The sequence below is a fragment of the Microtus pennsylvanicus genome, chromosome 18 (assembly GCF_037038515.1).
Source record: "Microtus pennsylvanicus isolate mMicPen1 chromosome 18, mMicPen1.hap1, whole genome shotgun sequence".
NCBI lineage: Eukaryota > Metazoa > Chordata > Mammalia > Rodentia > Cricetidae > Microtus > Microtus pennsylvanicus.
The window spans coordinates 41,965,596-42,105,395 of record NC_134596.1 but is presented as its reverse complement, the minus strand read 5'-3'; the positions used below and the strand labels follow the sequence as shown (position 1 = coordinate 42,105,395).

The 139,800-nt window shown below is 50.9% G+C and overlaps 3 protein-coding genes, 2 non-coding genes and 1 pseudogene across 13 annotated transcripts; 4 read left to right on the top strand and 2 right to left on the bottom strand.

Moving 5' to 3' along the window:
- Positions 1 to 32,316: 32,316 nt before the first annotated feature.
- Positions 32,317 to 37,361, top strand: Rps3 (ribosomal protein S3). 2 transcript variants are annotated; one of them, XR_012908288.1, is made up of 7 exons: positions 32,317 to 32,423; positions 33,276 to 33,406; positions 33,631 to 33,724; positions 34,362 to 34,456; positions 35,834 to 36,037; positions 36,418 to 36,614; positions 36,886 to 37,361. XR_012908288.1 is itself a non-coding variant. In XM_075952650.1 (7 exons), the coding sequence occupies exons 1-6, from the start codon at positions 32,394 to 32,396 to the stop codon at positions 36,609 to 36,611; spliced, it is 732 nt and encodes a 243-aa protein (XP_075808765.1). In that variant the 5' UTR covers positions 32,317 to 32,393; the 3' UTR covers positions 36,612 to 36,614; positions 36,886 to 37,361. The 2 variants fall into 2 exon arrangements, 1 of the variants encoding a protein (XP_075808765.1); XM_075952650.1 differs by having other exon boundaries at positions 35,850 to 36,037.
- On the top strand, positions 33,038 to 33,180 carry LOC142838029 (small nucleolar RNA SNORD15). The gene has a single exon (XR_012908475.1). It is a non-coding gene; the product is annotated as a small nucleolar RNA SNORD15 (small nucleolar RNA).
- On the top strand, positions 36,178 to 36,320 carry LOC142838028 (small nucleolar RNA SNORD15). Its single transcript, XR_012908474.1, has one exon. It is a non-coding gene; the product is annotated as a small nucleolar RNA SNORD15 (small nucleolar RNA).
- Positions 37,362 to 40,451: 3,090 nt separating the features above from the next.
- Klhl35 (kelch like family member 35) lies at positions 40,452 to 46,435 on the bottom strand. The gene is made up of 6 exons (XM_075952976.1): positions 45,579 to 46,435; positions 44,363 to 44,547; positions 43,608 to 43,726; positions 42,752 to 42,940; positions 41,434 to 41,622; positions 40,452 to 40,679 (listed from the first exon to the last, which is right to left on the bottom strand). Exons 1-6 carry the CDS (start codon positions 46,433 to 46,435, stop codon positions 40,491 to 40,493), a joined length of 1,728 nt encoding a protein of 575 aa, XP_075809091.1. The 3' UTR covers positions 40,452 to 40,490.
- A 5,219-nt stretch (positions 46,436 to 51,654) lies between these two features.
- On the bottom strand, positions 51,655 to 129,623 carry Gdpd5 (glycerophosphodiester phosphodiesterase domain containing 5). 8 transcript variants are annotated; one of them, XM_075952395.1, is made up of 18 exons: positions 128,873 to 129,623; positions 101,923 to 102,002; positions 88,798 to 88,974; positions 75,560 to 75,663; positions 72,942 to 73,035; positions 72,225 to 72,284; positions 65,274 to 65,372; positions 64,908 to 65,001; positions 64,413 to 64,558; positions 60,729 to 60,811; positions 59,296 to 59,446; positions 58,466 to 58,684; positions 57,841 to 57,998; positions 57,431 to 57,578; positions 55,989 to 56,071; positions 55,484 to 55,498; positions 53,639 to 53,751; positions 51,655 to 52,626 (listed from the first exon to the last, which is right to left on the bottom strand). In XM_075952395.1, exons 3-18 carry the CDS (start codon positions 88,912 to 88,914, stop codon positions 52,478 to 52,480), a joined length of 1,833 nt encoding a protein of 610 aa, XP_075808510.1. In that variant the 5' UTR covers positions 88,915 to 88,974; positions 101,923 to 102,002; positions 128,873 to 129,623; the 3' UTR covers positions 51,655 to 52,477. The 8 variants fall into 8 exon arrangements, with proteins under 8 accessions (XP_075808510.1, XP_075808512.1, XP_075808511.1 ...); XM_075952397.1 differs by lacking the exon at positions 128,873 to 129,623 and adding an exon at positions 127,223 to 127,317; XM_075952396.1 differs by lacking the exon at positions 128,873 to 129,623 and adding an exon at positions 102,324 to 102,378.
- LOC142837341 (large ribosomal subunit protein uL22-like) lies at positions 91,432 to 92,037 on the top strand (annotated as a pseudogene).
- Positions 129,624 to 139,800: the final 10,177 nt, after the last annotated feature.

Here is a 139,800-nt window from a genome sequence, read left to right as displayed (position 1 = left end):
AGCCTGTCGGGAAAGTGTCTGTGTGTCTCTGTGTGTGTATGCAGAGGTGTGCAAGTCTTTGTGCAGTTGTGCTTGTGTGCGCACAGCCGTGGGTGCGAGCGCGTCTCCCGCGCACGCCAGGGCTGGCCTTTGTGTCCGCGGGTAGATAAAAGCGGAAAATCCGCAGACTCTGAGGCCCAGCCACAGCGGCGCCCCTGCGTGAGGACAGCGAGAGATTCCAGAAGCCTAGCCAGGCCTTCGCCCTTTGCTCCACCCTCCCCGCCCCCGCCCTCGCCCTTCTGAAGAGATACCACCCAACAGCAGAACGGGGACAGGAAGAAGGGGTGGGGGCGGGCAGCGGACTGCAACTCGGAAGAGCTGATGAGAGTGGAAAGGGTACGGGAGGGGCAGGCCGAAAGAGGAAGCGGTGAGAACTGGAGATAAGGTAGGGACAGAGAGATGACCACCGTTGGTGGCCGATAACATCGTCGTTGTTAGCACCCCGGCCTACCTTGGTTGCCTGCAATGGTGACTCTGAACACTAGCCATCTCGGATCCCATTCCATGCGTACTGGCTGGGTCCTAAGACCAGCAGGTGACCGGTCCACGGGTTGAAGGGACTTACTTGTTCTTGTGAGCGGGCTCCTGAATACAATAGTGTCCAACAGAGCCTACTATCTACAGTTTTCTTGGTATCCTTGGAAATCTTGACTTTCCTCAAATTCCATACCACGGCAGAAGCTGCAAGCAGGTGAGGGGTAGGAGGGTGGAACCCAAAGGCTAAGAGGTAGAGAAGGGTTTTGGGTTTTAGCCCAGTTTCTTCTTGCAGGGATCTTGAAGGGTCCCTTCTTGCTTTATAGGCAGTGGAAGAATGTGAGGTCTTTCTCACCCCCTCACTGCTGGGGTTTGACTAATTGGCCCTGATAGGTCCCTAATATCGGAGTATTAAGGATACTCTGATGCAATTGCGGCTCTGGAAACATCTCCTGTAATTATGTTCTGAGGCAGTTACCTATGCTGTTTACATAGAGTGTGCTGTTTATAGAGCTGGTAATAATATCCTAGGATAATGACTGTAATTATGTCCACATTGGGGAGGGGTGGGTAGAGGCTAATGGACAGGCAGGGTGGTCCACGTCTGGACAGTAAGAGCTGGGGGAAAATAAATTAAAGTCTGGGACTTTCACCTGCCCTTTCTTCGCGCCTGGGTTCTTCCCCTGCCCCAAGCAGAGCAGAACCGGAAGCCGCCTGATCCTTCTACAGGAGTAGGGGAATCTTGAAAGGAACAGAATAGAATCCTCTGTTGATAGCGGGAAGTTCCCTTTGTGAGCCCATAAGACTGGTAACCATTGGAGGGACTTGTACTGTCCACACAGGCTTCCCCCAAACCCGAGGCTATCAATACAGTGCCCAGTGCTAATTCTCAGAGCATCCAGGCAAATTCGTCATCCCATTCCATAAGTATCTGCGGTTATGTTACTATAACAATGTTTTAGACTACTTTCCCAATAAAACAAACAGCCCAGATAGGTGCACCAGATGGTTCCAGGTAGCCCACACCTCCATGGAGCTCTTCCTGGACGGGCTTTGGAAAACAAGACTCTAAACACTGAGGGACACTGAACAGATTGGTAGATGGCAGAGTCAACTTGCAAGATGTCAAGTGCAGGCATCCCTTCTATAAACCCCAGGAGTGGGTGGATAGTGAGCCCGGTGCTACTGGGCACGTCTGTGAACTGCTAGATCCTCTGTTGCCTTTTCTGAAATGAATGATCAAACTGGTGCTTAGAGAAAGTAAGTCACAGTCTTGCGGTGGTGGTACACGCCTTTAGTCCCAACACTCCAGAGACAGAGGCAGGCGGATCTCTGTGAGTTCAAGGCCAACCTGGTCTACAAGAGCTAGTTCCAGGACAGGCTCCAAAGCTACAGAGAAACCCTGTCTAGGGGGGGGGGGGGGGAGAGAGAGAGAGAGAGAGAGAGAGAGAGAGAGAGAGAAGCTAATGGCCCCTAACCTCCCTTTCTCCAGTTTTCCTCCAAGGGACACTAACACAGAGCAAAGCCAGAATTCCGCTTACTTTTTATTCAATGACTGTTTATTGTACCAGTTGTGGTTCTGGAGAATTTACAGGTCAGTAACAAATAGGGCAGAGTGCTCGAGAATAGGGTGTGGGATGGGGTGAGAAGGTACTTTCCTTTCATCTGTGAGGCCTAAGGCACTCATCCAGTAATCAAAATTAATAAAACTGCAAAAGCGGTCATGAGACCTCCCCGTCAGGAATCTAGTTTTAATGATAGTGTTATGAAATAAACCAAAACATAGTGGTTGGGGTTAACGTCCTTAGATAAGGCTCTCCGAAGAGGAGACCTTTGGGCAGAAAGCTGCACCAAGAAGCCAGGGACAGGAAGGACAAGCAAGGACCCAGGAGGGTGTGTCTGGGTTTGGTAAACAGGAAGAGTGGGTGCAGGTAAGGCAGGCAGCAGCCATATCACACAGGTCTCATAATTAGAGGTGAGGTGCACGAGAAGTCAATTTAAAGAGAAGGTTTGGGGCTTCAGTGTGCCCAACCTTTGGCCCGTGGGCTACATGCAGCCAAGAATACCCATGAATGTGGCCCAACACACAAGCATAAACTTCTTTAAAACATGAGGAGATGTTTGTGTGATTAGACGGTGCACTTCTGGTGTGTGAACTTTGTAGGTGGCAATGCCGTGAATGCCAAGAGGCACGCAGGTCACAGTCCAGCTTCACATTTTCTAGGGTTGTGCTGCGCAACCTCAACGGGGATAGTGTGGAACCAGGCAAGAGCGGAGGCTGCGTGTCCCCTCTATGCAGTCTCCCAGTTTGTGCTAGAGCTGTGGCCCAGGAAATACAGACTCATGGCTGCCCTTGGAGGCTGTGTGGCCCTTTCCTGCAGCTATGATTAAGCACCATGACCAAGGCAACTGAAGGGAGAGTTAACTTTGGATGGTTCCAGAAGGCTGAGAAGCCATGATGCCAGAGCAGAGGCTTATGCTTGGAGCAGGACGCTGAGCTCACATCTCTTAGTAGTCAGCATGAAGCAAAAAGAGCACACTAGCACTCAGGAGGAAGGGACAAGTGGATCTCCATGAGTTCGAGGCCAGCCTGGTCTACAGAGCTAGTTCCAGGACAGGCTCCATAACTACTGAGAAACCCTGTCTTGAAAACAAAAACAAAAAAACAAAACAAAACAAAAAGGCACTGGGTATGATGTGACATTTTGAAACCTCAAAGCCCACCATAGTAGCTACTTCCTCCAGGAGGGGGACACCCCCTAGACCTCCTTGAACACTTCAACTGGGGACCAAGTATTCAAACACCAAAGCCTGTGGGGGACATTTCTCATTCATGCCACTGCAGAGATAGAGCCAGCTGCACCTGCTCAGGGACTGGACCGTGCAAAGGGGAGGGGATTCAGGATGACTTGTGTTTTTTTTTTTTTTTTTTTTTTTTTGGTTTTTCGAGACAGGGTTTCTCTGTGGTTTTGTTCAGGATGACTTGAAGCTTTAGGGCAGAGTCTGTTCAACGCTCCTGCAAGCCCCTTCCTCAAACAAGGGAAGTTCCACCCTCCCTATCTTAACGTACTTGGTATGCATCCTTCACCAGAGAGATTTCCGTAAGGGCAAATGGAGTCTGCTACGAAGGCCCCCAGGAAACAGCCACCTCCAGCTCTGAGCCACTGAGGCCTCCTAAGTGTCTACAGTTGATCATGCATTATCATAGCTTCTTTCCCTTGTAAAGTTTTTGAGACAGGGTCTATCGTAACTCAGCCTGGCCTTTAACTCACTATGCAGCCAAAGATGACCTTGATCTTCTGATCCTCCTGCCTCTACTTCCTCGGGTGCTGGGACATCAGGTACCTACTTACCACAGCATCCCGTTTATGCAGTCCTGGGGATCGAACCCAGGGCTTTGAATGCAAGGCACATATCTTTCCAAGTGAGCTACATTCCCAGTTTGCTAACAATTTTTTGAATCAAAAACAAACAAACAAAAAAAGCCGGGCGGTGGTGGCGCATGCCTTTAATCCCAGCACTTGGGAGGCAGAGGCAGGCAGATCTCTGTGAGTTCGAGACCAGCCTGGTCTACAAGAGCTAGTTCCAGGACAGGCTCCAAAACCACAGAGAAACCCTGTCTCGAAAAACAAAACAAAACAAAACAAACAAAAAAAAACAAAAAACAATGAGCTCAGTGGAGAAATGCATCTGTGATTAAGAGCATGCCTGCGCTTGCAGAAGACCGGAGTTTGGTTCCTAACACCTAAGGCAGGAAGCTCACAAATGCCTGGAACTCCAGTTCTGGAGACTCTAATGTCCTCTTTTGGCCTCGGTAGGGAACTGCACGCTATGCATACCCACACATAGACATGCATGCATATGCATAATTTAAAATAAAAATAAATCTTTTTTTTTTAATGAGCCTAGGCTGACAAGAGAGCTTAGCAGGTGAGGATGCTCGCTAACAAATCTATCTGGGAGTCCCTGGGAGACCCACATGGAGAAAGGAGAGAACTCCAGCAAGCTGACCTCTGACCTCCACATGCACACAGTGGCGTGTCTGCATTGCCCCTCCCAAGTAAGAAAAAAAAAGCATAGAAGGAGATGTATGGAGTCAACCTCTGGTGTCCAGTGTGCACTAGGCAAATACACCCACAGTGTAAGGTCAGCCTGAATAAACTATATAGCAAGTATCAAGCCAGCCAGGGTTCCAGAGTAAACCTGTCTCACATCAAAACAAAACAGCCTTTGGAAATGATTCAGCAGATCATACCTTGACCAGGACGCTTAACGAAGCAGACCTCGGGCCGTCTTTCCCCAGTTCTTCCTCAAGTCAGTCCTAGCTAGACCCTTTTGTTTGTTCCTCTTCCCAAAGTTGCCGCTTTAAATAAATTCCCTCTCTGTTTAAAAAAAAAAAAAAATAAGGGAGGTGTGGAGGAGCGAGAATGATTCCTGCTTTCTTTAGGGAGGAAGTGCTGAGTCAAGGGCACAGCAAGTGAAGGCAGACCTAGGACTAAGAGTCAAAGCTAGGTCAAGCAGTTGAAAGGCAGAATGAGGGACAAGCGAGCCGGAGGGCTGTCTCTGCGTTTTCAGTTAACTGATGTTTCCTGGAGATGCTGGAAGTTAGAAACTTCTCTAACTTGCCCAACCAGAAATCTGAGTGTCATTCTTGACAAGCCCCTTGCCTCCTCAATCAATCCAGTCCAGGACTTCTGTCTCCTATGTCCCTCCCAGCAAAGCTAGGGAAATGAGCAGGAATTAGACCACCTCATACCAAGATGTTTGTGTGAGTGTGTGTGTGTGGTGTGGGGTGTGTATGTGTATGGTGTGTATGTGTGTGGTGTATGTGGTATATATGTGTGGTGTGTGAGATGTGTGTGTGAGTGCTGTGTGTGTGCATGTGGTGTGTGTATGTGTGTGTGGTGTATACGTGTGAAAAATATGTGTGTGTGGTGTATGTGGTATGTGTGTGTGTGATGTTTGTGTGGTGTGTGTATGTGTGTATAGTATATGTGGTATATATGTGTGGTGTGTGTGGTATGTGTGATGTGTGTGGTGTGCATGTGGTGTGTGTATGTGGTGTGTGTGATGTGTGTGATGTGTGTAGTGTACATGTGGTGTGTGTATGTGGTGTGTGTGTGTGGTGTGTGTGATGTGTGTGGTGTGTGTGATGTGTGTGGTGTGTGTGATGTGTGTAGTGTACATGTGGTGTGTGTATGTGCTGTGTGTGTGGTGTGTGTGATGTGTGTGGTGTGTGTGATGTGTGTGGTATATGTGGTGTGTGTGATGTGTATGTGTGTGTGGTGTATGTGGTATATGTGTGTGATGTGTGTGTGGTGTGTGTATGTGTGTGTGGTATATGTGGTATATATGTGTGGTGTGTGTGGTGTGTGTGATGTGTGTGATGTGTGTAGTGTACATGTGGTGTGTATATGTGCTGTGTGTGTGTGGTGTGTGTGATGTGTGTGGTGTGTGTGATGTGTGTGGTGTGTGTGATGTGTGTGGTATATGTGGTGTGTGTGATGTGTGTGTGGTGTGTGTATGTGTGTGTGGTATATGTGGTATATATGTGTGGTGTGTGTGGTGTGTGTGATGTGTGTGGTGTGTGTATGTGGTGTATGTGGTGTGTGTGGTGTGTGTGATGTGTGTGGTGTGCATGTGGTGTGTGTGTGGTGTGTGTGGTGTGCATGTGGTGTGTGTGTGTGGTGTGTGTGTAGGTTGTGTATGTATGTGTGTGTGATGTGTCAGTCATGTCTCTGTGTATAAGGAGTTTAGTCTTCATTCCGCAGCCAGTGAAGAGGCTGTAAAGACTTCTAGCAGAAAGAGGACACGCTAAGATGTGCTCTGAGATGGCTCCAGCTGTTATATGAAGAATAAATTAGACAGGGATGGAGGGAGCGCATAGCCAAGAGCAGCAAGGAGGAGGAATGAAGGATAAACTGCATTCCAGGGGGAGGGCACACAGTGGCAGCAGAACCTGAGCAGAGAAAGGAGGAGCCTGCCACAGGGAGGACTCAGATGGACCTGGGGCCAGTGCCTGGAACAGGAGACAGGGAGTGGAAAGGAAGCCCAGACAGCGGCTACCCTGAGGAAGCAGGCTCAGAGACTGGGCAGCTCATCACCGTGCAGAGCTAGTTCAGCTTATGGGTGAACTGCAGTCCCCGCTACAGACAATGCTGAAGTTTTCCTGGTTTGACATAAACAACTGGTGTTGCTGAAGGTAATACAAACCTCAGGACAGAACACTACAGAGATGTCCTCAAAGACAACTTAGTAATAAATAAATAAATAATAAAGGTGTCTTTAAGATCAGTCAGTATTTACTATCTACTACAGATAGGTAGACAGGTAAACCCAGAATCTTTTCACAGCGCATGCATGAAAGTTACTAAATATTTGTCCCAATTTTAACTTTTTTTTTTTTTTTTTTTTTGGTTTTTCGAGACAGGGTTTCTCTGTGGCTTTGGAGCCTGTCCTGGAACTAGCTCTGTAGACCAGGCTGGTCTCGAACTCACAGAGATCTGCCTGCCTCTGCCTCCCGAGTGCTGGGATTAAAGGCGTGCGCCACCATCGCCCGGCCAATTGTGACTATTCTTGATGTTAACAATAGCAGGCTTGATTTTTTGTTTGGACTTTTTGTTTTGTTTTGTTTTTGTTTTTTGAGGCAGGGTTGCCTTGGCTGTCCTGGAACTCACTCTTAAACCAAGCTGGCCTCAAATTCATAGAGGTCCACCTGTCTCTGCCTCCTGAGTGCTGGGATTAAAGGTGTGCACTACAACTGCTTGGCTCAATAGCAGATATTTTTTTTCAGATTTTTAATTAAAAGAAACTTGTGAACTTTTTCCCCCCCAGAGTTTCATATAGTCCAGGCTGCCCTTGACTACATGAGGGTAGCTTCTCTACCCCACGTCCTCCATCTCCTAAGTACTGGGTTATACACATACATCATTACAACTTTTCTAAACGGTTCATTAAAAACAAATAATTATAATTGATAGTCACTAAAAGATAATTTAAAAAAAAATTCACAAGTTCAAGATGGCCAGGCAGTGATGTAATGACCTGTTAGCACAAAAGGAACACTCTTCACAAGCAGCTGACAAAGCCAGGTGGTGGTGGCACACGCCTTTAATCCCCGTACTTGGGAGACAGAGGCAGGCAGACATCTGTGAGTTTGAGGACAGCCTGCTCTACAGCACAAATTCCAGGACAGCCAGATATATACAGATACCTGTCTTGAAAAACAAAAACAAACAAAAAGTATAAGAATTTCACAGATCTGATGAAAAAGATCACCTCATATATCCAAAGATTTTGGCAAAACAGAAACAGGGAAAAAGAAACCCACAAAGGAGATACTCAAGCATATCCTAGCCAAGCAGCTATAAACCAGAAAAAGAGGAAAAACCTGAAAGCCACAAGAAGGCACATAGCAAATAGAAAAAACAATCCAGTGGGGTTTGACTTTTCAGAGGCCAAGACGATGGAATAACACTACCGTTACAAGACTCAAACCAAAACCCAAATACATCCTGTGGACCCACCGAAGTCAAGACAAATAAGAGCAAAGACCATTCCTCTCCCCCAGAACTGCAGTGAGAAGTGTTCACGGAAGCTCTTGAGGGGGAAGAGCATGGGCTGAGATGGAATATAGAAATAGTAAAACAAGGACAGAAGTTTAGAAGTGGGCAAAGATCTCTGAAAATGAAAAATGTACTAACAACCAAAAGACTTAACATTTTTGTTTAATTTGTTTTGTTACATTTTATTTATTTGGGTTGTGTATGTACTTACGCAGGCACACACGAAGTCTCCAAGGAGTCCCAGTTGGGAGGTGGTGGCACACTCCTTTAATCCCAGAATTCTAGAGGCAGAGGCAGGTGGATCTCTATGAGTTAGAGGCCAGCCTGGTCTGCAGAGTGAGGTCCAGGACAGCCTGGGGCACACAGGGAAGAAAATCCTGTCTCAACAAAAGGGGGGGGGGCGGGAGGTGGTGGCGCACGCCTTTAATCCCAGCACTCGGGAGGCAGAGGCAGGCAGATCTCTGGGAGTTCGAGGCCAGCCTGGTCTACAAGAGCTAGTTTCAGGACAGGCCTCAAAGCTACAGAGAAACCCTGTCTCGAAAAACCAAAAAGAAAAGGGGGGGTAGTTGGTTTTTTCATTTTATTTTATTTTTCTCCTTGGGTGTCTGCCATTCAGCTCCTCCAACTTATTCCAGAGATTTATTCTTACCTGTGAATGCCTGGCCTTAGCTTAGCTTGTTTCTAGCCGGCTTTTCTAAGTTAAATTATCACATTTCTCTGTAACTACGTTTTGCCTCTGGGCTTTTTACCTTTCTTTATTCTTTATTCTTATTATTATTTATGTATTTATTTGCTGGATGGTGGTGGCGCACACCTTTAGCCCCAGCACTTAGGAGGCAGAGGCAGGCCTGGTCTACAAGAGCTAGTTCCAGGACAGGATCCAAAGCTACAGAGAAAGCCTGTTTCGAAAAACCAAAATAATAATAATAATAATAATAATAATAATAATAATAATAATAAGAAGAAGAAGAAGAAGAAGAAGAAGAAGAAGAAGAAAACTTTTTTCATGTGCATTGGTGTTTTGCCTGCCTATATGTCTGTGTGAGGGTGTCAGGTCCTCTGGAACCAGAGTTACAGACAGTCGTGAGCTGCCATGTGGGTACTGGGAATTGAACCCAGTTCCTTTGGAAGAGTAGTTCGTCTGAGCCATCTCTCCAGTCCCTACCTTTCTTTATTCTATATGTCTTTCTTTTCTTCTTACTCTATGGCTAGCTATGTGACTGGGTGACTGACCCCTAGTGTCCTCCTTCCCTCCTTTTCTTCTCTCAAGCCTAGATTTCTCTTCCTATTTATTCTCTCTGCCTGGCAGCCCTGCCTAGCTATTGGCCGTTTAGCTCTTTATTAGACAAATCAGGTGTTTTAAGCAGGCGAAGTAACACAGCTTTACAGAGTTAAACAAATGCAACGTAAAAGAATACAACACCAAAACACAGTCCCAGAGAACTTAGACAACAATGCAGACACTAAGAGAAACTTACATAGATATAATCTACATGGGAAGTAGAAAGTATAAAAAGACAAGGTCAGGGCTGGAGAGATGGCTCAGTGGTTAAGAGCATTGCCTGCTCTGCCAAAGGTCCTGAGTTCAATTCCCAGCAACCATATGGTGGCTCACAACCATCTGTAATAAGGTCTGGTGCCCTCTTCTGGCCTATTGTATACATAACAAATAAATAAATATTTAGAAAAAAAAATAAATAAAAGACAAGGTCTCCCGAGTAAATTGGGAGCATGGGGACCTTGGGAGAGGGTTGAAGGGGGAGGGGAGAGGCAGGGAGGGGAACAGAGAAAAATGTAGAGCTCAATAAATATCAGTAATGTTTTTTAAAAAAGAAAGAAAGGAAAAAATCACTAACAGTCAAAGAAAGAAAGAATGCAACACATTTTTGCATCATTAAACAAATTTTCCACAGCATAAACGAATGCAACACATCTTAAACTAATATTCCACAATGGAGAAGAAGCCTGAGTCCCTGAGATGTGTCTTATTTGTTTCACAGGTGGTGTGTGTGTGTGTGTGTGTGTGTGTGGTTTGAACCCCAGACCAATCACATGCCAGGGAAGTGCTGGAACACCACACTACACTACATCTCCATTCCCAGTTGGCGAGGTAAGTGCCTTCCCAGGTTTACTCACTGACCCTATAAACTTGGAACAGTTACATGCCAAAGTAACAACACTTTTGTGGGGTTAAAAGTTTGTTTCTATTTTGGTTTGGTTGAGTTGGGTTTCTTTTGTTGGGGGGTTGTTTGTTTTTTAGTTTAGTTTAGTTTTTGAGACAAGGTTTTATGTAGCCAAGGCTGGTCTTGAATTCCTGACCCTCTTGAACCATTTTCCAAATGCTGAGATTATAGGCGTTGGCACCATGCCTGACTATGGGTTTAAAAATATATAATAGTAACTGGTAACCGCAAGCAGGTCGTCTGTGAGATTACTGTGTTGCAATTCATACAGCCTGTTCTGATTGTGATAAGAAGATATATTATATGTAGTCCCTAAATATAAAACACTGCAGTTGGGGTGTAGTTCAGTGTAAAGTATCTGCCTAGCACGTGTGAAGTCTTGTGTTTAATCCCTGAACTATAAAAAGTAAAAAATAAAAATAAATAAAAAATAAAAATACAAGAAGCTGGGGGCAGGCAAGATGACTCATAGAGTAAGGGCATTTGCCAAGTCAGGTGGCCTTTGTTCCATCCTCAAACCCACAAGATAGAAGATGAGCACTGAGTCCTGAAAATTGTCCTTTGGCCTTCACATGCTCTGTGGTGTGGGCAGACACGCCACCACACACACAATAAAGAAAGAAAAAAATGTACTTTCTGTCTCCTAAACAGCTGAGATCACAGCCTGTGTCTTACTACAGCTGGCACTCTTGGACTTAAATTATCAGAATTTTTCTTAAGCTGGAAAACTTAATTATAAACACACATGCAAATATAGCCCATGACATTTTAAAAGCAAAGCTATGGTGTGGTGGTGCGTGCATCTTTGATCCCAGCACTCAGAAGACAGAGGCAAGCGAGTCTCTGTGAGTTCGAGGCCACCTGGTCTACATAACTGGATGTATTTTTCCATCAATGACATTTTGGTATAGCTATAATGGCTGAAAACAGAAAAGCTTAAAGCTGTTTTTCTTTGTTCTTTGAAACAGGATTTTACATAGTCCAGGTTGGCCTTGAGCTCACTACTCACTATTATATAGAAACTTTGAAATGATATTATCCTGCATCCACAAAACCAGAGAGATTACTAATAAAAAGGATCAATACGAAAGCGTAAGGTTTCAGAGAAAAGAAAAACAGGAGAGTTAAAAAACAAAAAAGCACAATTTTTAAACATTTAGAGGTAGTTGCCAGAAAGCAAAAAGTTAGGACGAGGCGTGTTAGCAGGATTTAGGAGGCAAACGGAACAAATTCTCAACAGCCAGCAGTGGAACAATTTGAGCAATAAAATGAATAATGTCTTGGGCTAGGACCCAAAGTCTAAAATAAATAAACACGAACCACAGTGATCTAAATGAATAAATAAATACATAGGGGAAGTCAGGACTGTAATCCCAGCGCTTGGGTGACTGGAGGTGAAAGGTCAGGAGTTTAAGGCTTCTCCTCCTTCACGTTTCAAGTTCAATACCAGCCTGAGCTAATGATGCAGTTTCAAAAACCAATAAACAACAACAACAACAAAACAAGAAAATCAAGGTGAGAGGATCTGACAGTGACTTCCGCAACCCAGTGGTGGCTCCTATCTGCAGATGATGTCACATGATGGGAAATCACAAGTAAGATGCTAAATGTTTTGTAGGGACATTCTACAAAATGCCTTCTGGGAGTCAGGAGAGAGGGCTCAGTAGTTAAGAGCACCTTCTGCTCTCCCAGAGGTCTGCAGTCCAGTTCCCAGCATCCATGCTGGGTCAGTCACAAGCACCTCCTTGGGTGACTTTCCCAGCAAGTCCCAAGCAGTTCCTCCTAGTCAGGATCTGTGGAAATGTGCCTAGCCACCCTCATTTGAGCGAGCCCTCTAGACCAAGTGGTGCAGGTCACGTCTGAGATCCGTGGGTGGGTGAGGATGGTGCATGAGTTGGCACTGGTAGATCCGTCAGACCCCCTTTGGGCCTAATTCTTCATGACCTGCAACTGCCACCGGCCCCGTCTCCAGGTGGGACAGACTCTAGAATTTCTCAGGACCAGGCTGATGCTTGTCTCCAGGAGAAAATTCTTCCATCTTAGCCGTGTCCTCTGTCTCACCCTCCTCCCTTGTAACGATGGCCTCAGTTCCCCTCACTTGTGTCCCTTCCTATGGTTTGTATGTGGCTTGAGGGTGTTCCCCAAGGGCTCGAGAGCGAGAAGTTGGTTGCCTGGTGTGACCATGTTGGTTATCTGGTGTGACCGTGTTGGGAGATGATGAGGTCTAGTGGGAGTGGTTAGATCATCACTCTCAAAAAATTGAAGAATTTCTGATAGGACCTTAAATTACTTAGATTACCAAAGAATGAGCTGTTAAATGTAAAAGCCAGAACCTGAGCTCTGAGTTCCTCTTTGGCTTTCTGTTTTTCCAGGTGATGGATGGCGCCCTCTCATCCATTCCTATCATTGGGACACCGTTTGCCCCCAAGTCCTCAGCAAAACTGTTTTCAAACAGTGCCACGTTCTTGAAGCTCCAGAACTAAATAAACTTCTTTATAAACATCCAGGTTCAGACATTTTGTTACAGAAATAGGAACAAACAAATACATTGTTTCAGGCACTAAGATACAAAGTTGTGGGCTCTAAGGTTACATTGTGAACAATGTAACCAGTGCAGACACAGACTGAAAGAAACCCGGTAGTAGGGGCTGTATTTGATTTCAAGCCCAACAAGGAAACAGAAACCTCCTATAATAATGTCCTAAAGACAAAAAGTATTATTTCAGTTAGAAAACAGTGTAAAAAGTCAGAAGCTCTTCCTCTTAAAGAAACGCGCACTTCTCTTGAAAAGAATTGGGAAAGGTGCCAAGAAACTTTAAGAAAAACCAAAGTGAACGGGGCATGATGGCTGTAAATTCAGCATCCAGGAGGTGAAGGCCGGGATGGGATAGGGTGGGGGGTGGGGTGGAGAGGGTGTAGGGGGGGGGGGTACCAGGTGAACTACAAAGTGAACTGCACAATGATTGTGAGGCCTTTCTAAAACAAAACAACAAAACTGTATCACAAGCTTGTAATTCAAATATGATCATGTGGGTTTTTTTTGAACAAGTTTAAAAAAATGAAGCATGTGATACAAACATCTAAAAAACAGTCTCTTTTTCTTCTTTTTTTGACATTATTTTACTTTCATATGGAAAAATGTAAACACGGGTAGAAATTAAAAAAAAAAAAAGCCTGGTGGTGCTGATGCATCTTTTTAATCCCAGGACAGGAGGCAGAGGAAGACAGATCTCTTGAGTTTGAGGCCAGCTGGTCTACAGAGTGAGTTCCAGGGCAACCAGGGCTACACAGAGAAACCCTTTCTTCAAAAAGGAAAAAGAAAAAGGGGAAGAGAAACACTGAGCCACCACCACATACTCATCCCTCGGTTTCAGTGGTTATTATAAATGTCACTGGTGTATGTGTGCATGTGAGGACATGTGGTATGAATTTGTCTGTGTGTATAAGCGTGTGTGCATCTCTTTTCTCTATAGTTAGTGAGGTCTCAGGACTACTCTGAGTTACGGGCTGCATGGACTCTGTGTGGACATCTCCAGATTGGGGGCTCTTTTAGTGCAGTTTGCTGCTGCTGAAGGCCAGATCCTAGTCGTGTTTGTTTGTTTTTCCAGGCAGGGTTTCTCTGTTGCTTTGGTACCTGTCCTGGAACTAGTTCTTGTAGACCAGGTTGGCTTCCAACTCACAGATCTGCTTGCCTCTGCCTCCCGAGTGCTGGGATTAAAGGCGTGCGCCACCACCGCCCGGCTCCCAGATCCTAGTCTTAACAGCTGCTGCATTGGACAGTCTTCAAGTCAGGGCCACTTTAGCCGATCTCAAATCTTCCCTTTCTTTAGAGTCAAAAGCATCTCTGGTTTGTTTAGCTTCTGAAGGCCCATTCCTTGGTGGTCCGGTCAATGTAGATATTCAGAATGCCCTACTCCAGTGTAAACATAGGGGCAGGTGTCCAACACCCAGAAGCCTTCCTCGATTCTCTGTTTATCTAAGTTTACTAAGAGCCCCCTTTGATTATACACATTATGGATACAAGAGTGCCAGGCCAGATTAAAGATGTTCAAACTATGCTTTAATTTATTATATGGGCCTCTCTAAAGTCCAGGAAGTTTAGATTAGGAATGAAAAGCTATTTGGAGATGTAGCCACAAAAGACCCTCAGAAATAACCGATAGCCACAGATCCAAGGCTTCGCCATAGAACTCCTAGGCAAAAAAAAAAAAAAAAAAAAAAAAAGGAACTCCTAGGCTGTGGGAGATGCAGGAAGAAGTAGCTGGCCTTGAGCCCACTGCAGTAGAATCTCGGGCCTCCTACCCAAACCTGAGTCATTGGTTCTGGACTTTATTCTTTTCTCTTTTTATTATGGTGACTGGTTGGGGGTGGGAAGGGCAAGCAGGAACAGGAGATGAAGGGAGATTTGGTCTGATTTGCCTAAGACTTCGTTGCAACTCAGTTATTGGGACAGAATTTGAACCCAGTCTTCCTGGCTCCATATGTTAATCCCCTCTCCTCCCTCCCAACTTCCAAGGAATCTAGAAAACCCAGCCTTGCTGCTGCCTTGAGTGTTCCTTGAGGTAGCATGCAGTAACGCCTGCTGTCAAAAGGGCCAAGTTTCCAGCAGTTACCTAGGTGAAGCTGGTGACAAAAGCCAGCAACCACACCCAGAAATCTGAAACCAAAAGTCAACCCTTTGACAGGTGACCTCTTGGTTGACCTCAATGTCTACAGGTCTTAAATTCCGTCCACTCCCAGCCTGGTAGTGGTGGTGCAAGCCTTTAATTCCAGCACTCAGGAGACAGAGGCAGACGGATCTCTGTGAGTTCGAGGCCAGCTTGGGCCAGGCTCCAAAGCTACAGAGAAACCCTGTCTTGAAAAAAAGAATTCCATCCACTCCCAAGACCTGGGATCACAGGCCCGGGCCACCACTTTCGGCTGATAAATTATTATTAATTTATATAATAATGAATAAATCAAATTTTTTAAATTAATAATAATAAGTATAATAAAAGTCTAAGGCCCACAGCTTCTGAGTTAAATTTACAGCTTTGGGGCAGAATGTCCAGCGGTGGGTCCTGCCCTTGCACTCACTGTCTGTGCAGAGTTCACTGGAAGCCGGTTCTGCCACATTGTAATTGCCTTCCTCTGAGATAAGCAGCTGCCTTCTGCCTGGAGAGCCGGCCCTGCTGGACCGCTCTCTCCTATCTAGATTCCTGAAAAGAAGCTGTCATAGTCAGGTACTCCATACTTCCTGCTTCTAACACTAGACTGGTGCTCTACTACATCTCCATCGTTGATGGACTGACTGAGAAACAATCTCATCTAGCCCAGGCTGGCCTCCACCTCTCTATGTAGTTGAGGATGACCTTCTCTCTCTCTCTCTCTCTCTCTCTCTCTCTCTCTCTCTCTCTCTCTCTTTGGTTTTTTCGTTTTTCTTTTTTCTTTTTTTTTTTTTTTTGGTTTTTCGAGACAGGGTTTCTCTGTTGCTTTAGAGGTTGTTCTGGAACTCGCTCTTGTAGACCAGGCTGGCCTCAAACTCACAGAGATTCACCTACCTCTGCCTCCCAAGTGCTGGGATTAAAGGCGTGCACCACCACCGCCCGGCTCTTTGGTTTTTTTCAAGACAAGGTTTCTCTGTAGCTTTGGAACCTGTCCTGGAATTAGCTCTTGTAGACCAGGCTGGCCTCGAACTCTGCCTCCACTTTCTGAGTGTGGAAATTACAACCATGTGTCACCTTGCTTAATTTTGCTTGCTTGTTTTCTGTAATGCTGGAGATCAGCCTCGGGGCCTTCTACGTGCTATTGCGTCCTTCCAGCTAAGCTACAAACCCACCCTCTCTTTCCATCTTAAGTCAGGGTCTCTGGAAGTATCCCAGACCAACCCTGTGCTTGCTCTTGAGGGTCCCATCTCGACTGAGCCTCCTGAGGGTCTGGAATGGCGGAGTTCTTTTCCGGGAAACCCCACTTTCTCTATCTTTATGCATTTAAAGAGAGGAAACGGAAAGCCGAAGAAATGGCTCAGTAGCAAGAATCTGTGCAGAGGCCCTCAGTTCAGTGCCCAGCACCTACTTTTGGGTAGCTCACAACCACCTGTAACTCCACCTCCTGAGGATTCGATGCCCTGGCCTCTGCAGGTGCCTGTGCTCATGTGCATATCCTACACACATACATAATTAAAAACAATGAAATTTTTAAGAAACATGGAAACTGTAGTCAGGACAAGGAACACAGAGCTGAAATGCACTGGGCACTTAGTAGGCATTTTGTTGAATGTCTTTCTGCAGAAAGCAAGGGAAGTGAGCGGAGGGAGAGCGCAGTCAGAAGAACTTTTGAGTGATGCTCTGACTTAGTTTCCGAGGGAGATGGTGGGAGCTGACAGGCGCATCAAGGGTCTCCTTGAATCTGAGCCTTCCAGGAGGCAGACTGAGCTTGTGGCTCTGTGAGGGCCCATCTCCCTCTCCAGGTTCACTTATTCCATATCTGTTCTTTTTTTTTTTAATTATTTATGTGTACAACATAATGCTTCCATGTATGCCCACACACCAGAAGAGGGCACCAGATCTCATTATAGATGGTTGTGAGCCATCATGTGGTTGCTGGGAATTGAACTCAGGACCTCTGGAAGAGCAGTCAGTGCTCTTAACCTCTGAGCCATCTCTCCAGTCCCTCCATATCTGTTCTTGAACAACTACTCTGTCTAAGACTTATTTGGAGTGCTAGGGACACAGCAAGAATGAAGGTTTAAAAATCCCCTATTGCCGGGCGGTGGTGGCGCACGCCTTTAATCTCAGCACTTGGGAGGCAGAGGCAGGCGGATCTCTGTGAGTTCGAGGCCAGCCTGGTCTACAAAGGGAGTTCCAGGACAGGCTCCAAAGCTACGGAGAAACCCTGTCTCGAAAAACAAAACAACAACAACAAAAAATCCCCTATCAAAAAAAACAAAAAACAAAAAAAAAACAAATTTAAACCTGGTGATGGCAGCCTGTGCCTTTAATCCTAACACACACAGGAGGTAGACGTAGGTGGATCTCAGTGAGTTCAAGGCCAGCCTGGTGTACGAAGCCAGCTCCAGTACACGCATGAGTGTTACACAGAGAAACCCTGTCTCGAAAAATCAACAACAATACAAAACAGAAAACAAATCCAAACAAAAATATATAAAAGTACCCTATCTCAGGGCTGAAGAGATGTCTCAGAGGTTAAGGGAACTGGCTGCTCTTCCAGAGGTCTTGAGTTCAATTCCCAGCAACCACATGGTTACTCACCACCACCTGTAATGAGATCTGGTGTCCTATTCTGGCCTGCAGGCATACATGCAGACAGAACACTGTATACATAATAAATAAATATTTAAAAAAAAACAAATGAAAATCTGTAGAGGGCACAAGCTCACAGATCAGGGAAACCAGGAATATTAAGGACGTGGGCTTATCTCTTCAATGGAAGGGATGCATGCCTGTTTCCTGGCTCAGGGAGGGGATGTAGTTAACAGCCCGGTGACCTGTGCTGTCCGTAGGGTCAGCCTACACCTTAATTCCCCATTATTATGTTTATCCCATTCTCCCTAAACCTTTATCTTTAGCATTGTTTCTCAGTCAATAGAACCCATCCTAGGGGAGTGTCATCTGTATTTCATATCTTACTGACCTCTGTGCTATCTTGGTCAGGGACCACACTGGATTCTAGGGTTTTAAGCTATAGAACCCATCTTCATGGTAGAGGTCACGTATACTTTGCAAAAGAGTTTTCGTGTAGTCATGCCTTAAGCTTTCTTGAGTGCGTGGGATTTAGATAATTGTTACCCAGGAAACCTTCTTTCAAAGTTGTACTGGACTTAAGTACATCTAAAATAAACTGCCTGGGGTCAGACTGTGGAAATTTGGAGCAGTCCAGCTAACTACATCGTGTTGAACCGGATCTCCTTGTCTTTCTTGGATCATTCTCTATCAGCTGTAAGCATTTGCAGGAACACACACACACCAAAAGCAAACAAAAAACAATGGACAAGCTAGAGAGATGGCTCAGCAGTTAAGAGCACTGTCTGCTCTTCCAGAGGTCCTGAGTTTAATCCCCAGCACCCACATGGTGGCTCACAGCTATCTATAATAAAATCTGGTGCCCTCTCTGGCACACGGGCATAATGAATAAATAAATAAATAAAAACAACAACAAAAGCCAATGGGACGTCTGTATCAGCTCTCCACCTCTAAGCCAGGAAGAGATGTGGAAAGCTACAAAAGCTGGAGGACGGGGAGGGGCACTGTGCAGGGCTATCCTCTGGCCGTGCGGTGACCACTGCGCTCATGATGTCACAGCAGCTATGGTGACCTGCACACGATTGAGCTGCACAGAATTCCAGATTAATGGGTACTGTGCTCCCCAGACTCCATCCTTTATCCAGGAGCTCTCAGAAGCTGAGAGTTGCCAGGGGTAGGAAGAAGCATTCTTTTTTCAGGATATTCCCACTGATGAGTCCCCATGCTCCCATGGAAAACCCTACACTCATGCATACATGGGCAGCACTTGTTGGATTTAGTCAATTATTAAAAATTTGGGGGTGGGTGAGCAGGCGTGATGGCACACACCCTTCTGTGATCCTAGCACTCAGGAGGCAGAGGCAGAGACAGCTGGAGCCATGACTCAGCAGTTAAGAGCACTGGTTGCTCTTCCAGAGGATCAGGGTTTGATTCCCAGCTCCTACATAGCAGCTCAAACCATCTACAACTCCAGTCCCAGAGAGTCCATCACCCTCTTCTGGCCTCTATGGGCACCAGGCACACAAAATTTTAAAAGAAGACATGGCTGGGTGTGGTGGCGCATGACTTTAATCCCAGGGGAGGCAGAGGCAGAGGCAGGTGGATCTCTGTGAGTTTGATGCCATTGATGCCAGCCTGGTCTAGAGAACCAGTTTTTGGACAGCCAGAACTTCAAAAAGAAACCCTATCTCAAAAAAAAAAAAAAAAAAAGACATGAAGTTGTGAGGGAGAACATATTACAGGAATCCAGGGAGCGACTGGAAGTGGATATGGTCGTATTCCACTATTTTTTTTTTTTTTTTTTGGTTTTTCGAGACAGGGTTTCTCTGTGGTTTTGGAGCCTGTCCTGGAACTAGCTCTGTAGACCAGGCTGGTCTCGAACTCACAGAGATCCGCCTGCCTCTGCCTCCCGAGTGCTGGGATTAAAGGCGTGCGCCACCATCGCCCGGCCTCCACTATTTACTTATATGAAATTCTCAGGGATAAAGAAAAATTATAATAGCAAAATAAACTGCTTCTATTTCCTTTCTTTTTTCTTTTCCACTTCTTTCTGGTTTTTTTATTATTTTTTTTTTTAATATTTATTTATTTATTATGTGTACAATATTCTGTCTGTGTGCATGTCTGCAGGCCAGAAGAGGGCACCAGACCTCATTACAGATGGTTGTGAGCCACCATGTGGTTGCCGGGAATTGAACTCAGGACCTTTGGAAGAGCAGGCAATGCTCTTAACCACTGAGCCATCTCTCCAGCCCCGGTTTTTTTATTTTTTATTTCTATTTTTTTATTTTTTATTTTTGGCTCTCTCTCTCTCTCTCTCTCTCTCTCTCTCTCTCTCTCTCTCTCTCTCGTTTTTGCTGGCCTGGAATTCACTGTATAAACCAGGTCTTGAACTCGGAGAGATCCATCTGCCTTGGCCTCTTGAGTGCTGGGAGTAAAGGTGTTCCCCACCATGCTGGGTTAAACTGCCTTTATTTTTAGCAGTAAATTAGCAACATCAAAACTCAAGAAAAAGAAAAGAAAAAAAAAGAAAGAAAAAAAAAGAAAAAAAAAAGAAAAGAAAAAAGGAAAAAAAAAGAAAAAAAGAAAAAAAAAACTCAAGAAAAAGAACTAAACACACACACACACACACACACCAAGAAAATATCTTGATCTCCTAAATTGAGTGCTTGGGTCACCGTGATGTGTTACCTTACCTGGAGCTCTTCCTATTCAGAGGGAAAATGTAGCAAAATATAACTTACGTTCCTATTGGATAGTTTTGGCTCACTTCCCATCTCTGGGCTCTCTGCCTTCCTCTTCATTCAAAACTGTGGCTCCAAAGAGACAAGACAGCCACAGCCAGGCTTTTAAAACTGTTCCCTCCTGAATGGTATAGTTGAGATGGGGGAAGGACAGAGATGAGAGCAAGGAAAGAGATATCTTGATTGAGGGAGCCATTATGGGGCTAGCAAGAAATCTGGCACTAGAGCAATTCCCAGGAATCTACAAGGATGACCCCAGCTAAGAGCTAAGCGATAGAGGAGAGGGTGCCCGAACTGGCCTTGCACTGTAGTCAGACTGATGACTATCTTAAATAATGCCATAGAACCTTCATCCAGCAACTGATGGGAACAGAGGCGGAGACCTGCATCAGAGCCCTGGGCTGAGCTCCCAAAGTCCAGTTGAAGAGTGGGAGAAGTGAGAATATGAGCAAAGAGGTCAAGACCATGATGGGTACCGGTACGCCCACTGAAACATTCTACCTGCTCTAATGGGTGCTCATCAACTCCAGTAGGACAGGGAAGAAAACATCATAGGACCAAACTAGTCCCTCTGAATGTGGGTGACAGTTGTATGGCCGGGGCAGACTGTGGGGCCACTGGCAAGGGCACCAGGGCACCAGGATTTATCCCTACTGCTTGTACTGGATTTTTTTGGAACCCATTCTCTTTGGATGGTTACCTTGCTCAGTCTAGATATAGTAGGGAGGGCCTTGGACCTTCCTCAAAGCAATGTGCCTTACCCTCTCTAAGGAGTGGATGGGGGTGGGGTGGGGAGATTAGGTAAAGGGAAGGGGAGGAGGGGAGGGAGTGGGTACTGGGGTTAGTATGTAAAATGAAAAAAGATTGTTTTAAAAAGAATAAATATATTAATTAAAAAGAAAAAAAGAAATATCTAAGAGTTCTGATAAACTTCAGCTAAATGTACGTATGACCAAATTCCACACTGGCTCTTGGGGGAAAAAAAACAAAAAACTGTTTTCTCCCGCTTTCAGGACACTGCCCAGACTTCGCCCGTCCTCTGCTGCCCCCTAGCGGCTGCTCTTCCCATCAGCCCTCCAGAGAAAGCCATCTTCGGGTGGGCTGGTACCCAAACCTTGAAACACTTTGCCTTCCCAAACCAAGTATCCTAGCTATTTCCGATCCTGTGACTGTATTTAATTCGGAGTATGGGGACGGTGCTTTCGCCTTCAATCCCAGCCCTTTCGAAGTGGAAGTCCGAAGATAAGTTCATCTACACCTCTATACAGTGAGTTTGAAGGCAAAACAACACAAAACAGAGCAGTTTATAGGAGAAATCTAGGGGGCTGGAGATATGGCTCAGTGGTTAAGAGCACTGACTGCTCTTCCAGAGGACCCGGGTTCAATTCCCGGCACCCATATGGCAGCTCACAACTGTCTGAAGATCCAGTTGCAGGGGATCTGACACCTTCAAACCAATGCACATAAAATAAAGTAAAATAAAGCATAAAAATATTTAAAAAAACAAAAAAAGAAATCTAGGTCATTTCCCAGTGCCTGCTCAAAGTCTTTTTTCCTTATTGCTGACATGATTAAGATGCATTTTAAACTTCTCTAGTGTGGTTTCTGGTTGGTGGAAACTTATTACCTACATCTGGAAAAGGATGCTACTGACCCCTCTAAATCCCTGGTTGATAAAAAGTACCTGAATTAATGAGGCTAGAATTTGGGTCCTGGAAGGTAGCTGTCTGCTACTGGCAATTTATGTTCATAGTATGGTAACAAATTTAGTCTCACCATGAGGGCAATGGGGGTGGTATATAAAAATTATACAATGTGGGTCTTTTTTGACAGTACTGGGGATTGAACCTCCAGCCTCGGGTCAATGCTCCACCATTGAGTGACGTCCACAGCTCTTAGGTTTATATAATCTTGACCCCATATTTAGCCCAGGGCCCAGTATATTGCAAATTCCTAATAACTGTAGCCATTAATGTGTGATACTAATTGTTACTTGCTAAGGCATCATTTGAGAGCATTCTTTGTTGCATGCTAGGACTTTACAGCTTCATGTCAGTGAACAAAGAGAAGAAATAACAATTCAAACCATTGCTAGGCTGGGAAAATATCCAGGTGTTCAGGATCTTCCTGGAAATTTGCCAAACCTGGGTGAATTCAACCAATCAGGGTAAAGAGAGTGGATCAGGGAGGTCATGGATCAACTCTACAAGGATCTCCAAGTTTCCCAGAGAACATGAAGATATTCTCAGGGTTGTCTGGAAATATAGATGGGGTGGCATACAATGGGCAGCTGTATAAAGAAAATGGATATATTTTTTAAGTGACTTGTGAGTATCAAATTTCAACAACATTCCTATTCCTTTGGATATATGAAATTTTTTAAATGAGTAACCAACTGCTCTGTTTTAAAGTGTTAATATTGTGATAATGCTGGGAATTATAGTCTTTGCAAATGTATTTAAACTTATGGTGAAAAGTTGTATGCAGCTTGGGTACAAAAGCTAAACGTTCTCACTGGGCCTGGTGGCAATCATCTTTAATCCCAAGCCAGCCTGGTCTACAGAGAGAGTTCCAGGCCAGCCAGGGCTGACTAGTGAGACTTTACATCCCCCCCCCCAAAAAAAGAAATAATAATAATAGTAATTTTTGTAGCCCTCAAATCTTTTTCTTGGGAAAATAGGAACAGAACTTCTTTTTTTTTTCTTTCGGTTTTTCGAGACAGGGTTTCTCTGTGGCTTTGGAGCCTGTCCTGGAACTAGCTCTGTAGACCAGGCTGGTCTCGAACTCACAGAGATTCGCCTGCCTCTGCCTCCCGAGTGCTGGGATTAAAGGCATGCGCCACCATCGCCCAGCTAAAGAACAGAACTTCTTGAAGATCAGAATTATATAGTGTCTCCCCAACACTGGAATTGCTGGTTGCAGGTACAATTTCTGTCTTAGTTAAGGTTTTTATTGCTGTGAAGAAACACCATGACCACAACAACTCTTTTTTTTTTTTTCGAGACAGGGTTTCTCTGTAGCTTTGAGGCCTGTCCTGGAACTAGCTCTTGTAGACCAGGCTGGCCTCGAACTCACAGAGATCCACCTGCCTCTGCCCCCGAGTGCTGGGATTAAAGGCGTGCACCACCACTGCCCAGCTCACAGCAACTCTTATTAAAAAAATATTTAATTGGGGTGGTTCCTGCTGCATATGCTGATGATGGTCATTTTGCCTGTAGGGGACACTGAATGCCCAAGGGTGGGAGTTGATGCTACTGGTGTCTCACACTTCTGTGAAGAGCGGAGATGAGCCCTGTCTTAGTGTTGGGTGATGCTTTACAAGTGAGAGAAGCAAGCATAGGAAATGTTAGCAACCTGACACTCCACTTGGCTTGAGCTACATACAGACATCTTCCAACAATGTCCTTGGCAACCTGAGACCCTGATTTTGCATGTACTGTTCACACACCCCTCTCCAGACAATGCACCTAGCAACCTGTTAGCAACCTAGGACTGCCCCCACCTGCATCAAACTGCACCCTCCCACACATACTCAGAAGAATGAAATTAAGTTGCTTTTCCCCTTAACGATCATCAAACTTAGATTCTACTTAATCACTCTCTAGTTATCTCTTAGGTATAAAGGATCCAGTCTGCTCTGAAATGGTTTGGGGTGTGCCTTAGTTAGAGTTTCTGTTGCTCTGATGAAACACTGTGTCCAAAAGTAACTTGGAAAGGAAAGAGTTTATTTCCTTTACACTTCCAGGTAACAGTCCATCACTGAGGGGAATAGGGCAGGAACCTGGAGGCAGGAGTTGATGCAGAGGCCATAGAGGAATGCTGCTTACTGGCTTGCTCCTTATGGCTTTCTTTGACTGCTTTCTGATAGCACTCAGGACCAAGAGATCACACTTGGGCACCACCCACAACAGGCTGAGTTCTCCCACATCAATCACTAAGTCCTACAGGCTTGCCTACAACTTCATCTTACAGAGGCATTTTCTCAATGGTGGCTCCCTCCTCTCTGATGATTATTGTGCCAAGTGGACATAAAATTAGCCAGCACAGGGTGCATGCCCAAAAGACAATCTGTGCCTTCTAAGTGAATATTTAGGAAGGATCCCTTATTACCATCTTGTGCCTATGCACCGTTGGGCATACATATGATTAAAAACTGAGTGCACTGCGGGGAAGAGACAAGCACAGCCATTGGAGTGTGTGTGTATGTGTGTGTGTGTGTGTGTGTGTGTGTGTGTGTGTGTGTGTGTAACTCTCCGAGGCCAGATGGCATTGAGTCCTCTCAAGCTGGAGTTACAGGTAGTTGTGAACCACCTGATATGGCTGCTGGGAAATGAACTGTTCCTCCGACCCCCGTAACAACTTCTTAGATGCAGCCTTAGAATTATATTGTCTCTGTAATGTCACTTGGGAGGTTTAACCTATCTCCCCAGCTCCAGTCCTGGGAAGCAGAGGCTAAGTCAGATTAACCAGTGACCCTGATACCCACCTCCAATAGGAATAATAATACCAAATAATGCCCTCAACTATGACTATAAACTACATCCCATGTGCTAAGCAGTTTGCTTGTAATCTCGTAATGATGCCATGGCATGACATCAGCATTTTCTTTTGATTTTCGGAGTGAGGTTGAGTCAGAGATAACTGATGTCACAGTGCTGGACTTCTTTCAGTAAGTGAAAGAAGCTAGAACTTCCCCAACGTCCTTCTTAAAGTAAACATTTTTATTAACATTTTGAAATTCTCATATGATGTATTTTGATCATATCACCCTGTCCCCCAACACCCAACTTTCTCTCTCATCTCTCTCTTTCTCTCTCAAATGCATTCAATCTGTGTTGCTCAGCTTCTCTTGGGTATTAGACCTGCCCTGTTTCATGACTCACCTATCGATGGTCCTGCTCTTAAGAAAATTGACTCCGGGGGCTGGAGAGATGGCTCAGTGGTTAAGAGCATTGCCTGCTCTTCCAAAGGTCCTGAGTTCAATTCCCAGCAACCACATGGTGGCTCACAACCATCTATAATGAGGTCTGGTGCCCTCTTCTGGCCAGTAGACATACACACAGACAGAATATTGTATACATAATAAATAAATAAATAAATAAATAAATAAATAAATAAATAAATAAATATTTTTTTTTAAAAAAAGAAAATTGACTCCGCACTTCATGCTGGTGGGGAGTTTGCTGGCTCTAGCTTGTGCGGGTTTCCTGCATGTGGCTGCCCTCCTTGTGTGTGCACTGCCCTGTTGTGTGTGCACTGCCCTGTTGTGCCTGAAAAGCCCAGCTTCCTTGCTGTCATCTGTCATCTTCAGTCTTATAAACCCCCACCTCTTCTGCAATGTTTGTTTTTTGTTTATAGGCAAGGTCTCCCTGAATTGAGGCTGGGTTAACTCCTCTTACAGGCCAGAAAGGCCTTGATTTGAGTTCCTGTTCCTCCGGTCTCCACTCCAAGAGTATTGGGATTACAGGCTTGTGCCACCACCCAACCCTTTGGAAGGTATTTGAGATGGCCCCAGGCAAGGTTTAAATCCATACCCATTAAAACAAATCCATTCAAATCCAAGGATTTAAATTCACTGTACGCCCTGGCTTCCTGCCAGATTGCTTCTGGAAAACTGAACAAGGCCAAGGGGCTGATGTCGCTGAATTCACCTTTATTAACTGGGTCAGCTAAACTTCAGTTCATGAAAGAGGCGAGATGTGGGTGTGGGGAAGGAGACCACTGGCGGCTTCAGCTCCCTGACTCCAGGGCTCAGTGAAGCTTAGTCAGCTTCCTTGGTTCTTCTACAATTGATTGTCTAAGAACAAGGTGAGATCCCAGAAATTCAACTGAGTGAAAAACTCACTTCCCCATATGGCATAAATAAGATAATTTATATATAATGTATATATTATATAAAGCTAAATACAGCCATACACACATATGTATACAAAAGCATATGTGTGCACATATGGACATATATACACATGCACACACACGTACACTCACACACATATATATGTATGTGTGTATATATACATTAGGGTTATGTGTCTGTCTATCTGTCTATCTATCTATCTATCTATCTATCTATCTATCTATCTATCTATCTATCTATCTACATATTTTTTTGAGTGTGGCCCTAGCCATCCTGGAAGTCACTTTGTAGACTAGTCTGGTCTCAAACTCAGATTCGCTCATCTGCCTCGTGAGTGTTTGGATTAAAGGCATTCACCAAACCAGGCAGTGGTGGCACAGCATGCCCTTAATCCTAGCACTCGGGGAGGCAGAGGTAGGTGAATCTCTGTGAGTTCGAGGCCAGCCTGGTCTATAGAGCTAGTTCCAGGACAGGCTCTAAAGCTACAGAGAAACCCTGTCTCGAAAAACCAATCAATCGCCGGGCGGTGGTGGCGCACACCTTTAATCCCAGCACTCGGGAGGCAGAGGCGGGCAGATCTCTGTGAGTTCGAGACCAGCCTGATCTACAAGAGCTAGTTCCAGGACAAGCTCCAAAACCACAGAGAAACCCTGTCTCGAAAAACCACAAAAAAAAGAAAAGAAAAACCAATCAATCAATCAATCAATAAAATAAAGGCATTCACCACCACCACCCTGCCAAGATCGGTATTTTTACCTTTATTATCATTGTTAGTTGTTGTTGCCGTTATTGTTGTTCTTGGGGGGCGGGCAAGGGTAGCGTCCACCTGCTGGAGGACAATTTTGTTGAGTCAACTCTTTTCTCCCACTTTATGTAGGTCCCAGGGATTGAACTCAAGTTGTCAGGAATTGGCTGCAGGTGCCTTTACTAGCTGAGCCATCTTGCCAGCCCCACAGGATTGGTTTGCAAGGCTCCTTATAGCCAGGCTTGGTGGTGCTTGCCAATAATTTCAGCACTGAAGGCTAAAGGATCATAAAGAAGATAAAACAGAGTGCATTTGTTTAATTGGTGCCAAAAGGCATCTAAGGGTTAGATGTTTGTGGAAGTTCTCAGGTGTCCTTGCACCAATTGACAGTGGGAGGGTGTTCTTTTTCTCACCCCTTCCTCACCCCGGAGCTTATTTTTCCTGTAACGGACTCAGAAGTGTTAGCCTTTCAGCAACCGTGCAAAACCAGAAAAGCAGGGGCTGGAGAGATGGCTCAGTGGTTAAGAGCATTGCCTGCTCTTCCAAAGGTCCTGAGTTCAATTCCCAGCAACCACATGGTGGCTCACAACCATCTGTAATGGGGTCTGGTGCCCTCTTCTGGCCTGCAGGCATACATACAGAACATTGTATACATAATAAATAAATATTAAAAAAAAACAGTAAAGCAGCATCTTTTATTCCATGGTGTTCTTTTATTCATGTGCAGAGACTCAGCTTGAGGCTCTGAGTGAGTCACTGATCAATTTTAATGTAACCAATGACAATGCATGACGTCATGGCGTCTGGTTGTGGGCATTAGGTGCTCTCAGGGGACAGATCCCTCCCTGAATCAGGTCTTCCTCCAGGTTAGGCAAGCGTCCCTGGTTCTTTGGCTGAACCTCAGAGAAAGGAATTTGCTCATTCAGGAGTCTTGCAGAGAGCAGGGTGGGGACAAAAATATGCGGACACTTAGCTCTGCTCTGGTCACCCATGTGAAAGTTATAGTGGGATGTGAAGGCGTGCAGAATACTACAGAAACAAGCCGGGCAGTGGTGGCGCATGCCTTTAATCCTAGCACTCGGGAGGCAGAGGCAGGCAGATCTCTGGGAGTTCGAGGCCAGCCTGGTCTACAAGAGCTAGTGCCAGGACAGGCTTCAAAGCTACAGAGAAACCCTGCCTCGAAAAAAAAAAAAAAAGAATACTACAGAAACATTAGAAGTAGCACAACCTAGAAGGAAGTGGCCCATTGATCTTGGGAGCAACGAGGGAGCCATTGGACGGTGGGAACCAGAATGAGGGCAGATCATCACCACCAGGATGGGAGAGAATGAGATGGTAGAACAAGGCCTCCCAGAAACAACGGGTGTGAATCAGAACACAGAGACGGGGGTGGCTTTGAGTAGGAGGAGAGTTTCCTTTTTTATTTTTTATTCTTCTCTCATATATTATATCCCTGTTATGTCCTGACTGACTGTTTCTCCCACCTCCCCCACTGCTCCTCCACTTCCCTTCAGAAAGGACAGGTCTCACAGGGATATCCACCAAATATGTCATATCAAATTACAATAAGACTAGGCACATAACCTCATAGTAAGGTTGGATGAGGCAACCCAAGAGAAGGAAAAGGGTTCCAAAAGAAGGCAAAAGAGTCAGAGACACCCCCACTCACACTGTTAGGAGTCTTACAAGGACACCAAGCTATGCAACCATAACATATATGCCGAGGACCTAGGGCAGGGCTATTGGTTCCCTAATTTGTTGGCTTAGTCTCTGTGAGCCCCTATGAGTCCTGATTAGCTGGTTCTGTGGGTAGTCTTCTTGTGATGTCCTTGACCCCCTTGCTCCTATAATCCCCAACCCCCCTCTTCTTCAGGATTCCCAGAGCTCTACCTAATATTCAAGAGTTTCTTTATTAAACTAGGGGTGGGGGAATAGGTATGCAGGAAGATGGGCTGGGAAGAGTTTTTGCCTGGATCATCTGTTTGGGAATGGATAAGGGACTAAGAACTAAGGGACTATTAAGAGTAAAGGAATGAATATTGGGGTTCAAATTCCTTGTGTCCCTCCCTCTCTTTCTCTGTTTTGTTTTCTTTTTGAGACAGGGTCTCACTATATAGTTCTGGCTGTCCTGGAATTCACTTCCAGGATGGCCTTGAACTCACAGAGACCCTCCTGCCTCTACCTCTTGAGTACTGGGATTAAAGACACGGGCCACTATGCAGGGCTCTGATTCTCTTTTATTGTTTTGTTTTTGAGGTGCAGTCTCCTGTGACCCTGTCTGACCTTGGATCCAATATGTAGCCAAGGGTAATCTTGAACCCGGTTCCTCCTGGCTCTACCTCCCAAGTGTTGGGCTGTTTTGAGACCCTTTCTGGAATAAGCACTTTAGCATCAAAGAGAATGGAAGAGAGATGTCACAAGTGGACCGGAGCCAGGATAGGTCCTGAAAGGCTTTCCGAGGTCAAGTTTGCATTCTTATTATATATCCTGTAACACAAGATGGGGCAGGCAAGCAAGCAAAATTTTACCAAAGCGTACATTGCCATCAGCAGTTTATTAAGGATGATGACCTATTGTCTCAGCTATTTCTCCAGGTCATTCCGTCCCAGGTAACAAGTGAAGTCAAGCTTGGTAAATAGACATTGCAAGCAGGGCTTTTAGTAAATCACTAAATAAACCAATAACTCAATATGTAATAATTGGTCTTTTCTACTATATTCTACTTCAGGATTATAGGCATGAACTGTCTTGCCCATTTCAGATACTCACTTTTTTTTCTTTTTGATTTTTGAGACAAGGTTTCTTTGTATAGTCTTGGCTGTCCTGGACTGGCCTTGAACTCAGAAAGATCCACCTGCCTTGTTGATTAAAGGTGTGTGCCTCCACAGCCAGACAAAACACTATTTTCTAAAAAGATTTCGTTGATAGTTTTGTCTGGTGGCAGCACCTCAAAGTGAGGAGCTCTTATTCAAGCCCACATCCCTAAGGTCAAAGAGTCTGCCGCAGCCAGTACAGGTCTTTGGTTGCAAGGAGACAGCCACAAGAAGACAGCTATAGCCATGGTGAATTGCAAACTGGAAGAAGGCTTCATGAGGTGGACCAGCCTGACTCTATTTTAAGATTAGAAGTCCTCCTATTACAAGATCAAAATAAGTTTGTTCCTGTTTACTGTAAAACTTGGATTTGGCCCAGTGGTGTTGGTGCACGCCTTTAATCCCAGAACCCTGGAGGCAGAGGCAGGCACATTTCTGTGAGTTCGAGGCCAGCCTGGTCTACAAAACTAGTTTCAGAACAGCTAGGGCCTCACATAGAAACCCTGTTTTGAAAAACCAAAAAAACTAAAACAAACAAAACAAAAATCCATCTGGGTTTGGCCACATCTAGACCCATTTCCTGGAATTTGACATCTTCCACACCCTAACAAGATGAGATGTTCAACCAAGTTCCTAGGTAACCAAAATGCCTCTGCAAATCCCTCCAGCCCTTGAAAAACCCCTATCTTGCAATTTTTGAGCTATATGAATTCCACTTTCTCTTGTGTCCAATGCTGTTCTCTCAAACCCCACTTTAGGGGGACAGCCCTGTCTGACAGAAAATAAAACTTGCTTAATGCAACTCCAGGAATTCAGGTGGTGGCCCTTACTTTCATTTGGTGGGATTAACATAAGGTGTACTGGAGCCTTCTCCATGATTGAGCCATGAACACTGCAGTACAAGTTAAAGCCGCAGGGTTTGCGTCTGGGCAAGGAGTGATTGCCGGTGTGAACATCGGAGTTATATATTTATATTATCCAGTACTCCTTCCCAAAGCCCTGCTGGTTTATAACATTGACAGCCCCTGCTGGTAGCCCACCCTGCTGGAAGTTCAAAAACTTCTGAGGTTTTGGTGCAAGTGTTTACTACCAGAAATGCTACCGTGAACCCCATCTTGAGGGTCAGGGTTTGCCTGTGTAATAAACATCATAGGCTGTTAATGGTTTTTGGTTTGGTTTGGTTTTTTGAGACAGGGTTTCTCTGTGTAGCCCTGGCTGTCCTAGAACTTTGTTTGTAGATGGGGCTGGTCTCAAACTCACAGAGACTCTCCTGCCTCTGCCTCCCGAGTGCTGGGATTAAAGGCGTGCACCACCACGGCCTGGCCCTCGCTAGGATTTTAATGTCTTAAAAAGATCTGTGTATGTGTCGCTCTGTAACCCAGGCTGTTCTCCAACACGTAATCCTCCTGCTTCAGTGTCCCAAGTGCTGAGATTACAGGTGTGAAACACTTTGCCTGGCTGGGAAAAAAAATCATTTACAAAAGAATATGAGCACACAAGCTACTGCTCTGATTTTCGTTATATAATTGGACTTTTTGTTATATTAATTTGAGTAGACTTTATGTAGTTGAGGTACTGGTAAGTTAATAATAATATAGTCTAGTCTAGACATGGTGGTATACTCCTAAGCCCCACACTTGGGAAGTGGACGTAGGAGAATCATTTAAGGTCATTCTCAACTACAGCTGAAATCCATCTGAGAGAGAGAGAGAGAGAGAGAGAGAGAGAGAGAGAGAGAGAGAGAGAGAGAGAATAGAACAGACCCAAGAACGAATAATTTTAGAGTCTATTATTATCATTTAGAACAGAGAAATTGGATTATATGAGTAGAGATGAGGGTAGCTACGTGAATTTGTTTTAAATATTAATTATTGGTATTTTTGTGTGAGCCAGAGGTGGGGAGGGAATGCGTGGAAAGGTCCTAGGATAACTTTGTGAAGTTAGCTCTGATCGAAATAAAACACATTTACCTACTGAGCCACCTGGCTGGTTCCCTAAATGAATTTCAATGAAAGTTTTCATTAGTGCGGTCCTGAAGGTGTAAGCAACAGGGTTCCATGCTGGGTAAACTCTGCTAGTGTGCTTATACCTATGGTTTGCATCTCTTTTTTTTTTTTTTAAAGACAGATTTTTTTATTTTTATTTTTTAAATATTTATTTATTATGTATACAATATTCTGTCTGTGTGTATGCCTGCAGGCCAGCAGAGGGCACCAGACCCCATTATAGATGGTTGTGAGCCACCATGTGGTTGCTGGGAATTGAACTGAGGACCTTTGGAAGAGCAGGCAATGCTCTTAACCTCTGAGCCATCTCTCCAGCCCCCTGGTTTGCATCTCTTGCCTCACGGTTGCTCTGTTCAAAGTTTTTGTTTATTTTTGAGTCGGGGGCTCATGTACCAGCACAAGCTAGCGATGAACTCACTATGTAGTCGGGAATGACCGACCCTCCAGCCTCCACCTCTATAGTGATGGAATCACAGGTGTGCTCCGCGCTAGAGAACTTTGATATTTTTTTCAGACCAGAATTAGATTTGCACTTCCTGTTCCGCCTACACTACGGGTTGCTAGGTTACCCTTCTCCCTTTTCGCCTTTACGAACGCGAGACTTCATTTCCCATGAGCACTGGCGAGCGTCGCCGTCGCGCGGCGTAGCGTCGTCGTTCCGCGCCCTTTATACCCACTTCCGCCCGCGAGCCACTTCCTTTTCTCTCGGGGGCGCGCGGCGGCAAGATGGCGGTGCAGATTTCTAAGAAGAGGAAGGTGAGCATCGGGGCCCGGCGCGGGGCGGCGCGGCGCCTGCTGCGGCTGCCACAGTGAGACCCGCATCCCCGCGACGGATCCCGGGGGGCGGCTGCTGCCGTCTGGCGTCTCTGCGGGCCGCGGATGGACGTGGATGGGGTATCGGGCCGGCTCCGGGCTAGCGCAGTGTGGCTGGGGAGGGTCTGGGCCGGAGAGGAGCACCGGGCTCCTTCATGGAGCGATTTTTGGTCGCCGGGGTTAGTTTGAGGGCGTGAGCTTATGCAGTGTGTATGGTAAGTAAAGTTAAGTTTAGCAGTACCTTCTCCGTCGTCTTGAAAGCTGCTGATTATTGGCGCCGCTCTCCTTCCGGGGATCTGCAGCCAAAGCGCCCCAGACTTGGTCATTCCATGGGGAAGAAGTGTGAAGATCATCGGGTTTAGGAATAAATGACCTGTCGTGCTCATGCACGCAGACCGCAAAGCTGTTGTCCACCATGCTTTGTCGAGTTAGGATCTGCCCTCTATCCTGGTAGACGCTCCGCACACTGTCCTTGCTGTGCTCAGTGAGCTGCAGAGGAGCCGCTCGAGAATAGGGTTTTACGTTTGTTCTGCATTTGTCCGTTGTGTCCTAAAACCCTTCGATGAAGAGATGATGACGAGTCTGAAGAGGTGTTGTCTTTTGTCCAGGAGGCCTCACTGTGCCGCGTTCTGTGGCCCAGCTGAAAGCACCGGTCAAAGAAACTTCCTCAAGATGACCTACAGGCATTTGTCTGAGAAGGGTTGTCTGCCTTCCTGCAGGGCCACTGGGGGTAGTGCTGGCTCTAAGGGAAACCTCCACCCTGTCTTAACTCTGAACATAATTTCTTTGGTTTAGTTTGTGGCTGATGGCATTTTCAAAGCCGAACTAAATGAGTTTCTCACTCGGGAACTGGCTGAGGATGGCTACTCCGGGGTTGAAGTCCGAGTCACACCAACCAGAACAGAAATCATTATTTTAGCCACCAGGTAAAAATGTAGATGACTTCAGCTGTCACCTGTAATCACTGTGTGTACTAAGATGGGTGTGTAAACTTGGACAGGTGAGAACCTGACCTTGGTGAGTGTGGTTGCTTTTTTTTAACCTCATTTGAGAAGACTTTATCTTAATCCTTTGCATTTAACGTGTGTTCTTGCAGAGTGATAGATTGCTCATGAGGTGTTGAGTGAATTATAACTTTTCCTCTCTGCAGAACACAGAATGTTCTTGGTGAGAAGGGTCGCCGGATCAGAGAGCTGACTGCAGTGGTCCAGAAGAGGTTCGGCTTCCCTGAGGGCAGCGTGGAGGTGAGGTCCCCTGCTTATATCCAGGGCTATTGTAGACTGGATTTAGATGTAGAATGGTACTTCTGGAAGCCTTTGGTGTGACCGATGTATATTCTACATGGATTGATACTTCTCAGAATTTTCTTTTAAGTAGTGTGCTTGCCATGCATGGCAGGGGGCATACCTTTTATCCTGGCACCCAGAAGGCAGGATAGTGGCAAGGGCAGAGCCAGTCAGCGCTGCCTTAGTAGAATCCTGTCTAAAAACTACAAATGATATTCTTTTTTTTTTCTCCTGCTTTTTTGAGACAGGGTTTCTCTGTGACTTTGGAGCCTACCCTGGAACTAGCTCTGTAGACCAGGCTGGTCTCAAACTCACAGAGATCCGCCCGCTTCTGCCTCCCGAGTGCTGGGATTAAAGACGTGTGCCACCATCGCCCGGCTACAAATGATATTCTTAAATTCATGGGAGTATTCTGGTGGCCGAAGTGCTTTTCACTCCATTTGTGTATGAAAATGATACATAGGTGGACAGGCTATCCCATCACTCTCCCTAGTGTGGTTGTGGGGAACCTGAGAAGGGCAATGAGGTATTTAAGGAATATTACTATGGCTTTAATGAAAACTGCTAAGTAATAAATATGTCCCTTCTTTTAAAGCTTTATGCAGAGAAAGTGGCCACAAGAGGTCTGTGTGCCATTGCTCAGGCTGAGTCTCTACGTTACAAACTCCTCGGAGGGCTTGCTGTGCGAAGGTGAGTGTCTAGGACTTGGTGGTCATGCCCTGCTGTGCATCAGTGTGTGCCTGACACTTTGGTAGCAGATAACTCTTCAGTGACAGGATCATCTAGTCTCTGTTGGTGTGACAATAAGGGCCCCCTGACCCCTGAACAATTAGGCTTACAAGACCTAGTTGCCTATAATCCCAACACTTGAGAGACCAGGAGGAGGGTTGCTTAGTTACAGGCCAGCCTGGGTATATAGCATGGTCAGTACTATAATGGGAATATTTGGGTACACTGAGAACGTAACAAAAGAAAATCATGGGGGGGGTATATCTGTTGGTTCTTTGAGGTTTAGAAAGCACCCTTGATCGGTGGGTGGTGAAGCATCCTGTCGTTGCTCCTGTGTGGTGTTCATAGTTAGTAGATACAGCTTTAGTGCTTCTGGGACGGCGCACGTTTCAAAACAAGTTAGAAGTCAGTGCGGATCTAATGCATTTGTGAGGATTATAAAGATAACAGTTCTGTAAGTTGTGTGGCACTAAGCAATGTAGGACCCTGCCTGAGCTGGTTTGACTTCGTTTTAAAAAAATCTGTTCTGCCCTGCCTTTATTATGAGAAGAAGACCAAGTTTGTTTTGAGACACAGGGTCTCAACTGTGCCTCTAGCTGGCCTTTAATTCTGAGATGGCCCAACAAAATTAAAGGCCTTCACCACCTTACCTGGTGGGGCAGGATTCTTTTTTGAGGTGGTTTGTCTGCATGGGCTTGACTGTCTAGAATTCAGACTGACTTCCACTCAGATCCGTTCCGCCTTCCTCTACCTCCCTAGTGCTGGGATTAAAGGGGTGAGCCACCACACCCAGTCTTTTTGCTTTTTAATGTTAGTATTTGATAGGCATAAAAGTTTTCTGGTTCTCTCAGAATCAAAGTGGCTAATGTGCCTCTCAGCTAGGGTGGGCCCTGGAACAGCTTAGCAAGCCTTTCCCCCCCACCCCCAAAATAACCTGTTATTTTCAGATGTGGATCTCTGCAAATTCCAAACAGCCAGGATTATGTAGTGAGACCCAGTCTCCAAAAAGTAGCTCCTAACAGCAGAGACGGTTCACACAAAGGTGCTTTTCGCCAAGACAAAGGCAAGCCTGACAACCCGAGTTCAGTTCCCCTGAACCCAAGATGTGAAGAAATACCTCTGCTTGAGCTTGGCCAGCCCAGATAATGGCCTGGAGAAGGACCTGGGCATAATGGTATAAAGAATTCATTCTTCAGAGCTGATTCTATCACAAGCCAGGGCGGAAAAGCATCTGGGCAGCAGATTGTTGTTTTGGCTGAAGTCTGGTAGTTTCCCCAAGCTACCATTTGAGAGTTAACTTGGTGGGAGGGGCAGGCAGGTTGTGTCTTTGGTAACCAGTGGGTTTCTCCCAAAGGGCCTGCTATGGTGTGCTTCGGTTCATCATGGAGAGTGGTGCCAAGGGCTGCGAGGTCGTGGTGTCCGGGAAGCTCCGAGGACAGAGGGCCAAGTCCATGAAGTTCGTGGATGGTCTAATGATCCACAGTGGAGACCCTGTCAACTACTACGTCGACACCGCTGTGCGTCATGTGCTCCTCAGACAGGGTGAGCAGCTGTGCTGGGGAGGAGCCAGGGCCTAGGGTAGACTAGCAGACAGCTGTGTTTCCATGGCCTTGTCTTGGGGGGGGCTGTTGGTTACGGGGCTGTGAGGACTTGAGTGTCCCTGTCTCAGCCTTCCGTGTGCCCTTCGGTGATGACACGATGACGAGTCAGAAAGGTCACGTCCTGCTCTTGGGCCTTGTCAGTGCCATGTTCTGTGGCGCTGTGCTTGGTTCCTGGCAAAAGTGTCCTGCGCACTGATGGACTTAGAGGCATTTGTCTGAGAAGGGCCGCGTGGCAGTAGGTACCACTGTCTCCTTGCTCTCCTGTTGTATGGTGGCAGCTGGTAAAAATCCCAGCTCAATTTTAGCCCTGGTGTCTTTTAGGTGTGCTGGGCATCAAAGTGAAGATCATGCTGCCCTGGGATCCAAGTGGTAAGATCGGCCCCAAGAAGCCTCTGCCGGATCACGTGAGCATTGTGGAGCCAAAGGACGAAATCTTGCCCACCACCCCCATCTCAGAGCAGAAGGGCGGGAAGCCAGAGCCACCTGCCATGCCCCAGCCAGTGCCTACAGCCTAACAGGTATGTCTGCGGGACCTTCCTGGGCCACACAGACCTGTTTATTGGGTTTTTTTTACTGTTAGTTCTGATGTTTCAGTGTGTGTAGTTACTTACACACTGTCAGAACTTACTGTGGGAGGATACGAGTTGGAATGTGGTGGACAACCCCACAAACCTTCACTGCCTCGTGTGCTGGGGTGTGTTTAAGTCAAACCCTCATGGGAGCGTACACTTCGCAATAAATGAAAGCACTCAGATGAGTTTTTTCTTACATTGTTTTGTTTTGTTTCAGGGTCTTGGCAACTGCACCTGGAGGCTGGATGTTGTCCTGTACAGACGTTTAATAAAATCTTGCACAAAAACATAAGGCCTGACTGGATTGTGTCCAGTGTTCAACTGTGACTGAGCTGTGTTGGCCTGAGAAGTGTTGCTTATCCTGTTGGTTTAAGCTGGGGTCTGTGACAGCTGGTGGACCCTGTGTTACACAGTTCAGGGTTAGAACAGTTAGGCTTTGGTGCTCATGGTGGAACCCAGGTCCTTACACACAGTAAGCGTGTGTCCCCAGCCTGGAGGGCTACAAGTGTGACTTCCCCTGGCATGTAAGAAATCTTGGGTGGGCCAACAAGATGGCTTGGTGGGTAATTGCTTTCTATGAAGGCCTTTGACACTTACCCTGCAAGTAAAAAGTAGATTGGCCTCTGTTTTACCATGCAATGTTGTCTTAATCTCAGCTTTCCTAAAATAAAAAGAATTTATCATGCCTTTGAACTCAGAAGTTTGAAATATAAAGCTGTCTTTAGAATGAATCCATATTTCTAAGTCTTGTACTTAGCCATTATGTTTTGGAAAATATGGTAAATGCAGAAATTATTGGCAGCATATTTATCATAATATCTTTTTTTTTCTTTTTTGGTTTTCGAGACAGGGTTTCTCTGGCTTTGGAGCCTGTCCTGGAACTAGCTCTGTAGATCAGGCTGGTCTCGAACTCATAGAGATCCGCTATCATAATATCTTGAAAGCATTTACTATCTATGTTTTTTTTGTAAGGAATTAAAGTTAGCTTGGAGATCCTATACTCTGGTACCAGAGAGAAGACTTGGGATGAAGGTGTCAAGAGCCTGGGGTGCAGCCTGGCTAGGCCAAAAGACCAGTGGCTATTAACTAACTAAATTCCATATGTGTCAGGGCGCAGATGTGCAGTATTGGTACTGCACACCAGAAGAGGGCACCAGATCTACAGATGGAACTCACTGGAAGCTCCCGGTTTCTGGCACTTGTTCAAGGTGGTGCTGTTGAGCAGAAGCATGACCCTGTGGGTTTTGGTTTTGAGGCAGGCTCATATTCCTGACTGGTCTGCAACTCAGACCACCTGCTTCTGCTTGATGGTTTCCCTGTATTCCTGGCTGTCCTGGAACCCTCTAGACTGGACAGGCCTTGAACTCAGGTCAGCCTGCCTTTGCCTCCTGGCCTGCTTGATGGTTTCTCAAAGTCTTCACTTCAGCCCTGGATAGCTCTGAAAGGAGTCTTTTGCCCACCCTACACGTGAAAAGTACTGATTCCAGGTTTCAAGTCTGATATATCTTTTTTTTTAAAAGATTTATTATGTATACAGTGTTATGTCTGCACGCATGCCTGCAGGCCAGAAGAGGGCACCAGATCTCATTACAGGTGGTTGTGAGCCACCATGCGGTTGCTAGGAATTGAACTCTGGACCTCTGGAAGAGCAGTCAGTGCTCTTAACCTCTCCAGTCCAAGTCTGACATTTTCTTTTTTTTTCTTTTTTTTTTTTTGGTTTTTCGAGACAGGGTTTCTCTGTGGTTTTTGGAGCCTATCCTGGAGCTAGCTCTGTAGACCAGACTGGCCTCGAACTCTTAAGAGATCCACCTGCCTCTGCCTCCCAAGTGCTGGGATTAAAGGCGTGCGCCACCACCACCCGGCTTTAGTATTTAATAGCCTTTCTCTTTTTTTGTTTTTCGAGACGGTTTCTCTGTGGCTTTGGAGCCTGTCCTGGAACTAGCTCTGTAGACCAGGCTGGTCTCGAACTCAAAGAGATCTGCCCACTTCTGCCTCCCAAGTGCTGGGATTAAAGGCATGTTGAAACATTTTCAATCACAGGTCTGTAAACATCAATTACAATGACCTAATACGTGGCTTTAAAAATTGAGCACTTTCCTGGCATGGTTGAGGTCCTGGGTTCAATCTGTAGTAAAAATATTACCCTCCAGTCACCATTTGTAGAGGACAACTGGGCATCGGTTGTCTCCACTGTGTGGGTCTCTGGGTTTGAGCTCAGTTGTGCTAGTGTGACTCAGTGTCACTAGCGTCCCTCCAGACTGAAGCGCTGCTGTATGTCCCAGCATTCATCTGATCTGAGTGAGGTTTCCTGTCATGATTGTGAATTTCACCTATTTCTAGTGGAAGGGTGCTGTAGTGGTTTTGCTCTTGTCTTGCAGAGGGTGCGTGCACAGAAGAGCAGTCACACTGAAGTAATTGGATAAAATTTAAAAAGAGGGTCCTTGGGGAATCTGAGTGGGAAGCTTGGGGTCCGTCACTGCTTGGCTCTCAGGAAGTGTCCAGCCAGGGGAGACACGCATATCCTTTAGAAGAGTTGGCCCTGGATGGGCGCCTATTGTTCCTGGGTGTACATGCAGTAGGTACCCTTGCTTTGTCCTAAGAGTCCCCTTGGGGTGCTGGTCTGCTCTCCTCCCCCTGCTGCCATTATCAGCTGTGTCCAGATGGCCACTTTCCTAATCTGTGGTACTGGAGCTCAGCTGGGACCAGAGCCTTTGTGCCCGGCTGTGCTGGCCCTGGGGCTTTGAGGATGGGAGATGGGAAACAGGCTCCTTTATAAAGGCAATCTGAGTGCAGAGGGCCTGCAGATGGGGCCAGCCTCCCTGGAAACACTCTGTCTCTGCTCTGGGGCCCTGGGCCACACCAAGTATACAGTGGCCTCAGAGTTGTGTCTCACCAGGTACACCCTGGCCTGTCGCTGTGGTACCTTTCACCCTGAAACAAAATGCTGGGCCTGGAGAGACGGCTCAATGAGTGTATAAAGGCTCTTGCTGCAGCTAAGCCTGCTGGTTGGAGTTCAGTCTCTGGACCCCACATGTTAGAAGAGAACCAACTTCCACAGTTTGGTCATCTGACCTCCAGACGGATGCCATGACACAGTAAAATAAAAAGAATACATGTCTACATTAATAAAAGGAAATGAGGTAATGGGTGTGCTAACAGCTGGATGCAGACATTCCTCCGAAACTGCTACACTGAGACCTCATCCTCTGTCATAGCATTGAATGGGGACGGGTGACAATGGCTCAGCTGGCAAAGTGCTTGCCATGCTGCCCGATGACCTGAGTTGGGATCCCCAGAACTCAGGTAAAGATAAAAGAAGAGAACAGACTCCACAGATTGTCCTCTGGCCTCTGCACGTACTTCATGCACATGTATACATACAACATGAACTCACTATAGTAAATGGATAAAATTGAGAAAGAAGTAGGGCCCACCGGGTAGATGAGTAAGTCATCTGGATTAGCGTCATTTGGAGAGGTGGAGGGGAACTTAAAAAGTAGAGCCTCACCAGACAGAATCTGCTGGCACCTTCGTCCTCATGCCAATTGCAATCTCCAGTGTCCAGAACAGTAGTCTAAGTAAGTATGGCTGTCTGGGTGGCCCACAGTGGCAGAGGAGTCCTGGCAAGCTGCAAAAGCAAGAAGGAACTGATAGGGATACCTCCTCTGGATAAAGCAGGCACGAGCTAGAACACACCCAACTTCTGAAAAACATTTTTATTTCCACAAGGAAAGGGGCAATAAATTAAAGGACTATTCACATGAAGTTCCAGGAAGAGCCAACTGCTGTGCCCTAATTTCCTCCTGGCTCAGGCTGTCCCAGTCACCTGCTCAGGCTCTGGACAATGGTGACGCAGCCGTGCGAGCTGGTGCAGCGTTGCAGTGATGGCTGGGCTTCCACCTGCCCACTGCTAGGATCAAAGGTGAAGACGCTATTGGTGCTCTCCCCATGTTCGTCCCGCCCACCAAGAATGTGGACCTTCCCGTCACACACCGTCACGCCACAGCTCTCCTGAGTGGACAGACGACAGACAGACAGTTAACTGGGATGCAGCCAGGGACTCTCTTGGTTCTAGTTGGCCATGCCACATAGCAGAGCCTTCCTACGGACTGACTAGGCAATCTGGATGGAGACTAAATAATTGGGTGAACCTGACCCTTACTAAATAAATGGCCCGGACAAGTCACCTGCTCTGTGTCTTAGGTCTCATCTGCACAGTTCAAAGAGCAACCACCCTCATCACTGACATCGTATGTGGGATATCCTTCACTTGATCTAAAAACCATGGCTAGATTGTATGCATGCAAACAGTAACACCATCCTGCAGTCTTATTCAGAGCCGGGAACCTAGGCCTTGGAATCACCCAGGGCCAGAACTGACTGAGACCATCAATTATACATCTCCATAGTTTCTCTGGAGTCTTGGGGCAGCACGGGAGGGGGAGACGAGGGGCTATGGACACCCAAGATTTGCACCTCTGGTCGCTGATGTCACTGGAGCAAGGAACTTAGCAAGTCCCTTACCTACTCCTTGCTAGTTGGTACCTTTGTGGTAGACCAGAATCATAGCATTTGGATTCTAGTTACTGACTTACTACAGCCCAACTGATGGCCCTGGACCAACCTCTCATGAGAGGAGATTTGTCACTGGGAGGACAAGCAAGGGGACTGTGGGATGCTATCTAGCGCAGAGTCATTGTAAGCTCCAGAGCCTTGGGAGTGGGTCTGCACTCCTGGATCTGCCAGTACAGGAGCCCTCACTTACCACAGGGCCTGGCAGCTCGGCTGCCTCTCCCCAGACGTCGGTGCCAGGGTCGTAGGTGAAAATCTTACTCATGAGGCCACCCACCACGTAAATGGTGTCCTCCAGGGAGACGGCGTCCAGACACCGCTGCAGGAAGGGTGCCGGTGATCGCAGACTCCACTGGTCCTCCTTAGGGTCAAAGCATTGCACCTGCAAGAGGGGACAGCTGTGGTGAACGAGCCTCACCTGCCCTCCACCGGCGTCCTCTTACCTCTGTCTCTAGGAATACCTGGCAGATTACCCTAATTTGTATCCCACTATGATTGGCTTATGATGTGCTGGGAATCAAACCTAGAGCTTGCTGCATCCTATAACTCCAGCTTATAATAGACACTTTTTTTTTTAATGGAGGAAAAGCATTTTAACCAATAGTACCTCCGTCTTCTAATTTTTATAAGATTACTTTTATTTATGTGTGTCTCTCTATGTCTGGCTGCGGAGGCCAGAAGAACGTGTCGGATCTAGTTAAAGTGAAAGGCAGTTGTGAGCACCTGACATGGGTGCTGGGAACTAAACGCTGGTCCTTTGCATGAGTGGCAAGTACTCCTAACCTTTGAGCCATCCCTCCAGCCCCAATCTTTCAAAAATTTAATTTTTTTGAGGGGGGCTAAAGATAGGGTTTCACTGTGTAGCCCTTGCTGTCCTGGAACTCACTCTGTAAACACAGGCTGTCCTCAAAACTCAGAAATCTGCCTGCCTCTGCCTCCCTAGTGCTGGCATTAAAGGCATGCACTACCATTGCCTGGTTCAGTCTTTCAGTTTTTAAGATCTATGAAACCCACATGGATGGTACCAATCAGAAGAGTTCAGGTGTCTCAGTGAGTACCCTCCGACTTTCTCTCTCCCTTGCTCCCTCTCTCTTGGATTTTTCGAGACAGGGTTTTTCTCTGTAGCTTTGAAGCCTGTCCTGGAACTCACTCTGAGAACCAGGCTGGCCTCGAACTCACAAAGATCCACCTATCTCTGCCTCCTGAGTGCTGGAATTTAAGGCATGCACCACCTCTGCCCGATTTTTTCAAGACAGGGTTTCTCTGTAGTCCTGGCTGTCGCTCTGTAGACCAGGTGACCTCGAACTCGGGGATCTGCCTGTCTTTGCCTCCTGAGTGCTGTGATTGAAGGCATCTCATTTCCTTGATCGAAATCTGGGAAATGATTACCGGAGTGCTGACTGGATTCAGAAAATTAGATTGTCTCACACCAGTCCCAGATCTATCCTGCACACAGTAGGCCACCCCGTTTCCCTGAAGCCTCTAATCCTAACCCCAAGGCCTGAGCACACCTTGTCAGTGTTGACACCGTCCTGCCCAGCGCCCCCAATCACGTAGAGCTGACCAGCGCAGGGCGCCACCGCTGCAGAGCTCACGGCCTCCGGCAGGGGCGCCGTGGCCTCCCAGGTGTTGGAGAATGGGTCGTAGCGCTCAACGCTGCGCAGGCGCCGCAGGCCATCGAAACCACCCACTGCAAAGAGCTGAGGGCGAAGACAAAAGCCAGAGACTCGGGATTTAGAGCTACAGGCGACTCCAACACCCCACTGCTCCAATCTGTAAGCCCGCCAGGGGCATCTCAGCGCAGACTCTGCCTGGCCATGTTCCTCTCTCCCTAGTTCAGGAACCCCCTTCCCTGTTTAATGCTGGGGACAGGAGACAAGTGTCCGAATGAGGAATACTCCACCTGCGGATGACGCTTAGTAATAACTCGAGTGGTTACTAAGGGTAACCACCCACGCACCCGATTCCTGTGTGTTTCTGGACGCAGAATGAAGTTTACAAAGACAACTGGCTGTATTTTGCTTGTAAGCGGCAGAGTCAAGACTCAGTACCTGGTCTGTTTGGTCTCACGACCCAAACAGTTTGCCACCAAACTGTATTCTTACAGTGATGGCTACTTATCAGGGAGTGGCGGTGATGTTGAGACAGGGTCTTGCTATGGAGCCTGGTCTGGCCTCAAACTCATGACCCTCTTGCCTCAGCCTCCCACGCGCTGAGATTACAGGTGTGAGCCACCAAGCCCAGCTGCTGTGATGACTGTTAGCACTATTATATGATCTAGCAAGTCCTTTCTAATGTTCTGAAGCCTCAGAGCCCTCCTTCCCTACATCCTGGATCTCAGGGCGGCACCAGCCAGAGTGTTCCTACCTGTCCCTGCAGGGTCACCATCTTGTGCCTCCACCTGCCCTTGTGCATGGAGGCAACCTTGATCCAGGTGTGCAGATGGGAGCTAAACATCCAGACATCTCTGCTGTTGATGTGACCTCCTATGGGGAAAGAAACAGTTGTTTTCCCCTAGATCTCTTACTAACTCCCAGTGTCCCCAAAGAGCCAAAAAGCACCCCTAAGGCGTAAGAGCATAGGAAGGCTTTCTCACTGGGCTGGGGTAAGACTAGGCCTATCAGCCAGACGGTGTGCTCTGAATGGAAGGACAGGATACCAGAGAGATCCAGGGAGTGGAGGGTGCCTATAACCATTGCCCTGTGGTGCGATACCAGTCAAGCTCCGGGAACCAAACGGGGAGGGGTATCCTCAAGACAATCTTTAAGAATGTGTGATGGGCCAGGGGAAAGCAGGGCATCTTCCTTTCCATCCTCATCTCTCCGAGGTGCTGGGATTATTATACAGTTTCCACACAGGAAGTGAGGATGAGGTTTAGAAACCAGGAATGACCAGGTGGCCTTCTTGTCAGAGCAAAGTCACAGTTTAAGGCCTTCCTGTCCCAAGCTTAGCATCAACACTTCCCACAGGTGACTGGCTTTGCTGGACCACATGGTTTTAGCCACTAGCTGTAGGGGATTATGGAAAAGCCGGCCCCCATCTTCCGACTGGGGAGGAGTAAACAAGGCGTGTATGTGGGGAGTGGGGGGACTGGGAGGCTCCTACTTCAGTTGTGTCCTCACCAGAAACGTAAATGTCATTTCGGAGTGCACAGGAGGCAAATTCAGAGCGTGTGTACCCAGGCAGGCTGGGCAGCGGGGTCCAGCGCTGACTTTCTGGGTGGTAAGCGTCGGCGAAAGGCAGCTTCAGAAGCCCCTTTCTGTCGCACCCGCCAATGACCACGATCATTTCGGCTAGGTCCATAAATCTGGGGTGAGGAGAAACCCAATAGCTGTACACGCACGCTGCGGCCCTTTCCCAAGCCACCTCCACCTCCCGCAAACGGTGCAGGCGATTACTGAACCAGAACTCCAGTGCGCGTTGCCTCTAAGCGATATCCCTAGCCCTTGGGTTTGTTATTCTTCTGAGCGTCCAGCGCCAAGCCCCGTTTCTTTCTCGCTGTTTGGATCACACCATGCAATGCCACTGCCCTTCTGTCTGCCCTGCCCCTGGAACCCATCACTTACAGCCTTACCTCTGGTTACGGATAAGAAGGGAGTTACTAACCCTTACCTTAGTCTACTGGCCTCTAAGTTACAGAAAAAAGACTTTCCCCAAAGCCTTTCCCCTTCCTTTGTTTAATCTTCAGATGGCTGTTAGGATTATTGCCCCTTTTACAGAGGAGGAGAGTGAGGGGCTCTTGGATTAAGGGCTAAATTGTGCTGTTTGGTCTGATAAGAATCCTCCATTCCTAACAGCTAAGGTACTGCATTCTTCCCCCTAGCCCCTCCTAATGGGGAATTGCCATGAGCAAGATGACTCAGACCTCCTGCAAAGCTCTCGCCATTGACCCTTTGGGTTTATGGCCTCACCGAGTTTTCCATACCCTCCGGCTAAGTGCTTTCCTAACCCATTTTGTGTCCCTGCCTTGCACTCAAAGTTAGAGATGGCATCACCACTGTCTTCTGTCCCTCAGAGATGAAAGGCCACGGTAGACTTTCCCACCTATAGTCTCCGGGCCTGGCATTGCTCTGGTGGAGTGGATGTTTCTCGTGCCTTTGTGTGCTTGTCTTACTAGCCAGTGGGTCCCTAGAGAGCAGATCCCAACAGGACCCGTTTCTCAGAATGGCGGATGGAGCGGGAATTAGAATGCATCCTGCTCTCACAAGCCTAACTCTTCAAGGCAGACTGCCAGGTACCAGGAAACGGTGACATTTCAAGAGGGGCAGTGAAGGAGCCAGAGCAGGGGAAGGCACGAGGCCTCGCTGGGGTGCGAGGCTAGCAAGTGGGAGGTCATACCTCCGCGGCCGGGCCCGCAGCGCGCCAGCCTCCCTGCCCAGGATGAAGCAGGCGCTGGCCTCGAGCAGCAGCGGGCGGCAGTCGCTGCAGGCCTGCAGCAGCTCGTCAGCCTCCACCTTCTCCAGAAAGTAGGCGGGCGCCAGCAGCGGCAGGCGCACGTGCTCCAGCAGGAGACGCAGGTGCCCGCGGCGAGCCGGCGCGTCGTGGCGCACCCAGCGCATGGCTGCCTCGAACACGGCCTCCTCGCGCGCCACGCGCAGCGCGGGGTCGGCCAGCAACGCCGCCACCTCATCCGGCGCCAGCTCCAGGAAGTCGGCGTGGCACGTCACCTCCACGAAGGCCTGGCGTAGCACGAGGCCGCAGCGCTCGGCCAGAGAGGCGAGCGAGAAGGCGGCGGCCACGCGGCGCAGCGCCAGGCTGTTGGCGGCCCGCAAGCGACCCTCGAGGAAACGAGCGCACGCCTCGCGCAGTCCCGCCACGCCCAGCCGCTCAGCCAGCGCCAGCACCGCGGTCGCCTCCTCCTCGGCGCGCAATCGCACGCCCGCGCCGTACACGTAGTCGAGCACGACGGCCAGCGCCGCGGCCGTCCCGGGCCCCTCGGGTCCTACTGGGACCACGGCCGCTGCACGCTCTGGCCGGGCGGCCGCGAAGAGGCTGCGGAAGTGGGCGCTGGCCGCGCTGAGCGCGGCGCGGTGGCATGGGAAGTCGCGGCCGCCGGCGCGCAGCACCACGTCGGTGAGGGTGCCGCTCCGCCGGTACGCGTTGAGTGTCTGCAGGATGCGCTGCGCGTGGCACGGTGCCGCGCACGGGGCCTCCATACCCGGCTCCGACTCCTCGCGCCCCGGGGTCTCCTGCATCCTGTGGGGAGAAAACACACATCGCATTGGGGATGGGCCTGCTGGGGACATCCCGCACATTTAGGCCTTCCTTCCGTGGGTCACTCACCATGCACTTCTGGTCATGCAGTTACTGTCCTCACCCTCACCCCCACCCTAGTCCATCTAGACTTCTTCTTCTTCTTCTTCTTCTTCTTCTTCTTCTTCTTCTTCTTCTTCTTCTTCTTCTTCTTCTTCTTCTTCTTCTTCTTCTTCTTCTTCCTCCTCCTCCTCCTCCTCCTCCTCCTCCTCCTCCTCCTCCTCCTCCTCCTCCTCCTCCTCCTCCTCCTCCTCCTTCTTCTTCTTCTTTTGGATTTTCGAGACAGGGTTTCTCTGTAGCTTTTGGTTTCTGTCCTGGAACTAGCTCTTGTAGTCCAGGCTGGCCTCGAACTCACAGAGATCCGCCTGCCTCTGCCTCCCGACGGCTGGGATTAAAGGCGTGCGCCACCACCGCCCGCCATTTAGACTTCTGATGGCGTTTAGTCAACCCCTGCCTTCTGTGTCCAGTCCTCCCCTCCAGAATCCTGAACAGTTTTCTGTTCAGACTTGGCTAAGGTTTTTCCTGCCAGGCTCTGCGGGAAACAGATGGCAGACTCAAATAGGATAATTTGAGGAGACTCAAAAAGGGAGGGGGAGGATGGAACGATTTTTACAAGTCTGGACTATGCGGTGTTTAGGGATTCCACCTGGGATTGAGTAGTGTCACGTGACTACCAATAACAACAGGAAAACCACTCTCAACTTCTGAAGGGGGATCTCAGGGAGGTTCCTGGAACTTGGACAAAATGTCTGTAGGAAGGATCTGGTTACACGAGCTGTAGTCTCTGGTAAAGGGATTCAAGCTACTCTAGACACCTGTGTGTGCGTGTGTGTGTGTGTGTTCCTCACACAAGGCCACTAGATTAAATTAAACTAGATTAAACTAGAGTTTTTATAGCGGTTTTGTGTGTGTGTGTGTGTGTGTGTGTGTGTGTGCCAACAGTCGTAACTCCTACCTTTCTGGAGCTCAGAGCTTGGGCAGGGGTTTTTGGAGAGGACTGGGGAATTGGAGGAGCTCAGAAAGGACAGTCAAAACATTTAAGAAGGGGATTCCCGAGGTGAGTAGATTAGTTGAGCAAAAACAGGGGAATGAGAGAAGTTTCCAGAGGAAAGATCCAGGCCCCAGGCACATGGGGTTCTCATCCTCCGTTAGTCTGGTGTTATCCGGCCTGGGCAAGCCACCAGCGCCATCGGAAACATACTAACGCCTAGCCAGAGAATGGTAGCTGTCGGGCGGGATGTATGGATGTGCTGGGATTGTAGTAAGCCTCGATCAGCACTTCCTCGTGCAGGAGGGTGTGTGTGAGTGGCCTTCAAGGCTCTGGGAAAAGCCTGTCCTTACCCGCACCCTTTTAAGAGTTTGCTGTGGGGAAACGGTCACATACAAGGAGCCTGCCCTTCAGAGGTAAGCTGGGGGGTGGGGGTGGGGGGCGGAGAAGGGGTGTTTGTCCACAGATTGCACTGTTCACCCTGGTTAGGACTTAGTCCTTAAGAACTGGCAGCTAACGCTTGACATGGCCGGAAGACAGGCAGTGCTCTCCTTCCCGTGGGAACTTACTCCCAGGCTCAGCTCAGCCGGTGCGTGTTCGTGTGTGTGTGTGTGTGTGTGTGTGTGTGTGTGTGTGTATGAGCGCGCGCGTGTCCATTCTCCCATCTACTGCTCCAGGGCAGATCAGCCTGGCTTTCACAGCGTCTGCGGGATCATGCTGAGTAGTGGACCCACCGCCTCGGCCTCACGCAAAATAAGCTCCTGATGGACAAGGACTGTTGCCCGGGTAGAGGCGACCAGCCCAAGCCCACCGGGCACCAGGCTGCTAATTCTAGCCCCTTCGCAGGACTTGCCAGGGTAGGGGGCGTGTCCTCAAGGAACAAGCCGGGATCCAGTGAGACAGGTCATCGGTCGGAGTACAGTAGAGCTGTCCTTAGCTAGCTTAGGACCCAGCTACCCTCTAGGCGGAGACTCGAGAAGGCATGTCTCAGGAGAACAGTCCCCACCCCCCCCGCTATTATTGTGATGGTCCTTAAGTTCACCTCCTAAGAACTTTGCCAATACTTATTGCCACCTACTGCCCTAGGCTCAGGGAACTACGGGCACACGGTGATGGGAGACTCCGTTTCCAACTTGAAGTCCCACTGTCCGGGGGCCCAAGGACACTTGGGAAGGTAGGGATTCCCACGTGGGGCTCCGTCAGCATTCTCCCATCTCAGAATCTAAGCAAGCTCATGGGCGGACTGAGATACAGTCAGTGGAAACCGGCTCGGTACTCCACTCTCCTGCTAACCCCGCCCCGCACGCCTTGGAGGGACGCTGCTTCCGAAACCCTGTCCCAGGTACTTGGTACTTACCTGGCCACGCCCTCTTCCGCAACTGCTGTTCTTGCAGATTCTAGCAGCTCCAGCCCAGTGCCTGCCGCTTGCTGCCTCGCCTGCTTGCCTGCTAGCAGCCTGAGCTGATTTTACTCTGGCTTTGCCTAGACTCCCACTTGGGCTCAGCTGCGGGAGGACAAAGGGACTGGACGCCAGGAGGGGGAGGGGAGGAGAGGGAGCCGGTAGGAATGGGCACTGGGCTTTTGTTCCGCTCTTGGACCAGTCTTGGGAGGGAGCTGTATGGATGAGCATGAAGTTGATTGTGTGTGCGATGCTGGGCAGTGGTGTTTCGAGGGCTGGGGGTGACAGGCATATGGTATACATATGGGGTGTCTGCTTCAGGTTGATGGGGTGGTTGTCAGCATGTAGGTGTTCTAGAAACCATATGTGTGTACGTTCACGGAACACAGTGACTGTGAAGTCCTGGGGTGCTTGGGCTATGTGGACATGTGAGTGACTACATGGCTTTGGATGCCACCAGGAATGTGGCTGTCACAGCTATGGATCCAGGTTTCCCTCCTGCCTCTTTGTGACCACTACATGTATGATCCCTGCTCAGCACAGCTGACATTGTAAGCTTTTGCATAACCCATGTGTCTGTGACTGTTCATTTGCATGTCAGAGACTTGTGTGTGTGAGATTATTATCATATGTGTGGACCTATGCTCATGCGTATGTGGCAAGGACCTCTCTCTGCTCTGTGTGTTGCATGTGGTCCTGTGACTGGAGGCGTGTGGGTCCAGTGAGATGGCTCAGTGGGTAACAGCACCACATGGTGGAAGGAGAGAACTTACTCACACATGCAATAGCACACAGGGGCCCACACAGTACACACATTCACATATACAAAATCAAAACATAATCTAAGCCAGGTGGTGGTGGCACATGCCTTTAATCCCAGCACTCGGGAGGTAGATGCTAGGCGGATCTCTGTGCGTTCGAAGCCAGCCTGGTCTATAAGAGCTAGTTCCAGGACAGGCTCCAAAGCTACAGAGAAACGCTGTCTCAAAAAACCATGTGTGTGTGTGTAATTTTGCCACTGTTATGACCCATAATGTAAATGTCTGTGTTTTTTGACGGTCTTAGGCAACCCCCGTGAAAGAGTCGTTTGACCATCAAAGGGGTTCGGACCTACAGATTGAGAACCACTGGCCTCGTGCAAGATGGAGCAGGGGTCCAATCTCCCTTCTTCCCTTCAGGACGCATTCAAGGCCATGCAGATTCAGTGGGAGCCTCAAGAACTACAGACCTTCCCTGTCTCTACCCTGACCTTCCCCACAGAGGGCAGAAGGCAGAGCCCCGGAAACTGTGAGGTGGGAGGGGACAGAAGGCAGAGCCCCAGAAACTGTGAGGTGGGAGGGGACAGAAGGCAGAGCCCCAGAAACTGTGAGGTGGGAGAGGACATGGACACCAGTGTTCCCAGTACTGTGTTGACTTCCAGCTCAGGTACCCTTTCTCATGCTAAGCAGGGGATGTGAGCCTGCTTCAGCCAGACCCACAGTCAAACCTCACCAAGGCAAGACATCTGCACTCAGGGCTTGTTCTGCAGGTCCAGGAGCTCAGATGCCTCCATGTCACCTTGAAGAACTTGCTAACCCTGCTCTACAGCCTGTCTCAGATCCAGGACCTCCTGCTGTGACATTCCTAGCTGGTTACAAAAGGTGCAGAAGGCTGACGTGAGGGCCTGTCATCCCAGGCTGGACGTGAGCTCCTGCTCTCCTAGGCTGGAAGTGAGGTCATACCCTCCCAGGCTGGACTTGAGGGCCTGTCATCCCAGGCTGAACATGAGGTCATGCCCTCCCAGGCTGGACGTGAGGTTCTGTTCTCCCAGGCTGGACGTGAGGTCATGCCCTTGCAGACTGGACGTGAGGTCATGCCCTTGCAGACTGGACGTGAGGGCCTGTCCTCCCAGGCTGGACATGAGGGCATGCCCTCTCATTTTCTCACTCTCAGCAGAGTTGGAGTTTTTTGATTTTGTTTTTGAGCCAGGTATGGTAGCACACACGTTTAACCCCAGCACTAGGGAGTCAGAAGTAGGGAGATATCGGTTCAATGCTAGCCTGGTCTACATAGTGAATTCCAGGACAGCCAGGACTATGTAGAGAGACCCTGCCTCAAAAAATACATTATTTTATGTATATGGGTGTTTCACCTGTGTGTATGTCTGTTCTGTGTGGTGGAAGCCAGTCAGACAGCTAGGAGCCACCATGTGGGTGTTGGGTATTGAAACCTGGTCCTCTGGAGGATTAGCCAATACTCTTAACTATTGAGCCATCTCTTCAGTCCACTGGAGTTTATTTTTTCAGAAAGACATCTTGGGGGCTGGAGAGATGGATCAATAAAGTTAAGAGCACTGGCTGCTCCTCTAGCGGACCCAAGTTTGGTTCTCAGCACCCAGGAGATCCAATACACTCTTCTGGACTCTGAGAGTACCCACACATACATACAAATAAATATTTTTTAAAATTTAAAAAGATAGTTTTAAAGGCATGTGCTACCATACCCTGGCAAGACATTTTAAGCACGAGTTAAGTAAGGGTGTGGATATTCTCAGAGTAGCCCTGGCTTTGCTTGTTCAAAGCTATGTGACCTTGGATGATCTCTTTGCTATACTGCCCCCACGGAGGGGGGGCATTCATTGGTTTTGTAATCCAGGGATGCTGAAGCTCCAGCATCACGACTGACCAAGGGAAGAGCTTGGATATTCAGTCATCTTCATTTCCATCTCTGAAATGGCTCTTCCTCAAATCCAGGGGCCAGCACCCAAACCCAAATCTGACAATTCAGAGACAACACACATTAAGACGGCAGCTTTAATTGTCCTGGCCCATAGGTTCCCTCTCCTGTAGGCATTTCTGGCCAGACGTCCATGCTTGACAGAGCTCACAGCGCTTTGCCCGGGTGGCCCATTGCCCTGCAGACACTGCTGTGGGAACCTGAGGTCATATCAGTCTGTTGACCATGTGGTCTTCAAGGCTTCTTCTGACCCAGAGGGCCTGTTGGACAATTGGGTGTGAGGCAGAACAACCCCGAACCTGTGATTCTGGACATCTCTAGCTACTTCTCGGGGACTCAGAGGCCAGTGGTGGAGCGAAGCTGGTTGGGAGGAACATGTCTCCACCATAGCCACTGGTGTTCCTCCTGAGATGAACTTCCTTGTGCTTTGAGATGGGTGCAGAGAGTAGAGCTGCCAGGCAGGGGTGAAGCCCAGCCCACATCCTCAAAGGCAGGATGAGAACAGAGTCTCTCATCTCACAGCATGGACAGATAAATAGACAGGAGTGGTACCAGGGACGCAGCCACACCCTCCACTTCCACGGGGCACACGGCAAACCTTCCAGGCTGGGAGGCCAAGGATGGCTGTGAGATGGACCAGGAGACTAGGACCACGCTTCCCGGATGAAAAGCCCCAGGCCTGCAGGGGCATCTGAGAGGCTAGAGTCCTGGCCCACCTGGGCCTCAGTGGAGAGGTCATGCCCCAAGAGAGGCTGGAACTGACAAAGGAGCTTGGGGCATTCAAGTAGGCTGCAGAACCAGCTCCCCCCGCAGGCGCAGTTACTGTCAGCGCCTCTCTTCTAGATGCTACCTTAGGTACACGTCAGGCAGACAGATCTTCAGCTAATGACCACCCCGGTCTGTGAGGGTCTTGGCACGGCTGCCACCGCCGCGAGGGCCCACGGGAGTGGCTGTGCTGTTGGCATAGGTGTCATAACTGCTGTCTGAGCACACGGAGAGCTCATCAGAGACCTCTACACCATCACTGATCTCTGTTGGACCAGAAGAGACAGGGTGTGAGTAGGGAGATGGGCTCTGAGGACAGGGAGACAGGAGGGGAGGGAGGCGCGATGAGGCAGATGTAATTACTGGATCCAGTTAGCCATGAACCCATGGGCACTGAGCCTGCATTTAGGGGCCCCCTGGGTCCCTCCTGGGCCCTTAGTCCTCTGGTCCCTGGAACATCCTGCTGCAGTAAACCATGGCAACCTTAGGTGCTTTGTTACCCAGTGCTAACTTTCAGGCATTTGCACACACACACACACGCACACGGCATATGCACACACACAAGCATTTGCACACACAGGCTTCTCTCTGTTCAGTGACTTCCCTTCCTAGTGATCCCTCTTTTTCCTAACATCTGTCTCCCCATCTCTGGTATGTCGATCTAATAGATACCTCCTTGATTCCCCAGGCTGGACTGGGGCCTCCTGTTTCACGCCAGCCTGGTTCATCCAGCCCCTATCATAGTCTGCAAGGGCAGGGGCCTCTCCTTGTCCAATAGACTGTCTGTAGTCCTGTTCTACACTAGCTGCTTTTGCTTTGTTTTGAGACAGGGCCTCAGGCAACTCAGCTCACCCTTTCTTGTCTCTGATCATTCCACAGGCTCCTCCAGCCATCCTCACATCCCAGTTACGTCACCACCCCAAACCTTCCTTGCTACCCCACGGAGCTCTGGGCACACTTCCTGCCTTGGCTCTTCACCCAAGAGGTACAGTGATACCCAGTTTTGCACGTTTTTACAGCTGCCTTCATCATGGGAAGAGCAGCAGGGACTGGCAGCAGGGGACAGAACACAGCTGTCACTTATAGATGTCACATGTGAACTAAGGAGAAATGTAGGACCTTCAAACAGCCTATCACCGAGCCCCTGGATCTGGGGTTGTCTGACGTGTTTCTGTCCCTCAGTGCGTGTGTGGGTGTGAGCCTGAAAAGAGGCTATGTCCACCTGTCCTTCTGTGTTACACGTGAACTGTCTAATCCAGGGCCCATGCAGGCTGTCACCTGAGAAGATGAGCTTCTCTTTCATGATGCTGACATCCCGGCTGGTCCGACGTACGGCAGCGCTCAGCATGATCTGCTCTGGGTTATAACTCCGGATGCCACCCAGGCGCCACCTGCGGAGACGGCCCCGTGGGCATCAGGTCCCTCCCCAGGCTCCCTGGAGCAGACACCCTGCCCACTTCCATAGCAAGAGACCCACAGCACAAATGGGGAAACTGAGGCCCAGAGAGGGGCAGTCAACTGACGCCCAGCCAGGGTTTTCCTGCCCTTCTTTCTCCTCTCACTTATCAGCAATCTTGGCCCAGGCAGTTTTATTAGTTATGCCCCGGCTTTCTTTGGGTGGGACAGTTGCGGGGTGGGGTGAGCTCAGCAGATGTGACTGAAACCCACTTTTATGAACACACCAGCCTCAGGAAACCTCAGCAGAGGCTTCCTGTAAACCCACCAAATGCAATGGGCTGAGAAAAGCCAGAAGGAGCCAAAGAGGACACTGAAGCGAGGTTTTGTTTAGGATTGGTCCTCACAGGTTCCCAGACAAGGATGTCAGAGGAACTTGGTATGGAATTATCCAACTAGAAATAAGAGCCCCCGACTCCCCAGGAGACGGAACCTTGACGGGTGGTTGGGGGCAGTGAAGAGTCCATATGAAACTCACTGTGGGTTTCTAGACAGGGCTAGCACAGCAGAAATGGACAGACAGGGTGGCAGGACCGGGCAGACGAAGGTTGGGGAGCAAGAGGCAGGAGGGGAAGGCACTGTGCCTTGGCTGGGCCGGCTGCCTTGCCAATCCTTGTGGGCAGTGCTTGTTCCTCAGGCTTCTTGTCAGGCCCCCAGTGCCAGCCTCAACGCCTGGTAGGTTGTAGTGTTGGATGAGTGTTTGTTGAATCAATGAATGAAAGAATGAGGCCCGTAGAGAAACGATCTTCCTTCCCCCTGCTTCACCTCCCAGGCTCCCTCTTCTCGCTCTGGCTATCCCTGACCTCAGGAGACAATAACTCTGGGGCTCAGTACCACACCAGGCAATGCATGTGGATTTAGCAGGTGGGAAGAAGAGGTACGAGCTAAACTTCCTTTCAAGGGTTCAGTCTCATAGCCAGGTTCCAGCTTCTCCTGCATCCCAGCCTAGAAGCTGTTCAGCAGAGCTACCTGACCCAACACAGGTCCTAAGACACCTGACCATCCCTAACACCTAGGTCTCATCGTAGAAATTAATGTTAGAACCCACTGGGAAGAGGATCAGGCCAGGGTCTCTACAGCCAGGCACATCCAGGACAGGAAAGCAACTTGGTGGGGGGGTCTCCCTGGGGGAAAGGAGTGAGGGTGTGGGCCATAGACAGTGGAAAAGAGAAGGTGATGCAGAGAAATGGGGTGAGCCACTGGAAAGGAAGTCCAAGAGGCAAAAGCCAATGGAGCCAGACAGAAACAAAAATGGGGCTTTGCACAGGGCAGGTGGCAAAGGACCCCCTGAGTGCTGGACTTGGGGATGTGAGGACCCTCTCTCCCCAGAGGAGACACTCGGGTGCTGAGGGAAGCTGGGTCAGCACCTACCAAGGAAACACTGGTCCCCACCCTCAGCAGGGACCAAAAAGTACAGCACGGGAAGAATAAATCCCAGCACGCAGGAGGCTGAGGCAGGAGGAACACCAGTCAGAGGACTTGGCTTACATAGTGAGGCTCATCTCAAAGGGGAAAAGGAACCGGAAAGGAGAGAGCAGAAAGGAGGCGGGTGGGGGCATGGAAAAGGGCCAGTGCTTCAGGCACAACAGCAGCTTTTCAGACAGACCTGGAAAGGGAGTGGCCAGAAATGGGGGGAAGAGGAGCAGGAGGGGAACACACCAGAATTACCTGATCAAGTGATAGCTGTGAGATTGCCAGAGTGCAGCAGAGAGGGGGAGGGGAGAGAGGAGGGACATGCGCCATCAGAGCAGGGTGGGACAGAGAGAGAACGTCAGTCAAGAGCCAACCCCAGCCCCTTGGTGCCTGGTTGCCTAGGGCGCCAGGCTGGCCCAACATCGTCCCCTCCCCCACAACCCATTCCACCCATGGCAATCACATGCCAGCTGTCTTAGGGATATGGGGGGTTCCAGCCGGCTGAATAGCTCTCGGTCCTCCTAGGTTCGAACCCATGTCCTGGCTGACAGCGGGCAGACCGGCCACGGAGGGAGCAGCGTCCACCAGATACCACACAGCAGATACCACAGAGCAGATACCACACAGCAGATAGGGGAAAGGTTTGGCTCTGAGCCCCTGAGCTGGGTGCTCATCCTATAAGCCATCCAGCTCGTGCTGAGGGCGGGGCCTGGGCCCCGTTGAGGATAGGCTGGGTATGGACATGTTGGGGTCTACTCACTTCTGGAGCACAAAGATGCCAACGATGAGGCTGAAGGAGATCAGGTCGGCAGTGACCCACATGAGGCAGTACTCGTCTGGGGGCTGTGGAGAGAGGACCCAAGACCAGCCTCCAGTCAGAGCTCATCTAGACCATGGGAGGAGGGGCAGGGGAGGAGCTTGAGGCTCCTCAATATTTTATTTTGTAAGTGTGGACTCTGGGCATGTTGTTCTACATGTGTATGTGTGTGTGTATTCAGGGTATAAGAGGTGTGTTGAGTCTCGAGTGTGTGTAAGCTTACAGGAGCTCAAAGCAAGAGCCGAATGATTAAAAAAAAAGAAACAAAACCAATGGTTCCTTTATTTGCAGGTAAGGTGTCATGTGCCTGGCAGTGGAGCTATAACCTTACAAATAGGTAAGGGGCACCTGTGTGGGGTAGGAGGACGTTGATCACAGGGCCTGGAGAAAACAAAGGCCCCTGTGTGTCCCCTCAGCACCCTCAGCCTCAGACAGATGAGGGGCACTTTCCTTTTTCTTTTTAGAGACAGGGTTTCTCTGTAGCTTTGGAGCCTGTCCTGGAGCTAACTCTTGTAGACCAGGCTGGCTTCGAACTCACAGAGATCCGCCTGCCTCTGCCTCCCGAGTGCTGGGATTAAAGGTGTGTGTCACCACCGCCCGGCTGAGGGGCACTTTTTGAAGTCCATCAACTCCATGGGGCCTGAAATCTCCAACACGCACACTTCCACAACCTGCCTGTGTGCTATTTCATGTCACCTTAGAGTGTTGGAGGTATTTAAGTACCATGGACAGGTAAGAACTGCAAAGTGGGCTCTTTCCGGCTTGGCAGGGGTCCCGATGAGTCAATTAGTCTAAAGCCCATAGCCCAGGCCTCCATAGCTTCCTGTCCATGACTGAGGCCCTCTTCAGGCCTTGCCCACACCTCTTTTTACCACCTGTAACCTAGCTCTGACTCACCAACACTACAGTCCTCTTAGCTATGAAGCCCTTTCTCTCCCCTTCTTTGCATCCTCAGGGACAGGGCAGGGGAGCTTCTGCCTCGCTCCTGGGGTTATCTCTGGGCCAGGGACGGGAGCTCAACTGGCCTCAGGAGCTCCATGACTGACCCCCACATACTTCTCATGGTCCTTTGAGTAGACCCGGCCTGTCCACAGCCTCTTTGTAGAACAACTTCCCTTTAGAACCAAATCTAACAAGCAGCCCATGACTCAGGGAGATGTCAACTTCTTGAGTGTTGGTTGCTGGGCAATGTGATCTTCCCATGGGTCAGGCCCAGGGTCCCCAGCCTTCAATGCAGACCTCAGAGGTTGTGACAATTCCATTCTGCTTTAGCCTATAGCTGCCCTCTCACCCCGACATACCATGAATGCCACCATCCCAGGGGGAGAACCCTTGCAGTGACAGATAGCCCTAGGTGCCCTCAGGCCCCACAATCTCCAACTCACCATGATCCAGAGTGGAGAAGGCACCCGAGAAAGGGTATGGGTGTTGTCAGAAGTGACAGATGGAACCCCGGCACACCACAGCAGGGAGAAGAGCCACGGTGCGTTGACGGTGTAGAGGTTCACACTCAGATTCCAGGATGCATAGTCCCTGGGCACGGGGGCAGAGGCTGGTCAGCTGCCTTGCTGCCTGAGCTGGGAGAGCACCCCTAACAGACTGTCCCCCTCACGGTCACCCAGGAGGATGAGGTGTCTGTGTCCATGCTCACAGGACACAGTCTGCCCAGTACTTCCCATCTCACGTCTGAACCCTGTGTGTTCTACCCTGTGCCCACATGTGCTAGGTGGAGGATCAAACTGGGGGATACACAGTCCCTCCTCCAGGGGCACCTGGGGTGACGCAGGGCAGGCACCTGAGCTCCTGGTGGGACACCTGAGTGTAGCGAAGGTTCAGTTTCTGGATGTGACCTCTCCGTAGACTGGCGATGGCTTCTTTAGACCCGGATGTCTGCTGGAAGCCGGGAGCCATCTTCCGTACTAGAGGCCTCTGCCTGTTAGGCAGCCACATGACCTGCCGGTCGGAGACAGGGTGGTCAGGCCTCTCATTTCCAGACTTGGGGTGAGGGCCCTAGTCCTCCTAGATCCCTCAAGGGTCAAAGAGAGTCCTGTCTACAGTAACAGAGCCCACAGTGAACAACTCAATCAGCTTCCCCGGTCAAGACAAGATGAGCAACCTCACCCTCCACCCTGACCACAGTCAACAGCATCTAGAGAACTATGCGTCACAGAGGGACCTCAGGATCCCAAAGTGTCACGCCTCAGTGACTTGGGACAAATTCCACAGACGTAACAGGGAACCCACTCTCCTCTGAGCGATTGAAAGCACTTGTTGGGACTCTTTCCTGTCCCCAGAACAGACCAGTCAGGAAAACAAGGTGCACACAGCCCTATTTTACAAACAGGGAAGCTGAGGTTTGGAGAGGGGCAGGTAGGTCTATGGTGCAGGGGGCTAAGCCAGCGTCACGGACAGGGCTTCACCTGGTGCTGTGGGAATCCTGAATGCAACACGGCCTCCAGCGTGATGTTGAGGAAGCTGCCACGGTATGGGTGATCACGGGGTGGGTCTCGCAGGTTGAGCAGCAGTGTGGCATTTCCCTTGGCGAGTTCCAGGAGCTCTGCCAGGCTGCAGATGGACTGATTCTGGATCTCCCTGTGGTCTGAGGGTGATAGGGAGCTGGCTGTCCAGAAGGGGTCAGTCTGGCAGAGACAGGGACACACACGGCTGTCACCAGCCCTTTGGAGCTTTCAAACACCTTCCTGGCGATAGAGCATGGAGAACCAGGACGGCCAGTCACTGTTGGTATGTTGGAGATTGATGGCTGTCGCCCAGTAGGGGTCTGAGGAATGCCTAACCTTCTCAATGGTCCCACCTGCTTCCCATGAGAACCCTTGGCTTGGAGTCAGTCCAGTGTGGTCTTGAGTCCGTTATGTAGCCAAGGATGGCCTTGAACTCCTGATCATTTTTGCCTCCATTTCTAGTGCTGGGGTGACGCTACCCTACCAAGTTTATGAGCTGCTGATTGAATCCAGGGCTTGGTCCATGCTAGGCATGCACTCACCAACTGAGTTACACCCCTAGCCCTAGAGACAGGGCTTCAACAATTAAGGATCAGCATCCTTGAGAGGGGAAGCCAACAGAACCAGAAACCCCTTAACAAGCAGTGATAGTCACAGGGTCTGGATGCAAGAGCCCAGAGGGGATTGCCAGCTAGCCTAGCTAGGGTCATCTGAGCTGATGGCCATCTGCCTCCTTCTCTAGGAGCCTTCCATGTTTCCTACGCCTAGGCAAGGCCCAGGTACAGGCAGACCTTGAGGAACCACTGGCCAGCGTTGAGCCTCTGCAGAACAGTCCAGTTGAGCATGGCAGCAGGCCTCCGGGCCAGCTCTGGAAACACCTGCTCCACGTTGGTGGTCCGCCTCAGGGTGGTGTCATGCAGGAGAAAGGGCACACCATCCAGGCTGCAGGAGAGAGTCACTGTCACTACCCATGCAGGGTGCCCACCTGCCCCCAATTGCAGACCTCCCTTCTCCCTACCCTCAAAGGACACAGCCGTCCTGTTCCCCCATCAGCTACAGAGTCCTCGCCTTTGTGGGGACAGTACTGGACCAGTGGGAACCTCCAAAGGTTCAGGGACCAGTCCTTAGACTCTCTGTGAAGGTCGAGTGGGGAAGACAGTTGAGGGGAGGGCTGGGGAGAGTGGGCCTGTTCCTTTTAGCAGTGTTAGAAGGTAAGTACTGTCTCTCTTGATAATGGGGGAAACGGAGGCTAAGCAGGAAACACTTATCTCAAGGTCTGTGGCCACTAAGTGGTGAGACCTGGCCTCAAACCAAGCCCTCCCAGTGCTGTATCGATGACAGCGCCAGCACAGGTCCCCTTGACAAAGTTTATTACTTTCCTCATCCTCATCATCCCACTAGGGCTGGACACAGTTCACAGAATGCCATAGTGTGGGACAATATAGGGCACCATGCTTCCCGCTCCCCAAGGCATTGTATCAGTCCTGCCAGCGAGGTATGATGCGTACAATCTATGCTGTCCACTCTGGGAGTGGTGACCTCACATACATGGTGTAACTGTTTATTGTACACCTGTGTGTATTTGGTGGCCCTACCTTCTCCTCTCCTCGGGGGGTAAGGAGATAGGTTGGTGTGGGTTTCCCCGTCATTTAAACAAACACATACGTTGTTTCTATGGATGGAAATGTGCACATCACTTCTGCATGGGCTCTTTTTGCTTTGTTTTTTGAGACAGGGTTTCTCCACTTAGCTCTGGCTGTCCTGGAACTCGATGTACAGATCTACAGACCACACTGGCTTCGAACTCACAGAAATCCACCTGCCTCTGCCTCCCGAGTGCTGGGATTAAAGGTGTGGGTCACCACTGCCCGGCTTCTGTACGGTCTCATAGCCAGCATTACTGTCATTGTATTCTCTGTACCTTGCTTCACCTAGCCAAGTGTTTGCACTCTGCCTGGCAGAGAAACACAGATCTAATTCTTTTTCTAATGTGTCTATGGCAGGGCTCCAGGTCCCCACACCTAAACCTGACCTGGATAGGAGTTTGTTCTTTATATTCTGGAGTCTGGCACCAAACTCATTTGTTGCCAGACTGTTGTGGTTCACTCAAGCCTCTGCCCTCCCATCGCTAAGGCAGGGACAGGAGGTTTTACCCAGAGACCCAAATGCAGATGCTGTGGGAAGGGAAGGAGGGGTTGCCACTGTCCTTCTCCGCAATGCCAACCTGATGGTGACGTCAGCTTGCAGCCCATACAGCTTCTGCTCCAGGGCCTTCCGGAAGGACATCAGCGTGTGTTCTGGAGCCAGCTGGAGAGGAAATGGTGGTGAGGGCAGAGCTAGGGTCCCTAATGACCCCTCCCCAGCCAGTGGGTGGTCATGGCTGCTGGGAGGTCTGTTTCCCACCTGGCTCATTTGCTGTGGGAGTGGGAACCCTGGCACCCACACAGCTTTGTTAGGACATGTGTGCGTTCCAGGGGACCTGGGGACACAGGCAGCAGTGTGCTGAGCACGGACCATGTGAAACCCAGACACAGCGGTACTAGCAAGCAGTAACTCTGACCACGTTACCCTTGCTGCATCGCAGGCACTGAGCAAGACTCTGAAAGCAAATGGCCTTTTGCACAGGCCTGTGGCCCCGTGGCAGTCTCGGGCAGACAGAGACAGAGTGCCTAGTTCCTTCTGGATTAATCTCAGAGCCCAATCCTGGTAAAGATGCAGGGACGGGGGAAGGAGAAGAGATGGGGTTTCTGTGGTGTGAGGAGTTTCTTCATTCATTCAGGAATAATAATATTCTCTCCATCTATACACTGATACATAGACTAAAACCCAGACATGCTTGATGCCCAACTTAATAGCCTGCAACTCTAATCACCCAGATCAGTTCCAGATACCATACTGCATGACCCTGCCTTGCAACCTTCTGCCTTGCAACCTGCAATTCTCCCTCCTAAGGACCCACCCCGTCTTCTGCCTACTGGGGATGTGGGCTCACTGTTCTCTGAGGGCATTTAGCTGGGGAGTGAGATTTCAAGTCTTTTTCGAGTCCATGCTGAATAAATCGCCATGCCTCTTCCGACCCCTAGGGGTCAGCACCAAACCAGAGATTGAATTTAGACCGGGCAGATCTAAAGACTGGCAATCTTTTGAGAAGCCCACATGAACACACACTTCGTGAGCCTGGCCAGTCATTCACAGTGATATGAAGGGGGAGGGCACTGGCTGATAACTTCCTGTGTAGTTTGAAACAGGCAGTGAGGGGATGACTTGTGAACGTTCCTAACACAGTGTCGCCATGTATGAGGTAACAGACGAACCACTCTATTATGTGAGGATAAGACCCCGACCTGCAAATATGCACCATGATAATAAATAAAAATAAAAGCAAACACAAAAGACACCCCCCCCCCGCAACCAGGCATGGTGGCACACACCAGTAACCTCAGCACTCAGGAAGGTGAGACAGAGGTTTGTGAGTTCCAGGCTATTCTGGGCTGCACCCTGAGCGCCCGTCTCCAAAATGAAACAACAGACAAAATGAGCAAGCCACCACAAGGATGCAAGCAGCCAAATGCACAGCTTGGGAGGCTGTCTAGTGACAGCTCTGTCAACAGATAAATAGCAGAAAGGAGAAGGGGGTGTCACAGAGGAAGAGGCACCGAGGAGACATGTGTCAAGCAGATGGCTTGTGTGATGTCATCTAGAGCCTGATTTGAAGAAATCTGTACTACAAAAAGATATTTTGGGAGACAATAAAGGAAAAACTAAACTATGATATTAAGTCATGTTAAATAATTGCTAATCTGGAGTTGGAGAGATGGCTCTGAAGTTAAGAGCGCTGCGCCTCCTGACAGTTGCTCTTCCAGAGGACTTGGTTTCATTTCCAGCACCCACGTGGCAGATCACACACAATTCTGTCCAATCCCAGGGGATCCGACACCCTTTTCAGACAAAACAACCATACACATAAAAATGGAAATGCTTTAAAAATTATTAATTTGGTGGGGTGTTATAGCTATCATTATGCAAAAACAACCATACACATAAAAATGAAAATAAGTACTTTAAAAATTGCTAATTTGGTGGGGGTGTTTTCATTATGTAAATGTATACATGTGTGTGTATGTGTGTGCATGTGTGTGCATGCACACGCCAGTGTGTACATGTAGAAGTCACAGGACAGCTTTATAGAGTGAGCCCTCTTCTATCTTTATGTGGGTTCCAGGGGTTGAACTCAGATGCCAGGCTTTCACGACAACTGCTTTTCCAAACTGCAGAGCCATTCCGCCCCAGCCTGCTGTTTGTCTTTAAGTACTTATGTTCCAGGCATGGTGGCTTACACCTGTAATCCCAGCACTCGGGAGGCAGAGGCAGGGAAATTGGTAGTAGTTTAAACCCAGCTTGTCTCAAACAAGTAGATCAAACCAAAACAGAAAGTTCTTTTGTGTTGGAGATACACCCTAAAGCATATCTGGATGATCCTAGATCTGGATGATCTAGGGTTTGCCTCACTACAGCAGAAAAACAAAAAACAAAACCAGGAGACCAGAGAGGAAGGAACAGCACGCTGTCATAATGCATGGAAGGCGGTAATGGAGTCACCGTCACATGGTACAGCGTAGTACTTTTCCACTTGGTGTATATCTTAAGTTTCTTTTTGTACTGAGACTGCCTTGCTTCCCTTTCCCCTGTCCTGCAGGGGCTGGACCCACCTGGGAAGGTTGGGTTTTAACTTCTCTTCACAGTTAGCAATGGCCCAAACTGGGGCTCAAAGGGGCTGGTGACCCCCACAACACACAATTCCATCCAGTCCAAGGGGATCTGACACCCTTTTCAGGCAAAACAACAATTCACATAAAAATGAAAATAAGTACTTTAAAAACTGCTAATTTGATGGGGGTATTATAGTTATCTGAATCTCCGGTCAGATTCCATTGGCTGTCCCTAGGAGGTACCAGGCTCAGCGCCAGCATGGGGTTCAATGGGAGGGTCCAGATCAGAAGCACAGGCTCTGAGTGTTTCTAGGAAACAATGTCTGAACCACGGGAGGGCTTTTAGGTGGGGTTGCGGACCCAGCAGACAGGTTTTGTGGGGTGTGTGTGTGTGTGTGTGTGTGTGTGTACATGTGTACGCATGAGTGTGTAGTGGCCAGAGGTTGATGCTGGTATCTTCTTCTATTGCCCTCCACCTTATTATACACTGAGCTGGGGTCTCCTCCCTGAACCTAAAACTCACGTATTGAGCCCAGCTGCCTGGAGTCCTGACTCTACCCTGGAACGCTGAGATGGTGAAGCCATGCCTCTATTGCAAGCCCCAGGAACCACCATGACTCTGAATACTCTGTCTATCTCAATTCTCCTATGGGGCGCTTGGCACCTCAGTGGTGCGTCCGGGCACTGATCTGGACTTTGTCCCTTCCTCCCTCTTGAGTCAACTGTCTTCGCTTAAGTAGTTTAGAGCTGGGATCTTCTGCATCAGACCTGGCCTTAGCCCCAAGGTCACTTGCTTATAACTCTCCTGGGCTCCGTAGGCCAAGGGCTGGCAGTGTAGGGTGAGAGGCTAGGACCCTCTGGTGTCTCTAAGGCTTCTGATAAGCACTTGACTTTCCTTTCTCTTTTTTCTTTTTTTTTTTTTGAGATGGGGGTTTCTCTGGAGCTTTGGAGCCCATCATGGAAACTAGCTCTTGTAGACCAGGCTGGCACATTTGACTTTTCTAGCAGAAGCCTTTTGGGATCTCTTCGGGATCCATGCCCACTCAGGGTCTCAAGCCTTCTCCTTAGCCCTTCCCATACACTCTCGAGGGGGCATCATGCAGCCCTCTTGCTCTGTGATCACAGACATTGCATTCATTCCCCACAGGGTCCTCCCCTGCAATGGCTGCTGCCCAGTCCCACCCTTTGGGGGCACTCACCATGGGAGCGCCCCGATGGCCAATGAGGGCAGGCTTGGGACCCAGGTCCTTTTTCTCCATGATGCAGGGAGAAGAGATGGTGAGGGGGATCAGGTAGAGGGTGAAGACCACGGCAAAGAAGGTACAAAGGACGGTGACCTGAGAGGCTGCAGACACAGGCGGTGGGGACTTCCCGTGAGTCACCTGTGCAACCCTCACCAGCCCCAACCAGGCCTAGTTGGCCAGACTGGAATGCAGAACTTGAAGCTCTTGAGAGGAAGTGAACCCCACCTACGACGTATGCACACGTGTACCCACAGACATGGGGACCTGGTGGAGGAATCTGGAGCCACTTTTGGAGCGTCTATGAACCATATAGAGCTGGCCCCCGTGCTGAGCACAAAGGCCTCACCTCATGCCCAGGCCACCCAGGTAGCATCCCAGTAGGGACAACCTAAACAGGCCTTGGTGTTTGTGAAGGTCAGGATGGGGGGACCCTCTTCAGGGAATACTCACAGGACCGCTCCGCACGGGCAAACTGTCCTGCTACAATCCAGGAGAGGGCAGTGATGGCCATCAGGGCCCCTATGTGCAGGAACGGCGCTGTGCCCTGTGTGTGAGGAGAGGCAGGAGGGACCGGGGACTCAAAGACAGGTCCAGACTCTCAGGCCACCAGCATGCTGCTGACTGTCTCTCCCTACAAGACAGGCAATCCTGTCTCCATTTGTCGGCTGAGGGAGGACTCCGGGAATTCTGCTATGGGGAAATCCCTCCCTGCTTCTCGCTGAGCCTTGGTGTGGAGAAACAAGAAGTGAAGAAGGCGCTGCCCCTTGCAAGGGTCCTGGGGAAGCAACGTCCCTGTTCCTAACCCACCTCACTCACCTGCAGAGAGATCAGCAGCACCTCCCATTCGTCTTCCCACAGCTGGGCCACGGCTGACATGGCCACCACCGTGGAGGCCAGGATGACTACCAGCACCATCTGGAAAAGGGAGGTACCAGACGGGAGGGTCACGGCAGGAGTGAGGGAACTTGTGTTTAGGAGAGGAGAGGAGGAGAGGAGGAGAAAGAAAACAGAAGTGCCCACAGGCCAGTGATGGTGCACGCCTTTAATCCTAGCGCTCGGAAAGCAGAGGCAGGTGGATCTCTGAGTTCGAGATCAGCCTGGTCTACAGGAGTGCATTCTAGGACAGTCAGGGCTACATGGAGAAACCCTGTCTCAAAAAACCCAAAACCAAAACCAACAACAAAAACCAAAAGACGTCCACACGGAGCAAGGAAGAGGAAGGAAGGAGAGAGCCTAAGATGGGCTGAAGGCAGCAGGGGTAACGAGAGAAGAGTTGTGCAAGGAGGGGGCTGGGATCAGAGGAGGGGGCACCCCAGCAAGAGCAGATGCTAAAGCAGGGCTCTGCTCATGGTGTTGTCTGCTACACAGGCTGCCTGAGTCTCCTGCATCTGACTGTGTTCTTCTTGACACAAGATCTTAGGTAGCCTTGAACTCCTGATCCTCCTGCTGCCATTTCCCTAGGCTAGGATTGCAGGTTTGCACCACCACATTTATGCTTTGGTGGAGACTGAGCCCAGGGTCTTGTGCACGCCAGGTATGTGCAAACTGCCAACCGAGCTACATCCCCAGCCGGCTTCTAATATGTTCCACAGGAAGTGGGGTGCACAGCTGTCATGAGCACATCGAGGTACCTTCAGGGATAGATAGAGATCTGTGGTGACAGACAGCTCCCGAAACCCCACACTAAGCAAGACTAAGCTAGGGTTCCTTGCTTCTGTCCTCTCTGGAGCCCTGGAACTCTGTCTGTGGCCACAGGAGACAGCAGGAGCCTCTGATGAGCGTGTTATGAAGACATCTTATTACAATAGGGGCCGCCAGCGGAAGTTCTTGCAATAAAACTGATTCCCCATAATCCTGATACAATTAAAATTTCATCACTGTTTTTACAGCTGCTGATACATTACCCATCATGCTTGACAGCATAGTTGGACGTTCAGAGAGGGAATTTCCTCCCCATGGTGTCCTTCGGTCACAGGAAGGACATAGGCTCGCATCATGACCCATCCCAAACCTTGCCCAGGAGTACCTGGAGGCCTGGAGTAGACCTGAACTCAGCCTTGGTATTTCTGCTGTTTTTAGCTACGATAGCACAACAAGGAAACCCATTTATTTATTCATTCATTCATTCATTCATCCACTCATTCAATGCAAGTCTTGCCTGTGTGCTGAGACCCAAGAATCCAGCCCTGTTGATTGACCTCTTTTAAATTTATTTATTTATTATGTGTACAGCATTCCCTCCATGTATGCCTGCAAGCCAGAAGGGGGTGCCAGGTCTCATTATAGATGGCTGTGAGCCACCATGCGGTTGCTGGGAATTGAACTCAGGACCCCTGGAAGAGCAGTCAGTGCTCTTAACCACTGAGCCATCTCTCCAGCCCCTTGATTGACCTCTTGGCAGGTGCCTGGGGTCCCTACACCTGGGTCACACTCCTGGCTCGGTGGCATTGGAGGGTAACAATTTCCGGGAACTTCTCTGTGCTGGACGGGGACAGGGGAGCACTTGCCTCCCGGGGAGGAGTTGGGGACATAAATGAGGACATGCAAGCCAAGTACTTTGTACAGTAGCTACCACAAAGAGGAAATGCGTATTCGGTGTGAGTGCCACCACTCTGAGTAATTGTCACCGAAACGGGGTAACAGAGAGGAACAAAACGAAGTATCCGGGAAAGCGCCCGTCACGTACAGTAAGCAAGTAAGCACCCGAGAAACGCTGCTTGGCGCTATGACGACAAACACGGCGGCTGCGGCCGACATACAGGAAGTTCTCAAACGTGCCTTTCTAGGGAGCAGCTGGAAGGACAGAAGCTAGCTGCACGGAAGAAATGTCACATGCACCAGCTGCTGGAGAACAGCCTGAATGCAGTCAGTGCTGCCGGGTGTCCATGGGGCCCAGCAGGCACCAGCCCGGCTCAGCTACACCCATGGGCAGGCAGAGTCTGGGCTTCGGCCTGGGTGGTTGATAGAGCCCTCCGGGGAACCAGCCTTGGACTACGGCCCCCGGGGGTTGAGGAATTAGCATTAGCACCGCGGAGCAGAAGCAGCCAGTGCTCAGCATACACCACCACAGCTAGGGAAATGGAAGCTGTGACAACACCCACCAGAAAAGGCCTCTGAGACAGCTCTGGGTGGTGACTGGGCATGAAGGTCATCTCACAAAGCAGCTTCCCCCCCACACCCCATCTTGACTTCCCTCACCCTCCAGGCCCCTAAACTTCTCCTGGGGATCCCTCACAGGCCTGAGTTCTGGGCCACAGGACTCACTGGGTCAGATGCGCCCGTCCCCGCCCAATCCTAAATCCTTCTCCCCTCCCCTCTTGGGACTCAGGGGAAGCAGGGACTCTAAACACAGATCAGGATTAAAATGTCCCATAAAACTGTCATCTTCAAAGCAATATGACCTTGGCATAAAACTAGAGAAATAAATAAGAGCCAAGTTCAGAAAAAGTTCTGAATGCATTAAAGGAATGTAACAGCATCTCAGATTGGAGGCTAGGGGAGTGTTGTGCAGGGGAGACGGCTGGGGACACTGGGAAGCATCTCCAGGGAGCTTGACAAGATCACACTAGGCACCAAAATAACTTCCAAAAGATTAACAGACATTTAAATGTCAAAAAAGCAACGCTATATAATTACCCAGTGATATCATAGAAAGATCCCCATAACATCTCAGAGTGAGAAGGACCCTTCTAAGTCTGACCCAACACCCAAGGGGCATAAAAAGACATGACAGAGTCAAGTTTTTGCTATTGTTGTTGTTGGTGGGGTTTTTTTTTGTTTGTTTGTTTGGTTGGTTGGTTGACTGGTTGGTTTTGGTTTTACGAGACAGGGTTTCTCTGTGTAGCTCTGGAGCCTGCCCTAGAACTAACTCTGTAGGCCAGGCCGGCCTTGAACTCACAGAGATCCTCCTGCCTCTGCCTCTCGAGTGCTGGGATTAAAGATGTGCACCACCACTGCCTGGTTTGGTGTTTTGTTTTTTTAAATTTTCGAGACAGGGTTTCTTTTTTTCTTTTTTTTTAATATGTATTTATTTATTTATTATGTATACAAAGTTCTGTCTGTGTATATGCCTGCAGGCCAGAAGAGGGCACCAGACCTCATTACAGATGGTTGTGAGCCACCATGTGGTTGCTGAGAATTGAACTCAGGACCTTTGGAAGAGCAGGCAATGCTCTTAACCGCTGAGCCATCTCTCCAGCCCCCGAGACAGGGTTTCTCAGTAGCTTTTGGTTCCTGTCCTGGAACTAGCTCTTCTAGACCAGGCTGGCCTTGAACTCACAGAGATCCGCCTGCCTCTGCCTCCCGAGTGCTGGGATTAAAGGCGTGCACCACCACTGCCCGGCTTGTTTTTGCTTTTTGAGACAGATTTCTCTGTGTAACAGCCCTGACTGTCCTGGTACTCGCTCTATAGACCAGGCTGGCCTCAAACTCCCACAGATCCACCTGCCTCTGCCTCCCAAATTCTGGGATTAAAGGTGTGTACCTCCTCACCCAGCCAGATTCAAGTCTTTTTTTTTTTTAATTATAAAAAGAAATCCCCTGGCACAAATACCATAAACAAAGCCAAAAGATGAATGACAAACTGGGAAAAATCTAAATTATCTGTATTTCATCAGTCAAAGGGTCAATTCCTCGGATCTACAAGGAACTCTGTAAAAATTAGCAAGCAGATAAAACCCCAGTGACCCAGGTCTGTGAAACACCGAGTGTCACTGAGCAGAGGGGAAACACAGCCTGCAACCTTGCAGACAGACAATGGCCAAGGAATCGACCCACAGCTGTGGGTGAGGGGACCCCGCCGTCCCCTCGATGTACTCCCTACAGGGCATGGGTTGGCTCCGTGTGGCAAAGAGGGCATTGGCAAGATCAAGATTCTGAAAGTAGCCAGGCAGTGGTGGCGCACGCCTTTAATCCCAGCACTCGGGAGGCAGAGGCAGGAGGATCTCTGTGAGTTCGAAGCCAGCCTGGTCTACAGAGTTAGTTCTAAGAGGCTACCTAGTGAGATGCAGTCTCAAAATAACAACAAAAGAAAAGATAAAAAGGAAAATATATGATATTATTTTCTCACAGATCACAGCCCTGGGAAAAGATTGAAAACCACTGGGCGTTAACAGAAGCCGTAGAGGTCCCTAGAGAATGAGGGACAAGAACAAGTGTTAGGAATTGATGAGCGTGGCCTTCCTGCATCCGAGGGGCAAGGGTGAGGTGAACTGTGTGTAGGAGAGAACAGAGGCCACTGCAGAGATCGTGCAGCACTTAGAGCACCAACTGCCCTTGCCAAGGACCAGGGCTTACTTCCCAACACCCACAGGGCAGTTCACAACAGTCTGTAACTTCAGTTCCAGGGACTCTGACGCCCTCTTCTGGCCTCCGCAAGCACTGCATACATGTGGTATATAAACGCAGGCAAAACACCTGTGCTCATAAAATAAAAATCCATTTAAAGCAAAAGGGGCATCAGTGAAATGGCTCAGTGGTAAAGGTGCCTGTTGCCAAGGCTGATGACCTGGATTTGATCCCCAGGACCCACATGGTGGGAGAGAAGAACTGACTTCTAGAAGGTGTCCTTTGACCTCCACATATGTGCTGTGCACACACACACACACAGACGCACACACATACACTCACGCACATACACACACCCACGCACGCACACCCACGTACACACACACACATACACACACACCCTTAGAAACATGCACACACACGCACGCACACACACAAACATGCACACACACCCTTAGAAACATGCACACACACACATACAAACATGCACGCCCACGCACACACCCACACACCCACGCACACACACACAAACATGCACACACATGCACACACACGCAAGCACACCAGGGAGGGTAATTAAAATAAAAAGGGAGTGTATATAGGAAAATTTTCATTGAGCATGATTTTCTTCATGTCTGAATTATGGGTCACATAAAAAAATGAGTTAAGATAAAGCAAGCAGACAAAAATAATAAGGATTCCTCAAATATGTATGTAGAATTTCCAGGCCCTGGGAAATATCCAGAGTGTGGGAAACCAGTCCAGCCTGCATCAGCACTGTCTGACAGCTCCTTCTGCCTCAAGATCTCACAGGACAGGATGGCCAGAAGGGAAAGGGCCCAGAGCAGGATGCAGGTTAGCGGAGGGTCCCTGCACGGAGCCTCCAGATCTGCCCAGCTCTATAGAACTGCAGGTTTCTCTCCCTTAGGATCAAACACATGTGACTTGACCTGCTGGGAGCCAGGCAGAGCCTTAGGAGGTGACCACAGGGTGTGTGCCCCATCCAGGTGCCAGCTGGTACCCTCTTTCAAGTGCTAGCTATGTAGTTAAGAGAAGAAAGGGCCTCTGGCGGGGACGGGGAGGGGCACTGGCGGGGGCGGGGAGGGCGCTGAGGAAGTCCTAGAGCTGTCCTCAGAAGAGAGTTACCAGCGGGGACTCTTCCGTTGTTCTCTTCATCCCTGCAAGACCCTGGCCACCGAGGCCTGGTTCCCAAGGTGCTCCCTACTGCTCACAGACATCTCCCGTTACACATACCCAACCCATGTTCATGGGTGCCCTGCCTCCCTCTTTCTGTCCCCCGATTAGCTGGGTCCATCTCAAGGGTCCTGTTTGTTTCCAGGCATTTCTGCCCCTTCCTAGATGGTGTGTTTACTCCTAGCCATGCTCTGGAAAGAGATGACCTACTCCTCCCTCTACACTGTGGGGCTCCTAGAAGGGTGACTCTATCTTGTCCAGGACTGGCCCAGTCCTATGGCCCTGTTCAAGCAGAGCAGGCATTAACAACCTACGGTCAGCATATGTATGTGCGAAGGTGTGAATGTATGTGTGTGTGCACATGCGTGTATGTGCATGTGTGCACATGTGTATGTGTGCGCGCGTGTGCATGTATGTGCACATGTATGTGTGCGTGTGTGTATGCGCATGTGTGCATGTGTGTGCATGTGTGTGTGTGTGCGCGTGCGTGCGCGTGTGAATGAGAGTCTGGACCCAACACTGGGGACAGCAGGGAAGCAATCAGTGCCCATTTAGTCTTCAAGGAGCACCAGATTAGAGCGGGACGGGATCCAGAGCTGATCAAAGCTGACAACACAAATGTTCTAAGATGCATCTGGGGGAGAGACCACGCTGCCAGGGCTGGGGGAAGACCCTCGCTTGGGACACAAGCTGCACAGGAAATGGGATCGAAGAGAACGTGAGCAAATGAGGGAGGGCCAGAGTAAGGGGCTCAAAGCCAAGGAAAGGTGGGCGTACTACAGGATGGGAACGACGTCTCCCGCAGCTGACGCTGAGGGAACACCATCAGGACCAGACAGGGATAGTCTGGGTCATCCTAGGCACCATCAGGACCAGACCGGGACAGTCTGGATCATCCTAGGCACCATCAGGACCAGACCGGGACAGTCTGGATCATTGCAGGCACCGTCACTAGAACTCACTGAAGCCAGCAGGGAAGGTGGGAGCCAAGCAGAGCTGGTGCAGGCGAGGACAAGGCTGCAGGGCTGACCTGAGCCTTGCACTCACACTGTGAGACCTTAGGCATATTGGCTAACCTCTGTTTTTTTGTTCCTGCAAAGTGGAATGTGGCAGAGGGCTGCGAGGGTCACAGGGGTGAATATGAATTGGGCTGGAGGGTGCCTGGCATGGTAAGGGTGCAGTGGAATAGGAAGAACAGTCATAGGGGAGACCCAGGGGAGGGACAGCCCAGGCCATTCTCTGCATCCAGGCCTCTTCTCCTTCCCCAGTAGGGCAGCTTCCACTTACCTTGTGTAGCCAGTACAGGTTCATCTGCTGCCCCACAGCGATGTGACAGAGAGCCAGGACCTGGGAAGGGGCCCGGGGTCAAGCCAAGTGTGACTAGAATGCTTGCCAGCTCTCCAGATGCCCTGCTCCACAGCCTTGCCCTTGGTCTGACCCTAGGCAGGCAGCACACCCTCCACACAGGCACCAGGAATGCCCAGCCCAGCCCTGTCCAGGCCTGGCCTCCTTCCAGATTACTCCAGGCCTCCTCTAAGAATTCCCCATGAAAAAGGTCCCTGGGTTTGACACAAAAACTGCCCAACTTAATGCATCAACGGTTTGGGAGATCTAGACCTTAGGATTCAGAAGCAGAGCTGAGTCCTGTCCCCAAGGAGCCCCCAGTGCAGAATGTGGTCAACCTAAGTCTCTCAGCGTGGAGGACATTTGGGGTAGGCAGCCCAAGCAGTTTCTGAAAGGCATCTGTGGCAGGTGCCGAAAGTCAGAATGGTTCTTGTTGGCCTGGGGGTGGGGGTGGGGGTAAGAAGGGGCTTCCAGAGAGACAGCTGAAGGAGCCTCGTAAGATGAGACACTCTCCCTTGGAGGACTCGGGCCTCAGACTCAAGCAATGCTCCAGGGGTCTGGGCAGAAGCAGTATCCTCACCCCTATAGACCAGCATAGGTCACGCCTTCCTCTACTAGGAGCAGAGTCACATGAGCCCAAGGGAGCCCCTCCACACATACCAGGAGGCCTGCGATATACGTGAAGGCCGCAGCTGTGGTCACAAGGATGGGCATGGACCAGTCGCTCCAGTAGCCCATGTGGTTGTAGAGGTACCTGGTGGGGAGAGAGGGGCAGAGGTCAGACCTCCGCCGGGCCACTGCCCAGTCAAGGAGCTAGGATCATCTCAGTTTTCACGCAGCTGCAGCTGGGGAGCCACAAGCGAGCCCTTCCCATCCCATATGGCTATTAGGGCTTTCCCTTATCGCCAGGTATGATTACTTCTGGAGGGCACTCAGAAAGCAAGAGGCAGAAGAGCCCAGAATCACTGTTCTGAAAGCCATTAGACTTCCTGCCCACTGGCCCCCGCACCTGTGTGAACAGCAGATCTGAGATGAACACCCCACCCCTGCCGCCCTCAGGAGCGTGGTCAATACAGCTCTGAGGGACGATCACACTCTGGGATCTAATCCCCACACTGCCTCTCGCCGGCTCATAGGACTCTGGAGGTGACAGGCATCACAGATTCTAAGAGGCACTCAAACATGAAGATGTGGAGCCTAAGAACGGATAAGATACAACACTCTCATCCGCTCACCTGTAGGATGGGTAAGAGAAAACCCTTCACAGGGCTCCGGGGAATGAAAGGAGAGAGGCGTGCGACAAGGACATAACAAACTCTCTCTAACAAGAATATCCACGGAGACCAGGAGAAATGCTGAGAAAATGTGATTTTTTTTAAAAGCAGCATGTGACTTCTTGGATTCACATGCCATAGAAAGCCAGCTTCCCATTAGCGGGACGTCATAGCTTGACACGAAAACGAGAAAATGGACACATCTTTTTGCATTTCTGTCTCCCTGAGTTGGGTTGCTATAAACAGAAAGACAGGGCTGAAGGAGTGAACTTCTAAAGGGTCTTGAAGGATGTGGCTTAGCTTCTCGCCAGAATGATGACTCACTCTCAGCCTCCTTGTGTGTGTAGGGAAAGCAAGGCTCAGAGGATAAAGTAATTCTCTCGGGGTATTAAAGAGTAAGCTAGTGTCAGGACAACGTAGTCTGCCCGGAGGAGGTGGGGACATCAGGAAGACTCCACAGGCAGGGTATCTGCCTCCCTGCACCTTCCCAGGGCCCTGCTCCAAGCCTCCTACCACTGAGGGCGGGGAAACAGATCAACAGGCTCTGCTCATCTCATTGTACAACTTGGGAAACCGAGGCCCAAAGAAGGCCAGGAATTGGCCCTGGAGGTACTCCTGAAAGGTTTTCTGGTCTCACTGGCCTTTCAAGCGTGGTCACATTGGCAGGAAAGCCTCCAGGATAAACATACACTACCCTACCAGGTGTGTCCAACCTGCAGCCTGTGGGCCGCATGCATCACAGGACAAACTCGGAGTTTCCGTAAAACATTGCTTGCAACCATCCTACCGCGTAGTTCTCTGGCGTGAATTCTGTCGATGACGGCACTGTGTCTCAATGTCAAAAGGCTGGACACTCCTGGCCCTAGGTGGCTCTCCTTGCCTATGCCCAGCCAGTGCTGAACCTTGGTGCCGGAAAGAATCCCAGAAAGTCAAGCGAAGCTCCGGCCTCCCAAGAAACAGTTGGCAGGCAAAGGGACTGCAGCTCACAGGCAAGCCTCTGTGGCTGCCTCCCAGACAGGGTTGGCATCTGCCGAGTCTTCCCAATGACAGAGAGCTAGTGAGGTCAAACAACCACCACTGATCTGTCAGCAGCTTGCTGTGTGACCTCGCAGAGCCTCTTCTACCCTCTCTGAGCTCTATTTCCTCAGACTGTACTTGACATGTGTTCTTGACACGGACTGGCTGTATGACCATGGGGTCCCTCCTCTGACCTCACTTTGTCCGTATATACAGGGCATTTGCTGCTGTCTAGGGATTGCCATTGAAGGCCAGCAAGCAACGTTCTCGTGCATCCCCAACACTTAGCCTCCCCGAAAGCAGCTCTGTGCCCGACCCATCCCCCTATCTTCTCCTCCTAAGAACCTGATGAGACTGTAGTTACCCTACCTCAAAGAGGGAGAACGAAACTCAGAGCATACCAGTGGCTTGCTCCCTAGCCCTAACTCTCCACACTGGATACTTGAACTTGGGCCTCAGTTTCCAAAATCTGTCAGCAGAAGAGTTCTCAGAAGTACCCAGGGTCTTCCCTGCCCATGCCTTTTTTGGTCAACAAAAAGCTGGCAATGGAGGAGGTAAGGGGGGAGCCCTGTCCGTGGACCTGAAGTGCCCCTAAAGGAGGCAGAGCTGAATTAGACAATGGCATCTGCCAGCTGTGCCAGTTCAGCCACAGGAGCCAGGGAGACTGAGGCTAGGGACCTCCTCTTCCATCCAGGGCTTCATCTCTCTTGGCGCTCTTGTCTACAAAGGGGGCTAGCAGCCCTCCACCTCAGGCTGATACTGCTCTGGGGCTAGACAGCGGCCCTGAATCTCCTTGTAAACTTGAGGGGGTATTCAAGAGTTCTCTCTGGCTAGTTCCCACATCTCCTCCTCCAAGAAGCCTTCCTGAAGTCCCAGGGGCACAGAGCTCTGTCTTCCCAGTCTGAGACAGGACCTTGCCTGGAGGCCACAGAGAGCTGGCTGTGGGACTCCCAGGGCCGAGCTGGGTCTCGGGATAACTACACTTACCAGTTGAACTCATCGTAGTCATTGTGAACCTCCCACCAGAAGTAGAGCCAGGTGAGGGTGAGGCTGAAGGTGCAGACCAGGAGCAGAAACCACAGCCGTTCCCACTGCAAGAGCGAAACAGAAAACAACGTCACAGCTAGTGGCTCTCCCTGCCCTCCCTTCCTGAAGCCTCAGCTGCCAGGAATTGATGAGGAACTGAGGCTCAAGGAAGACACGACTTGTCCAGGGTCAGAGAACCCAGTTACAAGAGTGGACAGCCAGGAGCAGGGTTAGGGATCCACCAGGAAGAGGCAACCTAAGACCTTTCTGCTGCATCCAAGGTCAGCCCAGTGTGTGTTAGTCTCTTGCTCTGCTGCTGGTTCCTAAAAACAAGAAAGCCTCTCACAATGTCTCCTACAGCCTAGACGAGCCTCAAACTCTTTACATAGCTAATCATGGCCTCGAATGCCTGGTCCTCTTGGCTCCCACCTGCTGGGATTACAGATATATGCCCCCAAGATCAGCTGTTTTTAATATTTATTTTATGATCTTTATTTGTGTGCACGTGGTGCACGCACGTGCCTGTGCACGTGTGTACAGCCATGGAAGACAGAGGCTGTGGATCCTCCTGGAGCTGGAGTTACAGGCACTTCTGAGATGCTGGGAATCGAACTCAGGTCCTCTGCAAGAGCAATGTGCACTCTTTACCACAGAGTCAGATTTCCTGCCAGCCAAGTAGTTTTTTGTTTTGTTTTGTTTTTGTTTTTGGTTTTGTTTTTCGAGACAGGGTTTCTCTGTAGCTTTGGAGTCTGCCCTGGAACTAGCTCTTGTAGACCAGGCTGGCCTCGAACTCACAGAGATCCGCCAGCCTCTGCCTCCCGAGTGCTGTGATTAGAGGCGTGCGCCACCACCGCCGGGCCAGCCAAGCAGTTTTTAAGGCAGTGCTGGGTATCAAACTCTGGGTATCTTGTGCGCACTAGGCAAGCACTATCAACGCCCCCAGCCCCTTGCCCCGCCCTGTTTCATCCTTCTGTGTTCACACAGCAGACCCAGCTTACCACCTCTACCCCATGCCACTGACCAGAAACATTGATGCCCAGAGAGACCAACTAGTTTGCCAGTGTCACACAGCTAGTCAGCAGAAGGTTAGGACCAGTGAGTTCCCTAACCTGGAAGAAATGTAGCAACTGCCTTCTCCCCATGATGCTGGGGCATGGGGCTGAGCTGGGAAAGACCACACCTTCTGGACGTCTGCTGGAGTGGGTAAACACAGACCCAGTCAGGCAGCTCCTGGGAGCCTGGGCTCAAAGGCTTGCAAATGCACCGGTTGGCCAAGCCCTAGGTTTTCCCCAGATTACACCCCTCTGTTGAGCTCAGCAGCACAAACTGGGGCAGATCGTCTTGCTGTGCCCTGAGAAGCGGCTGAGGTCAACAACCATGATCTGCAAATGAAATGAACTCAGATCATTCACCCCTGGAGCGCTGAGTCCCCCAAAGTCCTGTTTGTCTCCTGTCCTCTCCAACACAAAAGGACCAGGAGTTCCAATGGGCTAACTTCCTCCTGGCCCCTCACCCTTCCTTCTGTGTGTGACCCCTGACTCCCCAGCTTCATCCGCTCAACTGGGAAAGACCACGGGCTTGGGCTTGTCACCTCAATTCCCATTTTCCCACGGAGGACCCATGGAATTGGGTCACATGTCACCCCCTCTGGGAAGCCTTCCTGGACTCAGCTTTAGTCCCTCAAACCCACTGTGCTCCACAGAATCAACGTTCCCTCTTCTCTAAACTCTATACCCTGTGCCCTTAGGTGGCAAGGGACCCATTAGTACCGATGACTAGGGAAAAGGGTATCAGGAGGAGAAAAGATATCCCCTAGCTTCCGAGAACCCCTCCATCCCACCTCAGTAACTAAATGTTGTGTTTGGAGCCAGACAGCCTAGGGATCTAAAATCCCTATCACCACTGACAAGCTGTGCGCCTCTAGAGGTCACACAACCTCTCTGTGGTTGTTTCTCCTCTGTAAACTAATATAATAGCAGCATTGATAGCACAAGCTTGATGTGAATGGCCCCCTGCCACCATGCAGGAGAGGTTCTCAACCCGGAAAAGCCACGACTGGGCACGCACGGACACCCTCATACCAGGGTGAGTCACTCAAGTTGGTGACATGTGGAGAGCCGGGCTGCTGGGCCTAACCCTGCTCTGTGTGTAAACATGGATATGGAGGTGACATTTCTCCCACGCCTGGGCTATGCCAGGTTCAGGGGGAGAGAAGTGGGGAGGCAGGGCACTGTCTTCCTGTGGGGACATGACCTCGGGGGCCACTAAGATGGCTGGGAATGTCACTAGCCCTCCTCCCCAGAGCCTGCACTTTTCTACCCCACCCCCGTCCACCAGCCCTAGGTCCAGTCCCTCTGGTAGTTTTGCCTTTTGCCTCCAGCTCCTACTTGCTCATGAACGTCTAATTTCCTGGAGTCCAGCTGGCAGGTCCCAAGGTCACCTCTGACACCGGGCCCCCACTCAGTACGGCACACCCCACCTTCCTATCACATCATCTAGCGTGAACTCTCACTGGCCACAGCTCCACAGACTCCAGGGCGCACCCACAGTCGGCCAACTGGGGCAGAGGAAGTCTCTGGTGAGAGGGGGAGTCTGAACCTACTGGAACCTGTCCTAGGCAAACAGCCCGGGGTATAGAGAGGGCAGCGGGCCGCAAGCATGACACAAACCTCCAGACAGCATCGATAAGAGGGCAGGAGGCCAAAACTGTAGGTGGCCCAGGGTGGAGAAGGAGGACAGGCAGGGGTCTTGGGCTCACTTGGCCATATCCTTACAGTGTGGAGAGGCAGGGCAGGGCACATAAGAGGGGTCACAGGCTCTCAGCAGCTGGGGACTGTCAAAGTTAGTCAGTCACTAGGTAGGCATGACCGGAGGGAGCTAGGCCTTAGAAACCAGGAACTAGGAACCTCGTTTTTCAGAAGCCAGGGCTGGGGAACCTAGTGATTAAAGTCCCTTAGAAGCTGGGGGTCATTAGGCCACAGACAAGGACAGATGGGGAGGAAGAGGCCCCAGCGCAGGAGGGAGAGAGGTGTATGGTGGTATACCAGGAACAATCAGAGGAAGAAACTGAATGGCAGGGGTTGGAAGAGATAGGAAGGGGAAGGAAAGTGAGGAGAGCAGAGGAAGTGGCCTCCAAGCAGTCCCACGGATACAGAGGTTCTCAGGGCCACTAATGGGCCTTGTAAGGGAGAATCACCAAGGGGAAAGGCCTGGGTATGCTCTGCCCATCTGGGCTCCTAGGGTGGACAAAGGGCTCACTGCCTCACCCACCTCTGAGGCCAGTACCATGCCAGTGAACTTTGAGGCCCTGGCCCTCTGTCTCTCTGCATTGTACCAGAGGGGCTTGCAGGAACGTATTACAGCACATAGTAGCTCAGAAAGGAAAGGACCTTGCTGACCACGTCACCTATGGGTGAGCCATTGTGCCCTACCACTCGAGGCAGTCACCACACACGTGTAGCTTTATGACCGTCACGGTCATCTGGCGGACAGCAGTCAAGGTGGTTACCGTGAGCAGGTAGAAGTCAGAGAGGTCACCAAGTAGGAGAGTCCTGAGATGCTCCCCCGAACCTGTCCTGCCCCTTTGGGTCTCTGTATGGCAACCCCAGACCAAGTGTTTGTTCACCCTTCCCTTTCTGCAGGCTGTACCCCCAGGCCTAAACTCTGGCTCTTCCTGAATGTCTTTGTGTCCCCGTAACCCTCAATGGCCTCCCACCCCCACACATCCTGTGCTGGCTCTTGGCATTCAGCAACCTGCCCTGCAACTACACCCAGCTGCAGAGACAGGAAGGATGTCTCGGGGCTGCAGCTCTGCAGCAACTGCACCAGGCTGCAGAGACGGGAAGGATGTCTCGGGGATGCAGCTCTGTAGCAACTGTACCCGGCTGTAGAGACAAGAAGGGTGTCTCGGGGCTGCAGCTCTGCAGCAACTGCACCCATCTGCAGAGATGGGAAGGGTGTCTCAGAGCTGCAGCAACTGCACCAGGCTGCAGAGATGGGAAGGGTGTCTCGGGGCTGCAGCTCTGCAGCAACTGCACCCATCTGCAGAGATGGGAAGGGTGTCTCAGGGCTGCAGCAACTGCACCTGGCTGCAGAGATGGGAAGGATGTCTCGGGGATGCAGCTCTGCAGCTTGGGCAGGGGTTCTCAGAGCCTGGAGGACTCACCTATAGGATGGGAACCCTAAGTCTTACCTTGGAAGGGTGCTGTCCAGTCAGCAGCGCCGCTTCCTGCGGTTTACAGGGAAATAATAAAGGGGAGTTCACCAGGTCACACGTTCCTTGGGGAGTAATGGGGCATGGTGTGACCTGGGTCCCCAGGGCCTACTAGCATGTTGGAACACAGTCTGAGAAACCAAGAAAGGATGAATGCGAGACTGTGAGCTGCAAAGAGGACAGGTTCAAGGAACAGACCAGCCTCCCATGCAGCTGGGGACTGGCCCGTTTGTGGAATGGCAGTTCCTGTGTTCACACAGGTGGCAGGTAGCAGGAGGCCTGTGCCACCTGGAAAGAAGGGGTCTGGGTTGGGAGTGGGCCCTGGCCTGGCCAGGAAGCTGAGGGGTGATACCTGACAGAGAATCCTCAAGGTCCCAGCCCTATGGTCCTGCCTCATCTCCTCCCACTCCTGCCCTGGTCCTCCAGGAGCTGAGCCCCTTTGCGGCCGTAGGGCCACAGTGGGCTGATTTCACCCAAGGTGGTGGTTTCTCTTCCCTGCCTCCTGTTGATGAGCCTGTGGCCATCCTTGCCTGTGTCCTGTCCTTCCCACTGTCCACCCCCAGCCAGAGCCTTCTGCACTCCAGGACCCTGCTAACAGAAAGAGCTCATTAGCATCCAGGCTCTGACAGACTTCACACTTGACTAGATACAGGGATCATGGGGAGCACGCAGGGTGGGGTGGGGCGACTCTGCCGTTGCTGGCTTCCACTCACGAGCAGCTCCCGTGAACCCCTGACTGCCGCCAGGGTGCACACAGTTGCCCGTCACTGCCTGTGGGTACGCAGACAGGACAGAGCCCGGTTTCTGAACTCTGTGATCTGACAGTGCCTGGTAGGGGCTGCCACCGCCCCCTGCCCGCAGCATTGATGACTCAGAATCATAGATATTAGTGCCTGAGATGTCCTGCTCAGCTCCTGCCTCCTGTGTATCCAGTTCAGGCTGCTGCAGCCCAGGCAGCCCCAGGGAGAGCCCCCAAAGTTCGTCCCTCTTAGACCCTCAGCATAACCAGTAGGGAGGCTCAGACGCTTGGCTATGTTGGGTTTGAATACTGGGATGGTCACCACTGAGTAGCCTTGGAGACAGATGTCCAACCTGTTAGCGTCCCAGCTTCCTGCTCTTAGAATGAGGACAGGTATGGTGTGTCATACAGAGCTCCAATAAACATACCTTGGTCCCCTTTCTCTCTCCGCCTCTCTGACTCCCTCCAGTGGAGCTAGAACCACCCCCTTCGATGGAAACCACACAGATCAATCCAACCAAAAGGCTCAAACAATAGTGGGGTCAAAAGACCGGTGTGTGTATGTGGCCCATCTGGGCTTTAATTCCAGCCCTTTTACCCACTGGCCGAGCACTCAGCACCTTAACCCTCAGCTTCCTCCCCTGTTCCTAGAGATGATGTCACCACCACCTCACAGGAAAGCTGCCAGGCCCCAGCGATTACACACGTGTAAGCTGTAAGTCGCCAGATCTACCCCGTTCCTATAATTACCGTTCGCGTCTGACGGCCCTTTAATTATGTGAAGACAGTGATCAAGTCTTCGCCCTCCCCCTGCCTGCCCTACACCGACTCTTCCTCCTCCTGCTGAGGACAGCAAGCTAGATCACCTGCAGCCGGCCCAGGGTGGGCAGCCCTAGGCAGGCAGAACAAGAAGTCAGACCTGGCTCGGGAGGTCATGTGCTGTGGGCCCCAGGAGCTTGGTCAGGAGGCTGACCCCGACACAACCCTGGCATGCCGCTGCTCAACCCCTGTCTCTCACACAGGCTGCAGTCCTAGCTTTGGGAGACAGAGCCTGGAGGAGCTCTTCATGACATTAGGATAAGGGTCTCTACATCTCACTCCCACAGTTCTGCAAAGCAGGTGGGATGGTCTCAGGAAACCAAGGCCCAGACAGGGAAAGTGACTGGCCTAGGGGCACAAAGAACAAACACACATCACTGGTCAGCCAGAACTTGCAACCAGGCCTGGGTGCCTCTGTGATTCTCTACTGTCTCAAGGAAACAAGGCACGGGACAAGTAATTATTCCTGTCTAGCCACAGAAGAAACAAACTCAGAGGGTCAAGGTTTTGCCCAAGAGCTCCCTGCAAGCAACAGATGAAGAACAGGCATAGAGGGCTTCCTGGAGGAGGAGCCACCATCTGGGCAGGAAGGAGCAGAGGCAGACAGAGCAGACAGGTCTTGTTCGGGAAAATGGTTTCTCTTCTTACGGCCAATTTTTTAGATTAAAATAATCTTTATCTAGGTGTGTGTCTGCACTCAGGCACATGCGGGCGCCATGTGCATTTGTGGAAGTCAGAGGATAATGTTAGCAAATCGGATCTCTCTTTCCACTTTGGGTTTCATGGCCTGAACTCAGGGCCACCAGGCTTGGGTGACAAGTGCCTGTATCTTCTGGGGCATCTCGTCCACACACACATACACCCTTACTTTTTTAAGCTAGGGATGATTCTGAGCCCCTGATCCTCTTGACTCTACCCCCCAAGAGCTAGAATTACACGGTATTAGAAAGCACTGAATGTCAGCTTCAGCAAACGTGGCACCCCACCAGCTGAGCTCCACCTCAGACCCCCAATTTAAGTTTTCACATCACCAGGTCTACCCCTTTTTGCTTTCTTCGGTTCCGCCTTTGTGCTTGAGGAGAGTGGCTGAGAGCAGACACTACACTTAAGTCATAGTTACTGCAGGGAGTGCTCAGCCTTGAGCCCCGCCCATCCTTCTGGATGGCAAAACACCAAGAAGGCCTCCAGAGCCTACCTCCAGAGTCCAACAAAGCCTCCAGCATCTTTCCACTTACATCTTCCCAGACAGTCTGATTTTCTCAACAACTTCCTCAATGCTTTCCCAAGAAATAGGAATAGGAAAACCACATTTCAATCCATTTGTTTTGGGGTTTATGCTGGTGTGAGGTAAGGGGCAAGACCTCCCATGCTGCTGCACGAAACGTCCCCGTGCTACAGGACGCTTGCAAGGACGCCACCTCAGTCTACCAGGCAGATTCTCTGGTGTCTGCAATTTGTTTCTAGATTTCCACCCTGTCTGGACAGAAGCAAGCCTTCTTCCTGTGTGCGACTCTGCCTCCGCTAACCTGTTCAGCCTAGCTGCCCCCATGTCTCACATGGTCCAGCTCTGCTTGGGAGTCCCAGAGTCATGCGATTCCCAGAATCCAGGGACACCTCTGCCCCATGCCCAACTCACTAAGTTTCAAATGAGGGATGGAGGAAATGCGGGCTGGGAAGAGGGCAGGAGTTCCTGGGAAGCAGAGCCGGGCATGCCCTGGCAGGACTATGCTGGCTCGTGCCCAGGAGATTTGGGGGAGGGGCAGCTAGGTAGGGCTGAGATAGAAGGCAGCATTAGGGCCAAGCTGGGAGGGGATTATTACAATCCCACTGCCAGCCAGTTCCTGGCAGGGTAAGAGGCTGGATTTATTTCTCCAGGCTACAGAAGGCTGGGCAGTTAGGCCTCTGTCTGTCCTCACTTCTGCCAGGGCGCCCTCAGAGCAGCCCATTAGATGGGAGGAGATCATCAGGCCCAGCTTTCAACTTCTCTTTCCTCCTGCCCACTCTTCAGGCAAGCAGAGCTGGAGGGCCCTGAGGACGGGCCACTGATCACACCCTCCCTAAGGAACGGTCCGGGCCTCCACCTGCTAGGACCTAGGTGTTGCTCGTATCCGTTCCAGAGGAGGTGACGGATGCCAAGAGACCCTCTCCCATTTTCTTTTTTATTTATTTATTTATTTTTTTGGATTTTTCGAGACAGGGTTTCTCTGTAGCTTTTGGTTCCTGTCCTGGAACTAGCTCTTGTAGACCAGGCTGGCCTCGAACTCACAGAGATCCGCCTGCCTCTGCCTCCCGAGTGCTGGGATTAAAGGCGTGCGCCACCACCGCCCGGCTTCCCATTTTCTTCTTATACCACCACACTATAGAAGTAGAAAACTAAAGCCCAGAGTGTCATCCCTCATCCTTTAGACTCTCCCTGTAGCCATCAAAAGGAGAAAGCCATTCGTGGGACATCTGTAGGGAGGATGCATTCTTCTCAAGGTTAGGGAAGGGTCTCTTCTTACATGAGACAGGAGGCACACGGGTACCCGTTTAATAATTAGACAAGTACACATCTAATAACCCGTTTAACTGGCAAGCAGACTGAGGCTGAGAGGCCCAGGGCCCACCTGAGGGCCCTAGCAGCGTCAGAAGAAAGGGCAGAGTTAGAGATGCGGATGCCTGGCAAAGGAGGGTCCAGCTGCATTTGATTGAATCCAGCTATATCCTGGCATCTGCTTGAAGAGACTTCATCACCAGGGCAACCCTGAAGTCTCTCTACACCTACACCCCAACCAAGAATCAAACCACAAGACTGCCAGGACAGGAAGCTGGGAAATTCCCCTTTTCTGGTCCACCTGTAGACAAAGCCAATCTCAGCCTCAGAACCCAAGGGCTGAGTCAGCCACAGCCAGCAGCCCAACAGGCAGGCAGGCCTGGAATCCAGCAAGCCCCTTATCATACATGTGTGTCTTCCTTCTCCAGAACCCCAACACTCGAGAACTCAGGGGGTGCCATCTCCCCAAGAGTCAGCAAGATGGCAGGCATACGCTCCAGGCAGTCACCAGCCACTATCCAAACCATCGTCTGTTCTGCATTGCTCTTAGCACGCATTGCCAAGCCTGAGCCACGCTTTGCGTCCACTGCAAGGGTGAGGAAATCCCAGTCCTTATGGCTAGCACCGGCCCAAACTGTTCTGAGAGCTCACATGACAGGGAAGGAAGCAACGGCTTGGTTTGGTGGAGAGACATCTAGTTAAGAGAAGGGGAGGTAGTGGGCACTGGGACAGGCAGGCAAAGCCTCTGTGCTGAGAGGGCCAGATTACCCGGAACACGGAGAAGCTGTGACAGTAAGGCTAACACGGCCAGTGTGGAAGGGCAATGGAGGGACAGACCCACATGGCAAAAGGAGCCATCACCTAGTTCCACCCCAAGAGGGAGGCCACTGGTGCTGGGGGCACTGACTTGCCTGCCCACCCCTGCCAGTCCTTTCTCAAAGGCTTACCCATGCCTTCACAGCACAGGTTGTATCTCTAAGGGTGGCTTCCAGCTTCCCAGACTAAGAGCTATGGGATGACCGGGACTCTTTCCAGGGCTCTGCCTAGGTCGGCCTGTGATTGGACCCCCTAGGTGTGTGTGGAATCTCTCCCCTTGCCCACATTCCTGCACGTACGCACGCACACACGCATGCACATACTCGCACGTACACGCAGACACATCACTTCCCCAAACTCTCTTCTGGCCCCCTGACCTTCCTCTCAAGGGCTCTCAGAGGGTTCTGCACAATGTAACCCTGGGGCCTTTGCACAGCTTGACCCCAGGCTAAAGTCCGGACTGCTCAGAACTGCTGCAGGCTCAGGTCTCCCAGGTAGCATGGCTTCCCTTTCCCAGATGAAGCTCAATGATTTTTCCTCTCCCAAACACCAGTCAGGAGCAACAGACACCCTGGCTTACCACCCACTCCCAGGAACCCCTGAACCTGGCTTTGATTTCCCTGGGTGATCTGGGTGTCTATTCATAACAGTCCCCTGGCTCTCGCCAGCCTGGGCTCCCTTTCAGGGAAGGAGAGAACCGGGTCAGTCGCAACTGTGATGTGTGCGCATGTGCCAGAATAGGTTTGTTGATTGCATCCATAAGTACAGCCCCGTTTAGCTCACTGGAGGTGGAAGAGGGGAGCTGGGTATGAGCAGGGGTTCACACTGTGCCCAGGACCCCTCAGCTTGAATAAATCACTCCTTCTTGGCGCTCCATCCACAAGCCAGGAGGAATCAATTAAGGTCAAAACAGCTTTTAAAAGGCAAGCTTAGCACAGACTTGCAAGGCAGCTGATTATCATACTCTGGCTTCTTGGTGTCTAGTTTAGGAAGTTCCTCCAAGCCTCTAACCTAAATCCCTCTCAGTGTGGTGCTGGTTTTGACACTGCTGCCTTGAGGGGACCCAGGGGCTTAGGGGAGGGGTGACAGAGGGAGGAGGGCCAGGGCCAGCTTGAGAACAGTCTCTGTCTCACTGAGTCCTTAATTGGCAGTATTAAAGTAATGAGTCACAAACAACAGCCAATTAATTATCCCCAGTTATAAAAAGCTCCTCTTCCCTTCCTTGCCTTCATCGGGTGAGGCACCCTCCACACCCTCGGCCAGCAGCAGGAGAGGCAATTCTATCTCCAGCTCCCAGCTTCCTTCTTCCATTTGCTGTGAACTGTGAACAAAGGCTTGGGAGTGGGCAGAAGGGTGGTCTTCATGGAGGAGGGGTTCCTTTCCCAGCTCTGGGACCCTGCTCATCCCCAGGGCTCCCTTGGGAGACAGTCTGGTCTGAGCAGGCTGCCACTGGCGATCCCAGCTTGGCATCAGAGAACAATCCTCCCTCGCCCCAGACCCTGCTCAAGCAACTTCCTGCGTCTGTTCCTGGCCTATTCTCCCTGTGCTCTCATTATCCAGACATCAATGCAATCTTTCTGCAGCCTGCAGCCTCCAGACACCGTGGCTGCGGGTCTGTCATGACCTCGGGGACAACTGCTCTGTGCCTGGATTTTCTCCCTCTGTAAAATGGGTGCACAATTAGTTGTGGCCAGCAGAGAAGTTCGTTCTCGCATTTACGGGCAGTCAATTGTTCCTTCCCTGCTCGCAGCAGGTGTTCAATATGTTAATTAACTCTTACCGCTCATGGCCACCCCTGTCACAAGCTGAGACACAGGTGAGGGAGGACCCCCTTGCAGAGGCCTCTCCTCCCTGCTCCCCAGAGCCAGCAGTGGCTTCTACTTGTCCTGTAGACTGTATGTAGGCCCTATTTTACAGCAGCTGCTTTTGTTTTGTTTTGAGGCAGGGTCTCAGGCTGGCTTGGAACTCTCTAAGTGACTAAGAATGACTTTGAACTTCTGACCTTCCTTCTCCTGCTCCCGAGTGCTGGGCTTACACACTCCTGTGCCTTCACACCCGGTTTATCCAGTGCTGGGAAGCAAACCCAGGACTTCCCGCATGCTAAGCAAGCACCCTACCAACTGTACTTCAGCCATCTTTGAGACCGCAGCAGACCCTCTGTTCCCTTCGCTGCGCCCGGCTGGCAAGGGAGCCCAGCATAGCCCTATCGCCATTCTGGCCATCTGAGGCAGGAGGGGACAAAAAAAGAGAAGGAAGGAGAGAAGGAATATTCACACAAGTAGGAGAGGAAGCGGGCTGGCGGGCTGTGAGTCTCAGAGGCTCATCCTCAGCTGACTTTAGGGTCCCCTGAGGTGAGCTCAGCCATCTGCAGAAACAGAATGGATTGAGGTTCTGCCGCTCCTTCGGTCTTGGTTCCATACCCAGCGCCCCAGAAGCTGGTGTCCCCACGGCTTAGACTCCTCAGGCACACACTTTCTCCACCCCTCTTTGGGTCATAATCAAGTCCCTTCACTTCTTGACTCAAGGCTTATGAGGGCTGCCAAAGCAGTGGCCTTTCCATTGGAAGCTTGGCTGTCCTTCCTCAACCTCGGCTGCCTATTACCACTTGAGTGATCTTGCTCCAGTCCCTGGCTTCTGTCTCTCCGTGACCCACGGGTCATTAGGAGCAGTGAAGAGTCCAGCCTGTCAGCACAGCACTGACTCACAGTGCATACAGGGTTCCAGTCACAGGGAGGGTGGGTGGAAGAGACCTGCTGCCTGCCCTAGGCCCGAGTGGGACAGACGGCTATGGAACAAGCAGATGGCCCATAATGATGATGTCATTAATCTGGTCTCTTCTCACCTCAGTGATGTAGTAGCTGAGGCTTGGCATCGGAGTGCCTTGTCCTAATGTCTTCTTACACGTGGCACCATGCTGGCCACTTAACATCCCTGTCTCGTATGTTGGCCCGTGAGAGGGTATGTTACCGCCTCTTCCTCCCAGGTACACAGCTCACAGACACTGGCGACAAGGGGAAGAGGCACCGCTGACCCTTAGTCTGTCAACTCTGGCCTGAGTCTACCCAAGAGAGAATGGCCATACCATCTGGCGCCCGGGATGCCAGCTCAGGCTGAGGGCACAGCGGGGGGCTGGGCTCCATCCTAACACTGCCAGGGCTACTGTGTGGCCTTGGCCGTGCCCCTTCCTCTTCCTTTCCCTTGCGCTGTTCAGCCATGTGTCCTCCTTCCTACAGGAAGTGTTTTGGTCCATTTTACTGACCCATGCTCCTCAGGGGGGTCCTAGGCTCCGGACACAGTCTCGCTCTCGGTCCCTCTCCAGCACAGAGGACGGCAGGCAGGTAGGCCAGCAGCCTGACCACCCCATCCCTCCCACCTCAGCTGCTGCACCCTTGACCCTCCAGCCTGTTTGCGGCCAGCTGGTGAATTCGGAGGCTAGCTTCTTTGTCCAGACAAGCAAGAGGGAGGAGAAAAAGCTGTTCTCCAGGCAGCAAAGCTTTTAGATAAACACCGCACAGGAATCGGGTTCCTTCAGAGAAGAAACCAGATCCACAGGCTGACAGCGCCCCAGGGACAGGAGGGCTGCTTGGTCTGCCCAGGAAGCCAGCACTGAGGCCTCTTTATCCACCTTAGCACCTGCTGCCAGGCCTGGCAAGCCAGCAGCTCAGGTGACTGGGCCCTGGTGCCAGGCCGTGACTCCATCGGCTCCCGGGCTCCAGGATGGCCAGACCCACCTCCTCATCCTCCTGACACCCCTATCTGACCTTTCAGATCTGTGGTAACTGAGAACTTCTGTTTTTCTTGGGGTGACCCCCCTAGGATCATCCCAAACTCTTTCCTGTTCAGGGTCCCTGGAGCAGGTTGTCCCCACTATCTACATCCATGCAACAAGCTCCTTCCCGACTCTCCCACCTGAGAGAGGCTAGGGGCCTTCTAGGCTAATTTTGCTGAGGAAGAGACTGAACTCTGGAAGAGCTATGGCCTATCCAGAACCAGAGACAGCTGAGCCCTGATTTCCCTCAGCTCCAGGGCCCCCTCACTGGGCTTCCTGATGCCTCTGACTCCATCCCAGGATAGCTTACCGATGTGGTGTCATCATGTGAGCGTTGGTAGCGCTTCCAGCGGCAGCCATAGATGCCAGTGAGGCATGAGAGGCACAGTTGGGGCTCGTAGTACTGCAGGGGCTGGTGTCTCACCATGCTCGTGCCTGCGGCCCTGGCGCCCAGCCCTCAAGCGCCCATGGAGGCCCCTGACTGGTACTGTAGGAAAAAGCACAGAGTTGTGAGTTAGGGAAAGGGTGAGGCATTGGTTCTGCAGAAGTCACCATAACCTAGGTCAGGGAGGTTACCCTCTTCTGGAAGTTCTATGGGGTCCTGGAGGAAGAGTCATCCTTAATGGTCCCTGGCTCCCATCCTCCCCACTTCTTCCCCCCCCCCCCCCAGTCACCGATGCCTTCAGTGTTTGCCACCTTTACCTAGTGTGATGATTTCATCTCCCTTGGAAATCTGCATGGCTCCATCTTTGTCTTTCAGGTTTTTAGCTCATTCTCTCTCTCTCTCTCTCTCTCTCTCTCTCTCTCTCTCTCTCTCCTCTCTCTCTCTCCTCTCTCTCTCCTCTCTCTCTCTCCTCTTTCTTCTCTCTCCATCCCTCCCTCTTTTCCCCTGTCATTCCCCCTTCATCTCTCTCAGCTCAGTATATAACTGACCCTGAACTTTGATCCTCCTGCCCCAGCCTCCCGAGTGTCGCAGGCATGCACCATCCTGCCGGGTTAGTAAGACTTTCACAGCCCTGGAGCCCCTCCCCTACTCCCTAGGCTCCCTCCCACAGTCTCAGATCTATTTTCTCAGTCATGTTCTTAAATATAATTTATCTGCTTATTTCCTTTGCCTGCCCACCCCGCTGTAAGTTCCACGAAGGCGAGGAGTTTTGTCTTTTTAATTCTCTGCTGTCTCCCCCGTCACTGGAACAGAGCCTGGCAATAACAGACTTTCAAAATAAACATACTACAGAACACATGATCAGAAACACTGACAGGCACGGAGCGCTGGAAATGCAGGTGTCACACACCCTTGCTTCCTCTCCATCGTCACCGTCACCTAACGCGGCAGGCACCCCATCCTAAGGCCACCCATCCAACTGTTGAACAAACCAAGGCTGAGAGAGAGAGAAAGAGAGAGAGAGAGAGCGCGCACCCCCAAGCATTTCCTCCCCAAGGGGCATTCGGCATGGTGGGAACTGTAGCGGCTTTAGTTCAACAGGAGGTCCCCTGAGGGATGAGCCGCTACCCAGTGCTGCTTGTCAGTTTGGACCCCCCCAACTCCCCCAGGACTCATCGTCCCAGAGTTGGTGTTGATCAAGTGTGACCAGGGAACCAGACATCACTGAAACTTCAGCCTCAATCTATGGATGTCACCAGCATGGCGATTCTGACATACAGATGAGACTCTAAGATGCAAGGCTATAAGTCCCCCACCAGATCCTGAGACAAGGGGGCCCTGGTCCCCATGTTTCCCATGCAGAAGTACTACCAGCATCCACGGGAAGGAAGGGGTGTCTTGTTTTCCTATCGAAACACACTTCACGTCTATAAAGGTCACCCTTGCACGAGTGTGGTGTGGTGTTCGGTGTGTGCATCTTCAGAGTGTTGGCTCAAGTTGTATTTGCTTCCTAACCACCCCTACCTAACACCCGAGCAGTCGCGCTGTCCCAGCCACCACCCAAAGCCCACGGGCAATAGCACCCTCACTCACCCTAGGCCACCCCTCAGGCTTGACAGCTACCAAGTCACCTTCAGTGGCTATGGATTTACCAGTTCTAGAGCTTACCTGCTTGCAAGCCATGTCTTTTACATGATACTAACAAAATCTCTTCGATGTTTATCCACGTCACACCAAGCATCAGACTTCATCTCTTTTTCTGAGACAAGGCCAGGTAACCCAGGTTGCCCGTGAACTTGTCTCTAGCCTCTCAAGTGCTAGAATTATAGGCTGCACCAGCACTCCTGGCTACCAGTTTCAAATAGGTAAACAATATTCGGTGGTGTGGCTATGTTACCTCCTGTCCCCCACCTGTTGGTTGAGGATACTCTAGGTTGTTACCAGTTTTTGCTTGTTTTGGTGTGGACGTGGATTTTCACTTCTCTTGGATACGCTTGGGCATAGATTTTCTGCATCATGTGATAACTCTTATATTTGATATTTGGTACTTATTTGGGATAAGTACCAAATTTATTTTCCAAAGTGGCATACCCTTTAACTTTCTCAAAGCCTTGTCTTAGTCATTTTATATGCTAGAAGTCTGAAGCTCAGAGAGACTACGCCCCTAACAAAGGTAATACAGTAAAGCTAAAATTCATAACCAGGCAGTCTGGCTCCAAGGGACCTCATTCTAGCCCACGGCTTGGCAAACTATAGCCACGGCCTTGCCAAATCTGACCAGTTGCCTACTCCTTTGTTTTTTGTACAGCTTGAAACCTAAGAATGTTTTCTACATTTTTAAATCACTGGGGGAAATGGACTTAAAACAAGCATATCTTGTGACCCATAAAAATTCTATGAAAAAGGACAAGATCTCCCGAGTAAATTGGGAGCATGGGGACTATGGGAGAGGGTTGAAGGGGAGGGGAGAGAAAGGGAGGAGAGCAGAGAAAAATTTATAACTCAACAAAATCAGTAAAAAAAAAAAAAGAAAAAGAAGCCTCTTCCTGTAAGCGGCCAGAGGTGACCCGTGAAGATGGTTCGCTATTCTCTTGACCCAGAAAACCCCACAAAATCATGCAAATCGAGAGGATCAAACCTTCGGGTTCACTTTAAGAACACTCGTGAAATGGCCCAGGCCATCAAGGGTATGCATATCCGAAAAGCCACCAAGTATCTGAAAGATGTCACTTTGAAGAAGCAGTGTGTGCCATTCCGACGGTACAATGGTGGAGTCGGTAGGTGCGCCAGGCCAAACAGTGGGGCTGGACACAGGGTCGGTGGCCAAAAAAGAGTGCAGAATTTTTGCTGCACATGCTGAAAAATGCAGAGAGCAATGCTGAACTGAAGGGTTTAGATGTGGACTCTCTGGTCATTGAGCACATCCAGGTGAACAAAGCACCTAAGATGCGCCGACGAACTTACAGAGCTCATGGCCGGATTAACCCATACATGAGCTCCCCTTGCCACATCGAGATGATCCTCACTGAAAAGGAACAGATTGTTCCAAAGCCAGAAGAGGAGGTTGCACAGAAGAAAAAGATATCCCAGAAGAAACTGAAGAAACAAAAACTTATGGCACGTGAATAAATTCAACATGAAATAAATGCAGATAAAAGTAAAAAAAAAAAAGAAAAGAAAAGAAATCTATGAAAATCAAAGCCCAGCATCCATAAATAAAGCTTTATCAACCATAGCTACGTTTGGCCCCTCTGCTTGCACCGTCTGTGGCTGCTTTAACTAGAACTATAGGGCAAGTGACCGCTAAGGGGTCATGTGATCTGCAGAGCCTAAAATACTTCTTGTCTGGCTCTTCAGAGGGAGGGGATGTGTACAGATACCCTCTGCCGCCTGGCTGCCTCTGCCTCCCGTAAGCTGGGAGTGTGAGTCAGGTCATAACGTAAGGAGAGGGTGCCAATGGGTACTTAGCCAGGGCTCAAGGCTGCTTCCTGGAGGCAGTGTTTAAGGTTAATTCTGCAGATGTCAACCTGCAAGGGCAGGTGCCTTCCTTGGGATTTCTGTGGCTGTCATAAAACACCACGACCAAAATCAACTCGGGGAAGAAAGGGTTTACTCCGGTGTACAGCTCTCAGGTCACAATCCCTCGTCGAAGGATGTCAGGGAAGGGATAATTACCCCAAGAGGGAATAATCAGGACACAGTCACAATCAAGTGAAATCAAATCGAACTCAAACAGTGTGAATAACTCAGTGTCCGTGTCCGGGTTTCACCCACGGCAGCGGCACTTTTCCAGGTCTGCTATCCACAGAACCCACAGTTTGTCTCCCTGGCTCAGTTAACTTCACTCCACAACTGCCGCTGCCCTTGGTGTTCGTAATGACATGACCCTGGAATCTCCAAAATGCTATGCCTGCCCCTGTAACCTGGCTGCGTCTTCACCAACAGCTTCTCCTGGACGCCCCTCAGGGACTCGAACCCTGCTAAATGGTGCCAAGCCTCAACTTCACTCCATGGCTCCTTCAACCCTGGGGCTTTGACCCCAACTGAAGCCGTACCTTCACTAACGACCTCTCTTCTGGGATTCCAGTCCTGACACAGCGCCAAGCCTCAGCTGTTCCCCAGGACCCCTTCATACCTTCAAAACCAGTGTCACCTGGGAGACTCTTACCCAAGTTCAGCTACCAATACAAGTACAGTCCTGGCCCCCACCTATACACTCCCACATGCTCAGTCTTCCAGAGAAGGTGGAAATGGAAGCCACAGCCGGGAAGCCAGAGCTCATCCAGGCAACCCCAGCATTAAGGTCTCCACTGTCACATCAGCTATCAATCTCATCACATCTGCCCCTGCCTCCCAGCAGGAGGAGGCGATTGCACTCCAGGCTCTTGTCTGGGCCTCAGTCTCTGGATGTATAATGGGGGTGACAGGCTTTGCTTTGGAGATTATGAGGCAAGCTCTGTGAATTGCTAGGCTGGGGTGGAGGAGGGCTGTCTCCCTGCAAGGACCAAGGCCCTTGGTGAATCCAGGAGCAGGGCCAGGGCTCCCTGACCATTGACTGCTGGCCTCCTGGTCACTTCACCTAAGAATAAAAATGATAGCTCCGTTCGAAAGGACAGCAGTGAAGTGGTGTCCCCTCTCCACCCCCACCCCGACCCCCAGACCCAAGACTCTGGGATTCTACCTCTGGGCTTCTCCCAGTCTCCGGTAAATGTTTTTCCTGTCCATAGCTGGACAATTCCTTCTGTTCCCTCTGTGTGTCCCAAACAGAGGCCATCTCACCCCTCCCTGTTTCAATAACCAGGTAACCCAAGCCAGTGACCAAGACTACCTTTTCTGCCTCGGAAGACAGCAGCCAGTGGCTCCTGCCTTTCTGCAGGAAGGAATCTCCCAGGCTCTGCGAGCCCAGCTCTGTCACACAGCCTGCTTCTAAGACCCTCTTCTAGCCATGCCTCCCACCACCCTGGCCTGGTCTTCTCTTCCCAAACCTCTGCGCAGAACCCCACTAAAGCCAGGGTACACTTGCACCAGCCGGCCCACTGACCAGGACCTGCTCTGCCAATCCAGCCTGCCCTCTGCCCCATCTGAGTTACTCCTCCTAACCCTGGTAGTCTCCAGAGAGCCCCTCTTGAACCCTGACTCAGTTAGAGGTCTCTTGCACCTACTGTAGCCTACGGGTCCTGCCACTATTTCCTGGACCATTTTGTTATGTGCGCACTGCTGACATGGGCGCTTGTGACAATGTGTGCCTGCCCCATGGGGCAACTGACTGTCCCCATAACCCCCGGGGTCCAGCAGTGAGGAGAGAACCTTCCAGAATCTTGTCAAACCAGTTCTACTCACCAAGTCGCTGGTTGGACGCTGAGCAGCTGACACAGAGGTCAGCCCTCTGTGTTCTTTCCTCCTGTCCCCCAGCCTGTCACCACCCTCCCCTCCCAGCAAAGCTAATAGCACCACTCAGCAACCATGGTTTCTTCAAGCCACCTCCTAAGACTGCTCATACCAACCAACTGCCAGAGAAATCTCCTGCCAAGAGTTTCTGCCAGCTCTGGGACGTGAAAGGTCTCTCCCTAGCCCAGAGTCCTGTGTTCTGCCTGGACACTTGGCTCTGAGCTCTGCAGCCTCCTGGCCTCACATGGAGTTGGGTTTGCGCACCAACCTCCAAAGTCCTCTGCCACCTTAACCTCCTGGTTGTGCCTGCCTTGTGTCCCCACCCCTCTGCCCATCTATGACTGCCAGCTGGTAAGACACCAGGCCTCAGACTGTGATGCCCAGTCTCTTCTGTAAGACGTGAGGGTGTGAGTGTTAATGTGGTCTCCCCAGGGAGACTTGTGATGTGACGTTGCAAGTCATTCTCTCTGAGCCTTACTTTACATGTCACGGGATTGGGGCTAGACGAAAGAGCACCAGAAAGTGTTCATGTACGCAATGGGGTGATGGCTCGGTGGGTAACATGTCTGCCATGTGTGCAAGAGGACCTGAGTTTGATCCCCAGGACCTACACAAGGAAGCTGGGCATAGAGCCAGTGAGATGGCTCAGTGGGCAAAGGCTTGCCACTCAGCCTGGTGACCCAAGGTTGACCCCCAGAATGAACTCATGTGGTAGAAGAAGAGAACTGATTCCCACAAGTTTTCCTCTGACCTCCACAGGGGCACTGAGATACATGCATGTGTGCACACACACACACACACACACACATGCATGCACACATGCACGTACACATGCACGTACACATGCACGCACACATGCACACATGCGCGTACACACGCACACACGCACATGCATGCACACACGCACACATGCACACACACACACACAAATAAACCCAGGCAGGGTTGTGTGTACTTACAATCCCAGCACTCTGGAGAGGTGGAGAAAGGCAGAACCTAACTGATGAGTTGCTGGCCGAATGAGAGACCCTGTCTCAGAAACAGGGGGTCCCTACCTAAGAAAGGACACCCACACAAAGGAGTAGAACATGGGTGCTTGATTGACAAACCAATCTTGAAAATGCTACTGTAAATACAGGGAGCCACTTAAAATAGACGGCTAAGTGATTCTATTTATAAGGTCTGCCCGGGCAAACAGAAAATGATGAAGGAATAATCTCAGGGCTAGGAGCGTGAGAGAGGGATGGGGCACCTTCTGAAAGTGATGAAACGTTCTAGAATTAGTGGTACTGCTTCTGTGACTGTGGCTCTACTAAAAACCACTGAGTTGTGCTCTTTAAATAGGCAAGTCGTAGCCAAGTGTAGTGCACACACCCTTAATCCCAGTTCTCCAGAGGCAGAGGCAGGAGGATCTCTATGAGTCTACAGAGCCTGGTCTACAGAGTGAGTTTTCAGGGCAGTCAGGATTACATAGTAAAACTCTGTTTCAAAAAACAAAACAAAACAAAAAAACCAAAAAGGAAATTAAAAAAAAGCAAGCAAGTTGTGTCGGGTGCACTTAGTGGAACATGCCTGTAACTACGTCACTTGGGAGACTGAAGCAGGAAGGCCACCCTGGTCTACAGAGTTCAAGGCAAGAATAAAACAAGGTTGGGCATTCTTGGTGCATATTTTTAACCTCAACACTTGGGAGCCCAAGGCAGACAAATCTCTGTTGAGTTCCAGGCTATCCTGGTCTACATATTAAATTCTAGGCCCGCCAGAGATTCAAGGTGAGACCCTGTCTCAAACAATAGAATAAACAATCCAATAACAATGAAATAGACACATTGTATCTTACATAATAAAACTGTTTGCTTTTTATTTGTCCAGATCTGAAAGGGTCACTGTAACAGAAGAAACAGGGCTCTTACTGTGCCTGGGTCCCTCCATTCCTGCCAGGCTCGGGTCTCTGAGGCACTCCAGTTCTGTCCTGCCCCCTTCAAGGAGCTCTTGTGCTCAGACTCACCTGAATCATTCTATGGTTTGCAGCCCAAACCCTTTACTAGGACAATGGTGACATTGTGGCCCCAGATCTCCAGTGCTGCCCAAGGACCCTCCAGATAACAACCCTACCAAGTGGGGACCCTGTCTACAAACTGTACCTGAGAGACATGGGTAAACTGTGGTGCATCGTACATGGAATAGTATTTCACAATAAATAGAAACCAGCAGCCTGGGAGTGGCGGCAGAGGCCTGTAATCCCAGCACCGGGGAACTGCACAGGGACACTTTGTGTCCAAGAAAGAACCAGCAAGCCACAGAAAGACAAGGAGAAAAACTTGGAAGCATAGTGGTAGATGACAGCAGGCCCCTTTTAGAGATTCTAGAACAGGCAAAAATAGAGACAACAAAAAAGATCAGTGCTTGCCTGGGGCTCAGGGGGAGGAAGAACCAGGTGGAACACAGAAGTCAGGGCAGCCTCACTATTCCGTATGGCCCAGTAATCTGGAGTATGACCAGTTGTCATACTCCAGAGCTCCGGCCATGCAAGCCCCCCACTCTAGTCGATAACAAGGCATTGACACTCATCCATCAATTGTCCCAAAGGTACCGCAGTAACAGAGAGTGTAAAATACCCTCTTGAGAAGCACTAAACACGGCACCCAGAAAGTTCTTACATCATGGCGTCTATAACACCACCTAGTAGGAACAACCTCTGTGGTGCCCACCGTAAGACCTAGCAGGACTCCTATGCCCAGGATGCTCCCCCCCCCCCATGCACCAGGCGAGTGACAGTATAACAGACAGCAGTCACTGAGACTGGAGCAACGACGCTGTACCTGTGTTACCCTGTCATCCTACAGCACACTACAGTTTAAATCCTGCGGAGAGCCTCAGTCAGCTTCTCTAAAGGCTAACGTGGGTATTTAAAAGTCTATCACACACACACACACACACACACCGAGTGATCACACAGATAATCTCAGGGATGTTAAATAATGTCCAGGCTACCTCTGCAGCAGCCCCCAGGGTGGGCCAGTCCTCATTCTGGTCCTGTCTATTTTCCCCATCACCGCAAGCCTATGCTTCCCAGGGCAGAGCACTGTGTTTGAGTTGGCCTCAGGGACACCCAGGCCAGGAACCGAAAGTGGAAACCCCTGAGGGTGCCAGGACTGGGTGTGGGGCCTTGCCTTCTCCGCGGTCTGCCAGGCCCCATGGAAGGAAGGATACACTGGGAAATATCTTCTCCTTGGCTGCAACCACTGGGACTCAACCCCAGCCAAGTCCAGCAATGGTGGTCTGAGCTTAAGCTTGGCCACAACAGGCCACCTCCGTTTTCTGGGCAACCACATCTCTGTCCTTTCTCAGACACTCTCTAGGGACTTCCTCAGCACTCAACTCCTAACACCCTTCCACCACCAGCTCTGTCTTTATCTCCAGGGCAAAGCAGAGAGGTAGCTGCTCAGGGTGGGCAGGATATCCCACAGTCCTGATGATGGCAGAGGAGGCCCTCTGCTCCTTGGGCAACCATGAAGAATCACCTGACCCTGGAAGTTCTCACTCCCACAGGCTTGTGGAAAGCCCAACCAGAGAAGCGCAAGGTTAGCCAATCCCTACCTGCCCTGTTCTTGATCCGGTCGGTAGAGCCTCTCAGAGGCCCTAGGTTCCCAAGACTTCTTCAGATGACTTGCATAGACAGCAGTAGGCTGTCACCATCTTACTTGCGTTCTTGGGTGATGTATGTCACCTCTTTGGATCTTAGAGAAAGCCCTAGGTTTGGTGAATCAATAGTGAAGAGGCTAGACCTAGGGCACGCAGGAAATCTAAGTCCCTGGGCAGTGTAGGTAGAAGAAACCAAAAGTCCGGCTGGCAGAAGGAAGCACAAGGAGGCCTCCCAAGTAGGCCCCACCCCACCACACCTGCTCTGTTTGGGGAAAGAGTAACTCAGTGGGGGAGGGCTTCGAGCCAGAGCCCTCAAAGAATTAATCATGCCATAATTAGGGCCATTATGAATCTTCTGCATGGTAATGCCAGGCCCTCTTGTTTACCCAACTCTTCTGTCGCAGGAGACTGCTGGCTCTTCTGGGAAAGAACTGGAGCCCAAGGAAGCTCAGGTCTTCCTGTAGTTGTGTGGCCCCCAGGCCAAGGAAGGCCTGGTCTTCTCCGAGTGTGCTCCCCTAGGTGATTCAGTTTTCCCAGCTCCTAGGGCATTCTCTCCTGCTCCTGTCCTGGATAAGGTCAGCTTTCTCCTACCTCAGCCCGTCCTACCCTCAGGCTTTGAGCTCTGTCACTGATATTTTAGAAGCTTCTTCTGACTGAGTGGGAGATTCATCTGGAAGCAGCACAGCCAGCCCTTCCTTTCCCTCAAGGAGATGACCTCGATGTAGCAAAGGCAAACTCCATCACAAATGCAGGCACAGTGCTTTATAGTTTACAAAGAGGTTACACACGCGTCATCCTGGTGAGGTGTCACACTGACTTCCCAGGTAATTACCAAGATCCTCATTTCACAGACTTCATCAATGAGAGGAGCAGGAAGCTGCCCAGGGCCTCAGACGCCGAGAATGACAGATTCCGAGCCTTGCCTTGGCAGTGGGTGGAGGCCCATGTGTCTGCAGTGCCTTCTCCCTCGGACAGGGGCTTGGGCAATAAACTTGCATGTTTAGGGTACATTCATGGTTTTGATAGGTTCAAGTACCTGCCTAGAAGCCTTGGGTTCTCTTGGGACCCAATAACTGTAGGGACCCCCTCCATCCAGGTCAGTGGTTCTCAACCAGTGGGTTGAGACCCCTTTGCCAAACCTCTGTCTCCGAAAATATTTACACTACAATCATAACAGTAGCAAAGTCACAGTTATGAAGTAGCAACAAAAATAAGTTTATGGTTGGGGGTCACTACAACATGAGGAACTGTATTAAAGGGTTGCAGCATTAGGAAGGTTGAAAACCACAGTCCTAAGCCAAAGCTACAAGCCCAGGACTGTAGAGTCACCTCAAATGGCCAGCCTCGCCAGGCACAATGGCACATGCCTTTAATCCCAGCACTTGGGAGGCCGACAAAGAGACATGTAGATCTCTGTGAGTTCGTAGTTAACCTGGCCTACATAGCAAGTTCCACGCCAGCCAGGGCTACCAAGGGAGATCCTGTGTCAACAAAAGACTGGCTAGTCCTACCAGGGAGCCAAGCTTTGCTTCACAAAACCATAGACTTCAGGCCCCATATGCCCCAAGCCAATGTCAACATTGGCTCACCCAGCTGAGCATATTCCTAGCACTCAGTAGGCTGGGACAGGAGGAACATGAGTTCAAAGCTAGCCTTTACTGCAAAGCAAGACCCCCGCCTTAAGATAAATGAATGAAAAAATACATGTCTTTAATAAAAATCATTTCCCTCAAGATGACCATAACTATAGAATTCTAGAACAAGTTGCTAAGATTTCAGAACTAGGAAGTCACAAAAGACAGATCCTCAGGACACTCTCTCTGGCCTCTCCTCCATGCAGACAGCCCTGTGCAGCAACTAGCTGTTCTGCTCAGCTCCTTAGACAGGTTCCAATGACAGTCCTACCTCTCTGGAAGCTTGGGCAGCCCCTCCAAGCCATCAGAACTGCAGGAAGGCTGTCCTGGGAGGAGTTCCTGTCCCTGTCATGGCTCCTCTCACTCACGAGCACTGCCAGGTTCTCCCTGGAACAATTAGAATCTGTGAGGATCCCAAAGACCCTTGGCTGAGTCTAGAGGGCCAGCGGGCAGGCCTAGCATGGGGCTGATTCACACTTAGATGGATGTCCAGGGCTCTGCCTAACAGCCCAGTTATTCCGCCAAAGGGCTCAGCAGGCTCTCTCGCCCTCTAGGACCCTGAGAAAGGGGTCCACTCGCATGAGGTCGCGGGGAGGAAGGAAGCTGGGTCTGGCAGAGACTTGACGCCTTGCAAACCCTCTCTGCCCAGTTTTTGTCCCTTAAAGGAAAGGGGAGCGATGGTTTATTTACTTACGTAAACCAGCAGAGTTCTTATCCAAACAGCTTCTCCAATCAGGCCCAGGATGGAGAGAAGCAAGCCCTCCCATCTAAGGATACGTCTCCTTTTTCCTCTCCAGCCTCCATCCCCTCTTCCTGCCACACCAGGCTCCAAAGGCTGACAGCGTCAACACCTGTACCCTGCCCCTCCCTGCCCCCCACAACTCCCATTCATATAAACACAGGGACCTGTGCGAGCCCTGGGCTGAGTCATCCTGGCCCCAAGCCACTGACTGTGCCCTTTGGGCACACAAGGACTAGCTGAGCACTTGAGAGACATCACTGAGCTCAGTACCTGGGTATCATCTACTTCTATCCAGAATCCTGTCCCATGCAACCAGCCTTGTCTGAAGCCCCAGGTATTTGCCACTTTGTACTCAGTGATAGGGACACAAGACACCACAGACCCAGGCCCCTCCCTGCCAAGGAGTGGCTGTATCAGGAAACCTGGGTATCACACACTGGGTTAGGCACCAAGGGGATTTGCCAGTGAGAAAGACTGGTTAAATGTGCAAAGCAAGGGGAGAAAGAACCAAGCAGGGCTTTTAAAACCAGATACGGTGACACGCATCCATAATTTCTGCACTCAGAAGCTGAGGCAGGAGGATGAAGTTCAAGGCCAGCCAGGGCTACACCACAAGGTCCTGTCTCTAAATAAACAAACCACACAGCTACAGAACCCCAGAGTCCAAGCTGAATTCTGCCTTGGAATAATAATTAGTTGTTTCCCAATTTATAGGAAAAAATTAGGTTGCTTTAAAAAAAAGCCTCAATTAGGCACACTTCTACAATCTTCTTTTCTTTAGGCTCTGATACAGGTTTGCACGCTTCCGCCCCAGGTCTGATGAAGGTGACCTGAGGCTGGGTGCAGGACCCCACCTCCAACCCCATTCTCTCCCCCGTCATTACCGTCTGTCTAGTCCTTGCAGCATTCTGCAAAGAGAAGCAGTCTCTCTGCCTAGGCATGTCTCAGAACATGAGGCCTAAACCTGTCTTCACCTTGTTCAAAGGTCCAGCGTTCTTTCTGGCAATTAGAGCCTTGATTAACGGTTGAGGAAGAAAGTTCTGGGAGCTGAGACCCCTCTCAGGGTTTGGGGCAGATCCGTAGCGCAGGCCTTCAGTCCCGCCTTGTGCCATTCATTCCTTTGACCGAAAAACACGGCCTTCTCTAGGCTCTCTGTTCAGATGAATCCTCCCTGAAGCTGTGAGCCCATTAAAAGCCCCAAAGCGGAGCTCAAAGAAATAACTGCTATAAGCTAAGAGAAATACACAGGGGCTAGAGACAAGCCTATATTGCTTACGTTCAAAACCCAGGTTTCCTATTTAGTTAACTGGGCCAGGGACTTCCTGTCACTATGCTTCGGTTTCCTGATATATAACATTTATAACTGACTTATAAACCATCATCCTCACAGGCTGCTACAAGGATTAGGTGAGCTACTACATCAGATGAGGCTTGGCGTGCAGACAGAGGCCCCTCTTCTCGGTGCTGCACTTTCCTTCCCCATAGATGGGACAATTGTCCCTGTCCCTCCTGATTTTCTTCACAGACTGTGGAGTTCTTTCCCGAGGGAGAAGCAGGCATTGTTTCAGATACCAGGGGGCTGTTCTCTGTAGCCTGTTTCTACTTCCTCCTCCCTCCGCACTTCCTTTCCTCTTTCTTTACCTGGAAGAAGGTCCAGTGGCTCTTGGCTGTCCTCCAGGGGTGTCCTGTTCACAAAGATGGTGATGTCACTTCAATCAGAGCTGAGGAGACAAGGGGACAAACTCGCTGAGAGCCTTCGTCTCCCGCTCAGCATCTTCCATCTACACCTGGTTTCAATGAGTCAGGTGCTTCCCACCCTGAAGCTGCCCACCCTGGCCCAGGAGTGGGCCCACTGATGGGTAGCCCCCAGGAAGCCCCCAGTCCCTAAGGAAGAAGCTAAGAAGCTGGTGGCAGATCCTGGGACACACAGTCCACTGCCATTCCTGCAGGACAAACCCAGAGAATCTGCTCCTTGAACACCCATGCCCCTAGCCAGGGCCCATGAGAACAAGCCCCAGGTACGGCCATCCTCGGGCAGAGACCTTTCTGCTGCCAGGGAACCTGCTTCCTTCAGGAGCTGTGAGACCAGCTGTTCTTCCAAGGAAGCCAGGGAAAGAAGGGGAGGGCCGGTGGGCAGGAGGTGGATCTGGGCACCACAATTATGTGCCTGTATTCTGACTCATGCATTGCCTTCCCCACCAGCTCCCACAGCCAGGAGGACAGTATCCCCCCACCCACCAGGAGCTATAAAGAGACATAGGAGACTGGGCTGTGGAAGAGAAGAGTAGAGGAAGGGGCCTTGAATCAGCACTTCATACTTCAGAGGACATGGTCACCTTGTCTATTCAGGGACATCAAGGCTGGTAGGGCCAGGGCCTGCTGTATCACACAGGGCAGCACTAGCTCAGGCTTGAGCCTCCGTCAACTTGACAGTTCTCCCCAGCCTAGTCAGATCTTGGAGCCAGCACGAAGCACACAGTTGACCAGCTTCAGAGTGGGCAGACAGAGTTGGGCCCAGAAGCAGCTTCAACAGACCTGGGAGCATCCACCCTCCTTCCACTACCCTCCTCCCATCCCAGCCCGCCTGCCCCAGCCCTGCCTCTGTAGCTCTTCCGAGCTTCCTCACAATCCTTGGGATGTGATAGACTTCATAGTTTACAAAGCACACTTATTGACACAGGCCTGCTAGTGCAGGCCTGTAAACAAGTCAGGAGACCAAGGCAGAGGGTAAAAAAAGGTCAAGGCCTTGTGGGCTTACAGAGTGACTCAAGGTCAGTCTGGACAACTTAGTGAGATGTCTCAAATATTTTAAAAGGTAAAAGAAGGCTGGGGATACAGCACACAAGACCCTGGGTCCAAGCCCCCCCCCCACACACACAAATGAAGACAAACTCATGGATCCTCAGGCTTGAGATAGAGGAATAATAACAGCAGGGCACCTCAGACTTGAGAGTACCAGGAACCATCCTAGAATCAATCTTGTGAGCTGCAGTTGGCTTCGGTGTCTCCGGTTTGGGTCTGGGGCTCTGCATTCCCACGCCAACGAGCCAAGGATCACCTCCCAAGTCACAAGGACCTCAAGGAGAATACAGCGCTGGGGTAAGCTGCCCAGCATGGAATCTCGGCTTGTGTACTGTGATCTTGACTCTGTTACCTAATCTGCTTCTGAATAAAGCCGTAATGATGATGCTCACTAGCCTGTGTGTGTGTGCGCGGGAGAAATCAGCTAACACGTGTAAAGTACCCACGTGAGTCTTACTAGATTGGACACTGAGGCTCTAGGGGTCTGGAAAGACGCCTGGGTGGGTAAAGGCACCTATTGCCAAGTGAAAGGAGAGAACTGACTTTCACAAATTGTCTTCTAGCTTCTCTCTCTCTCTCTCTCTCTCTCTCTCTCTCTCTCTCTCTCTCTCACACACACACACACACACACACACGTTAAAAATAAAAATCTCTAAAAAAATAAAGCAGAGGGCCCTAGGAAACGAGCACGTCCAGCAAAATGGCAGAGTTTAAATTAAACACCAAACCTCCCCGCAACCTCTTTTCTACTCTACTGAGTCAAGATTTAATTTTAAACTCTGAAGCCCAGACTGTTCTCACACTTGAAGCAATCTTTCTGCCTCAGTCTCTCGAGGGGTTAGGATTATCGCGAAGAATCACCCAGATATCCTTTTCATTTTCTTTTCATATTCTTTTTTCATTGTGTAGTTTTTAATTTTTTCCTCCTGTAAATGGGTACATGTAGCATATGCGTGTTTATGGGTGTTCATGTATGCGGGCACACATGTGTGCAGCTGTATGTGCACACGTGTGCATATGGAGGCCTAAGGTTGACACCGCTGTCCCTGACCTCACTCACTAAGGCACAGTCTCTTGGAACTTGCTGATATGGCCAGCCTGGATGGCTAGCTTTCTCCAGGCATCCACCATCTCTGCTTTCTAAGCCCTAGAATCACATGCAGGCATCCGTGCCCATAGGTTCACACGGGGATCCACGCTGGAGCCTCACGTCTGTACACGCAATCACTGTACCCCCCGAGCCGTCTGCTGAGAGCCCTTAGCACTGTTTTTGTTCCACTCTGTTTTTCTGTTTGTAGACATGGTCTCACAAAACCCAGGCTGACCTCAAGCTCCCTGTGTAGCTCAAGACGACCTTGCGCTTCTGATCCTCCTCCATCTCCCCAGTGCTGGGATGACAGAGGTATGTCACCCAGTTCTGGGGTGACAGAGGTGTGCCACCTGTGCTGGGGTGACAGATGTGTGCCACCTGTGCTGGGGTGACAGGGTATGCCACCCAGTGTTAGGGTGACAGGGTGTGCCACCCAGTGTTAGGGTGACAGGGTGTGCCACCCAGTGCTGGTGTGACAGATGTGTGCCACCCAGTGTTAGGGTGACAGGGTGTGCCACCCAGTGTTAGGGTGACAGATGTGTGCCACCCAGTGCTGGTGTGACAGATGGGTGCCACCCAGTGTTAGGGTGACAGGGTGTGCCACCCAGTGTTAGGGTGACAGATGTGTGCCACCCAGTGCTGGTGTGACAGAGGTATGCCACCCAGTGCTGGTGTGACAGAGGTGTGCCACCTGTGCTGGGGTGACAGATGTGTGCCACCTGTGCTGGGGTGACAGAGGTATGCCACCCAGTGTTAGGGTGACAGATGTGTGCCACCCAGTGCTGGTGTGACAGAGGTGTGCCACCTGTGCTGGTGTGACAGAGGTGTGCCACCTGTGCTGGGGTGACAGATGTGTGCCACCTGTGCTGGGGTGACAGATGTGTGCCACCCAGTGTTAGGGTGACAGGGTATGCCACCCAGTGTTAGGGTGACAGGGTGTGCCACCCAGTACTGGTGTGACAGAGGTGTGCCACCCAGTGCTGGTGTGACAGAGGTGTGCCACCCAGTGCTGGTGTGACAGAGGTGTGCCACCCAGTGTTAGGGTGACAGGGTGTGCCACCCAGTACTGGTGTGACAGAGGTGTGCCACCCAGTACTGGTGTGACAGAGGTGTGCCACCCAGTGCTGGTGTGACAGAGGTGTGCCACCCAGTGCTGGTGTGACAGAGGTGTGCCACCCAGTGTTAGGGTGACAGATGTGTGCCACCCAGTGCTGGTGTGACAGAGGTGTGCCACCCAGTGTTCGGGTGACAGGGTATGCCACCCAGTGTTAGGGTGACAGATGTGTGCCACCCAGTGCTGGTGTGACAGAGGTGTGCCACCCAGTGTTCGGGTGACAGAGGTGTGCCACCCAGTGCTGGTGTGACAGAGGTGTGCCACCCAGTGTTAGGGTGACAGATGGGTGCCACCAGTGCTGGTGTGACAGAGGTGTGCCACCACTCATGGTTTATGTGGTACTGGGGGTCGAACCCAGGATGTCGTGCATGCTAGATGAGCACTCTACCAACTGAGCCCCAGCCCCACAACCCATCAGAGCTGCACAAGCATCACTGTTGGCAGGAGACATTGGCCACACTTGGTATGGAGGCACAGAGATGGGGCAGGGAACCCATGTGGTCCCCAAAAGTTGTTATTAGAGATCCAAGTCCATGCCCCAGCCTGGTTCTACGGGGAAGAGGAAGTGTGACAGACCCACACTGAGGTACCTCACCTGGGCTAGCGGCTACCAGAAAAGAAGATGCAGAGGCTATCCCCATCTCTTCTCTTCCCACTGGGTCCTGTGCCCACTAGACAAGCCAAGATACAACAAATAGTCTCACACCTGAAATGAACCAAGAGATTTCATTTCCTGTCTTTGGCTGAGTTGTTAGCTTAGTCTCTGGTCACCCAGTGGGGGTCCAGGTTAAGGGTGACCTGTCCAGGCCTGGCACCACCAGCCCCACTTTGACTTCACAGCAAGGGACAGCAAGAGTCAGTGAGTCACTAGAAGGAAGGTCTGGGCCCCAAATAGGAAGTGGCTCTTCAGTCTGAAACCTCCTGCAGAATCGAAGCAGGGGGAGACGCTGATGGCCTAAAGGAAGTTGCTGGAACACCAACACCTGCTAAGATTTCACTCAAACTTCTACTGCCCTAACCAACACACCGCTCTGGCCCAGGGCAAACCTGTCTCCTGTTCTTGAAGAACAAAAGGTGTGCCCGTCCAGATGCCTGCCCGACATCTGCTGAGAGGAATACGTGTTGCTGGGGTGTTTGTGTGTGTGTGTTCTTCCTTTTGCATTTTATTAGTGGGGTTCACAGGAAACGCAAATGGTACCCAAGGAACCCCTTACAATAGTTAACAATTCCTGTTGTGCTCATGCATCAGGAAATGAGATCCTCGTTCTTTTAAAAACTATATTTATTTATTTTGCGTATTTATTTTCTTTTGTGCATGTGACAGTGTAAATGCAAGACTCAGAGGAGTCTCCCACATGTGGGTCCCAGGGCTTACACGTATGCACCACCATGCATGGTCTATTTATTAGTTTCTGGGATGCTAGACATTAAACCTAGAGTCTTGTGCTTGCTAGGCAAGCAATCTCCCACTGAGACATACCCCCGTCCCTTATCATTTGTTTCTTTATATTTTGAGGCAGGGGCTTGCTAGATCTGTCAGGCATTCATCGATCATGTGATCTTGGTGCTTCAGTCTCTTATGGCATTGAGCCTGCATGACCTGGCCAGATTAAGTATCTTAATTTAAAAGCTAATAATAATTAGGATATATATTGTTTAATTTGAATAAATTTATAAAGATAACGTCTGCAAGGATAGAATAAATTTTCTTGTATTTGCATTTACTCTAGTTTACGTTTATGACAAAAATAAATTCAAACTTTACACAGTGTGCACGGGAATGTGGCCCTGGGGGCAGAGACAAAGCCTTCGCACCTATGCTGGGCCAGCGCTGGGCCACTGAGCCACACCCCCAGGGCTCAAACCCCCGCACCCTTTGCGAGATAATTGCATCTTGTTTTTAATCCTTTAGATCACTGCTGCCAACAGAACACAAATATTATGAAGATCTTGCTGAAGTGAAGACTAATATATTTTATGAAACAAATGAAGATGAAATGTAATTCTCACTAGGCCCTCAACAAAACACCCAACACACAGAGGCATTAGCGACGTGTAAACACTCTCACTGGAGGAGAGATGGCTGGGGGTAAAGTGCTTGCTGGGCAAGCGTGAGGACCTGAGTTCGAATCCTCAGAACCTGCATAAAGCCAGGCACAGCTTTACGTGTAAAGACTCCTGTACTGAGGTAGGGGGTGGAGACGAGAATCCCCGAAGCTCACAGGCCGAAGCTAGTGTGTACAACAGCCAAGAACAAAGAGACTGTGTCTCAAGCAAGATAGAAGGTGAGGGGTGAGCCCCAAGGTTGTCCCCCAACCTACACACACACACACGAAAAATAAAGGAATACACTCAATCTTTTAAGTCATGAAACTGCCTCTTTACATGTGTAGATAGTTCCGTTCCTACAAGGAAGACAGGCTTGCCACGGTGGAAAGGCCACGCTTACTGTTTAATACCCCAGAGATAGGCCGAGACGCCTGCACACACCGTTTCGCTCTGCTGCAAAAGGAATCCTACTGGCAGCAGGAGATCCTGGAACAGGTGAGGTCACTTGGATTTGTACTCTGACTCCCACGCCTGAGAGGCCCACCACCCATTTCCAGAGCTTTCCTGGGTGCCCCGTGGACCGAGAGCACAGACTGGAGGAGCTGTGATTATAATGGAGACGGATTTTGTGTGAAGGTGGTGGGCTGAGGGCAGGGAGGGAGACGTCTTCTTGCAGGGGGGCGTGTCAAAGCTGTCCCCCAGTCCCTAGCACAGGGCGGAGTCCGTGCAGAAATCAGTAGACTTGTTCTGGCCGCACCACACTGCCCCAGCTCAGCTCCTTGCACGGTTTCTAGGAGTCTGGACCACCACCCTAAGTCTAACCTTGATCCTCTTGGGGCCTGAGGGTTTCCCAAGATTCAGGGCAGGTCTCAGCTTTGCCTCAAAATGAACGTGAAGTTCAGTGGTAGGGTGACAGACAGCAGGACCAGACCCAGATGATCATAAAGTCTCCTATAGGTCTTTGTAATACCTGTGAGACAAGCTGACAAGGACAGAGTGTGTGCGTGTGCGTTGGGGAGGGTGAGAGTGAGGGTGCGCATGGTTCCATCTGTCCTTACTTCCCAGACTGGGCCAGAGCAGAGCTAAGGAAGCGCAGTGAACTGGCCATAGAGTTAGAAGAAGGCCTTAGCCCTCCCACTCTACCGTTCTGCTGTGTGATCACAGGCCAGTCACCTCATGTCTCTGGGCATCACCGTGACCAACAGCGATTTACTGGGTACCATACTAAAATCAGCAGAATTTAGAGGAACATCCAACCAATTCTGGTTAGGAACCTGAGGCACTGAAGTTCAGAGAAGGAGGAGAACTTGGCCAAGGTCACACAGCAGGTGATAGAATCTGGCTGGACCAGAACCCAAGCCCAAGTCTTCAGGACTAGACTCCCAGTGGCCTGAGTCAGGAGACAAAACTGTGGTGAAATCGCCTATGAAGTCAGAGGAGAGTCAGGGTGGACACTGTTGAGACCAACCAGAGCTAGTCAGACTCAGCTCGGGCAGAACAGCATGGAAGGGCCGAGCAGTGAATAATTCCCCAGGGAGGAAAAGCCAAGTGCAATGGAAGATGGACCAGCCAAGGTCCACCCTCCATGGCCCTGACCTAGGCCAGTGTCCTTCTGTTCACTGATGCCCTCTGGGCCGGAAGGAAGTGTCACAGCCTGGCAAGCGGCAGGCTCGCTGTTGCCAGTCCTCTGGGGGCACAGGGGCACCTAGAAGCTGAGTTCAAGGAGACTCGGGCTGGAGGAACACCCGGAGTGGCGATGTCTCTGCTGACTGTATGATCCCTGGGATCTCTTCCTGCACCCTGTCTACAACCCGTCACTCACGGAGCGGGATGGGGGTGGGGGACTGGGTTCTGGGAAGTCAGCACTCCTGAGGCCTTATCTCCTAATCCTGTCAAATCTAAAGCCACTGCCAGGCTCCACCACCTTCCAGGAACCCTTTACTTTTGGAGGACACACTGGACCATGTCATCCTCCAAATGGCAAGCACCTGACTTTGGGGTCCCAAATTCCCTGGGACTGCTAGAATTCCTAAACCCCTGGGCACCATCATCCTCCAAGACAGACAGCCCTCAACCAACAATATTCTTTGCTCCTGGAGTGTGACCCCTGGGGCACAGCTGTCACTGTCTCCCAATCGCCTGCTGGACTGAGCCAGAGCCCCTGCACAGGGTTGGCTGAGGTCACCTCTCACCTCTCTTCCTTAGTAGTTTAATTCCTGAAAACCATTCTCACACGGCTCCTGCAACTGGGCCGTGAGACTTCAGACACCCAGAGGTCCGTGCCATTGCCGGTATGGGGGAACTGAACGCACAGAGACCCCCATCAACCAGGCAATAAAACACAAACTCGATCTGAGGTCTTCCCAAATGAAAGCCCTGGCCTTGTCCCCTCTGCTCCTTTCTGCCCACTGCTTCCATCATCTGGATGTCCCCACATGCCGTGGCCGTCGTCTCCTGGTCCTCTGGGCTCACTTTCCTTCCTCTCATCACTAGAAGGAAAAGGGAAGGCTCTGTGGACAGTCCCGGGAAAATGACTCAGTCCTCAGACTCCTAGCTGGCTCTGACCCTGTTTTTTTGATCAATCCTTGTGAACCAGGGCGGGTCTGACATTCTGGGAATGCAGGGAGACTTCAAACCAACTCCGTGAAAACAAGTTGTAAAAACACTGGCGACCGCTCAAAGTGCTCGCTCTCTCGCTCGGTCGTATTGGTCAGGGTTGAACAAGTTCACCAGGAGGGAACCCACAGCAGGAAAGACACAGGCTAGACTCAAAGGAAGAACTTCCCAGTAATTGAGACCTGGGATCAGGGCTGGGTTTGGGCATGGATTCTTTGCAAACAGGCAAATCAGCATTCTGACCCTCCAGGACCTTGTTGTCTGAAACATCCATGAGGCAATCCCTCAAGCACTGAGCAGGCCAGTCTCACACAATCCCAGGCTCCACTGCTGACCTGTGCCTGCTCCAGGAGACTCCTGATCCTCTCCCAGCCTGCTGGGTGCTGCTCTACAGACCCGAAGGCAGATGGGGGCCAGGTGGTGGGCAGCACTTTGGACAGGCTATCCCTACAATCCCTCCTAAGCTTCTATATCCCACAGTTACCCGTATGGAAAGAGCGTCTCCTCAGGCACCCTCCAAACCTGTTCCTGAAGACACAACAAGTCCTTAGGGTGCCTGGACCCCCTGCAGACAGGCTCCTTCTATCTGGGAATACACAGGCCTGAATGTCCCAGGCAATCACATCCAAATCCAGCCTGCTAGTCTTTCTCCTTACAGAAACTTCTGGAAGAGTCGTCCACGCTCCTGTTACCACTTCCTCCCTCTGTCCCATCGAGTTCACCAGCAGCTTCCTGGCAGGACACCTCTTCGTCCTTGGCTAACACTGGCCTGACCCTCCTGGAAAGGCTTCAAACCGTTTGCTCCCAGCTCCCAGCCCTTACTTCTCTCCCCCTGTGCAGCCTGCTCATTGTCTCTGCTCCTAGATCTTGGGCTCAGCCACTGGGACCTTGACATACCAGGACTTATCTTAGGATCTGAGTGTCTTGCACCTCCACTCCCTCCCTGACTGTGCACCACAGCGGCCAAGTAGGAACTCTTTATTCTCCCTTAGGCCTGTCCCCCTCATCCCTCATTTCAAGGGCCTCCATCTCCTGACTCCCAGTGAGATGAAAATCATCCTCCCACTCCCTCTGCCTTGGATCCTTTAACCTGTAACGCAGGAGGCCCTGCACCTCTGTTCCCACCCCTTCCCAGCTGTGTTCTTTAGAGTCATGGCTCAGTTCCTCCTGCAGGAAGCTTGGGTTGCCCCACAGGTTTCAGAATGCCCTCAGCTGTTTGCAGCATCACCCAAATGAAGCACCATGTCAAAGACTCAGGCTGGCTCTGCAGGCAGTCAGCTGTGTCTGCGCTGACCCACAGTCCCCAGGGCAAGGGCATAAGACGCCCTCTGATCCTCTAGGAGCTCTTTCTGAGTCACCTCACTTTATTGCTGCTTTCTAGAGCTTTCGCAAGTGCTCAGAGAACACGGAGTGTGCCCCTTAATACGCATGCACCGCCACACACAAACATACACACATACAGGCAAAAATGCACAAGGCATGCATGCATGTGAATGCACACACCCAGGAGACACACTGGCACCAGCACATAGGCTTCTGGAGCAGAGAGACAAGCCTACGGGACATGAACATCCTGGACTCAGAAAGGAACCTGGATCATGGTTGCCCTGAAGCCACCAGTTCAGGGGACCAGTGGATCCGGCCAGTCCTGGTGGACCACCTGATCTGCCTGAACCCCAAAGGTGAAGAAGGGCAGGCAAAGAGATGCAGGGGACAGAACAGGCTACCAGGTGACTTTGGCCCCACCAGGCCTCTGCCAAAGCAGGACTCATCCCCTACCATGGAGCAAAACTGAACAGAGTAAGCCACGGGGTCTGGTCTATTGGAAGGAGGAGAGAACCCAGGACACAAGTCACACTCAAAGCTGATGTAGATGACAGGAACAAATACCATCCGCCTGCACCCTGCAACCCCAGCACCTCCCAAATCCCCCTGAGTACACAAGTAGCCTCCCCACCATGGCAATGCAGGCCCTCACACCTTACTCTGCACCTACAGATCAAGGATAAATGTCGTGTGCAAAGCTTTTCTCAGCCAGGCCTCAATTCACCTTTCTAGTTCCGCCCTCTGCTCCGCAGGGAGCCCCGCCACCTGCAGCTGTGTCCTTCTCCAGGGACACCCCTTAGCTCTGGATTCCCCTTGGGCGGAACCCGTGTCTACAGTCTCTACTTGACAAACTCCTATAGATCCCTCAGCAGCCACACAGGCAGCGCCTTTGTCCCGAGGGCTGGCTTCAGTAGTGGCAGCCAGGTCCTGCAGCCAGCGCATCATGAGTAAATTGCATATGGTCACAATCACACTCGGCTATATATAGCTCCTCCAGCTTATACGTGATGCCTAGGCATTGTTCTAAGCATTTCCTGTTTTGACTCATGTAGCCCTCACAGACAGGGGCAGATTGGATTACCAGAGACATCTGCAGCAGCACTGCCCATCCCCCAACGATCCCCTTTGGTGTCACTCTGGTCTTCCCATGCAGAACTGAGATTCCGTGTATCTATGTTCAAGGGTGAGAGAGCCTGGAAGTTGGCTGAGGGGACACTTGGGACTCCCCGAGGCCATGTCTTTTAAGGGAACATGGCTGTTGCCTCTCATGTGAGCGTGCTCCTGCAGGAACTCTGAATCACTCTGTAGGTGCTTAGGCTGCGTATGAACCATCACGCTCTGGGAGGGCTCAACCCGGCATTAAGTCTGTTTGTTTGTAGACAGGGTCTAATGGTAATAGCCCTGGCTAGTCCCGAACTCTTTAGGTAGTAGACCAGGCTGGAGGGGAGAGCAAGGAGCTGGTGCTTTGGTCTCCTGGCCCTGCCCCAAGCAGCCTCTGCCTGGTTTGTGGAAGAGACTCCAAGAACCAAAAGGGTTTCCCTTAATTCAGACTCAGCTGGCCTGCGTGCATGGACCTGCTTGCTATGTGCATGCCAAGGCCACAATCCCCAACTCCAGCCCAGCCATTTCTCCAGTTCCACACAGGATGCCAAAAGTAGGAAAGACTCAAACATATAGCAAAGCGTGATTTCCTATCATCATAAGGATAAGCTCTTCCCTCCCTGGAGCTGTCTAGAAGACACTGCCTCTGGCCCCTTCCCTGACTCTCAGCAACCCCGTCCTCCTCCAGCAGCACAGGGTGGGTAAGACACTGGTTCCCAACCATGACTCTGCGAGGCCACATCAGGACCCACACCGAGGACCCTCGCTATGGCCTCGCTATGGTTAGATGAAGCCAGGCACCCAATGCCGAGGCCAGGACTGGCACACAGTAGGCACTCAGTAACGGCCACTACCCTCAGCTCTCCGCTTTCAGACAAAAAGCCATCTTATTGATCGGTTTGTTCCACCCAAAGGCTGGTTTGTTTGTGTATTTGAACGGTCCCAGAAGACATTCCCCCCGGGACACTGGGAGACTGGAAGCCCAGGGGAGAGGGGTTGGGAGAAGCCATACTCCACAGAAAAAGGAAAAAAATGTCAACCTCCGGGACTAGGCTGAGAAACTCTTGTCAGCTCCCCCTCCACCCAGGAGAGCCCAGGGGGCCCCCAGATGCTACTTAATAAGGTCCCTGGAGCCTGGCGGGAGGCTGATGCTTAGAGCACATCCAGCCTTCTATTAGCCAAACAGAACCCGGTCGGTGCCTGGCCCTCACTGCCCAGAAGAACCTGGCAAGCCCACGTGGCTACTCACAGCAGCCCTGAAGCCTGAATTGAGCCAGGCCACTGGAGGGCCTCAAGGTGGCCCAGGACCTCATGGAGGAACGGACTACCTTGGCTGGTTGCAGGTTTGGATTCTATGACCCGCTAAGGCCAGTTCCATGTAATGATTTCGTAGAACCAAGGCTCTAAGGTCCCGTGAGTCAAGTCAGTATTTTCAAGATCCGGGGATAGAGAAATCTATGGTTGTAGAACAAGGGTCTCAGAGGGCTATAAAGACAGACCCTCTTGCCTTACCTGCCCTTTCCCCAGCCAGCCACGAAGGCAGAGACTGTCGGTGCCTCCCTGATCCTGAGTCCTCGAGCACCACAGCATAGCCCTAGATGTCCCTTCACCCTCCAGCACTAGACACTGCTGGACAGGGTCACCGTGTCCATCCTGCTCCTGTAAAGCTGGTACAGCCCAATCGCCAGCAGCAGTGACCTGTCGCAGCCGCAAAGAGGAGAAACGGGGTGAGAACTTTTAGGGATCCTCTGCCTTTAGGGATCATAGTTTCTCCACATTGCTTCGCTTTTGCTGACAACTTCTGGTACCATCTCTTCAAACACTCTGTTTTGGATGTTAAAACGGGGGCAGAAAGAGGAAGATCGGCTGCCTAAGGTCACGTATGACCAGCAGAATCCTCCCTGGGTTAGGGGTCACCAATGGATACACTTTCGGGCTGCTGCCCACCACTGACCCTTCTCTGAGCCCTTCCTTTCCATCTACCCCAAACTGGGGCTCCTGGAATATAGCTGTCTTCTGTTCCCTGAGTCCCCAACACTTTAAGGTCATCTGAGGGACAAGCTGAGAAGCAGGGGGTGGGACAGTGAGTAGGACCACAGCCTCATGCCCAAGGCTGGCTGCCGAACACACATATGGTCTGTTGAGGATTGACCCTGAAACATGTAGGGGACACTTGTCAGGCACAAGCAACAGCTACTTAGCCAGCTGCTCCATCAAAGAAAGCAAATGAGGCTCACACCACCCATCTTTCACGGTCTGGCTGTCACCAGAGCCAGGAAGCAAGTCTGAGCTGCTGGAGCCCCTGGGCTGTACTTGGGGCTGTGTCCCCAGGGCCTCACAATTCAGAAGTAGCTTCTGCTTTTCCTTCAATGCAGCATGCACTCCTTAGATCACCTGAGCCCGAAGTGCCAGGGGCTGGGTGATTTGGAGTGACAGGTGCTAGCACACTTCCGCTGCTGCTCCTTCCTGGGCCCTGTGGAAATGGTCTCTTTTTTCGCTGAGGGAGACCACAGATCAAGTATCTAAAGTTTCTCTTTCTTTGCTGAGGCCTGGAATTGGCTCTTCCTTCCCAATGCACCCTGCTTGCTTTGACCTCAGCCTGGCCTATGAGATCAAGCCGCTTCAGCAACCCTTTTCAATCAAGGTCAGGAAGGTCAGCTGCGAATCTAAGGGTGCACAGGCGTGAGTGTGGAACCCCAGACCAAGTCTGCTACTCACCTGTTCTAAGTCAGAAAGACAGGAGCTGGGTTAGAGTGGGGGGTGACTCAGTGCTAGCGTGCTATCCTAGACACAGGAGAGAGAGAGAGAGAGAGAGAGAGAGAGAGAGAGAGAGAGAGAGAGAGAGAGAGAGAGAGAGAGAGAGAGAGAGAGAGAGAGAGAGAGCGCACTGGGGACTGTCTTTCCTCTGTAACCAGCTTAAGTTACATTGTACGCTATTATATCCTTTCAGCTGCTGCCACCCCTAGGCCTCTCCCACCCACCAACCCAAGCGTAGAAAACATCTGGACTATCTCTGGGGCAGCCTTGCCAGCTGTCTGTGCTCCAGTCTGCTCTGATGGGGCCAGGACACCATCTGGGAGCTGTAGGCATAGAGGCAAGAGGAGGGACCCTCAGAATTGAGGAGGACGGGATGCTTTCTAGGGCCAGCCCTTGAGACCCCATCCTGGCCAGAGTCTCTCTGACCAAGCACCCCATGGTGCCAGGCTGCTGGTGCCTGGAGTGGATGCCCTGGACTCTGATGAAATGATATCCGTTGCCCTACTGATACCTCCTTAAAACCAGTAGGGAAAGGGAGGCGGGTGTTAGAGTGGCATGTGCCAGTATACCTGGTTATATACATTGTTGGGGATGGAGCCCAGGGATTTCTCGGCAAGCACTCCACCTACTGAGCCACGCCCCCAGCCCCTAATTCGGTTTATAATATGTATCTATGCTATCTCCCTAGATCAGCACAAATGCCTTGTATGGGAGTTATTATTAGTCTCATCCAGCAGAGGACGAAGCTAAACATGGCAGACTGTGGAGTCTTCCAGAGTTCCTACACTGTCAGCTGCAGGCACTAATCCTCATTTCAGCCTGGCTCAACTCACCTCTCCAGCTCCACCCTGCTCCACTGTGAGATCTGGGGTCACAGCAGAGCGATCAGTGAGGAGACCAGGGCTACTGACCGCTGAGGCAAAGTAAAAAGAAAAGAGCAGTTCACTGGCAAAGGGTCGCCAACCCAACCCAGAGGCCTCTGATTCCTCCCAGCTGGGGTAACCAGAAGGCCCTCAAGACCAGAGGAAAAGCAGGCATGCCCAGAACTCCTCTTGGCCTTGCCTAACCGCACTAAGAGGACCCAAGGCTCGCAGAGAAGAACCTGCTTAAAAATCCAGCCAGTCCACCCATGCCAACTGGGCACTAGCCAAGCGCTGGGGACACTGGGATGACTTTGACTTGGCCCCGGCCCCCAGGGCACTCCTGGTCAGCTAAGCGTCCGCTCAGCTGGTATTTTGACATTCCTTATCTACCCAGCAACCTCTCCAGTGGTTTCCTCTGCTCCCATTGTCCAAGGAGCAAGCATCCCCATACACTGCTACCTCTATGTAGACCTCTGATCCAGTTCTTTCTCTGCTGAGACTGCTGAACGCCACCCCGCCCCACCCCACCTCCCTTATGGCATCTCACTACACCACCAAGTCCAGGCCAACAGGTCAGGAGGCAGCGTCCTGTGCTCTTCGCCCTCCCTCCTCTTCTAGGCCTCACACACTCCATTTGACTCCTCAGACTTCCTACAGCAGCTGAGAATCTCCGCCTAGGGTAATTGGTCCTCAGGAGCTCATAACTGACACCAAGCAGGGTCTAGGTGCCGCTCCGCCGCACAGAATAAATGTGTCACCCACCCACCCACCACCATGACCTGGAACAATTAAAAACTTGCTTCTTCCTTTTAAGGCTTGTATGTGTCTTTCTTAAAAAACCCCTATTGGGCTGGGAAATGAAATGGAAGATTCTTAGTCAGACGTGTCTTGGCATTTCCTAGGGCTGGCTGTGTGCCTGGCCTGCAGTCGGTGCCTGAGACAGGTCCGATTGGTGCACGAAGAATCAACACATCTCTGCCTTCCACATGCCCTACAGCCTGAAGCTCTGCTATTACAGCCAAGCCTGTCTTGCACCGGTGTCCTCAAGATATCTCTGGAATATAAACAGTTCTAAGCCGAGAAACAGACTTCTTCCTGGGCAAGGCAGCCAGGTGACAACTCGCCTAGCAGCTTGTCCCAGGTTCCAAGCCTCCAGACAAACTTGGGAGCCTGGCATGATAAGGCACATCTAAAATCACACTTAGAAGGGGCACACAGGACGGATGGACGGACAGGCGGCCTGAAGTTCAAAGCTGCTCTGATTAAATGAGACCCTGTCTCAAAAACAAAGCACAACACAGAATGTCACAAGTTTGAGAAAAGCTAACTGTACACCCCTACCTGCTTGTAACACAGAAAAACCCTTAGAAGGTTCTAAGTTATATGATATATGAGGTGCTATGGATCTCCAGAGCACAGTTGGGGATTAATTCAAGTCCCTTGCAGGACAAAGTGAGTGAGTGTGTGTGAGTGTGTGTGTGTGTGTTAGAGGATGCTCTGAGGCTGGTCTCCAGGAAAGGCCACACTGGATTCACCATTTAATAGAGGCAGATAGTCCAACCTCTGCCCCTACCACCAATTCTTGGTGACAGACAGAAAAGAAGGCGAGACCACAGAACCTGCAAAGAGAGTACAGAGGAAGGGGACAGTCAAGGGCGGCAGGGAGATGTGAGCTAAGCTGCAGGGCTAGGACTTCGCCTGCTGGACCAGGCATGCATTGTCCGCAGAGGAGGTGTCCAGATTCCTCCTAGACTATCGTGGAGAGTCAGGGTGGTGAGGCAGGCAGAGGCAGAAATCCGGTGCCAGCATTCACTCTGTACACCATGACATCCCTGTCTTCTGCCAGAAGGGTGTGGTCATGCTAGCCAAGTACAGCCACTGCAGAAATCCTTCACCAGGATGGATGGAGTTCTCAGCCAGGACCAGGGCACCAGCAGCTGGCTGGCTGGCTGGGTAGGAAGGAAGGAAGGAAGGAAGGAAGGAAGGAAGGAAGGAAGGAAGGAAGGAAGGAAGGAAGGAAGGAAGGCAGGCAGGCAAATAAGACCAGCCAATTAGAAAAGACACTCAGACAAGCACGAGAGGAGAAGGAAGGAGGGCTGGGATGCAGGAAGATGTTTGTGGACATCAGGATGGAGGGATGGGGAGACTGGGGCCAGAACATAGTCAGGGCTGCAGGCATAGCTAGAGCAGGCACTCAGCAAAGCAGGCAAGTTCTGCAAGGCCCATCCATGCAGGAAAAGAACCATCTCCCCACTCCAGGCCTCTGCCCCAAACAATGCAAATGGTTTTTCAGGTATGATGAGGAGAAAAAGGAAGCCTTTGGGAATGACATGTGCCTCCACTGCCTGGAAGACAGCTTCCTGCACCTACACCATTTGGCATACTCAATGCACGAAGCATTTAAAAAATATCTACTACTTTCCAGGCAAGTGCTGCTTGGCACTGTGGACAACAGGCCGCAGCGGGCACCAGCGCTACACACGGAAGAGTCTGAGTAAATGATGCAGCAGTTCACTTGAGGGTAAAAGCGAGGTTTCGTCGGGAAAAACAAATACCCACACACATACATACACACTCACTCACCACATACACACAGACTGGAAGCCTGGATAAACAAACCACATCACGGAGTGACCTCAGATGGTCACCTTGCTTCAACTCTCCGTCCTCTCGTCTGTAAAATGAGGCTGATGGTAAAAACCACAAAATTGTATCAGGCACAGGCTGAGCATTCCCTCACTCAACTCGTAGAGCCGGCACGGGGTCTCTAGCTGTGTGTGGGGAGATGAGGGACCTGAGATCCACCAGAAGGTGGGAGTCCCGGGTAGGCCCGCTTCCAGAACCTGCCCTCGTTGACTTCCTAACAAACGTTCCTCGCAGACTATGGGGAACTCAGAGACACTGCAATAGCAATGCTTTGCAAGGATACACTGGTGTGTGTCCAAGGCAACAGGAAGGAATCTTGAGTACCCTGTGATACCAAAATGCATAAGTTTCCAAGACTTGTAGAACTGGTGGGGTCCAGAATGCCCAGGGGGAGTGATCCATACTCCCAAGGCTTACTCTCCTTGCCCATTGCCCACAGAGCAGAGTTCTGCCTGATGCCAGCTCTCCCAGATGGGGCCAGCTTGGCCCTGCCTATCCTGTGTTCCGCGCCTGTCCATCATCTGGAGGGTCCTGCTTGGTCTGGGTGTTAGAGGGGACTCTCCACGGTCCCTACCCAGCCCCCTAACAGGTTGTGGAATCTCTAACCAGTCCTTGTACCAGCCTTGTTGAACCTCTCTCTGGTTTCCCACTTGCAGTGATGGAAAAGATGGTAGGGTGGTTGGTTCTACCGAGGGGAAAGTGCTCAAGCAAGCCAGAGCTGCTGTACAGTTAGCTGGGTAGGTAGGTCCAAGAGCACCAAGAGACCATTGTCTGGTTTGAGGAGGGAGACATCACTCCACCCATCAGGTATCGCCAACTGACCGTAAGCTCACCACCTCTGGGAGCCTCAGCCTGAATGATGAATTATTCAGCTCCTCCATCACCAGCCACCAGTAGAGCCCTTGCCTACTCCACTCTCGGGTTGTCTGGGGCCCAACAATAATAAAAAAAAAAGACCACGAAGCTAATTTCACATCTTCTCTAGGGAGACCTGGGCCCCCGAATGCAGAAATCCTCTAGGAGCCTGTGGGTGAAAGAGGTTTAATAGCCTTAAGCCCCACGGCAGGACAGCAGGCCACCAGCGTACAGGCTTCTGGCTCAGGCCAGGGCTCTCTCCTCTGCCCTAGAGCCACACAGTTTGGGGTGTGAGTATTTAGGACAATTCACATACCTACCTACCCTCCAACCTGGGCAGAAGGCTCTGCTAGCGAGGGCTGGGACCCTGCACTCTAGGATGGAAACTGGCTGTCCCTTTGCTCTGTTCTCTGCCTCTCTGTTGGGAGCACTAGGGTGGAGGAGGGGCTCAGTCCGCCTCTGCACAGTCCCCAGAGAAGATGAAAGGGATTCCAGCTACGGAACAATGGACTTCAGTGAGATGCCAGAAAGAACTTCCTGGAGAGGCAGTAAGGATGGTACAGAGAGCAGGGTGAGGGTGGCTATAGAACTTCCTGTGAAATGTGAGATGCTGTCTTACCCATTACGTCACTGTATCTTTGAACAGCGTGGACAGTAAGTGTCGCCAGGCTCACGGGTGTGCAGCTAAGGCTCAGACAAGCTTAGCGACTGAAATGAGGACAGACTGTGGGATGTTACAGGTGGCATGCGGAGGTTCTCTCTTCACAGGACTCTTCTCTGAGCATTGAGACACTGCCCCTGGCACTGATGCCCAGGTGTGAGCCGTGAGGGAAGCAGGGGCATGTGCTCCATAGGGGCTAACTGCAAGGGTTCTGTGTCCTAGGCCTGTGCAGTTACGCTCTGCAGACACCGTTAGCATCTTGTGGGACCTCCTAGCATCTTCATGCCAAGTGCTCAGTCCCGCCTCCTGTACTGTCCCTTTGCCAGGCTTCCTCCCAAGTTCAGAATCCGTCCTTCACACCATGCCTCCTGTTCCCTGCTTAGACGTAGTCTCACGTGCTCCCCACATCCCCCGTTACCAACGACGACTTTCTACCATGGCTTGTGGGTTCCGTATTCCCTTACTGGCCTTCAGGAGACCAGGGGCTCCTGAGCTCAGGGTGGCAAGGCCTGAAAAAGCATCAGAGACTAGTGGTGGCAGCTGCCATCTCTAGGAAACATTGAACACAGCCACTCCAGGGCTGGCTTTGAGCTGGCTTGCAGCGGGCCCTATGCACCTATCACTAGTGTCTTCATGGACTTTGCCCACTGGGAGATAAGGTAAGGCCTCATCGGAGGCTACATTCATCCTGACCTGCTGGGGGAGGCGGAGATGGAGAGGAGATAGCTCATGTGTTTTGGCATGGGGCCCCCAGCTTGCTACACTAGCGGACTGAGCATGACTCCCCAACAGGCTTCATCCACACAGGAGAACTGCTCAAAGATGAAATGACTGGTCGGTTGTCACCTTGCAGTAAGTGTCAAAGCTGAGACTCAAAGTGCACGTTTCTGTGCCTCTAACCCCACCGGCTTCACCCTCCACTATATACGACAGTCATTGGTCCTCTAACCCCACCGGCTTCACCCTCCACTATATACGACAGTCATTGGTCCTCTAACCCCACCGGCTTCACCCTCCACTATATACGACAGTCATTGGTCCTCTAACCCCACCGGCTTCACCCTCCACTATATACGACAGTCATTGGTCCTCTAACCCCACCAGCTTCACCCTCCACTATATAGACAGTCATTGGTCCTCTAACCCCACCAGCTTCACCCTCCACTATATAGACAGTCATTGGTCCTCTAACCCCACCAGCTTCACCCTCCACTATATAGACAGTCATTGGTCCTCTAACCCCACCAGCTTCACCCTCCACTATATAGACAGTCATTGGTCCTCTAACCCCACCAGCTTCACCCTCCACTATATACGACAGTCATTGGTCCTCTAACCCCACCGGCTTCACCCTCCACTATATAGACAGTCATTGGTCCTCTAACCCCACCAGCTTCACCCTCCACTATATAGACAGTCATTGGTCCTCTAACCCCACCAGCTTCACCCTCCACTATATACGACAGTCATTGGTCCGAACTGGCTGGAGATACAAGGTTGACTTTAGCGGGGCCAACTGCTGGTGAGGGGCTTGCACAGAGGCCTCCGACGTCCCCCCCCCGACACCCTCCCCTCCCTGGAAAACAAAACACCCCTCTGACATTCTCCAGTTCTCCCAGGTGGGACCAGGGCCTCATGGGCGGGGCCGCCGGGTATCCGGGTTGGGAAAACAAGCAGATTCACACAAGGCTCCATTGTTACAGGGAGCCTGACGCTTTGACCATTAAAACAAAACCAAGCAAATGGAGTGCTGACTATCACTTACGGGAAAGAGGGACAATAAGAGGGCTGAAGAGATGGCTCAGTGGTTAAGAGCGCTGACTGCTCTTCTAGAGGACCTGGGTTCAATTCCCAGCAACCACGTGGCAGCTCACAACTGTCTGTAACTCCGGTTCCAGGGGGACCTGACACCCTCTTTGCCCACAAAGCACCCATACAAATGAGATAAATAAATACAAGACAATAGAAGGAACCCCAAGTCTAAGGACTTGCCCTTCCCCACCCAGCCCGACCCCAGAAACCTGGTACAAGCAGGTGGCTGGGACAGTGGATCCAACGACTGAGTTCAGTGAGGCCTCTGTTGCTCTCCCTGCGACCTTTCACCATGCACTGATCACATGACATGTCAGGCACGCACATTCCATGCATGGTCTCATCTTAGACAGAGATTGTTGCTACCCCCATTCTCCAGATGAGGAAAGCAAGGCTCGAAACAGACACCAGAGGAGTGAAGCCGGTCAGACCGAGGCTCTTCCCGCCTGTCATGTCTCTGCTCAGAGAAGCCCCTGGTCAGCAGTGTGGCCAGGAGCTGCTCCTCCAATGGGCAGGGCTGTGGGATGCTTCGGGCCTCACTTGGAAGCCACAGGCAGGTCTCAGATGCCCCGTACTGAAATGCCCTGAAACTCTGATAACTCAGCCCAGCCCTTGCCTCGGGAGTAGCCCAGGCTTTCCCAGAGTTGCAGAAGGCCAGGAGCTACTGCAGCCACAGCTACCCCAGGAACCTCTTTAGGGAACAAAGGGATTTTAATACTAGAATCCCGTGTTCCAGAGAGCAGAGTGTCTTCAGCCTTCACAGCCTACCCTAGCAAAGACAAACCTCAGGGTTCCTATGGGTGAGATTTTTTTAGGATTCTTGGAGTGAAGAGGTTTGACTTCCTTTATGTAGAAAAGAACTTTCTCTTTGAGTCTCTTGACTGGGACAGTGAAATGGTTGGGGGGGCACTTTTTTTTTCTTTCTTGAGACAGGGTCTCTTTCCAGAGCCCCGGATGTGCTGGAACTCACTGTGTAGACCAGATTGGCCTTGACCTCATAGGGATCTGCCTGCCTTTGCCTTCCACGAGCATGCTGGGATTAGAGATGTGGGCCACCATGCCTGGCTAGAGCACTTTCCGCAGAGTCCACTCCTTCACCAGCTGGAGAGCTACAGGGGGAAAGCCAGGGACCCCACTGTGACTGGCAACTTTGTGAGCCAGAAGATAAAAGAGCTCCGAGCAGGTCTTTGCATTTGGCCCCCAGCCTGGGAAAGGTCAGACCTTTTGGGCGGGCTGCGGGCGGGTGAGCTGCCTATACTTCTTCCCCACCTGCCTTCTGGTCCCTCTACTGTGGATGGAGAGGTGGCAAGGGGGAAGGAGGCCAGTCTGCAGAGGCTAGAGGTCCTGGCCACCCTTAGCTCAGAAGCACTGCTTCCAGGAAGCCTTCCCTGATGCTCCGCTAGGCATCCTGGCCCTGATCTCCCTAGTCATTCTGCACTGTCCTTGCTCCTGTGTCCTCCTCTCCTCACCAGCCTGTTCATTCACACCGTGGAGCAACTGCCCTTTGCCTGGGATCCATTCCAACACTCTTCCTGAGCACCTGTTCCCTTTCGGCAACCTGCTTGGCACTGGTGACACGAATAACAACAGTTTACCATTCACCGAGTCCTTGCTATGGGCTGGGGCTTTGTGTGTGTGTGTGTGTGTGTGTGTGTGTGTATGTGTGTGTGTGTGTGTGTGTGTGTGTATGTGTGTGTGTGTGTGTGTGTTCAGGGTGCCAGGGATTGAACCCAGGGCCTTGAGCATATTCAGAAAGTACTCCACCTCTCAGCCAAACTCCAGGCTGTGCGGGGCCTTTTGAACAATTTATGTGTAGGGTCTATATCATCCTCACAACAGCCCTGAGAAGGAGGTGATGTAATGGGCCCCATTTTACAGATGAGGTGACCTGCCTCAGCCATGTGAGTGGGACCGGCCCAGCCTCAAGAAATCACTTCTCAGCTTGGACTTCTGGCACCCATGTGTTTACCCGTGGTCAGTGTGTTTCCCCCACAGCCCACAGTCTCCAGTGGTGTCACCTGTCGGTGGATGAAGGGTGGGGTAATGCTACCTCCTGTTTAAAAAAAAATTCATACTTGTTCTGTATCTGTTGGCGGGATCCCAAAAGGCTTGTCTCAGCTGAACCACTGCTGCTGCACAGGGTTTGAGAAGATGTCAGGTCCCCAGAGATCTCAGTCCTACTCCCTGCCCCAACCCCAGCCCAAGGTCCCCCCAGGCCAACAACTGTCTGCTCATGCTCACACGTGAAGCAGCATTTCCCATCCAAACTCACCCAAAAGCCTCCTCCAGGAAGGCCTCCCTGCCGTGCCCTGGATTCAGTTCCTGGGCTCTTAGTTAGCTTCTTAAGGTGTCATTCGTTCATGAGGGCAAAGAGAGCAAGGCAAGGGGATTCACGGGAGGACCTGTCTGTGTGCTAGACCTCACCAGGTACTCTGTCTGCATCTCAGTAGGCCCCACACATACCACTAACAGCTCATAGGTAGGTAAACAGATGCCAGAATTGAAAGATTTGTGTCAGGGGCCACTTGCCTGCCCTATCCTAGGACAGCTACCATGTGACAGACACCCTGCAGGACACTCAGGGGAGGGTTCTGCAGGCTGGCCCGCAGACAGATCCCGTCCCCAGGCTTGTCAGGTGAATGGGGGCCATGGGAAGGCTGGGCTCTACCTGCTTGAGAGGAGTCTCAAGGACTTCTGGGTAGAGGCATCTCCAGGCCTGGAAGGACTCTACCAATCCTCCCCTAACCACAGCAGAACAGTAGGCAAACCATGGCCCACAAAACTCTGGCACCCTACAGGCAGCAAAGCAAGGAGAAGCCGGCTGCCCTGCCAATGACCCCACAGTGGCCGGGCCAGCTGGCCTCTAGTCCTGCCAACCTGGCCTAACCCCGCCAGCTCTCAATCACGGCTAATGACCATGCTGCCTGCAGCCCAGGCCACCACCCTCCTTCAAGTGACCACAGTGCTCCTGGCCCAGAGATCAGCTAGGCTAAAATCACAGCTGCCTGTCCTCCCACATCCTTGAGCCCTGTACTGTACTGTGACTTCTTCCTTCTGCCAGAGTCACAAAGGACACTGCAGAGGACTGGAGACCACGGGTACTGGGACACCAAGCAAGACACAGAGGGGCTGACTCGCTGCCAGCAATATACCCTGCCAGCCAGGACAGAGCCCAGGACCAGGGTTCAGTCCAGCATGGCCAGACACTGGCCTAGGAAAGAAGGCTTAAGTATAGGCTCATCACATAAAACGAATGCTTTCGAGGTACTGGGTGGAGCTGAGGGCATAGAACGGCTCCTAAAAGTTGGCTAAGTCTCCATGCAGTGACAGAGAGGATCAAAGATTTCCCACTGAAATAGATGCAGGCCTGACTCCCTGTTCCCTGATGTTTCGCTGAGAGAATTTGGATAAGACAGAGCACCTCTCTGAGCGCTAGTCTCTGGGTAAAAACAGACATTCTGCAGGATGACCATGATGGATATTGTATAAAGCGTGTGTCTAGAGTGTGCAGCCCATCCTAAGTAGTGAAGGGTATTACTATTACTAACATCACCATGGTAGAATTATATGTGCATGTGTTTCCTAAACTATAGAATATTATTACTTTTATCAGTATGCTATGACATGTTAAACACTTACAGGCAGCACCCCAGAGGGTTGGATGACGCAGGAACATCTGGGGGTGGAATTTGTGACCCAAATTGTGTTGAAGCGATAGAAGTGAGCAGAGGAGGGGCAGGCATGTGGCCCAGACGATCCCACAAGAAAAAGGGTAGCTTGGTGCTCACGTGTGGTGTGTTAAACAGTGATGAGCAAGGAGCCTGAGGCCCCATTAGCCGCTATGGCTGGCAAAGCCACACCCAAGGCCTGGTCCCCACTTCACAGAGGGGCTCTAAGCAGGGCCTCCACTCCTCTCCCACCAGATTGCTCAGCGCTGGTTCTGAATCACTAACCCATTATTACCGCTCCAGAATTCTCCTCACCCCTCCACCTGCCATGCCATTGCATTCCCTGACACACAGGGGCTACCCTGCATGTTCACAGTGAAGCACTTCTTTACTGGCTACCATTGCTGCCCCCTGTTTTACTTATGTGACCCTACAGTTGGCCATAATGAACTTGAGAAGCGAGTTTCACTATGATAATTTTGCAGAGGGGAGAAAGAGTGGCCATGTATGGTCAGATGCCTTGGCCTCCAGTCTCACCTTGAACAGGTGGCTGGAGCAGGGTTCCCTGAGAACCTCCCTGGCCAGTCTCTCCTATCCTTCCCCCACATCTCTGGAATCTTAGCCCTACAGCTTGATCCTAGCTCAGCGACCTTAATCCTGACTGTTACCTATAGGTACCTGTCCCCCTCCCAACAGTAGAGAGCTGGGAGAGTAATAGGTCCTTCTCGCTTTGTCCTGCTCATCCTTTCTCTTGCACACGTGTGTGTGCGTGCATACACACACACACACACACACACACACACACACGTGCACGCTCAACATAACCCAGCCTGAGGCAATCTGGAGCCTCTGGCCTCTGGTGGGGCGGAAGCCTGGCAAAGCTATTTCCCTAGCCTGCCTCCCAGCGAGGGGAATGATAAATTATTCACTGCGCCCTGCGCTGAGGGAGGCCAGACAATGGGCCAAAGGGAATGGACACCAGCTCCTGCCCCACAGGAAGCCACAGGAAGTGGGTGTGAGGACTGTTAGACTCCAGAGCCCCTAACCAGTCTCCCCAAACAGATTCTAGGAGGTCTTGTAACTCAGGAAAGGTGGCACAGGGAGTCTGGCCTTGCCCAGGGCCTGGTAAAGCCAATCAAAGTCTCCTGGCCTGCAGCAGCCACCTGTGTTCTAACCTCAAGCAAGTTTGAGGATTTTCCAGACTTCCTGGTCAAAACTCTAGTTTCCTTTCTCCACAGGGAAGGAAATGGATGGTTGCGCTGTGTGTATCTCTAGCTCAGTTGCTCAGTTAACCTTGGGGGAAGAGCCATTCCACTCTCATAGAAAAACAGAGGGCTCAGAGAGAGACAAGACTGCCCCATGGTCAGGACTGGCCACCAGTCACTTAGCCTCCAGTCTGCCACTTAGTCTAAGTAATTTCTACACTGGCTTGGCAGACAATTGATGCTCACATAGTTCCTGCAGCAAACTCACCAGGCCTCGGCCAAAGATTTCACCTCTCTGGGCCTCAGTTTCCCCCACAGGGTAGCCCCAAATGACAAGTCCATACTGGGCACGTTCCACAAACGCCTTAGCACTCACCAGTTGTCTGCAGGATTCTCCCCTTATCCGAGCAGGTAACAGTGTTTAGACCCCACTTCACAGGTGCCACATCAGAAGGAGGCTCCCTGCAGCCCCCTGCTCTGCCTCACCCGCGAGCCCGTTTCCCTCATGTTCCTTCCAGCACATGGTGAGATGAGATCACAGGTGTGAAATTAGTTCATCAAAGGAGAAGCTCTGTTTAGATGCAAGGATTATTCTGAGGATTTGGGTCCTCAGGCAGAGGAGGGGGAATCCCAAACCCCTTCTTTTCCTTCTAGGCTCCCCGAACCCCTCCAATCCCAGGAACAGGCTTTAAGACCCTGCTCCATCTCCCAGGGGCTTTCCAAGGTAATTTCCCCAGACTCCAGGGAGCCCAACACAACAAAAATTAAGCAGTCCCAGCCAAGGCCACAGTGCCCAGACCAAGGCCAAATGCCTCCCCCCTCCCCACCCAGAACAGGGCCCACAGAGTCTGTACCAAATATTCTATCACAACAGCCCTCGCCTACTCAGATCCAGAGGCAGTGAGAGGAACTTCTGCATGGGAATCGAGACACCTGGACTGTGGCCCCAGACCTGGCAGTCCTAACCATAAGACCTGGAGAAGTTTTTTCCTGGGCCGGAAGGGCCTTGCAGGTTCATCTGCAGCAACAGAGACCCGAGGCCAAGCCTTGATCTGAGCCTCAGTCCAATCACACATGCTCACTGCAGCCTCATACATGGTCACCCCAACCTCATAGCAGGGGTGAGGAAACCCAGCCACAAACCCCAAAGGTCTGAGCTGGGAAGAAGAGAGGACCCTTGATGGATGTTTGGAAATCTTTTTCAGGTCATCTTCTGGTTCAACCACTCACTGGCTTCAGGGACTGGGGCAACCCTGCTCCCCCCTCCCTAAGTCTTCAGTGTCCCCATTAATAATGTCAAGAAGGGAAGGCGGGTGAGTTCTGAGGGACCTACAACTCCAACTTCCACATGGCCGTGGCTTGGGAACCAACATGGTGAGTCCCTAAAAGATCAGCAACTTGGAGACCCTGGCTCTGGGAGGCTGGTTGTTACTCCAACCTGCACCCCAGGAAGAGACCTTTCAGAACTGGGAAGCTTCCCACCTCGATGCTGGGTCACTTTCCCCGGGAGGTGGCATGTCTATAATCCAAGAGTCGCTGGTAAGGAGAAGTACCTCTTCAGTTTCAAGATCAGTGCTAGGATTTTAGATGTCCCTGTGGCCCCCACCTTAACAATCTCTGGCTTGCAAGCTACCTATTTCCTTTCTTCTCTCCTCCCTCTATGCTCTTTAAGCTAGCTCTCTTTATCTTCTCTATTCTCCCCAGCCTAATCCTCCGCACCGAAAGCAGAGGTTCTCAACCCAGTCACGCCTCAGTTTCCCCCTAGGTCCGCGCCCATAGCAATCACAATAGCTTTTATCTCAGGGAGGGGTCGCACGGAGCTTTGGCTAAGGCACGATTTGTGCAAGGGCGGGGCTCGGACCTGCACACAATGGGCACTCAATAAGTGCAGGTTTCACTACTATTTTTTGCGCGCCCACTCCTAAATAGTTGACTCTCTGCGGGTGTCCCCTCCACGCCCTCCACTGACCCGGGCCCTGCCTCTAGGCTCCCGGGACCGCTCCCGCCGCGCATCCGGGGCTCTCACCTGCAACCTCAGCTTGCTGGAGAGTAGGGCAGAAGAAGCCCCTGTGTTCTCTTTGGTGCAGGCACCCCCAAGTCCTTAGCCCAGGGCAGAGGAAGGTGGCAGCTTCGGCTCGCAGCACTAGACCAGGGATTCAGTCTGACTGTCCTGCCTGCTTGGGACCCCTCACGGTGCGCTGGACCCGGGCGGCGCCAGTATAGTTTCAAGTCCAGCAGTCCGGTCCAAGGCAGCTTAAGGTCTGTGTTCTCGCGGAGCCAGAGACCGGTGGGCGTCCCAGCTCCTGTACACTCAGGTCCGGGAGCGGGGCCACCCTGCGCCGACCGGGGGCGGAGGGAACACGGGTGAAGAAGGGTCGGTATGATGGGGCCGGGCGCGTCCCGCCTCGGAGCTCCGGATCAAGCAGCTGCAGACCACCGAGCTGGCAAAGTCCAGGCGCGGAACGCCGAGCTCGGACCGACGGGGCAGGGCAAGGCAGGCAGGGCGCCAGCGGCCGGAGCACGGCAAAGTCTGCCCAGGTCCCAACACGGCTAGCTCTGCAAATCTGGGCGGACCTAGCCCGGCAGCGGACTCTGGATCTCCGTGCCGCTGCTCCACTTCCTCCTCTTACCCGCTTAGCGCTCGCCGCTTGCTCAGCCCGGCGCCGCAGCCTCTGCCACAGCCGCTGTCACACTAGCCGCCCACCCCCACCCGAGCTGCAGACCGAGCCGAGCCGAGCCGAGCTCCGCCGAGACAGCGCCCGAGCGCCCGCGAGCCTGGCTCCGCCCTCAGAGGCTGGGGCCAGAAGAGCCCCCGCCCCTAGCCGGGCCGCGGGCAAAGGCGGGACAAATGGGACTCTGCTAGGCGGGTCCCCGCGCGGTTGGGCAGCGCGAGCCAATGGAAGCGTGGAAAGAGGGCGGAACTCTGTTGAACGTAGACTGGTGCGGCTGGAGGAGGACAATGAATGTAGTGGGCAGCTTGGGAGCGGGCCGCCTTGGGGGACCAGGATGGAGGGAGAAGCGCAGGGGCCTGGGTTGACGGCGACCCGGGAGAGCAAGGCACGGAGGAGGCGAGGTTGGAGCTGGGATGTCCCTGGGTGGTAGAGCCCGGGGCGTGGCGTGATGCTGCTGGTCTCTGGCTCCCCCTAGTAGGGCTCCTTGCACGGAGCTGCATTTGAAAGCAGTGAAAGGTTCAGATTTTAGGAAGCGGTGCAAAAGAAGTTTTTAAAAATAAAGAACAGATCCGTTTCCCACACTTCCCCTTTCTCATCGTCCGGCGACTCAGGGAGGAGCGTCGTTATTAGTTTCAAAAATAAAAGCGTAGGTGTGTGAGGACAATTCACCTCGAATCGTGACGTCTGTCGCCTGTGCACCGGCTTCCCCGCCCTGCCCTTGTCTTTGAGGCTTCAGTGTCCTGTGCTGGGCACTGAGCAGGCAGGCGGGAAGGGTTTGATATATGAATGAATGTTACGAGTGGGCGCGGGCGGGGCCTATGTCACTAATTGGCCTGGGGAGCCGTAGCATGAGGCAGCACATCACAGCTTCGTCTGTAAGCCTCACACCAATCTTATCATGGAGTCCCAAGTCACTGCTGCGAACCAAGATTGAAGAGACCATGTGATGTTCCCCAGATTCCCGTTGCTGGTCTTCGAGTCTACCCGACCTCTGTCTCTGGGTGACGTTCCTGGGCTAGACCTGCTTTGAAAGGCGGCTTTAGCCTCCAGTGGTGACGCTCATTCAGTTCAAGGTCGTCCTCAGCTACTTAGAGAATTCAAAACCAGTGTGGGCTGAATGAGACTCTGTCTCACAAATCATAATAATAACTGATAAATAAGCCGAAGATGCTGCAGCTTGACAGGGAAGTGAGCAAGGAACCAGAAGGGCAGTGAGCTTAGAAGATGGGGGGATGGCATTCCTGACAGAGATCACCTTTGGGGATCTCTGCCTTGTATTAGTTACTGCTTCCCCCATCAGGTGACAGGCATGCTGAAGTCAAAAAGAGTTAGCAAGGTTAATAGGAATATGTGCTCCTGGGGGAATCCTGGCGGCAGGAGGAAGAGTCAGTGTTGGGGACCCCAGAGAGGCGGGTAATGGGGAATTCAGATTTAGCCAAAGAACCAAATATTTCTTTGGCTCCTCCTGAGTCAGCCAGATGATGCTGAAGGTTAAGCCAGGGGAGCCTGGAATGGGCTTTGTGTAAGGAGAGCCACGAGAAGTTTTGACATGATCACGATGGATTGTAGGATTTTCTGTAGGAAAACAAGTGTCCTTAGAACACATAGCCCTAGAGATGAGTGTCACGGGACCTGCCTGAAGACTAAAGATGCCTGTGTCGAACTTGGTGATATTGGTGCTACGATGCCTTATACCTTCCCGTTGTGCCAGGAACCTTCTTCAGGTTTGAACTGGCAACACCATCAAGCCCTGCGCTCCTAGCCTGCAATTGTAACCCTTCTGTTTCCACCTATACCAACTGCCCCGTCTTTCCTCCTCTCTTCTCTGTCTCTATATCACACCTCTCTCAGACTGAACAACAAGTGAGGCGTACTGTCTCCACACAGTTCCTCCAAGCTCTTAAGGTCCTCCTGGGCTGTCATGCACCCTACCTTGGGTTTATTCTGGCTTCCCTGTAGGATGAAGGTGAGAGAGTTCAAGGCCCAGTGCTCACTCGTTTTCTTTGCTACTGTGTCTCAGATTCTAGCCTGTCACACAATAATTGAGTAACAAATGTCACCCTCTCTGAGATGCCTTCCTGAACTCTGAGGCAGCCTTTGGTCTGGTTCACTTGCCCGGAAGATTCTTTAGGCATGTCCGTGCCTCGGTCCCCCCACCCCTCATAGCTGGGAGCTACTCTGTGGATGTACGGCCCCGCCCACATGGCCGTACATCTGATGTCTGATGGCCCTTGAGAGACCTCCACATAAAGAAATGAATGAATGAGGGTCTCAGAGTAGAGCTATCTGGCTGCCCCTATTGGAGCAGCCTGGGGGGGGGGTCAGATGAACAGAATGTCAAAAAGAAAAAAGCCTTTCAGAACATAGCCTCCCTGGGTGACTCCAGAGGTCCTCTCAAGGTCACCGAGCGGTAACCAGCACTGAGGTCTCAAACACCCACATCTGCCCCCTGGCTGCCCCTCTGAAGGAGACAGATTCTTCTGCTCTGGGGCACTCTGGCCTTTTGTGGCTAGGGAAGCCACAGTTTGACAGTGGTATGATTGGTAATGGCTTGTCTGGGAGGATGTCAGTGCGTGGACCGGCTTGGAACCCACGCCTGGAGGCTGACAGGAAACAGTAGCCTTTCTGTGAGCTCCGCTGCTCCTGAGGACCTTGTGCCTCTAGCCGGAGAGACTCGCGGGAGCTCTGCAGGGTACGTGTTTCGGGCACTCTGTGTTCTCATCCCAGATGGACACTCTGCTCGCAGGCTGACAGTTATCATTCACTTTGCATTCTTTTCTAAATAGGCCACCTTGTTGTATAATGCTTCTCCGCTACATAACCTCTGTGTGTGATGAGCGGGCACAGTGCTTGGTGGCAGTGGAAGGGCCGAGGCTTAGCAGGCAGTGGCGACCTTACCTTCATGCAGCTCTTTATTCAGAGGGGTCAGTGGTCTTGACCGAGCACACTGCACATGCAGGTTCTTGAGAGTTCCCTCCTTGGTCTCCAGTTCCACCAGCCCATAGTCCCTATGTGTTTCCCTTCCCACAAGGGGGATGAATGTCCCATTGCTTAAAACAGCATACAGGCTGGTTTCTCTAAGAAGCCTCCCCAGTTCTTCCAGTGGACAGCACTGTCTTACTCTGGGCACCATCTCTGTGAAGGCTCTTGCCCCTCTCTTGAAATGCATGCCCATGGATCAGGGTTGGTGGTAAGCCAGTTTCTCTACCCGATTCTGAGCTTCTAAGGACAAGAGATGGAACCTGATTGCCTCCCTGCCCTGAGATAGTGTGTTTTATTTTCTCACTCTACTCCCCAGTGTTTCCTAAACTAGACCAAATCCTATGCCTCATATTGGACACCCAGGCTGGGACAGGGACACCCTCTTGGTCCAGGGCTATCTACATGGATCTGTGTGTTGAGTTCTCTGTGAACACGATTGCCCACTTAGCTGACTGGGACAACAACATCACTACAGGGAGATCATGAGAGCTGGGTCCCAGTAACGGTTAATATTGTCAGCCTGACTAGATCCACAGTCACCTGGGACACAAGCCTCTGGGGCATACCTGTGAGCAATTTCTCCATTGGATTGAAGTGGGAAGCCCTACCCTGGAGTGACAGGTTGAATATAATGAAAGGAGCAGGCCAAGGACCCCCCTCCATCACTCTTTGTCCTGACTGTCACTGCAATGTGACCAGCTGTCCGCAGGACCCAGAATCCGTGACTTCCCTGCCGTGATAAATCAAGCCCTCACAGGATGAGCTGAAGTTAAGTTGCCTTTGTAAGTAGGGTGTTTTGTCACCGCAACTCAAGCAAGAAGCATGCAGTTCCTAAGGCTATGTGAATAACTCAAGACACTCAGGGGACTCCGGTCACAGAGACATCAACGCAGGAACTGCCGTGATGGGTGAGAAAGTCCATCCATTTGTGGAGCAGGACTGAGGGCAGGAGGAGAAACTGAGGCTGCATAGCGGGAGCAGTTTTATCTAGAGCCACTCTGGAGCCACATGGCCCAGTCTGGAATAATGACTGCCTGTGTTAGCTCTGTGATCTCTCTGTGCCTTGGCTTCCTCATCTGTAAGGTGGGAGATGACACATAGGAAATTTTGAAGGATCAGGTGAGTTAGTTTTTCCTATCCATTTTGGTTATGTTGATAAAGATGGAGGGGCTGGTGGGCTTTGCTGTGCCAAGGTTAACTGTGGGCTCCATCCTGAGGAAGCTTTACTCTGAATAGTCCCTGTTTCTTCACCTACACACAGCATGGGGCCTCTGAAGACTCCAGGCTGCTGACCCTTCACCTCCCTAACTTTCCACGTCTCCTGTGGCCCAGCAGCTACAATCTGTATAAACCAGGACTGTAGAAGCTAAGCCCATACACCAAGAAACCTTTATGGTCCCATTTATTGAAGATGGGGCAGGGAGGCTGTGGAGGGTCCAGGACACCATGGCCTTGTAAGAATCTGCACCCTGTTCCCAGCCTCAACTTTCTGAGACCAGAGTAGAAGTAAACAAACATGTCCTGCTGAAAGCATGGGTTTGAATGAGAACTGGTCCCACAGGCTCATAGATTTGAATGCTGGGGTTGTAGTTGGTGAAACTGTTTGAGAAAGATTAGGAGGTGTGGCCTTGTTGGAGGGGGTGTGCCCCTGGGGTGGGCTATAAGGTTTCAAAAGCTCATGCCAGGCCCAGTCTAGCACACTCTCTGCCAGCAACTTTGCAGATCAGATGTGAGCTCTCAGCTACTGCTCCAGCGCCATGCCTGCATGCGTTCATGCTTCCTGCCATCCTATCCTGGACTTACCCTCTGAAATTGTACACAGACTCCCATGCTTTCCTTTATAAGTTTCCTTGGTCATGGTGTCTCTTCACAGCAGAAGAAAAGTGACTAAGACAGGAGGGTCCCAGGATGAAACAATTCTGTGCATATCTGGGGATGATGGGAGAGCAGGATGTGGGTAAAGACGAAGGAACAAGCAGGAGCATCCTCAGTGACAGGCCAGCCCTCTCTAGGGCAGCGACAAAGGACTACATGTCAGGGTAGAGCCACTGGTAAGGGAATGTGCCTTGGAGCTGGGGAGGAGGTAACTCAAGAATGGAGAACCACAGAGGGCTCGAGGACCAGGGAAGAAGGAATGTGTGGCCCCTTGGGGCCCCAGAGTCAGGTGGCTTTGGTAAGTCTGGGTCAGGTTAGTGAAGGGTGTTACTTAGCTCTCTCTTCTCCTGGATTCCTGAACACACTACCTGGAGAAGTTAAAGCTCTTCTGTTTCCGCCTGTAATCCCAGCACTCGGGAGGCAGAGGCAGGAGGATCTCTGTGAGTTCGAGGCCAGCCTAGTCTACAAAGGGAGTTCCAGGACAGGCTCCAAAGCTACAGAGAAACCCTGTCTCGAAAAACCAACCAAACAAACAAACAAAAAACTCTTCTGTTTCTCTCTGACTGTAATCCTGCCTGTCTCTCAAGCCCAGGGATCCCGACTCCATACTGCCTGAACCTTCACTAGCACCCGAGACTGCTCTTCAGAACCAGTGTTACTTTGTCCCCATTGCTCTCGATTGCAGGGCTGTTAACCTCTAGACCATGGACTCCTTGTCAGATGTACTTCAGTGTCCTCAGAGTAGGGCATAGGTTACCCTCAGCAGGTGTGTATACTTGACTCTTCTGTAGACTGCAAGAGCCCGCATTTGGCTGCCTATGTCGCCCTCTGCTGCTTGATGCTGGTTACTGCAATAATATAAGCTAAGGAACCAGTTCGTGAATCATGGTTTCAGGACCTCTTTCACACCTAAAACGTTGGAGAACCCCAATGAACCATGGTGATTGGATTTATATATACTGAAGTTTATATTACTATAAATTAAAATGTGCAAATTTTCTGTCATTTCAGATCAAGCTTAGTTTTCAGTATAACAACATATTTTAGGAAAGGTAACTATATTCTCCCAAATAGAAAAGACTGTGAGGGCTAACGAGATAAGGTCAATGAATAAAGTGCTTGCCGCTAAGCTTTCCAGCCTGACTTCAATTCTCAGGACCCACGTGGTGGAGGAAGAGAAGTGTTTCCAGAGAGTTGACCTCTGACTGCCACATGTACGCGGTAGCACACATGTACCCCAGACATGTGCACAGAACAATAAATGCAAAAAAAAAAAAATCCAGCAACTCACTGAGAGTGCAAACACACACACACAACAGGAGAGCCTTTAGCACGTTTTCACTGTGTTGTTCACCTTAGGCAAAGGGTGGGAGCAAGCCAGGTGAACAGGTAAGGAAAGGGGGAGCATGTGCAATGCAGCCTTCTTCAGCCTTAAAAGAGAAGGGAATTCTACCATAATGCTATAGTGTGGATCAACCGTGAGATTACCAGAGTGAGCGAAATGAGCCAGACACAGAGGGACAGAGGATTCTTCCTGCATGAGGCACCCAGAGCAGGAAGCACAGGAAAGAACAGCAGTGCCCAAGGGTTCAGGGAGCAAGGTGGGAACTTGCTATCTAATGGGCACAGAGCTTCAGTTTAACAAGATGGGAGCATTCCAGAAATAAATGATGATGATGTAGCCCAGTGTGCGTGTACTTTACATGAGAGCACTTGGCCTTGTAAAGTGTCTAAACCAGACCTAGTACACAACACACACTCCAGACAGCGCAGGGGCATCTGCAAGGCTTGAGCTCTTTTGAAAATTGTTCTTCTCTGGAGAGATGGCTCAGTGGTTAAGAGCATTGCTGGCCTGCTCTTCCAAAGGTCTTGAGTTCAATTCCCAGCAACCACATGGAGGCTCACAACCATCTGTAATGAGGTCTGGTGCCCTCTTCTGGCCTGCAGGCATACACTCAGGCAGAATATTGTATACATAATAAATAAAAAATATTTTTTAAAAACCGTTCTTCTCTTATTTTTATCTCTGTGTGTATTTGTGCCCGAGCATGTACATGCCATGGCACTCATGTGGGGTCAGAGGAATCAATTCTCTCCCTTCACCATGTAAGCTCAAGGATCAAACTCACATAGCCAGCCTCGGTAGCAGACACCTTTACCTGCTGAGCCATATGACCATCCCTCAGATTCTTTTCATAATGCCACGAAAGCCTCATGTAAAAAGAGACATGGCCATGCATCTCTCCATCTATCCATCCATCCATCTACTATCTATCTATCTATCTATCTATCTATCATCTATCTCTATCCATCTATCTATCTATCTATCTATCTATCTATCATCTATCTCTATCCATCCATCTATCCATCTATCCATCTATTTATCTATCATCTATCTCTCTTTATCTATCTACTTACCTACATATATATGCATGTGTATAAACACAAGAGCACACACATGCACACACATAAACCGACTCCTGTCTGTTGCCATGAAGGAATCTGGAGCCTTGCACAAACCAAACCCCTGCTCAACCAATGAGTCACTTGCAGTCCTCAGGGATCATTTGCATATTGTGTGTGACAGCACGGGAAGGTCACAAAACACTTTTGCCACAGAGGCAAGGCTATGACAACTGTGTTCAAGGAATGTGATGTGCAATGGTTTAACGTGCGAGCTGAACTGGTCACCCTTTTCACAGGGCATCATCACCACTGGGAGAGCAGAGATGGGGGGTTCCATGTGTTAACTGTAGAGAAGGGAAAGGGGGGTCAGATCACAGTGAGAGCAGGGATGGAGGGTCAGTGTGTTAACTGTAGAGAAGGGACAGGGGGTCAGATCACGGTAAGAGCAAGGATGAGGGGGCCAGATCCTTGGGTGTCTTTCAGAATCAAAAATGTAGGATTAAGGAAATCAGTGTGCCTGTAGAGGGCAGAGAAGGCCCTCAGGAGTCGCTCCTCAGAAACCATCCACCTTGTCTTTCCAGACAGGGTCTCTCACTGGCCCGAGTTCACCAGATAGGCTAGACACCATGGCTGGCCAACGAGTCCCAGGGACCCACCTGTCTCCACCTCTCTGGCTCTGTGATTATAGCATGAGAAACCCTGGAATCAAACCTAGGTCTGCATGCTTGTAAGGCTAACATTTTATTGACTGAGTTATCTCCCCAGTCCCAGGATTATCTGATGAATTTAAAAAAAAATCCTTCAGTAGGCTGTGGAAAAAAGGAGGACCCAAAGGCATCAGCTGATACAAGAGGAAGACGAGGAAAGCCAGAACTCACATTTGGACATGTTCATTTCCAGATGACCTCTAGATAGCACAGAAAAAAAAAATTGGTTCTACCATTGGACAAACAAGTCTAGGGTGAAGGAGAGTTCTTGAAACCTGGGTGTTTCAGGAGTAGAGAAATGTAACCAGTTGGAACTGGCAAGGCAATATTGGCTGCCAGAGAAGACATGGGAACAAGCTACAGGAGGAGCCCAGGGTCAGGGCAGAGGACCGCAGGCAGCAGAAGCCCAGGAGCCTCAAGGAGGTTAAAGATCAAGTGAGGAGGAACCAGAGACGGGGGAGAAAGGGTAGCCTGAAAGGTACGACCAGAGAGGGGGTTGGCCAGGAGCCAGTGCACAGGACAAGCCTGGAGGGTCCCCTCACCCCTGCATCTGGAGCCTCAGCTACCTCTTGAACCTAGGAATGAGTGTTCAGTGGAAAGACATGGATGAACCTTGGCTGCCACAGGGGTAAGAGGAAGAGGAGAGAACCAGAGATGGGGATATAAACCCCTCTTCAGAGAGGAATGGATATAGGGCACTGGTTCTCAACTGTAGGTTGTGACCCTTTGCCAAACCACTATCTCCAAAATATTTACAATCTGATTCATAACAGTAGCAAAGTAGCAGTTATGAAGTAGCAACAGAAATAATTTTGTGGGGCGGAGGTCACCACAACATGAGGAACTGTATTAAAGGGTTGCAGCTTAGGAATGTGGAGAGCCACTGATAGAGGAAAGAAGACCTGAGCTGTGTGTCTGTGTGTATCTATTAATGGGAGGGCTGGGATGAGAGGAGCAACACTAGCCTTGAGGAGGTGGGAGGCTGGGACTAACACCCAGGCAGAGAGGCACGCGTTTCTCCCTGAGACGGAGGGAAGGCCACCTGTCCATCCACTGGGGACAGGCCAGGGGTGCTGGAGCCTGTGGGAATTCCTTCCTGGTAGCTTCAGGTTTCTCCGAGTCACAGAATGAGACTCCCAGCTGTCCAAGGGTTGGCAGAAACATGAAGGGGAGAAGGAAGGTTGGAGAAGGTCGCCCAGGAGGGAGACAGAGCAAATGTCTTGGGAGTTAGATCTAATGGTGCAGACTCCTACGAATGGCCATAAAGGCTTCGGCAGAGTGCAAGGCATTTCCAAGCGGCTAAGACCCAGGCAGGTGTGTGGTAAGTGTCTGTCTGTCTAGGGGAAGCTACAGGCCTGGATTTGCATAGTGAGGCAGAGCTGGCCCTCCCTCTTTCACCGTGGCGTACGTGTGGACTAACAGCAAGGCTGTGCCTCTTGTTTGTTCTCTGCAAGGTGGCCCTCCACAAAAGTAGGGCCATCCAGGGGACCCACGGCCGTCCACTTTGCAGTCTGCTGTGTGTAGCTCAGTACCGATGGGCACCTTCCTCGTCTCCTAACCAAAGCCTCCTCTCAAGCCCTGGCCAGCTCCGAGGACACTTCATCTGGAAACCCACAATTGAATGTTCTCCTGAGAGTTCATAAAGGCCTTTCATTTTCGGACAGCACATTCTGAGCCTTAGGGTACTGTGAGCAGCCAGACCCATCTGGGATCATCCCTGCCTCTTATTTCCTAGGACTCCTAGGTTCTCCTGTCCCCACATTCCTTCCAGGACACTCAGGATGGGATGTGCTGGCCTCGGGCACACAGTGACTGTCTTTCTCAGGTTGGGGAAAGGTCAGCAAATGTTAGAGGGAAAAGGAGCCTGCGTTGTCTGTGTGCTTCTAGAGTGGCCAGGCCTCGTGCTAGGGATTCATAATCCCCCTGCCTCACTTCTTCCTCAGTGACGATGCTCCTGACTTTTTTTCCTGATTTTTTTCCCCTTCAAAACAAAGAGCACCCTCCACAGACTCTCTTGCAGCTGTGATCCCAGGACTGAAGTCATAACTAATGGAATACAGATAGAAGTGGTGTGTGTGACATCTGACAAGGGCCCTTAGAGAGACCAGCATGCAGCCATTCCGTCCTTTTTCTATCTGCAGGCTAGAAAGTGGATAAACTGGCTTGGGCTCTGGCTGCTGTCGTGGTTTTTGTAGACAATACCACACCCTTTGGGATAAGAGATGTATGAAACAAAGCCCCTGCCTCACCCCTGGACCTCTGTTTCCAGACTTTTGTTTGAGTTTTGTTTGTTTTACATGCATTGGCGTTTT

Coding starts and splice junctions, on each gene's coding strand:
- Rps3 (XM_075952650.1), top strand. CDS start 32,394: ATGGCGGTGCAGATTTCTAAGAAGAGGAAG. Junction 32,424..33,275: donor AGATTTCTAAGAAGAGGAAG/GTGAGCATCGGG, acceptor TCTTTGGTTTAG/TTTGTGGCTGATGGCATTTT. Junction 33,407..33,630: donor ATCATTATTTTAGCCACCAG/GTAAAAATGTAG, acceptor TCCTCTCTGCAG/AACACAGAATGTTCTTGGTG.
- Klhl35 (XM_075952976.1), bottom strand. CDS start 46,435: ATGCAGGAGACCCCGGGGCGCGAGGAGTCGGAGCCGGGTATGGAGGCC. Junction 43,727..44,362: donor AAATGACATTTACGTTTCTG/GTGAGGACACAA, acceptor CTTTCCCCATAG/GAGGTCACATCAACAGCAGA. Junction 40,680..41,433: donor CCGAGCTGCCAGGCCCTGTG/GTAAGTGAGGGC, acceptor CTGTCCACTCAG/GAGAGCTGTGGCGTGACGGT.
- Gdpd5 (XM_075952395.1), bottom strand. CDS start 88,914: ATGGTGAGACACCAGCCCCTGCAGTACTACGAGCCCCAACTGTGCCTC. Junction 75,664..88,797: donor CACATGATGACACCACATCG/GTAAGCTATCCT, acceptor TCGCTCTTGCAG/TGGGAACGGCTGTGGTTTCT. Junction 57,579..57,840: donor GTGTCCCACCAGGAGCTCAG/GTGCCTGCCCTG, acceptor CCCCGTGCCCAG/GGACTATGCATCCTGGAATC.